The 144,179-nt window shown below is 38.5% G+C and overlaps 3 protein-coding genes, 2 long non-coding RNA genes and 3 pseudogenes across 12 annotated transcripts; 3 read left to right on the forward strand and 5 right to left on the reverse strand.

Annotated features, from left to right (window-relative positions):
- Positions 1-14,120: 14,120 nt before the first annotated feature.
- On the reverse strand, positions 14,121-59,032 carry LOC126584313 (uncharacterized oxidoreductase At1g06690, chloroplastic-like; annotated as a pseudogene).
- Positions 59,033-60,415: 1,383 nt separating this feature from the next.
- On the forward strand, positions 60,416-62,273 carry LOC126584240 (malate dehydrogenase, glyoxysomal-like; annotated as a pseudogene).
- Positions 62,274-62,316: 43 nt separating this feature from the next.
- On the reverse strand, positions 62,317-64,502 carry LOC126584239 (uncharacterized). Its single transcript, XM_050248686.1, has 3 exons — positions 64,226-64,502; positions 63,802-64,134; positions 62,317-63,328 (listed from the first exon to the last, which is right to left on the reverse strand). The coding sequence occupies exons 1-3, from the start codon at positions 64,340-64,342 to the stop codon at positions 62,513-62,515; spliced, it is 1,266 nt and encodes a 421-aa protein (XP_050104643.1). The 5' UTR covers positions 64,343-64,502; the 3' UTR covers positions 62,317-62,512.
- Positions 64,503-72,675: 8,173 nt separating this feature from the next.
- On the reverse strand, positions 72,676-75,494 carry LOC126584808 (transcription factor bHLH18-like). 5 transcript variants are annotated; one of them, XM_050249161.1, is made up of 5 exons: positions 75,277-75,494; positions 74,869-74,949; positions 74,071-74,625; positions 73,507-73,881; positions 72,676-73,257 (listed from the first exon to the last, which is right to left on the reverse strand). In XM_050249161.1, exons 2-5 carry the CDS (start codon positions 74,902-74,904, stop codon positions 73,183-73,185), a joined length of 1,041 nt encoding a protein of 346 aa, XP_050105118.1. In that variant the 5' UTR covers positions 74,905-74,949; positions 75,277-75,494; the 3' UTR covers positions 72,676-73,182. The 5 variants fall into 5 exon arrangements, with proteins under 5 accessions (XP_050105118.1, XP_050105115.1, XP_050105114.1 ...); XM_050249158.1 differs by having other exon boundaries at positions 75,267-75,494; XM_050249157.1 differs by having other exon boundaries at positions 75,259-75,494.
- Positions 75,495-77,174: 1,680 nt separating this feature from the next.
- LOC126586910 (uncharacterized) lies at positions 77,175-79,242 on the reverse strand. 3 transcript variants are annotated; one of them, XM_050251872.1, is made up of 5 exons: positions 79,027-79,242; positions 78,848-78,939; positions 78,677-78,745; positions 78,032-78,094; positions 77,175-77,351 (listed from the first exon to the last, which is right to left on the reverse strand). In XM_050251872.1, exons 1-4 carry the CDS (start codon positions 79,222-79,224, stop codon positions 78,079-78,081), a joined length of 375 nt encoding a protein of 124 aa, XP_050107829.1. In that variant the 5' UTR covers positions 79,225-79,242; the 3' UTR covers positions 77,175-77,351; positions 78,032-78,078. The 3 variants fall into 3 exon arrangements, with proteins under 3 accessions (XP_050107829.1, XP_050107831.1, XP_050107828.1); XM_050251874.1 differs by lacking the exon at positions 78,032-78,094; XM_050251871.1 differs by having other exon boundaries at positions 77,175-78,094.
- Positions 79,243-99,787: 20,545 nt separating this feature from the next.
- Positions 99,788-100,271, reverse strand: LOC126587916 (uncharacterized). Its single transcript, XR_007611261.1, has 2 exons — positions 100,064-100,271; positions 99,788-99,973 (listed from the first exon to the last, which is right to left on the reverse strand). It is a non-coding gene; the product is annotated as an uncharacterized LOC126587916 (long non-coding RNA).
- Positions 100,272-100,422: 151 nt separating this feature from the next.
- On the forward strand, positions 100,423-103,281 carry LOC126587915 (uncharacterized). Of its 2 annotated transcripts, none has more exons than XR_007611260.1 (7): positions 100,423-100,862; positions 101,025-101,087; positions 101,366-101,393; positions 101,578-101,632; positions 101,979-102,181; positions 102,425-102,582; positions 103,126-103,281. It is a non-coding gene; the product is annotated as an uncharacterized LOC126587915 (long non-coding RNA). The 2 variants fall into 2 exon arrangements; XR_007611259.1 differs by having other exon boundaries at positions 100,431-100,862; positions 102,054-102,181.
- A 17,069-nt stretch (positions 103,282-120,350) lies between these two features.
- On the forward strand, positions 120,351-122,734 carry LOC126587862 (L-galactose dehydrogenase-like; annotated as a pseudogene).
- Positions 122,735-144,179: the final 21,445 nt, after the last annotated feature.

The raw sequence follows: 144,179 nt of genomic DNA on the forward strand, positions 1-144,179 counted from the left end.
GACTTGTTGGAAAAGAAGGTGATCGGTTTGCTTGAGTGTAGATGACCAGAAGAGATGAATCGTACCAATAGTCCAAGGTACAATAAATTCCACCGTTTCATCAGTCATCCAACAGAAAATTGCTTCATACTGAAAGATCTCATCCTGAAGCTAGCACAACAAGGGAAAATCGAGCTTGACCTCGAAGACACGGTTGCGGCACACACTACTACTATTGTGTTTGGATCACTCGATCCTGTGCATCTCCGAAGTATGCATGACCATTCCCGTCAATGTTCAAGTCACATGGCACCTCCTACACAACCATCACTGGGGGCAAGCAACCAAGATGCATCTACTGGTGGTAAGAAAGGGTGGACATCGGCGACCTACAAAAAAATGAGGAAGCCAAGACCACAAGCCACAAGGCCAAAAGAGGAGCCTACACCCGCCCCTCGAACTTCAGTCTTCAAAAGGCTGAATCATTCAAAACTTAGAATTTCAGCACTTGATCGCATTAGTGGTCGAGATCGAACTTCCGTCTTCAAAAGGCTTAAGACGCCAACATCGCAAAGATCTGTCTTTGAAAGGTTATCAAAACCCAAGAAACAAAGCGGCACAGCTAGATTTCCTCCGCAACGGTTGGCTTTGGATAGACTTGAAGAAACTAAGAAGCCTTCTAGAAACAGGAAGACAACGCCAAAGGGAGAAAAACTCGACAGCTTAGCAGGAAAAGACGATGTTCAAAGCTTGATTCCTTCAAAGATGAAGCGCCAAGCAACTTTGGAAGTCGACACAAAAGGACCACTGAAGGTAAGGAGGCGTACCATCATCTACACCGGCCAATCTTCACGGTAACAAACCCAAAAGGACCGCACTGAAGAGGAGGCCCAAGAAGACAAATAAGACGAAATCCCAGAAGAAGACGTCACTTCCTGCTCTGTCAACTCAAAATCTTCACCTCAATCGCTAGGGGCATGCTCCAAAACCATGCCAGTCAAGCCGAGTGAAGTTGAAGGATGGACTCATGTCACTCCGAAGAAACTGCACAAGAAGCACATGTCTTCTCCATAAGTGCACCAATTGGAAAAGGGGCAAAGCAACTTTCGCCAACCTTCAAAGCGATGTGAAAGTGTTGAAGATGAGGAAATTTCAACACAAAGATCAACCATACGTGATCTCTTCTTCCTCAGAAAATTATTCAGCTACTCGGTCAAGGCTCATTGCTATAAAGATTGTGAGGAACGCCTTTCCAGGTAGCAACCATCTCTTCCACAAGTTCACCAATGGGAAGGGGGGCAAAACAGCTCATGTTAACCTTTAGAACAATGTGAAAGTGTTGGAGATAATGAAACTTTGACACGAAGATCATCCATCCCTATCACGATGTGTGACATCTTCCCAGAAAACTTCTTCAACTACTCAGTCAAGGCTCCTTGCTATGAAGATTGCGAGGAACGACTCTCCCGGATCACTTAACGAACCAACAACGCTCCATATCCGCACGACCATAAAAGGCGACAACCAAAAGCTCATCGACTGCACGAGCCTAAACTACACGACACCATGCTCCTTGTCCACATGAGCTTAAAAGGCGACACACCATGCTCCTTGTCCGCACGAGCTTAAAAAGCGACACAACAAATGCCCCTGGCCCGTAAGAGCATAAATTGCGTATGGCACCAAAAAAAAAAAATCTGTATTTGAACTACATTTTGACTTGATCTCTTCCTTGGAAGGGTACGTAGGCAGCTCGAACATTAAATTTCGAGTTCAGTCACATCAAAATAAAAAAATAAAAAAATAAAAATTTTATTAATGAAAGTCAATTTCATTACAAGAAAAAGAATACATATGCTATTACTATGTATTTTAAAAAATAAAAAAATAAAAAAATAGATACATATATTAAAAAAAAAAAGAGGAAAAAAAAGAAAAAGAAACATATATATATATATATATATATATATATATATATATATATATATATATATATTTGTATGTCTTAGCCCAGCTACAAATCAGGCTTCCTTCATTTCACAGGCCCAGTCTGACCACCAAGCAGCAGCAAGCCCATCCTCACTTGTGTCTCGGCCCAGCAGCAGAAAGCTTAACTCCCCAGCCACGTCACTCTCTCTCCCTCTGCAGTTCTCTCGGTGTTGCTGAACTCGAAGCCGTCACAACCAACCAAGAGGACGAAGAAAGTCGCCATAGCTGCCTCGATCGGGATTAGACATTTGGGATGCTCTCTGGCCTCGCCTTCTTCCTTTTCCGCCACAATCGTCGACGAGTGTCGGCTGGTCCAGTATGATATCTCTGGTGCACCTTCCGGATCTCGGGTCGCCAACTTCAACAACCATGTTGGCTCTTTGAACTTCGCCCCAGGCCCTTCCCAGCTCTTCTCCACCGCCGATCTGCTCACCTGGTCCGAGCCTCCACTCACCTTTATCTCCAGTCAGTGCGGCATACCCTCTCTTCCTCACCAACCTTGCCACCAACGCCATCTACAACACCTGCCGTAGGTCCCTCGTCACCATAAAGCTCTTCCCTTTCCGTTTGCTATTTTCTTCCGTTTTGACTCGGTCACGAAGCTCGCACTTTGATACGATCTCAAATCGATCAGCTTGGAACGCCCCCAAGAATCTCTACTCCTACTTCGTTTGGTTCCTGAAGGCCACAACAATTCCCTCTTCTTCTTCGAGACCACTATGCTTGCCTTTCAAAATCAATGTTGCGCCTCCCTCCAGCTCGACAGCCGCCTCCTCCTGCAAATCTCCCGTCTAATCCACCATCGAATTTACTTCAAGCTCGAGCCCTTATTCAGCAACAACAGCAACAATTGTATTTGTTTAGGAACGACAAGACTCCAACGAGTTATGGTACCAAGTGGGCGGATCTCCATCCGGATTCCCAGAAAAAATTCTTCTGCAGATTGAGGAACGGATATTGTGGTATAGGGATGAAAGCCAGCGGCTGGATCAGTGCAGTCGTCTCTACGATTCCTCCGTTTCCAATGATGCTTTCGAGCATGACGCAAGTCGTATTCTTCAGGAACTTGGGGGAATTGGTACTTCTATTGACCGGCAGCACAAGCACCTAAGAAACCAGAAGACGTTGAGGAAGACGGATGAGCAACTCTGGTAAATTTTGCAAGGTCTAAAACAGAAATCGCACCCACCGCAGCAGCTGCGTGTCCACTAGTGGGAGTGGGGGTGTCTTAAGAAATTCCCTTCGAGTTCATCCTTGCCATCTTTGCAGCAACAGATGCGCTTGAAAAGTGGGAGATGGATGCATACTATGGTGATGACTGCCATTGTGAAAGTGGAGAGGCCAGTTGGAGTCGAAGAGCTCGAGAATTGACGAGGCAGAGTCTGGTGTTTGTGCTCAGTGGCTGTGCTTGGTTGCACTTGGTGGCTGTGCTCGAGGGTTGTGCTAAGTGCCTCTGCTGTTACCTTCGGATCGGCGAAAAACTTCGGTGACCACCGTCAAACGACTAGTCGGTCACGAAGCTCGACACGTTGCACTACCACCAAGCTTGACCCCAGCTCTCCGTCCGTCTTCGTCCTTCCTGCAAATTCCTCAACCCGTCATCCAAATTTATACAAAAAAATAAAAAAAAATAAAAAAATATGATGGAACATTGCACCATGATTAAAGAAAAATAAAATAAAATAAAATAATAAAATAATAAAAATGATGATGAGGGAACATGGTGCGTCTGGCACCATATGAAAAAAAAGGATAGTGGGTGCATGATTAAAAAAAAAAAGGGAAAAGAAGGTGGTGGTCCATCTGGCACCATGTGCAAGAAAAGAAAAGAAAATAGATATATATAATGAAAAAAAGCCTCATTTATTGATTTCTCTGAAAATTTACAGAAATGTACATTTTACATCAGTAACAAAAAAAAAAAGAGCAAACAGGAGGGAGCCTTCACGAAGGTTGCTCGTGTGAAGCCTCATCACTCGGCGGAACTCCAGGAAGAAGAGGAGCCGGAGGTTGATCATTTGGAGCTTCATTACGTGGTACAACCCCAGAAGATGAAGGCAACTATTTTTGGAACAAACCTACAAACCTCTGATGATCAAGTAAAATCTGACCATCAGATTCCTGCATCTGGTCAATCTTCATCTTCATGTTTGTAGCATAGTTATGTGCGAGTCTGTGCAATTGTTTATTCTCATGCTTGAGCCCTCTAATCTCCTGTTTGAGACTCATCACTTTAGCCGCCAATGATTCAACTTGACGGGTTCGAGCAAATAGGCGTTGGGCTATATTAGACACAGAACCTGCACACTGCACACTGAGAGCCAGAGAATCGTTAACAACCAACTCATCAGACCGTTTGGAAAGCAATCTGTTATCTTTGGGAGTGACAAGGTTCCGGGCCACCACCGCAGCGGTCATATCATTCTTCATCACCGAATCCCTAACGGTAAGAGGACCAGTAGGGGATATGAAGGATGGGCGCCATATGTTTTCTGGAGAAGGTGGGACTGCCTCTTCACCAAGGTTCAAGTCAAAACGGCGGTCGGAGGGGCCAGACATTTTCAAAAGTGTTAAAAGAAAGAAGAGGTCGGACAAGTCAAGATCGTAGAAGTGCAAGAAGGGAGTTTCTACAGGCAGAAATTCAAGTGTGCTTTGAAACGTCCTGGGTACCTCTATAAAAATCAGCACTCAACGAGATTTCAGAGATCGAAGAGGCGAGCTCAAAATTCGAAAAGGCAAATTCAAAAATCGAAGAGGTACTAGCTTTCTCAAAAGCTGGGCTTGCTCAGAAACCACGGGCCAATCTTCCTTTCCAGACTTGTCCACACTTGTCACTTGCAACCTCTGCACTCGACAGAGCTTAAAAATTGAAGAGGCTAATTAAAAAATCGAAAAGGCAAGCTCAGAAATCGGAGAGGCATCTTGCTTTTCCAGACACGTCAGCACCCGTCACACGCAAACTCAGCTTTGCAGAAATCACAGGCAATTTGTCGAAGCGCCGATCCCAGATATCGAAGAGGCGCCAGTCTTTTTCAGCCTCGTCAACACTTGTCACATGCACACTCAGCTTGGCGGAAATTACGATAGAAGATTTCTGATGAAGAAGAAAGCACGTGAAGCCATACTGATCAATCACTCAATGGTTGCTGACACGAGTGAAAAAATAGTACCTCTACAGGTATTAAAGAACTTCCTATAACTGTCCACCTTCACCTTCCATAGCAAGGCAGACATACAGAACCTTTCTTCATCTTCGAGAATGCCTTCCCAAAGAAGCCTCTCGAGTCACTCAGTGTTCCTTATTCCTTGGGGCACATCTGCAAGCAAATGACACCAAAGCAAAAGTATCTCATATCACCAGGGTAGAAAGCAAGAGTATCTTATATCATGCTTTCTCCCTGTCCTTTCCTTTGTCCTTGTTCTTACCTACAAAGACAAGGATAAAGAAAGCCATATGCCGGAACCTCCACTTAAACTCGGGTAAGGAATCAACTACCTAGAACCTTTGCTTGGTTGCTTACCTGACATTGCTCTCGAGTACTCGTCTTCCATTGCTGCTGTACTTCCAAAGAAGCTGCCACATCTGCCTGGAGAACAGATAAGGCAAGTGAAAATGATACCTTGCAGCATGTGGAGACAACGTGCAGAAGAAACAAGCAGAGAAAAATGCAGCCTGCACAATCAACTCAGCAGAAGGAGTCTGAGCTGAGGAACTCGAGAAGATGCCACATTCTGCCAGAAGAATAGATAAGGCAAGGGAAAATGATACATTGAAGCATGTAGAGACAAGCACAACAAAACACGTGCCGATTCATCCGCTACTTCTTCAAAATCAAAAGTATCTTATATCATCAGGGTTGCAATCACTCTGGGTGGAAGACTCGTTTTGACCCTTAAATTCTTGGGTCGACTCGCTAGGCATTGTGGGCTGCACGTGCCGATTCACCACCCTTGAATCAAATCCTTAAAGATCAAGTCACCAACTGGAAAAAGAGCCCATCAATCTTAAGGATCATACTGTTGACCAAACTGCTCAGGTGTGAATTAGAAAGATTGAACAAAGCAACAAGCTGTCACCTTCACCTCGTGCCTGCTTGCTATGTGTTCGAGTCAACCTTCAAGAATCAAGCCTCAACAACCCTTGAAGAAGCTTCCAGCCAAATCAAGATCAAGCCTCGACCGCCTTTGAGGAAATCACAAGTCCGATTCAAGATCAAGCATCCACCACCCTTGAATCAAATCCAGTTCAAGAATAAGCTGAGGAAAGTCAACAATTGGAGGAATCCAGAAAATCCTCAAACCCAGTTCAAGATCAAAGTTGTGGAAAGTCAACAAAGCGCAAAAAAAAAAAAAAATAAAATAAAATAAATACGTGCCAATTCATCCATTACTAAAGCCAAAGATCATCTACCACATGAAGCTCCTTATGGTCCAATTTCAACCTTCAAGATCAAGCCTCGACGACCCTTGAAGAAATTTCAAACGAAGTTCAAGAACAAGCCTCAACGGCCCTTGAAGAAATTTCAAACGAAGTTCAAGAACAAGCCTCAACGGCCCTTGAAGAAATCTCAAGCCCAATTCAAGATCAAGCCTCAACGACCCTTGAAGAAATCTCCAGCCCAATTCAAGATCAAGCCTCGATGGCCCTTGGATCGACATCTACATTAAGGGACTTCAAAACGCATCTCCTACACGCGACAAGCACATGTATACGACGTGCCTTGAAGTGGGGGCATTTATTGACATCGAAATTTCGGTGAAATAAATGTTGACCAATAGTTACAATTTCAACGCTCACGTGTCATATAAATTTTACACGTAGCGTGTGACTAAACGAAAAATCAAAATAAATCGGAAAAGTCATCAAGCAGGACACGTGTCAACACCTGGCAAAAACGATTGATTTCATCTAAATATCATATTCAAAAATAGGCCTTGGAAAATTCTATAAATAAAAAACCAATTCATAACCAATTCCTAACCAATTCATATGACACCAAAACCTTGAAGCTCTGAAGCTCTGACACTCCGAAGCTCTCAAGCATCCAGGTTCCCGAAGAATCAAGAAAGCCCTCTTCGTTCTTCGTTCATCGTTCTTCCAAGATCAAGCCCCGACGGTCCTTGGATCAACAATCATCCACCTTCAAGATCAAGCCCCAACGGCCTTTTGAAGAACTTCCACCAATTCAAGATCAAGCCCCAAAGGCCCTTGAAGAACTTCCACCAATTTAAGATCAAGCCCCGACGGCCCCTGAAGAAAGTGTTCATCGTTTATCATCCGTTCATCCTAAGATCAAGCCCCAATGGCCCATTTGGATCAACAACGTCGACAAATCCACACATCCAACCGTCCTTCAAGATCAAAGCCCAAAAGCCCTTGAAGATCCGTTCATCACCGTTATTCAAGATCAAGCCTCAACGGCCATTGAAGAAACGCTCATCCTCAAGATCATGCCCCAACGACTCCTTGAAGATCCGCTCAAATCCACCTTCAAGATCAAGCCCACGGCCCTTGAAGAACGTTCATCCTTAGATCAAGCCCAACGACCCTTTGGATCAATCGCACATCCACAAATCAACACCTTACAGAGATCGAATCAGAGCATCAAATTTGAGAGAGATTGTAACCCAAAATCATCAAATACAAAATATTATTTTGTGCACGTTGTCTCTCATTTTTCAAATTATAAGTCAACATAATTGAATCTTAATTTCTCAAACACTAATGTGCCCGATATATTAATATCCATTTAAAACCGTTCATGGGTTGTAAGACGTGCTTTCATCAACGATTATCTCCAACATAAATATTAAATATGAGCTACCAACAAACGTAGGGTGAGACGTTTATTCACAAGGCAACAACCACAGATCTCTTATGATCTCTCTCCCGTGATACTTAAAACAAATACTAAGGTGCTTAATTTGCCAAATTAACTATTCCATTCATCATTTGCTCTTTCTGTTGGCATATTATATCGAGTGAACTGTTAATTTTGTTCATGAATTATTACCTGGATGAAAATTAGATTCATAAACTATTTGTTTACTTAAAATAAGTCCGTAAATTCATTAAGAACTACTACTTCTATCTAGTTTTTCGTCAACATCACACGACACATTTTAGAGGGTAACCCACAAGTCCAACATATTGCTTGCGAATCTAATTTCTAATTTACACTCCAAAGTTAACTCTATACACTTTCGAAAAGAAAATAAGTCTTTAAAAATTACCAATCTACCTTTCAATGTGTATCACATACAAGTCATGTGACTTATATTGACAAAAAAAATTGAATAGAATAGCTTCAAATGTAATATTAGGGATATAATTAGTAGAGTTTAATTAGTGTAAGGACTTATCTAAAAATATAGTTAAGGGACCTAATTTTCACTCGAGTACTAATACACAGACTAAGTCAACACATAACTTTAATATATAAAACACTGAAACCCTAGTTTAATCAATTTTTTTTTTGTTCAAAAGCATCCTACGATATCATGAAAGTTTGAGGAAATTGTAGTAATAGTCTAGCAACTTTAACCCAATTGGAATAATGGTCTATCAACTAAAAATTTGTGATAATTGGTCTCTTAACTCATCAAAACGTGCAATTATGGTTATTTTCGTCAACTCTATTAAAACTTTTGTCAAAATGAGCCACGTGTCATGCACATGAGACTGAATCAAGGAGAAAGTATGGAAAACTAAATCAAAAAAATCATAGCAATGATCCCTCAACTTTAACTCAATTAGAGAAATGGTCCTTCAACTTTAACCAATTGGAGAAATGGTCCCTATATTTTAACTCAATTGTAGCAACAGTTCCTCCAACATAATCCATTTTGACGGAATTCTTATGGAGTTGACAAAAATGACCATAAATGTACGTTTTGATGAGTTAAGAGACCAATGATTATGAATTTTTAGCTGAGAGATCATTCTTCCAATAGAATTAAACTTGAAGACCATTACTACAATTTTCTCTGAAAGTTTGATTTTTCTTTACAACTTTTTCTTTTATTTTTAATATTACGTAATATTATACAACAATGACTAAATGATGTAATAGGAAACCATATAAAACATCAGCAGTCTAGTCAATTGACTAAGAAGTAAGGAAGGTGGAAGATTGGGTAACAAATTCAGTGAATGTAAGCTAATTAAGCAGCAAGACCCCAGAGAGTAAAAGAAAGACCAAACTTGTGGGTCCGTGTACCAACAACTTTTTGGTCACATTTGTAAAAGATTAAACAGAAAGGTCTAATAAAGTTTCATGATTTATAAGTTTTCCCAAAAAAAAAAAAAACATGATTTATATGGAGTAATGTTATTTCCACTCCAATGTCTTATTTTTCCACAAATCTTTTAATAAATTTTTTAATTACAAGTTTGTTCATTTGCAAAAACACTGATAAAGACATTAATTATCTTTTTTTGCTTAATCTAAAAAAATAAAGGTTGGGCATGGGTGATGTAACATCCCACATCGCTCAGAAGAGTGGATCCTCTAAACCTTATATGTATATTACCATCTCTACTTAACACAAGGCCTTTTGGGAGCTCACTGGCTTCGGATTCCGTAGGAACTCCGAAGTTAAGCGAGTTCGCGAGAGAGCAATCCCAGGATGGGTGACCCACTGGGAAGTTCTCGTGTGAATTCCCAGAAACAAAACCGTGATGGCGTGATCGGGGCCCAAAGCGGACAATATCGTGCTATGGCGGAGTCGAGCTTGGGCCGGGATGTAACAATTTGGTATCAGTGTAACATCCCACATCGCCCAAGGGAGTGGATTTTTTAAGCCTTATATATATATATATATATATATTCCCATCTTTACCTAGCACGAGGCTTTTTGGGAGATCACTAGCTTCAGGTTCCATCGGAACTCCGAAGTTAAGCGAGTTCATGCGAGAGCAATCCTATGATGGGTGATCCATTGGGAAGTTCTCGTGTGAGTTCCTAGAAACAAAATTGTGAGGGCGTGGTCGGGGCCCAAAGCGGACAATATCGTGCTACAGTGGTACGAAAATTAACTTAACACACAAATTAAACCCTCTTGTTGTCAAATTGTAGTATAAATGCAAGTAGGGATCGTTCTAAACCGGGGATTAGGAGGGCTTGCTAAAACCTCTAAACTGACTTAAAAACATATAAACAAAGTTAAAAACACTAAACTAGAGTCAAAGAACTGAAAATAAACTCAAAGGACTCAAAACAAGCTAAAAACGCTCAAATCTACCTAAAAACACAAACTGGGTAGATTTGGACTCTAACACACTTTTGGGACACCTAAAAACACAAATCAAAACAGATTTTGACTAATAAAACACTTTAAAGTAAAGGGGGTTTTGGTTTTGACGAATTTGAAAACAAAACAAGTAAATTAAAGAACTAATGAAATCTGCACGAATTTGAGTAAATTGAATGGATGAAAGGCTAGCTAGGAGGTTCTTCTCCACACATGACATACTTGCACATAAACCAATTTTCAGTTGTTCTTTCGATCAATCATGAAACTCAACACCCCAGGTTAATTAAGTCCGCTTAAATTAACCTTCAAGTTCTCCTTAAGTTATTGAATTGGATGGGAAATCGCATACAACAATTCAAGCATTCTTCTAAAGTTCTTTACGTGAACAACACAATAAAGATACAATCAAAGATCATTAAGCATTATTAAAACTATAAGTATTGACGAGGCATTCGTTATTATGATGAGCATGAAACTCTTGCTAAGAATTTATTTAACACGATCGTTTATAAGCGACCTCCACTACTTGTGAATATAAGTTTGTAACTATTAGGTGAAACTCCCTTATACTCTAGCATCATATTCATGAATGCAAACTAAGTGTGCACTCTTAATAAACATACAGGAATAAGTTATCAATCAAGCAGTTAAACAAATTGAATTCACAACTTATGAAATCACAACTGAAGGTAATCAAATCATATTGCAAGCATGAACATGGTTTCGAATTCCCCCTAGCTAAGGGGGGTTTAGTTCCTCATACTCACAAAGCAAAGATAAAAAATTTAGACATTGAAAACAAAAGAATGAAAACACCTAAAAACGCTCTAACAATCCAACTTGAATGGCAAGCACGTCCAAGGGTCATTCTTCTTCTTTTTGTTGAGGCACAAGGTGTGGTTTGATGGATGAGTGGTAAATTATGGTGGTGGATGGATATAGGTGAGTTATGGTGAAGGGTGGATGTTTGGTAATGAGTAGATGTAATGGGTGTAGTAGGTGAGTGTTTGGTAATGAGTGGATGTAATGGGTGTAATGGATGGATGTTTGGTAATGAGTGGGTGTAATGGGTGTAATGGGTGAGTGTTTGGTAATGAGTGGATATAATGGGTGTAGTGGGTGAGTGTTGTGGTAATGAGTGGATGTAATGTGTGTAGTAGGTGAGTGTTTGGTAATGAGTGGATGTAATGGGTGTAGTGGATGGATGTTTGGTAATTGTAGGTCAACACACTTGCACACAAACATGCTGATTTCTAGCCTTTAAATCTTCAAAAACGTCCATCCTCATGTCTCCATGCTTACACTATCCAATTTTGGCCCAAAAATGCTCCAAAATGCTCTAAATAGCACTTTGTTGCTAACTTTGTTATTTGAACCTACAAACACACGAAAATAGCTTAAAGTACTAAAATAACTAGAATTAAACTAAGTAAATGCCAAGAAACAAGCTAACTAAGTTGCATAAATATGCTCCTATCAATGAGTACGTCGAGCCTCTAAGGGGGTGGATTATAACATCCTACATTGCCCAGGGGAGTGGATTCTCTAAGCCTTATATGTATATTCCCATCTCTACCTAGCATGAGACCTTTTGGGAGCTCACTGGCTTTGGGTTCCATCAGAACTCTAAAATTAAGTGAGTTCGTGCGAAAGCAATCCCATGATGGGTTACCCATCGGGAAGTTCTCGAGCGAGTTCCCAGAAACAAAATCGTGAGGGCATGATCGAGGCCTAAAGCGGACAGTATCGTGCTACGATGGAATCAAGCCCGAGATGTGGTGGGGGTCCGGGCCGGGATGTGACGGGGTGACGATTTGTCTACCTTAAAACCCTAACTCATATTTTCATCTCCTTTCATTTAGAGAGTAAAAAAATATCAATGGACTTAGAAGATAACTTTTTCATTGAATAGGTGGAAGATGACGCTTCTACGGAAGAGGTAAAAGATTATGTTACCATTGAAAAGGTAGAAGAATAATTTGTGTGTAGGTAATTTGAATTTGTCCATCGTATTTTTTGAATTTGTTATTGTCGAATTCTTTTGAATTTGGATACTTCTGTCATTTCCATATGAATTTGCAAACTTTAGTGGTTTTCATTTACATATTATTTTGTTATATTTTTTAAGGGACAATTTTATAATTTCATATGTATGTATATATTAAAGGTTATTTTGGGAATAATAGTGGGTGAGGAAATATCATTTTAATTTTTTAACTTTTTAAGGTGGGTGAAATTATAATGTGAGTGGAAAAATAAGACAATGATGTAGGTCTAGCAGCTCTCAATATATATTATGGACTTTATCAATCATGCTTTAAATCCATCCCATGATCCCATCCCTCTTTGATGTCATATACAAGGTTCTAAAAGACGCTAGGCGCTAGTTGGGCTGTCAGCTGGCGCCTAGCACCTAGGCGGCTAGGCGAGAGCCTAGGCGGATTTGAGTAAATTTATTGTATATCATATAATTTAAGTCAATTTACTATATAATATATAGATAAATATTGAATAACAAGTTATTTAGAAAAAAAAAATATATGTGTAAGGAGAATTTTAAGTGTGTAATTATAAGGTGTGGTCTTGAAAAAAATTCATAAATATATCCTAAAAAAGAATAAAAAAAATAAAGCATAGAAGAGGATTGGATCGATTGATTTTCTTGAAAATGAGTCAGAAGAGAAGATGATGTGAGGTTTAAAAATATATAAAAAGAAAAGAGAAGATAGTGGTCCCACCATCTTAAAGAGAGATAAAGGAGGACAAATGTGGGTGACACAATAAAAAATAAGGGAAATCATCTTCTTCCCTGCACGAACGCCAAACGCTCGTCGCTGCAACAATTTTTTTCCAGATTCCGACACTTTGCACATACCCCCACTTAGTCCCCGCCCAATGTATTTCTAATTTTGTGATCCGACTTAGAGCAAATCGGATCGGCATCCGACCGTCCAATGCCTAGCTGATTTTTAGAACAGTGGTCATATATTGTATAATTGTTTTTTTCCTTTTCCTTTTGATGTGTCTCTTCCTATCCATTCCCCACTTTTGTAACAAAATGTTAAAAAAGCAAATATTAAAAAAATTTCCATAATTAATTGATCATACACTTGTATATAGATGATTGAAAAATGTACATAAAATTTCAAAGTCAATGTCACCACCTAATTTTAACATTACTCGCAAACATGAAAGAAATTATATTAGTTAGAGTGGATGTACTTCTCCTTATGTCTTTGAGTTTGAATCTCTTGCCAGCAACTTAGAAGGATATAAAATAGACTATGGCTTGTATTAAAAGATGTTAACTAAAATCAATTTTGCAATTGTATAATCACCAAATTATTTTTATTTAATTTCGAAGTGTTAAAAAAAAACAATAATACTTAGACAAATTATGCGTAAATGTCACATCAATCAATAATATTATCTCATCAAATGATGGTCATATGCACCACATCATGTGATATTCAATCCTGATACAAAAATACATTCTTCATAACATTTTTTCTATAAAAAATGATTTTTTTCCTTTTTCTCTTTTATGTGGAGGAGGAATTCTATAGGGTGCGTTTGTTGCACCGGATTGTCTCGGACTGGACTAACTTCAGGGACTAAGTTGGACTGGCTTAGACTAGTTAAGATGGACTAGCTTAGTGAAGCGTTTGGTGCACTGTCGGACTAAGAAGTAGGATAATGAAATCAATATTGTCACCAGTTTGATGTTAGTTCTTCGACTGGATCATTTCCATCTGAAGAAACACTTACGAACTTGTTCTAAGACCACAATGATAGTGTGTGACTGAGCTTACTAGTTATAGTGTGGCTATAGATTTGAAATATGTCAATTTTGCTACATCAATGGTCAGCCTGCAATCACTCTTAAATTAGATATGTCAAATTTGAATTAGATGTGAAGTGTGTACATATTTTTGTATAGAAGAATTTACAGCCTTGATGCTCGTGTAAGAATTTATAATTTTTTTGACTGGGAAACGAGTAACAGGTTTTATCTCTATAGCCAAAGCGCGCAATTCGGCTACTTCTTAACTGTTGAGCCGCCATCCGAGTGCACCTGCAAATTTTGTAGCCTGTTCTGCATTTTGGGCTCCCGAGATTGGCACAATGTTGTCCTGGGCTATCAACCAGTTTAGGACTACATGTTAACAGTAACTAGACTTGCATTAAAACCCAGCAAAGAGAACAAACTATATTTACACATTTTAATACCCCAACACCTATTTCTGCATTTCAGAATTCTTGCCTCATATATCAATATGTAGTTTAATGATCTTATACGGAAAACATGAAACTACCAAGAGTTGGACTACATGTATAAAAGACGGTGAAACAAAGAGTTTCTTTCAGCATGAACTGAAAGTTGCAACAGTATCTATGAAGTGTTTCATACTCATAAAATAGAATTTTACGGGGATAATCTTTCTTGTATTACTTCTTTGAAATATATACATATACAATCCTTGTTCTATAAGGAAACAAATAATAAAGGGTATAGACAATATCCTGCCTAATAAAGGATTCCTAGTATTTACCTTATTTACATTCCTTTTTCTTTCTAAATATTGACTTACGTTTTACACTCCCCCTCAAGTTGGTGCATAGATGTCACACATGCCCAACTTGACAAGTGAGTCATCAAACTTTTGACTAGACACCGCATGAGTAAGAATCTGCAAGTTGCTCCTCCAATTTCACAAACGGTATAGACACAATTTTCTTCTCGAGCTTCTCTTTAATGAAATGTCGATCAACCTCCACATGTTTTGTCCTATCATGCTGAACCGGATTATCAACTATATCTCTCACTGACTTGTTATCACAATATAGTTTCATGGTCTCCTTTGTTTTGAACCCAAGACTCCAAAGAAGTTTTCGAAGCCAAAGAATTTCACAAATGTCGTGGGCCATGCCCCTGTACTCAGCCTTAGCTGAAGATCGTGATACCACATTCTATTTTTTACTTCGCCATGTAACTGAATTCTGTCATACGAAAATAAAATACCGAGAAGTAGATTTTCTATCACTGACATTTCTTGCCCAATCAGCATCGGTGAACCCTTCAATCGTCAAATGCCCGTGCTTCCTATACATAACTCATTTTCCTGGCGCATACTTCAAATATGCTAAGATACACATAACAGCAGCCATATGATCCATATTCAGTGAATGCATAAACTGACTTACTACACTTACAACATAGGCGATATCTGGACGTGTATGAGCCAAATAAATTAGTCTTTCTACAAGTCTCTGATATCTCCCTTTATCAACTGACTTTTGATTTGGATCTAAACACAGATGATGCTTTTCAACAATAAGAGTGTCTACCGGCTTACACCCTAGCATACCAGTTTCCCTTAATAAATCTAGAACATACTTACGTTGAGACAAGAAAATACCTTTTGAAGAGCGAGTAACTCCAGTATTCCCATAAGCACTATACCAGGAGGAAAATCCATATATACTTCTTCCTCCAAATTTCCATGGAGAAATGCATTTTTCACATCAAACTGTTTTAATGGCCAGTCCATATTGGCAGCTAAAGAAATCAGAACACGTACCGTATTCATCTTGGCAACTGGAGAGAAAGTTTCTTGGTAATCTACACCATATGTTTGAGTGTATCCTTTAGCTACCAACCTTGCTTTGTACCAGTCTATCGATCCATCGGCTTTGTATTTAATTGTAAGCACCTACCGGCATCCAACTATCCTTTTTCCTTTTGGTAAACACGTCACTTCCCAGGTATTATTTTTTTTAACGCCAACATTTCCTCATCCATTGCTTTTGCCCACTTTGGATCCTTTAGAGCTTCCTCCACTCGAGTTGGTACTTGAATAGACTCCATATTGTTCACCAAGGTTTGGCGTTCCAGTGCAAGACCACTGCATGAGACATAGTTGGCTATTGGATACTTCACCTTCCCTTCAGGAGAAAACCTATCAGGTGGCACACCTTGATTTTGTCTTGGCGGAAACCTATATGCATTTACATTATCTATGCATTTACATTATAACTTGGATTAATTACATAATCATCCACGGTACTTACCTCATGTATATTCAGAGAAGATGCATTGGGCGACACTTTGGAGCTAGAGAGAGAGGAGGGCACATTAGCAGATTCGGCATATGGCTGCTGCAACTGTGTACTGGGCTCGGTATAACTCTTTCTTGGCTGCTCAGAAGCCAATTCGACAGTCTCTTGGGTATTCCGGTTCCTCGGCAGGAACGTCCTGATGCATGGTATGAACTTCAACATTAGTATTCTCGGCAGAATCCGGTTCAGTGGTAGGTTCGGTGCTAGTATTATTTGAAATGGTGTCTCCCCCTAGATCTAACCACTACAGATCACCAATAATGTTCTCCCCCTGGTGATCTGAAGATAAATGCACGGAATGATAAAAAACTCTAATTCAGAAAAGGTCACATCTATGGTTACATACATATGCTGAGTTTCAGGGTGATAGCATTTATAGCCTTTTTGGTGAGGTGAGAAGCCCACAAACATACACCGGAGGGCACACAGATCTAACTTTGTGCGATGAATTTTCTAAATATGCACATAAGCCACACACCTAAATACTCGAGGAGTGAGAGTATGAGTTGACACCACTAGAGCATGTTGAGTGAGGACTTGAAGAGGTGTTTGAAAATCCAGAACCCGAGATGGCATACTGTTAATCACATATATGGCATAAGTGATAGCTTCAGGCCAAAAAACCTTAGGAACAGAGGCTCTAATCATAAGAGCACGAGCTGTTTCTAGAAGGTGGCAGTTCTTCCGTTCAGCAACCCAATTTTGTTGCAAGGTATGAGGACAAATTGTTTCATGGAGGATGCCTCAAGCACGAAGAAACTTTGACAACTCAAAATTAATGTACTCACCACCATTGTCAGAATGAAGTACTTTAATCACAGACGAATATTGTATCTGAATCATATGAGAGAAAGAATGAAATACCATACCAACATCACTTTTATTTTTCAACACATATAGCCAAGTCATATGAGTATAATCATCAACAAACGTAACAAACCATTTAATGTTAGAAGGAGCAACAACTGGAGAAGGCCCCCAAACATCAGAGTGCACAAGTTCAAATGGCAAGGACTTTTTATTCATACTAGGAGGAAATAAAGCACGATGTCTTTTAGCAAGAATACATACTTCACAATGTAAGTCTGATTCATTTATTCTACTAAATAGACTAGGCAACATATGCCGTAAATATCCAAAAGATGCATGCCCTAACCAACGATGCAATAACCATACTTCTTGCAAATTACTATCATGTGATGCTTGAACTGCATTAGCCCTACTAGGAACGACATCATCCATATAGTACAACCCCTCTCTCTTAGTGCCACATTGGTCTGAATATCCTGAAGTAGACAAAAGGATGGATACATTAGGACAACACAATCCAATTGTTTAGTAACTTGTGGTATTGATAATAAATAATGGGACAAAGACGGAACGAATAAGCAATGATGTAACGGAAGAGATGGGGAGAGTTGCACAGTGCCTGTGCCACACAAGGGTACAAGAGTCCCATTGGCAGTTGCTATGCTTTTCCTGTGTAACATTGTCATATATTGAAACATATTTTTATCATATGTCATATGTTTAGTTGCACCAGAATCAAGAATCCAACCTTTATGTTGCTCAATTTCAGAGGCTAAGAAAACACGCCCCATAGTACCTGTATTGGAGGACGAATCACCAGGAGTAGTATGAGTCAACAAAGTTTAACTAGGATCACCTGAGCTAGCCCCGGCCTCCTGGGCTATTGGTGTAGCTGTGGCAAGGGAGGCACGGCCTCCACTGGACCTTGCTGCTTCACGATCCTTGGCACGTAATTTTTTCTTAAATTCTAGTTACCAATCAGGTACCCCCATGCTTAGAAAAACATATATCTTCAGTATGGCAGGTTTGACCACATAAAGTACACTTCAAATCATCTTTGTTTTCTCGGGTAAAGGAACGAGAATTGAAAGATTGATTAGAAGAATTGTTAGGACGGGAAGTTGTATGTGGCCGAAAGACCATGGCCATGAACGGCAACCCCCTTTGGTTGTTACTCCCACCCATCATGGTGGCATATCATTGTGCTTCACGCCTAACAACAAAAAACACTTCCTCAACAGATGGTAATGGTTGAGTACGTAGAATATCACTACGTACTTTATCAAAGATGTCATCTAAACCCGCCAAGAAGGCATACACACGATCAATTTGAATTTATTCTCGAAGTGTCTTGAGATCGGCAGCACATTCCATATTAATTGGTCTCTGTTGATGTAGCTCATGCCAAATGGACTTGAGGTCAGCGTAATACACACCAACTGGCCAGCCCTTTTGATGAAGCCTGAACAACTTAACCTTTAATTCATAAATTTGAGAGATATTGATGCGAAAATTAACTTAACACACAAATTAAACCCCCTTGTTGTCAATTGTAGTAAAGAATGTAAGTAGGGATTGTTCTAGGCCAGGGATTAGGAGGGATTGCTAAAACATCTGAAACTGACTTAAAAATGTAGAATTAAGTTTAAAACAGCAAACTAGACTCAAAAGATGCAATACAAACTAAAAAGACTCAAAACTAATTTAAAAAACTCAAAACAGCTTAAAACAATGAATTAGACTCTAAACTGACTCTAGGGATGGGTTTGGACGATATTGGGTTCTAACTTGACTCAAGACACTTAAAAACACAAATCAAAACAGATTTTGACTAATAAAACACTTTAAAGTAAAGGGGGATTGGATTTTGACGAATTTGAAAACAAAACAAACAGATTGTCAGCTAAAACAGATTTTGGACGAATTTGGGTAAACTATGGATGATGGGCTAGGTAGAGGGTTCTTCTCCACACATGACACACTTGCACATAAACCAATTTTCAGTTGTTTTTTCAATGAATCATGAAACTCAACACCCCATGTTAATTAAGTCTGCTTAAATTAACCTTCAAGTTCTCCTTAAGTTATTGAATTGGGTGGGAAAGCGCATACAACAATTCAAGCATTCTTCAAAAGTCCTTTACATGAACAACACAATAAAGAAACAATCAAAGATCATTAAGCATTATGAAAACTATAAGTATTGACGAGGCATTGGTTACTATGATGAGCATGAAACTCCTGCCAACAATTCATTTAACGCGATCGTTTATAAGCGACCTCCACTACTTGTGAATATAAGTTTGTAACTATTAGGTGAAACTCCCTTATATTCTAGCATCATATTCATGCATGCAACTAAGTGCGCACTCTTAATAAACATACATGAATAAGTTAACAATCAAGCAGCTAAACAAATTGAATTCACAACTTATGAAATCACAACTAAAGGTAATCAATTCATATTGCAAGTATGTTCATGGCTTTGAATTTCCCCCTAGCTAAGGGGGGTTTAGTTACTAATAATTGCAACAAAATCAGAAAATAACAAAGTAGATATTGAAAGCAAGAATGAAGTACACCTAAAACGCTCCAAAGTTTCAAGCTTGAAACACCAAGGACCTTCGTCTTCACCACCTTGTTGCAGCACAAGTATCTAAGGATGTGTATGGATTTATGGAAAGGTTATGAATATATTTACGTTTGATGGATGCCACGGCAAGGGGAAGGGAATGTATGGATTTGTGTTTGGTTTTTGGTTGGATGAGTGCCACGGCAAGGGAATGTAATTGTATGTGTTTGTGGGATGTGGGAATATATGGATGAATGTGAGGTGCTCATGGCTAGGGAATGGTATATCTTGGTTATGGTGAAGGGTGGATGTATTTATAGGCTAGGGAGAGGAGTGTATGGAGTTGTAATGAGTGGATGTAATGGGTGTAGTGGGTGGATGAGTAGGTGTAGGTCACGGCAAGGGGAAGGAATAATGGCTGAATGTGTTTGTGAATATGGGAATGTGGCTGCCCATGCCATGCCTTTCCTTTGCCCATGTGTGTGTGTTTCCTCTTACATTTGCACACACATGTTCTTCATGATTTCAGCCACCAATCCACACCTTTTCTGCCCATGCCAAGCTGTCCATGTACTCATCATTTCCACTCCTTCATTCTTTATTTTCTGCTGCCCATGTGTGTGTGTTTCCTTTGCCCATGTGTGTGTGTTTCCTTTTGCCCATGTGTGTGTGTTTCCTCTTACATTTGCACACACATGTTCTTCATCATTTTAGCCACCAATCCACACCTTTTCTGCCCATGCCAAGCTGTCCATGTACTCATCCTTTCCACTCTTTCATTCTTTATTTTCTGTTGCCCATATGTGTGTGTTTCCTCTTACATTTGCACACACATATTCTTCATCATTTCAGCCACCAATCCACCCATTTTCTGCCCATGCCAAGCTGTCCATAGTGTGCCTTTCTCTTTGCCCATGTGCTGTGCAGTTTGCATGTGTGTGTATGCATGTTGTCTTTGCATGTGCTCACACATGCTCTTCACCATTTCAGCCCAAAATCAACACATTTGCACACACACATGCTGATTTCCAGCCTTCTAATCTTCAAAAACGTCCATCTTCATGTCTCCATGCTTGCACTATTCAATCTTGGCTAAAAAATGCTCCAAAATGCACCAAAATGCACTTCCTTGCCAACTTTGTTATTAGGACCTAAAAACACACGAAAATAGCTTAAAATACATAATTGACTAAGAAATAAAAAGTGCACAAGAACAAGCTAACTAAGTCGCATAAATATGCTCCTATCAAATTCCCCCACACTTAGCTTTTGCTAGTCCTCGAGCAAAACAAAACAAACGAAACAACAAAACATAACCTAGACCTTCCAACATTTGCCTCAGGGATTTTTAATGAAACATGACATGCCAGAGATCATCACTTACATAGATTTAAGCAATCCTTACCTTAGAGCATACTTAATCATAATCACCATTCACTAGTTCACATTTAATCAATTAAAACAACATTTTGAATGTAGTAACATGCCTTAGAGAATTCCCTCAATTCCTTACTAGATACTCTCTATTTTCACACACATTTTCTGACTACACACCCTACACTAGTTATATGTGAGAAGATTGATGTAAACATGAAAGACTATTATTCACATATGTTACAACAAAGAAAGCAATTTCTGGAGTTAATAAGCATGTTTAAATATGATCTCATGAATGGAATGCTATTACTTAGATGCAAGAACTAGTGACACCATATGCTCATACCAAATTCAAACTTCACAAATTGAAACACATAACACTCAAGATAGAAGTCAAGGGTTGTAACGGGGCTTGGGAGTAATGGCTAACAAAGAAAGGATAGGGGTAACAAACGTTCTTAAAGCGATATCAAGCAAAGCAATGAAATCGACACTTGGAATTCACTATAGAATGCAGAATCAACTTTTAAATACAAAGGGAAGATTCATGCAACACTTAGGGCCGAATTCAATGTTTTTGGACCCTTTCTTCAACAAATAACACTTTAAAGATCTTTTTCACAACTTTTCTTCTTTTCATTCTATTTTCCACGAATTTTTTTTTCTTTTTCTTTTTCTTTCCTACCCGTGCCTCATTAAGGACTTTGGCACACACACACAACAAGAATCACTTCCCCCACACTTGTTTTCTGTAATACATTAATCAAAAGGAATTCATTTTGAGTCATGCTTTACTATGCTTCAAGAACAAGGGTATGGATGGTCTTAATCTAGGCTATGTGAGGATAGTGTGGGTTAACAAAGAACATAGGCTACACAAGGCTCAACGGGGCTAAACTTAAACATATAATGAAGTAGGATACACGACAATTTGGCTTTGGTGGTGGTCACTACACAACTTCATCTTGAATATGTGTTATGCAAATCCATAGCATGCTTTGAATGAAATGGGCATGAGTTCTAGCATTTGGAACTAGATGATGAAGCGCCTTCTAAGTAGTAACCAAGCAAAGAATAATGAGATCATGCAACGACTTTAGAAAACAAGAATGCACAGATTATTAACTCTCCAAATAAACGTTTAGGCTCAAGTCTCACAAGGTTGTAGCATTAATTTGAGTTCCTTCCTTCAAGCATGTTACAAAAACTGATTTTTCTTTTATGATTGCATGTGAATTCATAAATTTAAACCACAACCAAGCATACACCAAAGAGTAAATCAAATTTTCATCCATGTTTATAACTCTCTTTAACAGTCATGTAATTTAAAACCAAATCTTCATCATTGTGTTGGAAGGTACCTTAAGACACCAATAAACACACAAAAACAACTCTTTTTGGGTTTTTTTTTTCCAAAACAATTTTTCAAATTTTTATGAGATTTCCGGATTTTTATGTCAAAACACACTAAAACACTCCAAAACAGCTTAAAAACACTTAAAAACAGCAAGGAACAACACTTAGAAGTAATGGGTCATAAACTCCCACGAATTTCATGCAAAACAACTTGGTTACCCCCCCCCCCCCACACTTAAATCAAACATCGTCCTCAATGTTTCAAGCATAAACTCACACAAACATAAGCAAACAATCAAACAAACAATGAATTAACATGACAAGTATGGCAAAGTAAAAATCAAACATAGTAGAGTTTAAGAACGCAAATCTGGTTTTGGAGATAGATGATCTTGTTGTCTTTCCACAGCTTTGATCTTAAACTGGTTTGGAATTCTGAGCGAGAGTTCCTTGGTTTCAAATTAGACTCCTTCTGCTGGGTTGATTTGATTGTGCAGTCTGCATTCTTCTCTACTTGTTTCTTCTACATGGCAGGCAGGCACATGGTAGAGGTGATGGTCTATTTCTTTTTTTAATCTTTCCAAGTGCCCACTTCTTGCTTTCTTTCTCCTTGTCCCTAGTTGGGCAAGAATTAGCACATTGTCTCCACATGCTTTGAGGTATCATTTTCACTTCCCTTATCTGTTCCCCAGGCAGATGTGGTAGATGAAGAAGAAGCACAAGATGTTGAAGATGAGTACCCGAGAGCAGGCTAGGTAAGCAATCAGAAGGGTTTCCAAGCAGTCGGTTCCGGAAGATTGATACCAAGTGCTGGCTGATTGCTCTTTTTCTCCTTGTTCCGCAGATGAAAACAACGACAAGGAGATGGACATGGAGAAAGCATGATATGAGATACTCTTGCTTTCAACCTTCATGATATGAAATATTTTTGCTTTGGATAAGTTGTTTGCAAAGGTACCTCAAGGAATAAGGAACATTGAGTGACTCGAGAGGATTCGTTGGGAAGGCATTCTCGAAGATGAAGAAAGGTTATGTATGTCTACCTTGCTATGGGGGGTGAAGGTCGACATTTATAGGAAATAATAACCGGTACTATTCTTTCACTTTTGTCGGCAACTGTTGGATGATTGAACAGTAACTTCACGTGCTTCATACTTCACCAAAAATCTTCGATAGATTGCCCGTAATTTCCGCAAGGCTGAGTGTGCATGTGATGGATACTGACATGTCTGGATAAAGCATATGCCTCTTCGATATCTGGAATCGGCGTTTCGACAAACTGCCCGTGATTTTCGCAAAGCTGGGCGTGCATGTGACAGATGTTGACACGTCTGGAAAAGCAGATGCCTCTCTGGTTTCTGAGCTTGCCTCTTTGAATTCTAAGCTCCGTCGAGTGCAGAGGTTGCATGTGATAAGTGCGGACAAATCTGGAAAAGAGGATGGGCCGTGGTTTCTGAGCAAGCCCAACTTTTGAGAAAGCTAGTACCTCTTCGATTTTTGAATTGGCCTTTTTGAATTCTGAGCTCGCCTCTTCGATATTTGAAATCCCGTCGAGTGTTGATTTTTATAGAGGCACGCAGTTCATTTCAAAGCACACTTGAATTTGCACTTGTAGAAACTCCCTTCTTGCACTTCTAAGATCTTGACTTGTCCGACCTCTTCTTTCTTCAACACCTTTGAAAATGTCTGGCCCCTCCGACTGTCGTTTTGACTTGAACCTTGGTTAAGAGGCTGCCATGCCTTCTCCAGACAACATATGGCGCCCATCCTTCATATCCCCTACTGGTCCTCTTACCGTTGGGGATTTGGTGATGAAGAATGACATGACTGTTGTAGTGGCGGCCCGGAACCTTGTCACTCCTAAAGATAACAGACTGCTGACCAAACGGTCTGATGAGTTGGCTGTTAAGGATTTTCTGGCTCTCAGTGTGCAGTGTGCGGGTTCCGTGTCTAATATGGCCCAACGCCTATTTGCTTGAACCCGTCAAGTTGAATCATTGGTGGCTGAAGTGATGAGTCTTAAGCAGGAGATTAGAGGGCTTAAGTATGAGAATAAACAGTTGCACAGGCTTGCACATAACTATGCTACAAACATGAAGAGAAAGATTGACCAGATGCAAGAATCTGATGGTCAGATTTTACTTGATCATCAGAGGTTTGTGGGTTTGTTCCAATAGCATTTGCCTTCGTCTTCTGGGGCTGTACCGCGTAGTGAAACTCCAAATGATAAACCTCCGATACCTCATCCTTCTGTGACTTCGCCTACTACTGAGACTTCTCCTAAACAGCCTTTGTGAAGGCTCCCTTTTGTATTTTTCTGTCTCCTGTTTCTTTTCCACGAATTTTAATGTGAAAATACCTTGCATATCTGTCAATGTCTCAAAAATAAATCCAAACCCAAAAATAATTAAATATGCAACAAACAAATAAATTAAAAATGACAATCAGGCAAAATAAAAATGCAGAAAAGGGAAGGTTTTTAAAATGCAAAACTGCTTGTGGAGCGATTAAAAAATCTTCCTCATTTGAATACATGGGTTGCTTTAACGCCTTACAGCCGGACGATACCTCTATTTAAGCTTGAATAGGGCCCATGGCATGGAGGGGTACATTCTCCACGACATGCTCCTCAAATGCCTCATAATAGGGCTTCAAACGATGCCCATTTACCTTGAATTCTTTTTGCGTCTACAAACTTTGTATTTGGACTACACCATGAGGAAAAACATTAGTAACCACAAAAGGACCAATCCATTTGGAACGCAGCTTACCAGGAAACAAGCGAAGGCGGGAATTAAAGAGTAACACTTTATGCCCAATGGAGAATGATTTGCCTTGAATCATCTTGTCATGGAAAGCCTTCGTATTCTCCTTGTAAATTTGGGCGTTTTCATAAGCCTCATGCCTAATCTCTTCAAGTTCATTTAATTGGAGCTTTCTATGAATTCCAGTGGCGTCAAGGTCCATGTTGAATGTTTTGACGACCCAATGCGCCTTGTGCTCCAATTCTATCGGAAGATGACATGGTTTGCCATAGATGAGCCGAAATGGGGACATGCCAAAAGGTGTTTTATATGCCGTGCGATATGCCCACAACGCATCCTCCAAACGCAAACTCCAATCCTTCCTTGTTGGCCCAATAATCTTCTCTAGAATCTGTTTGATCTCTCGATTCGAAACCTCAGCTTGGCCATTTGTTTGAGGATGGTAAGGTGTAGAAACCTTATGTTGACATTGTACTGCCTCAACAACGCCTCAATGGTTCGATTGCAAAAGTGAGACCCTCCATCACTGATGATTACTCGTGGCATGCCAAACCTTGCAAATATGTTAGTTCTAATGAAATCTGCAACCACTTTAGAATCATTAGTTCAGGTGGCTTTTGCTTCCACCCACTTTGACATATAATCAACTACAAGCAAAATATACATGAAACCATTCGAGGAAGGAAAGTGACCAATAAAATCAATACCTCAAACGTAAAAAATTTCAACATTGAGGATGGAAATCTGCGGCATTTGATCCCTTGCACTTATTTTTCCTGTTCTTTTGCATTTATCACATGTTAAGCAAAAAGTTCTAGCATCCTAAAAGATACTAGGCCAATAGAACCCACATTGTAACACCTTAAATGCTGTTCTTTGTGTGCCAAAGTGACCACCACATGCATATGTATGACAAAAGCTTAAAATGGAATGAAACTCAGAATCATGCACACATCGACGGACAATCTGATCAGGGCAATATTTCCACAAATATGGATCATCCCATAGATAAAACCATGCGTCATTTCTAAGCTTATCATGTTGGTGTCTAGTGAGAGTGCTTGGAATTCGTTTAGACACCAAAAAGTTAACCAAATCAACATACCAAGGTTCACTTACCTTAATGGACATCAATTGTTCATCAGGAAACGTTTCAGCAATGGGTAGGGACTCCTCATTATGCATCGTACGGCTTAGGTGGTCAGCCACCACGTTTTCACTTCCCTTTTTGTCTCAAATCTCAATGTCGAACTCTTGGAGAAACAATATCCATCGAATTAGCCTTGGCTTGGCCTCCTTCTTGTTGAGCAAATATTTTAAAGCAGATTGTAGTGGCAATGATTCAAGGGCAGCCACCATCTCAATCATGTCTTCATTAGGGGGCACGGCAAGGGAAAAATCATTCATGCTGTGGGGATGCATGGTTACTGCTTCATTGTTTTGAATGTCCATTCCTCGTGCAATGACCAATTCAAGTGCATCGTCATTCAATTGTTCAAAATGGTCCTGCGCCAAAGAAGCAAATACATCAATAGAAAAACATGAGTGATCCTCACTAGGATACTTGATAGAATCAGAAAGATTGAAATTGATAACTTCCCCATCAAACTCCATCGTCAAAGTTCCATTAAACACATCAATCCTAGTACGGGCAGTTTTCATGAATGGCTGTCCAAGGAGGATGGGTAATGTAGGGGAGTGGTCCGACTCGTCCATTTCAAGCACGTAGAAATTCGCCGGAAAGATTAAGTGATTGACCTGCACTAAAACATCTTCCAAAACTCCCTTTGGATAGGCATTAGATCTATCGGCCAATTGTATAATCACAACATCCTTTTTCAATTCGCCTAAATGCATAGATGCATAGATTGAATAAGGCATGACATTTATAGATGCACCTAAGTCTAACATGGCAGATTCAAAACGAGTATTCCCAATTACACAAGGAATGGTAAAACTACCCGGATCCTTACATTTAGTGGGCAGTTTACGCTGTAAAACAGCTGAGACATTTTCACTTACCTTGACAACCTCCTTGCTCGAAATTCTCTTCCTAGTTGTGCAAAGTTCTTTAAAATTTGGCATACCTTGGAACTTGCTTAATTGCATCCAAAAGTGGTATATTGACTTGAACTTTTCTAAACGTTTCCAAAATATCCTTTTCAGCCTCCTCCTTCTTTGATTGCATAAACCTACGAGGAAATGGTACATTTGGAGGAACAACGTTAGAATTAATCAAAATTAGAACTTCCTTACCTTTGTTGGCCGAATTGGATGGTTTAGGAGCTTTTGGGGCCTGTGGCAAATGTGTTTCCACCCTTGCCGTGGGGGTGCTTTGCTCATTCTCTTCAATTATCAACTCTTCAACCTCGTTGGAACGTGAATTGGAAGGTTGGGGATCAGATCCAACTTGTTTTCCACTTCGCAAACTCATGGCGTTTGCAGATTCGAATCCTCCCTTCGGGTTGACAACGGTCAAACTAGGCAACTTACCTTGGTCTCTGAATTGTCCTACAAACTCCGCAATCTGCCCAATTTGCTTCTCCATTTGGTCCACCCTTTTGTCTTGGTTTTGCATTGCTTTAGCTTGATTTCTTGCCCCTGAGACAAATTGGTGAATAACTTAAGAAGTGTGTCATTATCTAAAGATGTACCTGAGGTGTTTTGGGTAGGTTGTTGTGGGGCTTGTGTTGGTGCGTATTGCTTGGTATAGAAGCCCGGAGGTTGCTGCCTAAAGCTTCCTTGTTGTTGGGGTTGTTGGGGGCTCCCTCCACTTGAAATTTGGATGGTTTCTCCAACCTGGATTATACATGCTAGAATATGGATCGTTCCTTGGCTGGTTGTGGCCTTGAAATTCAATTGCATTGGCACTTTCCCATCCACCATTTTCAATCAATTGAGGGCATTTTTCAGAGGCATGTCCTTGGATAGAACACACACCACATACACTTGGTTCTTTCATCCTCATTCCTTCGGCCATCTGAGACATACCTCATTCACTTGCTGCCGTGGAAGTAAGATTAGCTAACTGCGATTGAATGTCGGATGTGGAACTTACCTCATTCACCTGCTGCCGTGGGGCATCCCTTTGACCAACGCCTTCATATTGTTGAGCATTCAATGCTTGGTTAGCAATTAAGGTCTTGGCAGCCATAGGTGTTTTGTCCACCAAAGCTCCTCCCGCTGAGGCGTCTAGCATTTGGCGTTCAATTGGTAGAAGCCCTTCGTAGAAATATTGAAGAAGAAGCTCCTCCTTCATCTGGTGTTGTGGACATGAAGCAACAAGTGTTTTAAAACGTTCACAGTAAGTGGGGAAGGATTCACCTTAGCTTTGCTGAATTCCACTAATCCTTTTGCGTAGTAGAATGACTCGAGAAGTTGGGAAAAACTTCTCCAAAAATGCTCGTTTCATACTCTCTCATGATTTGACAGTTCCAGGGGCTAGCTCATACAACCAATCTTTAGCCTTTTCTAAGAGAGAAAAGGGAAAAGCCTTCATTTTCAGAATGCTCCCATCAACATTCACAGGGGTCATGCTCGAACAAACAACCTCGAACTCCTTCAACTGTTTATTAGGATCTTCCATGGACATCCCGTGGAACTTAGGGATGTGATGCAACAAACTTGATTTCAATTCGAACTCGTCCGTCTTCCCTAGGGCAGCCAGGGGGTATTGGATGCATAGGGGAGCGACATTGTCCAATCCCGAAACGGAAAGCTCCTTGATTGTTCGATTGTCCGCTGCCATGTTGGGATCTTCCTCCTCTTCTTCAAGTGGATGTTCTTCAAACTTAGGTTCAAGAATAGGTGGGTTACGATCTTGCTGATTCCTATTCCTTCTCAAAGTCCTCTCAAAATCGTCGTCAAAGTCCAAGATATGCTCACGAATCGGATGAGAACTCTGAGTCATAAACTAGTACCTAAAACAAGAAAACAAACAAGGTCAGTAACTAACATAAAAACACAGGAAAATAAACAAAAAAAAAGAAATAACAAGGGATTAGCAATGTTGCTAATCCCCGGCAACGGCGCCAAAAATTTGATGCGAAAATTAACTTAACACACAAATTAAACCCTCTTGTTGTCAATTGTAGTAAAGAATGTAAGTAGGGATCGTTCTAGGCTGGGGATTAGGAGGGATTGCTAAAACACCTGAAACTAACTTAAAAATGTAGAATTAAGTTTAAAACACCAAAGTAGACTCAAAAGATGCAATACAAACTAAAAAGACTCAAAACTAGTTTAAAAAACTCAAAACAGCTTAAAACAATGAATTAGACTCTAAATTGACTCTAGGGATGGGTTTGGACGATATTGGGTTCTAACTTGACTCAAGACACTTAAAAACACAAATCAAAACAGATTTTGACTAATAAAACACTTTAAAGTAAAGGGGGATTTGATTTTGACGACTTTGAAAACAAAACAAACAAATTGTAAGCTAAAACAGATTTTGGACGAATTTGGGTAAACTATGGATGATGGGCTAGCTAGAGGGTTCTTCTCCACACATGACACACTTGCACATAAACCAATTTTCAGTTGTTCTTTCGATGAATCATGAAACTCAACACCCCAGGTTAATTAAGTCCGCTTAAATTAACCTTCAAGTTCTCCATAAGTTATTGAATTGGATGGGAAAGCGCATACAACAATTCAAGCATTCTTCAAAATTCCTTTACGTGAGCAACACAATAAAGAAACAATCAAAGATCATTAAGCATTATGAAAACTATAAGTATTGACGAGGCATTCGTTACTATGATGAGCATGTAACTCCTGCCAAGGATTCATTTAACGCGATCGTTTATAAGCGACATCCATTACTTGTGAATATAAGTTTGTGTTTGGGGAAGGGAATGTATGGATTTGTGTTTGGTTTTTGGTTAGATGAGTGCCACGGTAAGGGAATGTAATTGTATGTGTTTGTGGGATGTGGGAATATATGGATGAATGTGAGGTGCTCACGGCTAGGGAATGGTATATCTTGGTTATGGTGAAGGGTGGATGTATTTATAGGCTAGGGAGATGAGTGTATGGAGTTGTAATGAGTGGATGTAATGGGTGTAGTGGGTGGATTAGTAGGTGTAGGTCATGGCAAGGGAAAGGAATAATGGCTGAATGTGTTTGTGAATGTGGGAATGTGGCTGCCCATGTCGTGCCTTTCCTTTGCCCATGTGTGTGTGTTTCGTCTTACATTTGAACACACATGTTCTTCATCATTTCAACCAGCAATCCACACCTTTTCTGCCCATGCGAAGCTGTCCATGTACTCCTCCTTTCCACTCCTTCATTCTTTATTTTCTACTGCCCATGTGTGTGTGTTCCTTTGCCCATGTGTGTGTGTTTCCTTTTGCCTATGTATGTGTGTTTCCTCTTACATTTCCACACACATGTTCTTCATCATTTTAGCCACCAATCCACACCTTTTCTGCCCATGCCAAGCTGTCCATGTACTCATCATTTCCACTCATTCATTCTTTATTTTCTGCTGCCCATGTGTGTGTGTTTCCTTTGCCCATGTGTGTGTGTGTTTTCTCTTACATTTGCACACACATGTTCTTCATCCTTTCAGCCACCAATCCACCCATTTTCTGCCCATGCCAAGCTGTCCATGGTGTGCCTTTCTCTTTGCCCATGTGCCGTGCAGTTTGCATGTGTGTGTATACATGTTGTCTTTGCATGTGCACACACATGCTCTTCACTATTTCAGCCCAAAATCAACACATTTGCGCACACACATGCTGATTTCCAGCCTTCTAATCTTCAAAAACGTCAATCCTCATGTCTCCATGCTTGCATTATCCAATCTTGGCTAAAAAATGCTCCAAAATGCACCAAAATGCACTTCCTTGCCAACTTTGTTATTAGGACGTACAAACACACGAAAATAGCTTAAAAATACATAATTGACTAAGAAATAGCAACATAAGTGCACAAGAACAAGCTAACTAAGTCGCATAAATATGCTCCTATCAGATATCCGAACCATCATAATAGGTCTGAGCCACCTCCTCCCAAACTTCTTTAGCAGTACGCAAGTGAATAAAAAAAATCCCATGATAGCCAGTTCCATGGAATTGATCAACCACCCTTTTACTATTGCATTCCTTGTCTCCTACGTCTCATACTCAGCACTATCCTCAGCAGGTTCCTTGGTACCTCCTGTCACGAAGCCCTTTGCACCACGTCTAGCAATATGCATCTCCAATACCTTGGACCAAAGAGGGTAATTCGATCCATTCAACTTCACAGTGTTTGGTACAACAGTTGCATCGTTATGAATGACTACGGGACTCAATACCGTATTATTGGTTGATTTACAGGAACCACCTTCCAATGTTACGGCAGAGTCGTCTCCCCTATTCGCCATCTCAACTTACAAATAGGAAAGAAACTCATGATTTTGATGAACACAACTTACGGCAACCGCAACAAGACAGAAGACTGCTACAATTTCAAAAGGCACAACAATAAAAAAGATGCTGCAATACTTCCAACAGTCACAACCCGACTAGTTTATGCCCAAGATATTGCAGAACCACGTCAGACAAGCACAGCAGCGGAAGAACAAATATGGTTTACAGTTTTTAGGGTTACGACAACAAGGCTCTGATACCAAATAGAATTTTAAGGGATAATCTTTCTTGTATTACTTCTTTGAAATATATACATATACAATCCTTGTTCTATAAGGAAACAAATAATAAAGGGTATAGACAATATCCTACCTAATAAAGGATTCCTAGTATTTACCCTATTTACATTCCTTTTTCTTTCTAAACATTGACTCACGTTTTACACATAAAGGGTCCAAAATGGATTAACTATTAAAATATTGTACTTTTGGGGATATTTTCAGCCATGCTTCAACATATATGAAAACTTTAGGGCTTCTAATATGGAAAAGATAAAAGCTAGTTAAAGTTAAAAGAGCATCAACAAACTTGTGTGTTTTGTTTTACTGTACTATTCTCATATTTCCTTAATCCGGTTCAGCAGAGATTAGAGCTGCAAATAACAACAATATTTTAGCAAAACAATTTGGAACTTAATGTGTAGCGGGCTTTCAAAGTATTGACTATGATTTACCTTTGAAAGAAATTCAAGAGTATAAATATATCTTCGAGGGCCAGTTAAGGGATTTTCAGGTGTATACTTTCCTTTAAGAGCACCTGCATATGCATAAATAGTAGACTGTCAATCTTTTCAATCTCTTTCACCTTGGTTCAGACAGACAAACTGGACTGCTATGGTAACCAATCTAGTAAGATCTAAAATTAAAGGTCATAATCATTATAAGCAGGGTTGTGCAGAGATTCAAGTAATAACATAAGATCTAAACATACATCTTTTATCAAGAATCCACATTTTTTTATGTTTTAGAATAACTACATCCCCTTTGTTTTGTTAAAAACTAAATATTTTACCCGAAAACCAGATGTTTGAATTTTTCGTAAGGTGTTACAGCCATTCGCCAACTATCTAGCGACAGTTGAATTCACATTAAAGCTTTACCATGCAAGATCACCATTCACCAACTACCCAGCGGTAGTTGAATTCAACAAAAGAAAAATACAAGCAAGATGCTGAGAAGATAAAGCACATGAATGCATAAGATGTACAGAATTTTATTTTCTTCACTGTTTCATTTAGGCATATAGTAGCCTGAAAGGCGAGTCTTTATGTGCACAACTAAAGTCCATAACTATCATGAAACATAAAATAAATAAGATCATAAAGTTGAAGATAAGAACTTCTTGATAAGGAATGCTCGAAAATTCAAAATTTCACATTAAAAGGCTGACTAAGAAAAGTGAGCAAGTATGCTTTTTCCCAAGTCCTAACTTGGCAATGTTTAAGATTGCATGGAGAGGTCTTAAATACTGTAAAATAAGAAGACATTATATCTCATAAGCTAACATATCGAGTGATGATGAGAATATGGTAAGAAAACACGAGGTTCCAACTTCACCTTGAGCAATAGGCGAACAGGCAATCAAAGTGATCCCAAGTTCATCACAGGTAAACTTCACTCCATTCTCCTTTGGTGCCCTGTATATGAGGTTGTAATTCACTTGATTTGATGCTAGTGGGATACCTTTCTTTTGTAGGTTTGTGTGTGCCTCACGCCATCGTTTTTTTGAAATAACGAACTTTATACGTCATGTTCTAGTTAGGAGCGTCTATGATAGAAATTTGAAAGTTTTAACCAAAAGGGCCCAACACTATTCATTCTTAAGCAAAAGGACATTTTGTGTATGAAAAGTCCATAATGGATCAAGCTCTTTTCTTTATTTACTCTTATGCCATTATTTTATTATTGTAGCAGGGTCCACAATGATGTTAATATTTCTATCTGGAAATACATTATTTTACATGATGCTATTCATCTTATGCTAATTTGCTGCCAGCTCCTCATGCTTCCATCATGTTGTCAATGTTATGCAGCTCTTCTTCTGTCAAATTGTTCCAGTACTGTTTATTGCCTTCTACCAGCTCTGCATTTCTATCTCTATCTTCTTTCACCTTGTAGTACATTTCTGCTGTTTCTTTTTTGAAATTTTGAGGCTTCTAATAGGGCTGATTACTGATCATTGTCTTACTGTAAATATACATTTCTTCTTCTTCTTCTGCTACTAATACCATATCATACCTAAAATATTCAAACTCATCTAAAGCTAGCATTTGGATCTCTCGAAATTTTAGAATATTTTTGTATGAAGGAGTCCACCTATGTGAAAAGATATGGGATAGTTTAAAGGACTCTTCATTAATCATTGCTATATGTCTAGCTTTCTCCTTATGCATATGTACATACCAATCTGGAGGACTACTAATAAAACTTATGCAAATTTCTTTCCATTTTTCTAGATATTCTTCTGCTACTTTTATAAACTTTTCAGGAAATAATTCTAGTGGGGAGACATGGTTGATGAATATTTTATCAAGATAGCCAAACTCTAATAGTAAGGCTGGGGTAACTTCTACCACATTATGCTTTTCTTGATGCTCAGAACTAAAATGTCATGGACTATAATCTCTCATGTTAATCCTGGCCATAGCTATGCTAACCTCTGGTTTACAAATACAATTCCTTGTACTGTCACAAAGACATGGTGGATACATATTTGTAATAATATCCATCCCCGGTTTTGGATCAAAGATGGATTGATACAAAGCACATTGTAATTGTATTTGTAACTCTTTCATGGACTGTGATGCTCTACTCAGGATCTCATTTTGCATATCTGGTGGTATTATCCTTAATTTTGCTTTTGAAATTTCTTCTAATAGGATATCATCTATTATTAAGTCTAAAGATATATTCCTAAGAAAACTTTCATATCTTTCTTGTTTTTCTTTGTCACTCAGATGCTGATGTTGCTCATTATTTTGATGCTGCTCCATTTCAATGTCTTCTTCTAAGAGATCAATCTTAATCTCTTCTATGGGCTCATTAGCCACTTGTTCTATGGATTCAATAACCTCTTTTTCTTTATTCTTATGCTGATCAGTTTCTAAAGCTATTTTCAATTCTCTTTTCAGGGTGTCACTTACCTTCTCCTTCATTCTAAAAGATTGGAGTTCTTGATTCATTTTGGTAAACTTACTAAGTAATGACTCATGGTCCCTAGAAATGACTTGAAGGTTGTGCTCAAGAGAATGAATATTGTGGAGCCAAAAATAATCACAAGGCGACACGTGGATTTTTGGGTGAAGATGACAAATTTACCCTCGAGGCATACCGGGTCTCCTACACGCGAGCAGTGGAGAATCATCCATCAACCAAATCAGGAATACCCAAAATAGGTAACAAGTTCAAATTTGTCTCATCCATCCTCATTCCATAACCTCTAAAAACCTCCCAAAACATTTCTTTTATTATGATAATTAGCCAATTAATATATTTATACATAGTTAATATATTAATTGCTAATTGAATCACCAAATAACACCCTATTCCCTATATATATGACCCAATTTCTTCTAAAAAGCTAAGTTCCATACTCTTGCAAAACTCCAAAAAACTCTCAAAATACTTTTCTCTCTAAATTCTAACTTTGGCATCGAAGGTTCTTCAGCCAAAGCCCCCCCCATTCATCATGGGCGCGTGAGGCTCTTGGCCTTAACCTAAGGTGTCAATTATTTTGTAGGTGCAATTTTGTCCAAGAAGAAGAAGGCGGAAATTTGCATCCACAAATTGCTGCTTTCATTGAGAGTTGAGATCCATACTCGTAGAAGATTTTCGCATAAAAAGGTTTTTCTCTATTTTCTAGTCCATTTGAATATTTTTCATACGTTCTTATTATTAGAATTTTTTATTTGCAAAGGTTCTTTGATAAAACGTATAAGAAAAATATAATGGCTAGAAATTTAGAAAATTCCACAAGTGAAAATTATAATACTCAAGAAATGGGACTGCGGTGATCCACGAGACTAAATGTGGTCATAGGCGGAGTGATACCACCACTATGAGGTTCCATCATGGCCCAAGCCGTGCCATCCAAGCTTGCACGAGCCCGAGCCTAAGCCTCGTATTCGCATGCATCACGCACTGAGCAGCCTGCTCTCGCTAAGTAGCCCACCCCCGTGGCCCAACCTGCTCCCGCCGAGCCACCTGCTCTCGCGACCTAGCCTGTTCTTATCAAGCAGCTTACTCTCGTGGCCCAGCCTGCTCCCGACAAGCAGCCCACTCCCGTGGCCCAGCCTGCTCCTGCCGAGCAGCCCACTTACACGGCCCAGCCTGCTCCCATTGAGCAGCCCATTCTCGCGGCCCAGCCTACTCCTACCGAGCAGCACACTCTCATGGCCCAGCCTGCTCTCGTGGCCCAGCCTGCTCCCATGGCTTTCCAAGCAGCCCAAGTCGGCCCAAGATTATCTCGACCATCAGGACCTACTATCGAGCCTAGGGCATTCTTACCACATTTTTCTACGGATTTGACATTTCCCAACTCAAATCTCGCACCTGAAGTCTACCATCTTTCCACTGCCCAAGGAGGCACATTCCTTCCAAGCTCTTCCAATCCAAGTGGTGAACAACACTTGTCTTGACAAGTCATAGAGTTAACAAACGCCCTTGCACAGCAGACGACTTTGGTGAACCAGCTCTTGCAGCGTGCCCCAAATAAGGTATCCCAAAGTAGGACAAGGGTAGACGAAGAACTTCTCCAGCAACGTCCTGGCAAGCAGCCACTCGACCAGCTACGAACTAAGCGTTCAGGCAGTGTACACTCCCGACTAGGCTATCGAGATAACGTATACTCTCGTCTTAGCGCGCGGAGGAGCGTGCACTCTTAATTAGGCCCACGGACGAACATACATTCACGGTTAGGGCCACATTCTGATAATCAACATGAGCAACCTTCTAAGCAAAGTGTTCATTCGCGGCAAGGCCCGCAAGGAGCATCTTCCACCTCACTTTAGAGTAGGCAGCACAGCGGACGGAGATAAGCAATCACTTAATCCGACTTAAGTTTAACCAGCAGCTTGCGAGTTACTTTCTCTCTTGCTAGAAACATACCATATCGACCGTAACCGCGACATAACGAGCCGAACACATGGAAGAGCAGCCTAGACCAGCAGGTCACGACTGGGGGCAACTGAGGGCTCTGCCATCCCCAACAAAAGCAAATTCAGGAAGAAGTAGAAATACTCTTGACCGAGCGATTACGCGATTTCCCGTGCAACGAAGCTATTGACAAAGTGCTTTGATGAGACATGACCAACATAAGCGAGTCATCTTTCAATGACAAGATTGAGCAGACGGGACTACCTCACATAGATTGCCGCATATAAAAACTTTTTCTGTTCCGATAAACGCAGCAGCTTAGCCTAATGGCACGTCGGAGATAGACGAGTACCAGAAGGACACACTAGCCCGACTATTAAGAACTTGGGGCAGACCTTGTTCTCAACACTCCATACAATTCCTCCCACTACGCAGAACCTGGCCCAAGCCAGCCCCATTTCTGATTTCACAACCACGCCTGCCCTTCCACGGCTTCTAGCAGCCATTGATGTATCACCATGGCTCATAACTGTGCCAATCTTGCACCGTGGCTCCCAGCCATGCTGATCTTGCCATATGGCTCGTGCCAACCAAGCTTAAAAAAGGCACATAACGAAACACCTAATGATGGCACAATAATTTTGGGAGCAGCTCACTGTGCTTACACCTTTACGTGAAATCCACAAGCAGTTTGAAGTCTCAAGCAAATCACCAAACATGACCTCACAGGTTAAAGACTATTTCGGTTGTCCCAGCAATCTAGTTTTCCTCAACTGCACTCACAACAACGATTTTCATGCTCTCTAGTGCGAGAGGGTAAACCAATTCCCCGACACCCATATGGGTCTGCTCTCCAGTGCGAGAGGATAAACTAATTGCTCTCCAGTGTGAGAGGGTAAACTAATTCCCTGACACCCATATGGGTCTGCTCTCCAATGCGAGAGGATAAACTAATTGCTCTTCAGTGCGAGAGGGTAAACTAATTCCCCGACACCCATATGGGTATACTCTCCAATGCTAGAGGATAAACTAATTGCTCTCCAGTGCGAGAGGGTAAACCAATTCTCCAACACCCAAAAGGGTCTGCTCTCCAGTGCGAGAGGATAGACTAATTGCTCTCCAGTGCGAGAGGGTAAACTAATTGCTCTCCAGTGCGAAAGGGTAAACCAACTCCCTGACACCCATATGGGTTTGCTCTCCAATGCGAGAGGATAAACTAATTGCTTTCAAGCTTGAGAGGGTAAACTAATTGCTCGCTAGTGCGAAAGGGTAAACTAATTCCCCGACACCCATCTGGGTAAGCTCTCCAGTGCGAGAAGGCCACATAGCTTAAAAGATCGAATGCTTGAAGATCATCTAGGCAACAAATGGTCAGGGGCAGCAGCCACTTTTGCACTTAACAGTTCACTCATCCGACACTTTATCTTCAGCAACTCCGATCTTGGCAGCTTTATCTATGACTGCTCCATCTATAGCATTTGAAAAATCAAACTCAATCAGTTTCCTCATTTTCAACAGGCAGCCCAGACGTGGTGGCCCAAACAATTACCCATTCCATGCTACTTCCTTAGCCCATGCCGGATCAATCCTTGGCTTCAATCAAGCCGAGCTACTCAAGCAATTGCCCCTGCCACATCACCTTCTTGGCCCATGCCAAGCCGACTCCTAGCCCCGGCCAGCTGACGTGTCGCATCACCCTCACGACTGCCTCGTGGCAGCACCACCCAAAAAGAAAGCAAGAATAATTAAGTTTTTATTGGTGCAGCACGGAGAAGATGAAGAAAGCAATGAAAGACGATCATTTGCACGGGTAAGATGTAGAAGATTGCTAGATGAGGGGGAACAAATATCCTCTAAGCTCTCTCTCTCTTGTAGGGTAGAATAAATCACTCTCCAAAGTTAATTTAATAACCCACTTAAGGTGGACTTAAATAGGCTTTGAGAGAAATTTATTTCCCTTTCCTAGAATGATCTAATTTCATATTAAAGAGGGAATCTACATCAAAATATGAAGCAATTCTAAAGGAAGAAGATCTCTACACCTGCTGCCCTTTCCTACGAGCAGCCCAGCAGGTGTGGGGGCATTTGTGGAGCCAAAAATAATCACAAGGCGACACATGGATTTTTGGGTGAAGATGACAAATTTACCCTTGAGGCATACCGGGTCTCCTACACGCGAGCAGTGGAGAATCATCCATCAACCAAATTAGGAATACCCAAAATAGGTAACAAGTTCAAATTTGTCTCATCCATCCTCATTCCATAACCTCCAAAAACCTCCCAAAACATTTCTTTTATTATGATAATTAGCCAATTAATATATTTATACCTAATTAATATATTAATTGCTAATTGAATCACCAAATAACACCCCATTCCCTATATATATGACCCTATTTCTTATAAAAAGCTAAGTTCCATACTCTTGCAAAACTCCAAAAACTCTCAAAATACTTTTCTCTCTAAATTCTAACTTTGGCATCGGTGGTTCTTCGGCCAAAGCCCCCCCATTCATCATGGGCGCGTGAGGCTCTTGGCCTTAACCTAAGGTGTTAATTAATTTGTAGGTGCAATTTTGTCCAAGAAGAAGAAGGCGGAAATTTGCATCCACAAATATGATGCTAGCTTTGATGGATACTAAAATTTAAACTATCAAACTCTTGTTCTAAGGGTCTAGTTAATTTTTCATGACCTAACCTCATGCTTGGCTGTTTGATTTGGATATACCAAAAATTATCTAGGAGAAACTGCTGCCTATCAGAAAGTCCTAGTACTTTTAGCCTATATCTCAGAGTTGAATTTCTGATTCCTTCCACAATATTGGCATTAAAGTTGAAAGTGGGTACTGGTGGTGATGCTAGTCTGCTTATGCTATTTTGGAATCCATTGAATGGTGGAGGTCCATGGTGCATCATTATGCTATTGAAGTGTGCTCTTTTGCCTTGTGGTCTTGTGCTGTTTGAGGATGATGGTCCATGATATTCCATTCTTGTTCAACAAATTAATCTTGATAAGATATCAACTAATGTATTGTTATTACCTTTTATATGTTCAAAAATTGGTTTAAAACCATTTCCTGTAAATGAATCAACAAAATTAACCCATCTTTGGGCTGCCTGTTTGCATGTATTTTGTTATAATGAGACACTATATTTTGACAATCTGTTCTAATCGTAAATACTTCATTATGTAAAAATAAAAAAAATGCCTCAAGTGAGTTAATTATTCTAAAATTTCTAAATCTGTTAACGGTAATCTTGACTATACATCACTAAATTTTCCTAATGAATATCTACAAACTTGTTCGTCGGACTTTGGAGACTCCTTATGCTTTTTCTGGTATAGTATACCTACCCATCCTAATGATGAAGCATATGTTTCAACTATTTTGTAACTATCATCTAATGGTAATGTTAATGGCTTAAGTTTAGTAATTTCTTCCTTTATATTTTGGACTAATTTAATATCTTCACATTTAAAATATTTTTATCCTGTTTTGCTAGTTTTACTATGTAATACTGCTATTTTTCTTCCTAAATCAGGGATAAAATTTCTTGCATAATTTAACAATCCTAAAAATGCTTGTAACTGTTTCTAATCTTCTAACCTATTTGGAAATTCTAAAACCTTTTTAGCTATATGGTCTTGTAATTGTATTGTACCTGACTTAATATACATTCTTAAAAAATTTATATCTTGTTTTTCTAATGCTATTTTATTTTTGCTAATCACAATTCCATTATTGATAAATTCTTGTAAAACTATCTCTAAGTGTTTTCTATGTTCATTTCTATTTTTACTATGTACTAAAATATCATCTACATAGATACTACAAAAATTATCATATTTCTTGAAAATTTGATTCATCTTTCTTTGAATGATCGATGGAGCATTTTTAAGTCCAAATGGCATAACAAGCCACTCAAAATGTCCTTCTGGACAAGTAAAAGTTGTCCATTCAATTGATTCCTCCGCTAATCGTATTTGTCAAAATCCTGATTTACAATCAAATTTAGTAAAATATTTACTTTCTTGAATTTTATTTATAAGATCATCCTTATTTGGTAACTTATAACTATTTCATATGTATTATCATTTAATCTCTTGTAATTATAAATTATTCTAGCCTTACCTCTCTTTAGTTTGAATGTTTTCTCACTGTAAATATTGATGATCTATGTCTAGACTTAGAGGGCCTAATGACTTTTAACTTTAACAACTCTTTAATTTGCTGCTTAAACTCTTGTTTATCTGTTAAGCTACAAGGCATATCAGCTGTCTTTATGGTTAAATCTGGATTAATTATATCTAATTTTGCTATTATTTTATTTTTACTCCAATGTAATTGTGGGTCTTCTCATATAATTCTAGTTTGTTGTGCTAATTGTAATAATTCTTCTAAACTCTTCGGGTTTTTTTAACTATTTCTTCATCTAAACTCTTGTAATATTTCTATACGGGTTCCTTCTTCTAAAATCGGATATTCATATTCAAATATTTCTTCATCAAACTCTTCTATGTTATTTTGCTCATCATTTTCTTTTGAGTTTTCTAAATGAAGATGATAACTATCTCGGCCACTAGACTCTTCTATACATATGCTTTTGTATACTTCTACAGTATTACTTTGGTCAGTTATTGTAATGCCTCTTTTGAAAAATGTTATGTTAGGGTTCATAAATAAAAGACCTTGTAAACCTTGTAAACTCCATTAAATGTACTTTTTCTCTTAGCTGTTTACCTAATTTTGGACATTTAGGTCTAATGTGTCCAACTTCTCCACATGAATAACATTTACAGGTACTCTTATCTTTTGGTGCTTCATATCTTCTAATCCAAGGTCTGCCACTTATTTTCCTAAATTGTTTTGGAATATATCTTATTTTCTTATATGTTCTTGAAGGTCTTATGCTGAAATTCTTATGTTGTTTGTAGGGTTTATATGACTTATATTTCCTTTTGTATATTTTTTATCTTTATTTTTCTTATGACAACCTGTTGACCCTAAAAACTATCAAGCCTATGTGGTGCACAAGCCAAGTAACTAATGAGCTAACTACGTCCTTCAGTTGCGTACGGGGCTTTCCAACTCGATGGCCAAGCTCGACCGATGAGTAAATTTGTTGATGTAGCGTTTAGCGCGTTGCTGACTTCTTGATCTTGCAACTCCAGCCAAGGAAGGAACACGTCTCAGCCTTCAGGGTCTAGAGCCTGAAGACAAGGCTGCTAGTTCTGCAAAGTTCACAAATCGTTGGCATCAGATTCGGTCACAGTGATTTTATTCGTAAAAGTATAAGCATGCCGAATAGACACCAAACTATATGGGCACAAGTACTCAAAGAAAATGTGCGTCTTAATCGTAAACATAGTTCGTCCGTTAGAATGCCAAACTCTAAATCCCACTTGTGAGTATCCAATCATAAAATAACTCGGCGTTCAATATGCCGAGCCCAGTAATCTGTAACACCTCACTTTGCCGAGAAGGCTATTGAGATGACCTCTGCCAACAAGGATCCAAAAATCCCTCTTGTCCGAGACTTGGATAGATAGTCAGTCGGCCTCGACGTAGTGCTATTTATCCAAACTGAAGGTGCTCCACGGTGGGCTGATTCTACGGCAATAGTGTTGTTTATCCAAACTAAAAGTGTTCGCCGGTTGCCTTCACAGTGCTATTTATCCAAACTGAAGATGTGTCGGCGAAAAAGAAAATAAGAATCTCATGGTTGTTGAGAGGTATTGCGTAAAGCGAAGGTTTGCGCAGGGCAATTTGTGTGTTCAATTGGAGGGGTTTGAATGATACATATTCTTCTTATTTATAGCAACCACTCTCGTCATGGCCGAAATAGAACTATACTCAGATTAGGATTCTTTATCCTAATTTCACCAAGACTCGGCCAATCCTACCTCCATTAGGACTTTGAACCAAACTCTTTATCCGACTACATTCACTTCTCAAATATCAGCATCCTCATCCTATTGAGACTCCTTTTTATACTAGGATTTGACCTACCTCATCAATCGTCTTAAACTAGGGTTAGGCTAATCTTAACCAAGCGGCCCATAACAACTGGAATTCGCGATGGTTCTAAAACTATACTGTCGAGTCGAGAACAACTCCTTACTCGGCCCACACCAATATTTTAGGCCCAAACATTACCCCTTCACTTCTGAGGTCTTTGGCTTTCATTCTTGGACCGAGCCTCGACCTTGAAGAAGTGAAATCGACTCATACCTCTTATAAAAATTGACATGCCTCGAATACCCCAACCATGCGCATTTATGAGACGCGATCACATGTTTTTCATTCTCTTAGCATACTGCCATGTGGTAATTTTCTACTTGTTTGTCCTTGACACTGAAACATTTTCTCAAACCTCAAAACCCTATCACACGCTATTATTATAACCTTGAACTGCAAATTTCCCGGTCTGTTTGAGTTGTGCACATAATCAAACGTCTCCTCATCATTGAATCCGCCGTCACATGTCATCGTGTAGCCTCAATCTGCGAATTTCTTGGCCTCTTCATATGGATTTCCTGAATCTCTACAATGATTGTTAAACTGTCCAACTAGTCTTATCCTTTATTTAAAACTTTAAACCGTCGGGTTTTCAGCCCAAAATCCCTATAAATACCCATCTCTTCTTCGTTCAAACTCTATGTTTCACTAACTCCCAAACCCCTCTTGCTCTTGGCTCTCAAATTCTCCGAAAAACCCAGAAAACTCTCAACCTAGAAACTCTTCGATTCCTCATCAATGGCTTCCTATATTTCCAAGTTTTCCGACGAATGCAACAAATGCCAAGGCTTCATCGATTGAAGCGCCATCAAAACTCTACGTTTCGACGGTGATTTGACTGCCTCCCACTAGATCTTGGGGCCACTTTTCAAGGACATCGTACCATCGTCCATCACCACTCTTCTCAAGGATCATTGCCTGACACCCTTGTTGCAAGGGTTCGATTGGTTGAAGCGGGACCTGACAAAGCCGTAAGGAGCCTGACCCTCAACCACCACAGCTTAGGTAGCTTGGTTCGAACGGATGGATAAAATCTTCAGCCAAGAATGAAAGACTTTTGGCATCTATGATGCCATTAAACTCTTGACCGTGGAAATTATCATGGACAGAGAACTACTTATGGCAGTTTTGTGCTTTTGGTGCTCGGCCACCAACATTGTGGTCCTTCCCCTCGGCCCTATCGGCCCCACCATCCTCGACGTCTCAGCTATCCTTGTGACTTCTCTTTCTGGCCTCTTTGTTAATGTCGCCCTCTCTAGGCATCCGTCTATCCTCAACCTCAAAGCTCTATTCGACGAGCGGGTTATCGAAGCACTGAATAAAGAGGGTCAAGAACCCTTAAGAGAAGAGATTAAAAAACTATAGGCAAGTGGTCATATCTTGGCCCTTAGTTTGGCCATCCTTGCCAACCTTTTGCGCTGCTTGGCTAAGATGACCATCAATAAAATTGATCCGCACCAGAACGATCATCTCTGAGTTTTCCAACTTTGGCTGCAGGTCTATTTTACAACTCTTCGACCAGAGATCTCCAGCTTCCAACCCACCAAGGCGTTCGGCACTCAGTTGGCTTCTCGACTGGTGCCTCATCACCGGGGTGAAGAAGTCTTCAAGTACTTCTTCGGCTTAGAAGACCACTCTGACGATAAGTTTCTAATATATCGTTGTCAAAAGTATCCTCCTTCCATCAAGCTTCCATCATCAGCATGGAATGAATATGAAGATGTTAATCTTCGTCAAAACTGGGGGTCATTCTTGTTAACACATGACCTTCCCTTCAACTGCGATGCTCATCGAGTGAGTTGGGAAGAATACCATCCTCATTTCACTGCTCGGCAACTCAACTACCTCCAAGGTTACCCGGTGCCTCTAATCACTTCCCGCTCTCTCTTAAGCTAAGGAACATTCTCTGGTTCTTCGGAGAGAGAATGCAGGGAGATAGTTTGTGAATTTCAAAAAAAGTGCCAAAAATTCCGTCTCCGGCCTAATGTGCCTGAAACCCTTAACACCACCACCTTCGTCGACTGGTGGAAAACATACACTCAGGACTTCTTTCACACATCGGTCGATAACGCCTCAAAAAAGCTTTCAGTGACCGCCCAAATAAAGCCCTTTCCCCAAAATCCAAAGAGATGGCTCAAGGTATTTGTCTTCGTCTATCATTCTCCTTTGGTTATTTGTTCAAATTTCCTTCCGATTTGATTTTGGCTTTTTTAGGCATTCATACGAATGTGGCAGCCACGGTTGTGGCAAAAAAAAAAAAACCTGCTCATTCACTAAAGAAAAGTACTACCGCCTCACTGATCCTGCCTAGCAAACTGTCTCACCTATAGGCCGTAACAGTTGGCGATGTTCCCCATCCCAAAAAAAGTGTCAAGCAATTGGTAAAAAAAGGGGAGCAGGAAATTCATGTCATATTCAGCCAAACCACATGAGTAACTGTTGAGTCTCCTTGTGCTCCTGTTGCTCAAGCCTCGACGGACATGCAACCAAACCTTCCTACCGGTCAAGCACCTGAGGTTCATCCCGTTCGACAAGTCGTACTTGAACCAACCGATAACTCGGTGGTCAAGGAACCTGCAGTAAAAAGCTGACCGTTGCTCCTGTCTTAGAGGAAGTGCCCACCTTGGTCGAGAAAAATCTCCCTTCTGATCTAAAATCCAAATGAGTGGTCGTTCTGGAGGAGGTATGATTATGTTGCTAGCATCTTTTTCTTTTCAATTAGATTCCGAATACTAACAACTTTTATTTCAGGATAACGACAGCGAAGAAACCCCACTGACGAGTCACCCTCGACTAACTAAACTTTCTACCAACAATCCTCCACCTGTGGTTGAGACGACTGACCAGGTTGATCCTCCTGCAGTCGACCATGGAAAAAGGCCCCTTGTTGAGCCTGAAGCGATGGCAGAAACACCAATCCATCTGCAGGATTAGGACCTTGGCATTCCTCATCAAGAAGTTACCTCGACTTTTGTAAGGCTCAATCCATTGCTCTCGTTACTTTTACTATAACATATCTGAACCACATTAAATGTCAGGTGCCCAATTATTCATTTCACTAAAAATTCTATATGCCAAAGAGTGTTATCTATATTTCCTGGCCACCTCAATGGCCATCGAACGTAGATAACCTTCATCGGCCGCATGAATTGAGAAGTAATCTTAAGCATTGGGCTCGGCCATTAAGCTCTCTAGGTTCGAGAAATGAACCAGGAGACATGGCCGAAGTCTTCTATCGGCAAGTCTAAAACAAATTCTCTCTACTATTTTACGATTTTCCTTTTACCTAAAACCTTTTCATGTGCAGCCTTCATAGGAAACCAAGCTTGACGCTCTCATTTTGAATACTTTTGGAATAGCTGGGTCATCTGCTACGCCGGCCGAGCTTTCCACAGCCAAATCTAATGCCTTTACCAAGCTGTAAGAAATCCTATCCTTTTTTCCCTCACAGGTCCTTCAATGTAAAGGCCTCGACTCTGTAGGAGAGTGCTCGAACGATCTTGCAGCCAGCGGCTTACTGAGCACATAAAATGTTGTTCACTTATCTGATCTCTTGGAGCGGACTCGACATTATTTTATTACTCTTGAACAAGCTATCCGGGCCGATGACGACCTAAAAGCTGCAAAGATTACTCATGAGGCCAGACGATCAGAGGTTAAGGCCATAAAAGCAAAGAAAGCGCAGCTAGCTAGCTTTGATCATTAAATTGTCGAGCTTCAAAGTCAAATTGCCGAGCTTCAATAGCAAAGGTCGGCTGTTGCTTCAGAACTCGAAAAGGATTTTGAGGTGAATTCGGCTCAGCTGACGGACTTCGCGGCTGGCATAAAGCAAATTCAGCAACTTCAACTTAACAAAAGGACGAAGCAAGCTAAATAATGGGCGAAGTAAGGTGGTTGGAGCTGAAAGCCGCTCTTGAAGCCTTTCTTCCTTCGACCCCCTAAGATTTTGGCTTTTAGGAATCTTTTGTAACTTTTACTTATACATCCCTTTGCAAAATCAATGAAATTATCTTTTATTCTCGCATCTCCCAAGTGACTGGGTAGTATTTCTTTAAAAATTTCTCGTTGATTACCAATTTATGAACTAAACCAGTCTGATCCTTGAAGTGGTATACCTCATTGCCGAGAACTTTGTGAAGGACAAATGGTCATTCCTAATTCGGCGACCATTTGCCAAACTTCAGGTCTTTAATCCCTACGGACAGCACAGTTTACCAAACTAGCTCGCCCTCTCCGAATGTTTTTTGTTTGACTCGCTGATTATAAGCTCGCTCAGCAATCTTCTTTTGTGCCACCAATAAATTATAAGCATCAAGCTGAATTTCTTCCAAGTCTTCTAACTCTTGTGTCATGGCCTGATTGTACTTAGCACTAAACAAACTAATTTGTTCGGTCATTCACAATGAGTTTATACTCAGCTCGACCGGTAACATAGCGTCATGGCCATAGGTTAACAAGTATGGAGTCGTTCCGGTTGCCAATTGGAGTGAAGTTCGATAAGCCCACAATGCTTTGTTTAACTTTAAATGCCACATACCAGGCCTTTCTTTTACCATTTTCTCGAGATTACCGATTAAAACCTTATTACTTGCTTCGGCCTGTCCATTCACCTGCGGGTAATATGATGTAGACTGCTCGAGTGGAATTTTTAGATTTGTCGTATACTCCTGAAACCTGCCGAATGTAAAGATCATACCATTATCTATTATGATTGTTTCTGGTACACCAAATCTAGTCACGATGTTTTCTTCTACAAAATTTCAAACTTCTTTAGACGTTAACTCAGCATATGACTTGGCTTCTACCCATTTGGTGAAGTAATTCCTTGCGACAAGGATCCACGCATGTTTTGCTGTCCTAGAAGATGGTGCAATTTTGCCGATTACATCCATGGCCCATCCTATGAACGGTCATGGTTGGGTGACCGAATGAAGTGATTCGGCCAAAACTTTCTGTATAGGCCCATGAATTTGACATTGCACACATCCTTTTGTGTACTTGATATAATCCTTCAGAATGCTAGACCAGAAATAGCTGTGTCGCCGAAGCAACCAACGCATCTTTCGTCCAGATTGATGAGCCCCGTAAATTCCTTCGTGTACTTCGCCATTGCTTGAGCAACTTCTTGTGGGCTGAGGCATAACAACAATAGCCCATCCTTACCTTTTCGATACAACGCATTTTGGTATGATACGTAGTTTGTGAAATAGACCCTTGTCTGTTAGTTGTGTTTTTCGCTAGGGTTATCAAGATATCGCATAATCGCCCTACTCCAATCATCTGGTAATGCCTCGACATCGCAAACCTCTATAGGGTCATTCCTCTCCAACAACGATGGTAAGGACATAACTCATGTACGGATCACACAATCACATTGAAGCACTTGCTAATTAATCAAGGCCGAGGGTGCTCATCGTGACACATGTATTTCTTGACATAGTTTGACGCCCATGAGTTATGCTACGAAGGCTATTTGAGCTAATTCGTCGACGTCGGTGTTATGAACTCTTGATATGTGTTTGAAAGTAACACCATCAAAAGACTCGACCAAATAGCTAGCAACCATATAATAGGGTGCCAAAGTACAAACGGGGATGATGTTTGCCAACCATTCGACGTATCGAGCTGTCCAAATAAACCCAGCCTTTAAAAGTCGAACGAGTTCATCTTTTATGTCGAGTTGTACTTCGGTTAAGAATCGTTGAGGTGGTTGGCGGAATGGTTTACACCCAGGTTTGATGTGCACTTCATGTTCAACTAGTGTGTAATCTAAACCAGGCATCTCATGGTAACTCCAAGCAAAACAATCCTTAAATTCTTTGAGCAAGTTACAAAGCTTGATTTTTACATGTTGGGGTAACAACGCACTAATGAACAAAGGTTGTGGGTCTTCAGCCATTCTAACGTTTATTTCCTCCAAATGATCATTGACCTGAGGTTGACTATCCTCAAGCTCGGCTGGTGCAGCTTGAACTTTGTCGAGTGAAAGTATTGGGCCGTTATCTCCTTCAGTAAAAAAATTCTACTAAGTTTACTCCCAAATTTGGTTACTTGGAAATAGCATACGAATGGGCCAGCAGTCTTTCCATGGTAGATGAAATCGCGGCCCGGTGTCGGTCATCGCTGTTTTCAGATATCGACATCTGCGACCAAATCGGCCAACCCAAGTCTCGCCGAATCCTAATGGACAATCTCGATGCCTATCGTAACTGCTTTTTGTACCAAAATTTGAGTCAACCATCCTTCCTCGTTCAAACCCTACAAGGTAATATAGCCGACGTGATCATCGTAATATCGTGCCTGAATCATATTGGCTACAAACGGCTGACTGTCGACTGGATGAACCACAACTGATTTGTCGTCCCAAAGAATAAGAACCTTATATAAGGAAGAGGGAATGCAATTTGTTTGATGGATACAATCCCGACCGAGCAAGGCATTATACTCGGTCTTGGAGTCAACGATAAAGAATGCAGTCATATGAGTACGACCTGCAATGTTTACCTCCAAAGGGATGACTTCTTTGGTCTGAGACTTACCGCCGACAAAATTGCTCATGGTTATTCTAGATGGGATGAGTTCATCGTTAGATCGTCGTAGTGCTTTCATAATGGATACGGGTATGATATTGACTGTCGCCCTATAGTCGACTAAAATTTTGGAGATTGGATAACCTTCAATGTGAACCAACGACTTCAAATGTTGAAGATTAACCGAGGTCGAGCTGGGAAACAATATGGCCAGAGCTGCTTTAAGTTTGTCGTCCTTACTCGCTAGCTCATCTTCTACTGTGGCGATGAAATTAACTTGTGTTGCTTCCTTGGCAACCACATCGCCTTCCAAAAAATTTGGTTGGTGTGCAGTTGGCTGAAACTCAGCAGGTAGAACATGAACCATGCTGATTTCCATATTTTCAAGGACTAAAGGGCCTATCAGATCTTGGTTGTCGTCTTCCGGGTTATCGAGGACTGCAATATCATGCCATGGAGCATCCTCGACCTGGTCATCTTGTACCTCAACACGTAATTACCCTTGTGGTATGTAAACTAACCCTATTTTATTCTGACTGTTGCCCTCGAGCTCGTTCGTTACTGGTGTTTGATGTTGCCCCTGCAGTGCTTTACATGCTCATTCTTCATATGCGATCCGTGCATCCCTTGTGTCTAGGTAGGCATCTAAACGTGCCACACGTTCCTTCTCATCAGCCGTAAGACCGAAGAGAGATACGGCCAAGAAGACTTCGAAATGATGTCATAAATACTAAAGGTCAACAAGAGAAAAAGAGAGCTCGGTGGTGTCTACGTCTTTGTATGGGTCAACCTCGAAACCGAAGACCTGAGGTTCACGTATATGCTGAAATCTGGCCTTCATTGTTGGATCAATGGTTTTCTGGATAATCTGTTAGGCATCAGGGCAAGTCAGTACCAAGTCGAAAGTTTCTTGACACGTCTTGGGTAGGCTGTACAAGTCATTGGCATAATGTTTCTTGTGAAATTATCGCATGTATTCGCTAAGGAATGGAGGGTGTAGATTTCGTCAAACTTTTATTAACGGCTCTTGAGGAGATAATGGGGGACGCTTGCTTTCGGCTTCTTTTCTGAAGTGCTCGAAACGAGTTTTCATCTCCCAGGGTCAAAAAAGGAGCTAGATGCGCTTCTCAGACTCTTAAATGATAGTTTCAAAGTCGCGATCAATTACCCTTTGCCCTTGTAATTTGGTCATGATTGTCGGGGTTTGTCTGTCATCTCCACTTCCTGCCGCGTCTTTTGACTACTATTTGGTAGCCGTAGTAGCCTGGGCTGCCTGTCGTCGAGCCATGCAGTCTATCCACTGGCGTCGACGTTTCTGGGATTTGGATAAGGCAGTATACATGCCCATAGGAGAATTGTAGCTATACCAACGCTGGTCGCATGGCTCAGGCAGCTTGAAAGCTTTTTGGTTCGCTGATGAACTTGAGTTGTTGGAGTTACGCGAGTAATAATCCTCATTATAAAACGGCACGTTGAAATCAAGACATCGTCTGGCTGAGGTGGGGTCGTCCATCCATTTTTTAAGGTCAAGCCTATTGAACACTTTCTGGCGTTGGCCTCCGCCAAGTTCCTATGGAGGTGTTGTTGTGGCCTTGGATGGTTGCCGTGGTGTAGGAGCCTGAGGTAGTTTTTCCTTTGGTTCAGTTAAGACGATGCGTGCTTTACAACTGCTGACAAAACCATCGGTCCATCAATTTCCTCTGCACTGGAGTCTGATATAGATTCAACTATGTCCGGTCCTGAAAACTATGTGGGTGGTTCGTTGGCAAATAGTGATTCGCGGTCGAGAATTCTGTTTTAGGACATATTGTATTGGAACGAACTCGGCCTTCCATTTCCCTTTGCTCTTAGGTAAATAAGCATTTACCATGCCAACTATCGCTGAAGGGAAAGGATCAACATTGACAATCATTTTTTATCAAAAAATTTTAGCTTGCCCTTATCAATCCAGCTTTGAATAACATCATGGAACACGACGCAGTTGTTTGTCGTATGCTTATTTGAATTATGATATTGGCAATACGTTTTTCCTTTCAACTTTTCGGCCTTAGAAATGTTGTGTTCCGTTCGAAGTTTGATGATCTTTGCCATCAACAACTGGTCAAAGATTGCATCGGCCTTGGTGAAATCGAAAGTGTAAACTTTTGATGTTTTAACTATCTCTTCAATGGTCGAAAGGTTTTTGGCATCCTTGGAGTTAATTTGAGCCAACGCCCTGCAAGCATACGATTTATCTATCACTATCTCGGCCGCGTCCACACTAACATATTGGGAATCCTCGCCTTCGGCCGATGCGTAGGATACCGTGGGATTTTTGTAAATAGTTCCCCGGGATAAGGACTTCGAGATCTTTTCTTCTCGGAGCAAATAATCATATTGCTCGACGTGTTGAGCCAGTTCGTACATATCTCAGAAGTTTGCCCCTAGGAATTTCTTTTTGTACTCCAGGTCCAGCTCATTCAAAGCAAGCCTAACAAATTCAACTTCAGGTAGAGGTACTCGGCACCAATTTCTGGCCGATTTAAACCTTGTAAGATAATCCATCGGTGACTCATCAGATGCTTGAGCCATCCTCTGCAATGAAGAAACTGACATTTCCATCCCCGACCAATAGAATTGCTCGTGGAACTTCTCGACTAGTTCCTCCCAACTTTGGACAGAGTTAGGCGGGAGATTGATGTACCATGCGAATGCTTAGCCCGTCAACCAGAAGTTGAATAATGGCAGTGACACATGCAGTGACACATATGCAGTGACACATGCCACATGTTCTAGTGAGGACAGGGACGATTCTCCAGCAAAAAGGCTGAAATCTGGGATCTTAAAGCCTTTGGGATATTCAAACTTTTCTACATAAGCTGGTATGGATGGATGAATTTTGGAAACTTCAGCCCCTTTTTCAAGACCGAATCAATCATTCTTTGGACTTTGATCATATCCATGGATACCGTTTTTTCTCTCTGGTCGGATCGGTCTGACCTACTACTTAATCCACCTTTTTTGTCCGAGTCGATAATTTTGAGCCGAGCAAATCCTGTGTCAGCCTATAGCGTTAACAACGGATTACCCTTAGGTGGAAATTATCGAGAACGATCGGTAGGTCCGCTATCGTAAATTTTACCAACCAGTAGTTCAAGCATTTTGTTGTGCGCCTCACCATTACTGCGTATTTCTTCAAGTATGCTCCTTACTTCTCAGCTAAGAACCTGAGATTGCTCTTCGAGTCTTCTCCGAAGAAAAGATCTAGTTGGTGGATCAAAACCTTCACCACCATCATCGCAGTCTTCTACTATACCTTTAATGAAAACACCTACAACTTTGTTAGGAATTTCTGCCTTGGGAGGCTGGCTACCGAGACAAACTTCTTTTTCTTGATGCGTTGCACTCGCAGCCTCAGGGGTTACAGTACCAAGAGGATTGCACATATGTGACAATTCTTGTCCGAGATTTTGAACTGGAAGGTCGATCGCTGACTTTTCCATGATTGCTTTCTTTTTTACTAACCGTGTCTCAATGGTCATACACTCAAAGGTTTTAGCACCGATCCTAATGGACGTGCCAAAATGTTGACCCTAAAAACTACCAAGCCTATATGGCATGCAGACCGAGTAACTAATGAGCTAACTAAGTCCTTCGGTTGTGTGCAGGGTGTGCCAACTCGACGGCCAAGCTCGATCGAGGAGTAAATTTGTTAATGTTGCATTGAGCGCGCTACTAACTTCTTGATCTTATGACTGCAACCGATGAAGGAACACGTCTCGACCTTCGGGTTCTAAAGCCTGATGACAAGGTTGCTAGTTTTACGAAGTTCACAAATCGTTGGCGTCAGATACGGTCACAATGATTATATTCGTAAAAGTATAAGCACGCCGAATCGACACCAAACTATATGGGCACAAGTACTCAAAGAAGATGTGCGTCTTAATTGTAAACATAGTTCGACCGTCAGAATGCCGCACTCTATAACCCATTTGTGAGTATCCAATCATAAAACAACTATGTGTTTAATGCGCCGAGCCTAGTAATCTGTAACATCTCACTTCGTCGAGAAGGATAATGAGATGACCTCTACCAACAAGGATCCGAAAATCCCTCTCAACCGAGACTTGGATAGATAATCAGTAAGCCTCGACGTAGTACTGTTTATCCAAACTAAAGGTGCTTCGCGATCGGCTGATTCTACAGCAACAGTGTTGTTTATCCAAACTGAAGGTGTTTTCCGGTTGCCTTCACAATGTTGTTTACCCAAGCTAAAGATGTGTCGGCAAAAAAGAAAATAAAAATCTCAAGGTTGTTGAGAGGTTTCGCGTAAAGCGAGGGTTTACGCAGGGCAATTTGTGTGTTCAATTGGAAGGGTTTGAATGATGCATCCTCTTCTTATTTATAGCAACCACTCTCGTCATGGTCGAAACAGAACTATTCTCGGATTAGGATTCTTTATCCTAATCTCACCAAGACTCAACCAATCCTACCTCCATTAGGACTTTGAACCAAACTCTTTATCCGGCCACATTCACTTCTCAAATCTTAGCATCCTCAACCTATTGAGACTCCTTTTTATATTAGGATTCGACCTACCTCATCAATCTATCTTAGACTAGGGTTTGACCGATCTTAACCAAGCGGCCCATAACAACTAGAATTTGCGATGGTTCTAGAACTATACTGCTAGGCTGAGAACAACTCTTTACTCGGCCCACACCAATATTTTGGGCTCAAACATAACCATACTGTTGTGGTAAATCTATATTTTTACAACTCATGTAAAATTGTTTCCTAATTTGTTTCTTAGCTTTTATTTGACTACACTCTTGTTTAAGTATATCATATACATGTTGAATTCTTGGTCCTATTGCAATATCATTTTTGTTTGGATGCTTTTGCCATTCATTCCAAATCTTTTCACCTATTGGTCCTTTTATTTTTGTCATATAAGTATCTAATAAATTAATATCACTAATTCTACCTGTTCTTCCTAGGTATTTAAAAAAAAATATGTGGTATACTCAGCTACATACTGTAAATCACAAATTTTTAATTGTTCTAAATTTATAATTGCTCTTATTTGTTCTTGTTCGCTTATGACATCTAACCTATTATGATCTAAAAATTCTTGTTTAATCAAAGTAACAAAACTATCAATATTAAAATGTGTTTTGACTGTCTGATGTTGTTCTGGATTTTGAACTTTCCATGACTAGAAATAATAAAAAACTAAATCATCTAAAGTATGTTCAAAATAATCTAACATATTTTGTGAATTACTAAAATCTAACATTAATGCTGCATGTACGCAACCTTTTTCCCGGATTTACATTATCTAAGTTTAATATATTTCCTGCTATATTAATTTGTTCTAACCCTCTCAAATATGGAATCCTATATTTTTTTTATGGTTTTATCATACTTTCTTCTATGTAATCTACTCTTGCTTTTTCATTATATTGTTTATTTGTTGGTCTAAAAAATTGTTGGCCGGTTCTACCTGTGTATTCTGGATTTGAATTTTCTACTCATGATGTGCTACTTTCTTCTGCTAGATTACATTTTGCTTTCAATTCTAATAAATTATTATATTCTTTTGATCCTAAAATATGTTTTACTCCTATTTCTAAAATTATATTTTTCATCTCTTCATCTGAAATTATGTATAGTCCTAAATCATGTGTCTTATATTTTTCTAAATATTGTTCTTCATCTAAATGATCAATATCTTCTATAAGCTTATTTACATTATGATCAAAATTTTACTCAACTAAATTAATATCTAAATTATCAAAAGTCATACGAATACTTTCATTTTCGATCTCACTTTCATCCTTTTCTATTTTTTCTAGTTGCTTGTAATTACTAAACTTAATTGTTGTTTGACCTGTACTAGTTTCATGTATTTGTACTTTATCTGGTTGTCTATTTCTTTCTACTTGTAAATTAGGTAATGTCCATTGAGTTCCTTCTTAAAAGCTATTATCTACGGGTTTTGCTTCTATCATATTTACATGTTTATTACCAAATGTTTGAACTAAATTTTGAAATTCTAAATTAAATTTATGATTATATCTATCAGACACTTTACCAATATACATTATGCTAATACACGAATTTTTATACTCTCCCTTCATATTATAATTTTTTGTTCCTATGCTGACTTTAATATATTTACTAAATTCATTAATTTTCATAATATAATTTGGAATACATCCTATGACTGCTAATTTTGAACTTAAGGATACTTCAACTGTTGCTATTGATGCTTGTTGATGGTTATCACATCTATCATCATATATGTATACTAAAGTTTTTGTGCCTACTTATGCTCTGGTTAATCATGTTATTCCAATTAATATTGTTCCTATATTAATTTGACTAAAATGTGATTTTCTCAAATGAGTAACTGCTTCTTTACTAATTAAATTAAGTGTAACTTCTTTATCAATATAGCTAACTTAATGTTGACTGATGCTACTTACAATTCTGCTTCTATTTTCAAATAAACCTAATTGATACAAATTATATTTATTTTTCTATGTTCTCTCAAAAACTCTTCTAATAAAATTTTGTGCTTCTTCTTCATTTGGATAAATATCTTCAGCTCTAACTACTTCTTTTCTTTTTCTCTTAAAGAGTTCCATTTTTTGTTATCAAAAGGATTTATCTTAGGCCTTCTAATATAATTATTTGTACTTAATGTTAAATTTTCTAATTTTTCTAACAAAGATAGCGGAAGTGATGAAGGTGTTTTATGTAAAACTTGGTTTATTTCTGCTATTTGTTCTTCAACTTGATCTAATTTCTCAGCCAAACTTAAAACTAATTGAATAATTAAAATATTTTGCCTAATGGGAATATTACTACTGGCTACTTGTGTTGAAAAATCTGTTAAACCTACTGGTTCTTTATCTAGCATACTAATTTCTTTCAAAGCTTGGATATATTTTCTGCTAGTTCTAGAATCGGTCATTAAACTAATAATTTATCTATTTTATTATGCAGCTTATCTACTTATTCACTCAACTCCTTTTGCACTAATTGAATCTTTTGAACTTCTAATTTTAACTGCTTAACTATTTTTAATGATCTGAGTTCTACTTGCTTAGGTTTACTATCTATGAGGTCAACAAGCTCTTTTATCTCTTTTTTGCTAGGAAACCTTTGAATATTTTTATTATTATCTTCTAACTAAGATGTAATATAATCTAAATTTTGTCTAATTATTTTTATGGAATTTTTCTGAAAATGCTCTAACAACTGGTTTTAACAAATGATTATGCTTATTATTTTCTAATTTTATATTTTCTGCTTAACTAATAATAAGATCTACAATACTATTGGCTTGTGGATTTTCTTCACTATGCAAAATATGATTATGCTTTCTCAATGGAAAATAACAAACTAAACTATTTTGGTCTAAGGTTATTTTTCTTTTTTGAGGTTCACTAATTTCTAACTTAAGATAATCTATCATAAACTATAGTTTACCTTTCTCTAGAGTTACGGCTAGCTGGTTTCTTAGAAACTCTCTTTCTTCTCTCAAGGTCTCTAAAACTTGATCTGTTGCTCTTTTTGCTTCTAAAACTTTATACTACACTTATGTGTTATTATATTTACGAATAAATGAAGGATGTTCAAGATAACCAAGATAAAACTTCTGCTTCTTCAAGGTTATATGCTAATCTTCTATTTATGCTAGTTATAGTTGGGTGTCTGGGACAATAAATAACTGGTGGTTGTGGTTGACAAGGTCTACAAGGACAATAGTATCTATTTTTCATACAAAATAAACAAGTTTGATATCGATTGTATCAATGACTTCTGTCCGCAAGGTACTTTACTATTATAATTATACTATTAAAATGCTAAACTTGGCTCTGATACCAAATTTGTGAAGCAAGGCCTGGTTAAATAGTATGATGACCATTATAACAATTAGACATAAAACCTTGCACATGGAACTCGACATGTTTCAGCGTAACGACTACTCACAATCATGGTCTAAAATATCCATAATATTCCGATATTTCCATCGAAATTTCCGTGTTTTTGAACTACCGATATTTTTTTGGACTGCCAATATTTCCGATATCATCAATATTTTAGACCTTGCTAAGTCACTCATGTATCTTACCATGCAATGTATAAAGTGTAAAATATTGTACTAATTCATTATATATAAATGATTATGGTGTGTTTAAACTTCTTTCATTAATTACTACATATTTTCTACACTCACAATGTTTGCCAGCTCGCTATATAATCAACTTAAATCAGTTATATCTATCATGCAATGCATTTCCTTCCAATTTTTTGTGATAAACTAATAGATAATTGACTAAATAAACATCCTGCAAAGTTTCAATAAAAACTTTCAAGTTTTTCTTACAATTTCCGTGGTTTTTATTCAATTTTTATTAATATCGATAGTATCCCGATATTTCTATCGAAATTTCCGTGTTTTTGGACCACCGATAGTTTCGATATCATCAATATTTTATACCTTGCTCACAATAAAAGTATAAGGTCTTAACGACTGAACTCAGAGGTATGAAGAATTCAAAGGTATCCTGGTTAATGTCCAATTATTTGTATGGCAAGCATTCAACTATAACAGAGTGCTTAAACAAAGTATGATCGTCAGTGTAGCAGGTTAATAATATAACTACAATAGTGTTTCCCTATTTTGGACTAGAAGTCTAATTAAACAAATACACTAAAAGGAAAGAAAACTTACTTAAGACTTAGAGATTGCTTGAATATGTACACTTGAACTTTTATTGATATATAGAATATTTACAAAGAGAAATGTTTACAAAGATAATTGTTTACAAGAAAGTGTTTACAAGGATGCTAAGAAGACTACAGATGTTTGAGAGTATGAAGATGGTCTGAGTATATGGTAAGAGTAGGGTATTCAGGTATGTTTTACAATGAATGGAACTCCACTTATATAGACTGAATGAGGATACAATGGTATTAAAATTATTTATAAATAAATGGTGTGCACATCTCCTTGGTACTTGTCATTTGTGTCTGAAACGTGGTCTGACTTTTGTTTTGCATGTGAACTTGCTTGTCTCCTTCATGTGAATACACTGCATGGTTTGTCTCCTAGAGCCCATAACTTTGTCATTTGCTTTCATGTGAACTCTGCTGAATGTTGGAAGTTAGAATACTTTGTCTTTTTCTGTCAAGGATAACCTTGGCATTTTTGAAATTATTTGTCCTTATGGTTAAATGAAAGTTTCTCAGGGCTTTTGGTTAGTTTTCCATAGAAATGTTTTCCATGATTTGAACTGCTAATTTTAATCAACAATAAATAGATAAAATATCTAATTATACCGCTGTAGTTGGAAACACCAACAACCTTCACAAGGCCCAGCTCAACAACATCTCCAAGACCATCGAGATACCCTGAAAATTGATTACCCAAATACACCTCTTCAGAAACAAAATGTAAATAATGTAACCTCCTAATTATATTAGATGGATAAATTTATTCAAATTTCCAAAAATCGGAAAGTAGTTTTCTGAAAGTGAGGTTTCTGAAGTTTTAGAACTCCAAACTCCAAAGAAATTTGGAGGGTTGGAGACAAAGATTTGTGGGAAATTAATGAGGAGTGAAAGAAGTAGTTTGTGATGGTTGGGTGAAGAATTGGAGATTGAAGAGCTGGGACCGATGACTTTAGAGTGAAGAAGGACATGGTCCTCGAGGTTCCATGAAATATGGACGGCTGGAATTGCATGAGCCATCGGTATCAAGTGACGAGACTTTAACTAAGTTCACACTGCCCGACCAAAGAAGACTACTTGGGGGATAGATGCTCTGGAGAACACTGCAGGATTCAGTAACAGGATGACTGTTTGATCCACAAGCAAGCTATAAACAACGGTTAGATTCAGTTGTGATGCTACTGCAACATCCCTTTACAACAACAATTACAAATCAAAGAAATATGAAAATGGCATAAAATTTGAAAACCCTAAATTCTAATCTCAATTTGACCCTGAAAATTAAAACCCTAATTTGTTCAAGTGCAGAGGTCTATTATTGAAAATTTCTCAAACCCAAAACACCTAAATCAAATAAAGCCCAGTAATATCACAATCTGCAAAACAAATCGAAGAAATAATGTCGGATTCGAAGTTTACCAAACAAGAGGAGCAGATGAGGGTGAGTAGTATGCAGCTGAGGGCAAGCAGGACGCAGAGATGAGGTGAGGAGGACGACGATGAGGGAGCAGTGCGTCGACCACACTCTCTTGCAGGATAAGCGAGGTTCTCTCTCACAGGAGCGCAGGAGGTCTTACGAGTCCGGGGGTTTTTTGGGGTGCTTCGCTAAGAACTCCAAGTGAGTCTGATCTAATCCCATGAAACTTAATCCTTGTGCATACCAAACATCAGACTACACTAGCAATTAGTATAGTCTAGTCCAGTCCCACCTAAGAAGGTCAAACAAACACCCCTAGAGTCTAATAGACCTCATAAAATAGTTATTCTGTGCTATTGGACAATCCAAAATCTAGCATATATTCCTTTCTGGGTTGCTTTTTGATCCAAGAATGGGAGAGTCATGCCACATCAGCACATCAGTATATACCAGTCTGGATCAAACTCATACGGAAGTTGTTGGTTCTAATTTTGTGAAAGCCACATTTGAGAAAATTGGATAGGATCTCAGCTCAATGATGCAATTGCAAGGATCTCAGTTCATCTATTTCCTCCAAATTCCCAGGTTTTCCCTCTTGGGTTTTCCTTGTTTCTTGACAAAGCGATATTCTAAACTGATTTAATGTAAATAGATAAGATTCAAACTTGGGTGAAAGAGAGTGCACACTGCCCTAACCAATTGGCCGAATCCAACTCGGGTTTTCCTTTGGCTTCATAAAAATGCATTACGTGACTTGAGATAACTTATTTTCTGATGCACTATTTCATAAATAAAAAAAACTTATAACTTGTTGATGAAGTAGTAATTAGTATCATAAATTAACATTCAGTTTATTTGAAATTTATGATGAAAATTTGTTTAGGGGCCAATTTTTTTAGTTGCTGAAAATTCAAAGCTACTTTCTTTAGTTTTCAAAATTTGGCTCAAACGGTCCCTTAATGTCATTTTGTTTGACGTTGTGGTGGATGAAGGTGGAGGGTTCTACATTGAGTAGAGCTGACTGCAGAGCCAAGGGCAGAGCACCGGGCTTTAAAATGGCAATTGTGGGTGCTGCTGGAGGAATTGGCCAACCTCTTGCAATGCTGATGAAGATGAACCCACTGGTTTCAGTTCTTCATCTCTATGATGTTGTTAATGCCCCCGGTGTCACAGCTGACATTAGTCACATGGATACCGGTTACTGTGGTATGAATTCTTCATCAAATTTACTTTTCTCGCTATTTTTGGACAAAAATGTTATTACAATCTATAAAATTGTATGGTTCCTAGTTAATGACAATGAGGCTTAAGTTATGATGTTGATGTTTGTAAGGTATGGAAGCATTGTAATGAGAACCTAACCTGAGATGCTCAATTTAAATCGTGTATACGAACCTTTCGATTAGATATGAACGAATAAGATATACAGTTTAGTTAAGTTGATGCGATTCATCTTAGTCATCCATATCTGATTTAATCGCGCGCTGATAAGCAAAGTTTAGGTGCTTGGTTTCTTAAGGCAGCCACAGTTGGAGAGCGCTCTCATGAGCATAGACCTTGTGATCATACCTGTCGGTGTTCCAAGGAAGCCTGGAATGACAAGGGATGATCTCTTCAACATCAACGCCGGAATTGTCAGGACCATCTGTGAAGGCATTGCAAAAGTCTGTCCTAAGGCAATTGTTAACTTAATCAGTAATCCAGTGAACTCTACAGTTCCTATCGCAGCAGAGGTTTTCAAGAAAGGTGGCACTTGTGACCCAAAGCGACTTCTAGGAGTCACAATGCTCGATGTCGTGAGAGCAAATACTTTTGTTGTAAGTACTAGTCGAACAAGTTTGTGTGCTTCCTATCATTTATGTTCATGGTTTTTTCATTTTCCACTAGCATAATTTCCTTGCAGGCGGAAGTTCTTGGACTTGATCCTAGGGAAGTTGATGTTCCAGTTGTTGGTGGTCATGCAGAAGTTGATGTTCCAGTTGTTCGTGGTTTTTTCCTATCTTACCTTCAAAATAAATGGGCTGCTGCACAAGCGTGCAAAATTCAAAAGACGGTGTGTCTGTGTATGCAGGTCAAGCCTCCTTGCTCCTTCACCAAAGAAGAAACAGAATACCTAACAAACTGGATTCAAAACGGTCGAACAGAAGTTGTTGAGGTCATGCCTCTTAGCTTGTGAATTATGAATCTGGTTTGACGCATATTGTTCTTCCATGTTATTGTTGAGTCCAGGGGTTGTTCTTGTGTGTCTGTTCTTCAACAAAATCTTATTTGCAATTTTGCAGGCGAAAGCTGGGGCTGGTTCGACAACACTGTCAATGGTTAGTCGTTTCAAATTGCTCGATCGTATACATACTGTTTCTTTTTTGAATTAGATTAGCAAGTCTTGGAATTCACTAAAACAATCCGCAGGCATATACAGCAGTGAAATTTGCGTATGCATGCCTCCGTGGCTTGAGAAGAGATGCTGGTGTTGTTGAATGCACTTTTGTTGCCTCCGAGGTACTCTCTTCTAGCCTTATTGTGCGTCAACGTTGTCTTAATCAAGTTCTGAACTTCTAATAACCAAGCACAACGCTTAATCTTTGTGGCAGGTAACCGAACTTCCTTTCTTCGCAACCAAGGTTTGGCTTGGTCGTAGCGGAGCCGAGGAAATCTACCAACTCGGGCCTCTGAATGAGAGGTAAAACAGTTATTAATTATGTACGCTCCACAATTGTGCTGCTGCAAAATACCATAGAGCAACTTAAACATTCTTCATGGATCATCCGTAGGATCGGATTAGAGAAGGCGAAAACGGAGTTAACATCAAACATCCAGAAGGGGGTTTCGTTCATCAAGAAGTAAAATTTAGTAAATTCTCAAGTTTCCTACAGAGATTTGTAAATAATATATGCAATATTCAAGTCTTTACTGAATTTTCATAAATTAATTTAAACCCTCGGTAACTTCATTACATAAATTTTTACAGTAGTATCACCGGACCTCATCTAAATCGTCCTCACGTTTCAACAAAAAGAAAGTACAAAATCATTATATCTTTACACTTCCAGATTTTGTATCAGCAAACCCTAAACCGAAAAACTTTACAAGGTATAGGGGCTTGCCGGAGGATGAATGAGAGGGACAGTGGACATGGAGACATTCCCCAAGAGCTCACTGGGTGCCACGGTGTCCTCCACTGACACGTGGTTAACTGGAACCACTCTCTCCGGTATGATTTTATCACCCTCAACCTTAGCAAGCACCTCAAAATGCAACCTTAAGGTCTCAGGCTTTGCCCTCCATTTTGGGAAACCTTTCAAATCAATCCCGTCTTCTTCTTTGAGCTTCTTCTCCACCCCAAACCCGATCTTCAAAAATGTCTGTGCAGACACATCTGCCTTCAATAATTTGAAGGATCCTTTCTTATTGGCCTTAGGACCCAAAACAGATGCAAGTAGAGACTCAAAACCCACCAAGTTAGGATTCGAGCCATTGACGGAAGCAAGGGGCCAGACCGTGCTGAAGTAGCTCGGGGTTAAAATGGCCTTGGTCTCTTGGTTTTGCAGCTCAACGGAAATGGGCCTGGTGTTGGATGGTGAGGACAACTCCACAAGCCCTGGGGCAAGGCGCTTAAGCTTGAGCTTGTTGTTCACGGAGGGAGAGGTCGATGACGGTGATGCGAGGGAAGTCAGACCAACAATGCGGAGAGACAACAACGGAGATGACTGGGTTCGAGAAGCATGGCGCAGCCATTCAGCCAAGGTCACAAGACCAGAAGCAAACCCATTGCCGGTTCGGTTCAATGGCAATGGGAGCTGAAGAGGGTGGCGTAGGCTCATAGACCTCGCACCCTTCACCGTGACCACAGCTCCTTCTGCTAACATCACCTTCTTCAACACACCAGCATCCACATCATGCTGCATAGCATTCAACATATCAGTTCCGAAACTCCCAAATTTCAACCCAAATCAGCTGGTCACATTGCATTTTTTGGTTTCATCATTTTAATTTTGTCAATCATATATTTCAAATTAAGACCAAGTTATAACTTTTACTGTGTCATCGAATAAATGACGGATTTCTATTGTGATGTTTTCGTGCCACCAAAATCGGTGAGAATCCAATCTTGAATTTAATTCCAGCTAAACATTTTTCATGTATTCAGATCACCCCCAAAATCTAATTATTTCTATAACAATAAGAAACTCACATGCATACGTTTTGATAAACAAATTCATCAAAAATATTTTATGAGTCTAGTTCTATCTCATCTAACTCACATTGGCTATAGCGGATTAGCCCATATTTTAAATTAGTTTCAGACTATTGCTTGTACGAAAAATTAAAAAACTTGGGCTAACGATTCAAAATTTAATAGCCGAATACTTACAGGGAGCGAAATCCTCATGTCTTTGGCGTCCTGAATCCAGAGCTCCATGGGCCCAGCCAGCTGAAATGGAGCCAAAACCTGAGGCAACCCACCACCCGATTTGCCTTTCTGGACCAACCCATTTTCGTCCTCGACCCGAAAAATGGGCAAATCAACGTAATCCCAGCGGTCGACGTCCTCCAGAAGCTTGAAAGGTAGGACCTTGTTGTCGACCTCCACGTCGAACTCGTACACCACCGAATGCCCCACGTGCGCGTCCCTCAAATCGAACCCCGACACATTCAAATCCTCCGCCTGAAACCCTAATCCCTTCACGATCGCCTCCTTCAAATCCTGCAAATCAACCAACCAAATCTCAATCAATCAATCAATCAACCAATCCGAACCCAAAAACTCCAATTGCAGAGAGAGAGAGAGGGCGTACGGAGATGGCTCTGGGGGTGGCGTAGGGAGGGCAGAGCTCCGGCGCGGAAATCAGAGAGAGAGAAGACGGTAGGAATTGTGTCGTTAGGAGGATTAGAAACAGCTGTTTGAGAGCCATTGTTTTTGGATTTGGAATTTTTGGAAGAATCGGAACTGTAATGTTGGAATTTTGGGGATGAATTTGCTGGTGGGTTTGATTTGGATTTGGATTCTGGGGTTTAACTTTTATTGATTGGGGAAAGTGGGGAGTTTTTTCTCGGGATTGTTCCTATTTTCCTAATTTTCTTTGGGAAATTTTAAGTGGTGCAGAATCTAGAGGGTGATGACGTGGAGAAAACGGACCAATGGGAAGGGAGGAAGTTTTGTCAAGGGCGTGCGTGATTGGCTGAGATTTGGCCGCGTGTTTCGCGGGTTTTGTCAAGGGCGTGCGTGATTTGCTCGGGTTCAGGTTGGTAATACCGTTACGGAAAAATAAACGGCTTAGAATTACGTATCTTTCTCCTCTCTTACGCCGCCTGTCCTCTTCCTCTTTAGTCCTAAATATAATTCAGTAAATTAGGCCTATAACATTTTATTGCTCTTGCTAGAAGTTAAGGAACTGAAAGATCGTGGAGGAGACTTTTTTCTACAACATCAAAAGCTCAACTATTTTATGCCAATCAGGTTCTTTTAAACTAAATTAAGATATTTGAAACAACCTTGAAGCATGAAAACATTTCTCAAGATGCATGAACCTCCTATATTTATATTTTCCTTTCAATTATATATATTGCATATGTGTTCATTTATTTGTTCATGCATTACACAATTATGCTATGTAGAATTTGTGAGTCAAAGCATCGAAATTAATTTAGAAGCAATTAGGTTTTTAACCCTAGAATTCGAAAGAAAAAGGGGTAAAAATCTAGGATTTTTTCTCGTTCCGCCGTCACTATCACCGACGAATGTCGGCTGGCATACAGCCATGTCGTGCCTAGGACGATGTCGATCTAACATTTGACCCCTGCTGCACGCACTGGACAACCATGCCGAGAGCCTCGTTTGGGTTTATGAAACGGGCATGCAGCCCTAGCTTATTCCAACACAAGCTTTGTTGGGCTTGCTCTTACGCCCTAGGTCTATCACCAGCAAGCCTGATGCTTGCGGGCTCGTCCCTTAGCCCCGGCTCGCCTGCAACTTCCATGGCTGCTGGGCTCGCCATGTCACGGCTTATCCACAAAGCCAGCTTCTGTTGGGCTTTGTAGTGCCTCAGCCCGAGACCACAACAAGCCAGCCCTTGTGGCTGGGCTTGCCCAGAAACAATCCACAACAAAGCCAGCTTTTACTGGGTTTTGCGCACACCCATCTCAAGCCAACCCCGTGCAGACCAGTGTTTCCCGCTCCTTTTGTGGCCCAAAACCAGTAGGTTAGCTGCTGGGCTTTATCCTAGACCCATGGTCCATGGCCAGCAGCAATGACTTGGATTGCTTTGCAACTAACCGATGGCCCAATACCCCATTTAGGGCCTTGACTCGTACACGGCAGCCAACCCACCGAATTGGGTTGCGATTTTTTTTCGAACCCAATGCTATTTTTTTAGCATTCTAGCTTCTTAACTATACTCCTATAATTACCTATTAAGCTAATATTAACCCGAAAGTTATTATTTTGCTTTTACAATCAAACTTGAATTGTTGCAATCTATTGAATTAATTAAAGTGACCGCAGTCCATTAATTTGACAATTAATCCAAAATTATTGGCCTGAAGCTCACTTTTTTGGCAATTAACGATTCAACAAATTATTTCGTTTCTTTGAACCGTTGACTATCTTTCGTAGTCCCGATGCACTCACACTTGGTTCTTTTGAGGCTTACCGTTACCCAACCTCACTCACCATTACAGTTGATTACTGGATACGAGCTTGACGTCTTGTATTTACGTGTATTTAGGTGCGCAATCTATGTGCCAATAGCGCCGCCACTACGTACCAAAATGAGTCATCAGAGAAGAATGGGAATCTATGTAGGTTATGATTCACTATCAATTATTCGCTACTTAGAGGTACTTTAACATATGTTGTAATACTGTCTTGGAAGGGCGAACTGTCATCGAGGGTAGGGCAGCCGCACCTTATACACGGCATGGTACATTAGCAGCTAGCCAATCATCTACTTCTACCCTGAAGCGTGGCAAACCTCCTGTTTCAAAAGATTCACAACCCTGGAAGAGGAAAACGGCACAAACTAGTGACCCTAGTCTAAATCTGACCATCGCCTACTCATATGTTCCAATACATAAGGTTATTTTAGACTACGGTGATGTCTTAGACGAGACGTACTGGCCTCCGGAGAATTGCGAGATTTTCGTCCATAATGCAATATTGAATGAGGTTTGGAATCAGAATGAGATGATCATCGATTATGCATTTGTGTACACAATAGCTACTGACATCATGCGTAGCAATGACATTGAACCATGTTCCGTTGATAAATGTCGACGAAAAATAGATTGGTCAAACTGGAAACAAGCAATCTAGGTCGAACTCAATTCACTTGCGAAACACAAAGTGTTTGGACCCCGTAGCTCCTACTCCACCACTTGTGAAGCATGTGGGCTACAAGTGGATTTTCGTAAGGACGCATAATGAGAAGAATGAAATAGTGCGATACAAAGCACGCTTCGTAAAGCAAGGCTTCTCTCAACGTCCTGATATTGATTATGAGGAGACGTATTCCCCCGTAATGGACGTCATAAAGTTTCTCTACCTTATCAATTTGCTAGTTTCCGAAAAACTAAATACGTAGCTTATGGACGTGGTAACTATGTATCTTTATGAAGATCTAGATACGAAAATCTACATGAAATTCCAGAAGGACTTCCATTGATTGGTTCAAATAGTTCTAAACCACGAAACACTCTCTCGATTAGATTAAAGTTATCTCTTTACGGATTAAAACAATACGGACGGATGTGGTATAACCGTCTGAGTGAATATTTGAAAAGTAAGGGTTATGTGAACAACGAACTATGCCCATGTGTGTTCATTAAGAAGTCACATTCTGGATTTGTAATCGTTGTAGTTTATGTCAAAGACATGAACCTCATCGGAACTCCTGCAGAGCTTGAGGAAATTGTCTTTCACTTGAAATCGAAATTTGAGATAAAGGATCTTCGGAAAACTCTATATTATCTTGGCCTGGAGATCGACCATTGTTTGGATGGAATCCTAGTACATCAATCAAACTACACCCAAAAGGTGTTACGATGTTTTAATGAGGATAAATCAAAGCCTTCGAGTACTTTTATGATCGTTCGGAAGCTAGATGCTAAACGAGATCCCTTCCATCCCAAGGAAGATGATGAAGAGATTTTGGAGCCTGAAGTTTTATACCCAAGTGCAATCGGTGCTTTATTGTACTTGACTCAATACACTAGACCCGACATCTCCTTCACTGTTAATCTTTTGGCTAGATACAGCAATGCGCCTACACGTAGACATTGGAATGGTGTTAAAGACATTTTCCAATACCTCAAAGGTACAATGGATTTAGGCTTGTTCTACACCCATGAATCCTTTAGAGAAGTCGCCTACCTCCTCGGTCACCAGGTTGATTCTTGCCTCGTTGGTTACGAAGATGCTGGTTATCTGTTTGACCCACATAGGGTACGTTCTCAAATGAGCTATGTCTTTATTGTTGGAGACACCGTAGTATCTTGGAGGTCTACCAAGCAAACGTTAGTTATGACTTCTTCGAACCATGCTTAGATTCTAGCCTTGCATGAAGCCTCGCGTGAGTGTTTTTGGTTGAGAGCAGTCATGATACATATTCAAATCACTAGTGGTCTTTCTACCGTTGTTGACCTTTCTATGACGATCTTTAAAGAGAATGCAGCATATATCGAACAGTTAAAGAATGAATACATCAAGGGAGACAACACTAAGCATATAGTGTCGAACTTCTTTTATTCTCACCAACAACAACAGCGTTAGGACATTGAAGTCAAGCAAATCCATTCCTAGGACAACCTGGCCAATCTCTTTATCAAGTCATTGCCCAAGTCTACTTTTCAGAAGCTCGTCCAAGGAATCGGTATGCATAAATTATCTGAGTTGAATTGCTTGTAGTTCTATTTTTTGGAAGTTATGTCTAACTCAGGGGGAGTATTCTGAAGCATACTCACTTGATCTTATGTATTCTTTTTCCTACGATTAGAGCATTTTTCCCACTAGGTTTTTGTTGCCTAACAAGGTTTTGATGAGGCACCCATCTTGGGATGTTCATACTTCATTGAGTTCACTATTTTCGTCCCGTATGACGTTGGTTTTAGACATTATGCATACTTCTCATTTTTCTCCTTAGTCTATGGGTTTTGTACCTACCTTAGGTTTTACCATAACGAGATTTTGTAAGTTTTGCTACCAATGCATACTTTCTTGCATTCACCCGTTATTCCGACAACTTCATCAACTATTCTACCTCAACTGCTGAAGACCTAATGCGATGTTTTATTTGAGTATTTACACTCAAGGGGGAGAGTCATATTAGATTAAGAATGTAATTGTGTAAATCCTGGTGTATCTAGGAATATTTTGGAACATTCCCTAAGTTAGATATTATCCTATTAGAATTGTAATCCTATTAGGATAATGATATAACATATCCTGCTACTATAATGAAGGCACAATGGGGTGATATAACACACACCTCAGAATTATATTTCTCCTTCTTCTCTCTCTTGTCGTCGGTCATCTCCCTCTCTAGTCCTAAATACAGTTTAGTAAAACCAATCACCAATGAATATCATACTTTTCTCATAAAAAATAAAATAAAAAACTAATCATTAACAATACCCAATTCTTTGTGACAAGAACAGAGATATCATTTATTAATCTCGTACCAGCTTGCCCTAATAAAATTTGAGGGATTAATATGAGACAATTTTTAATCATTATTAATATGAGACTACAAAACTAACGGACAAAATTAGCGCAAGACTTTGCGACTCAAATAAATTAATTGCTTATACTCATTCAGTATGAAAGCTCGACCAATCAACGGCTACATTTGTCTTATTTCTTTAATTTTTCCCCCATCTAAGTGATGTTAATTCATGGTTACAATCAAGGGGGATTATTCTTTTGAAACTTGAGAGAGGTAGTTGCCATAACGTCATACCAAAAGATCACAATCTAAGTGGGGGCTAGGAGAGAACATTATTATTCACCTAAATTATAAGATAAGACCTCCACATCCAATGAGAACAAAATTCAAACTTTGATAACCCTTTGAGGCTATAATAATGGGAACTTTAATGAAAAGCACCTGGTACTATTCACTTTAACGAAAAACCATATTTTACACTAAAAAGTTAATTCTGGTACTATTCACTTTACCCTTTATTTTATCCTTATCATTAAAACTCAAAGTTTTCAAGCCTTTTTCATTAGTCTTCCTTATAATATAAGCACTTGTCTCTAACTAGCTACTGTCAAATTTTCATAGTCTTATTACTCTCCAGCAACCACCAATCCCAAAAACCAGTTTGCTTACTTAGCTATATTCCCAGCTAATGTGCAGTAATTTTGATACAAGCCTATATGATCCTATTCAACTATTATGTCACAGCCCGTCTCGAGAAATAATTATCGTGGTTGTGAAAAGATGAATTTACCCTTGAGCGTCGGGTGTGTGTTTGTATTTTGGGTTAAGAAATTGGATCAATTAGTTCTATCCCTAACTAATTGGACCCAATTAGAACTAAAAGATTAAAGAGTTTTGATTGGTGTGCATTTTGGAACCACTCATACATCCATACCCTTTCTCTCTCATCTCTCCTGTACTCTCTCTCTTGGACTCACTCTCTCCTCTCTTTCCTCCGTACGGACAACCTTGGACCAAGCCAAATCTTCATAGATCGAGGGTGTGAAGCACACCATTGTGTTCCTTATTCCATTACGAGTTCAAAGGTACCCATTTCGGTTAAGAACTCGTTCGTTATCACGTTGAAAACTCAAGCTCCGAGTTGAGCACTATTCAAGAACTTTTGGAATATTTATGTTTTAGGACAATCCAAGCTCATAGCGCCCCTAGGAGGTTCTCACAAAGCTCGGAGTGCTTCGTTGGCTCGGTTTTGACGTCGGGATCACGAGGTTCAAAGGTGGCCAGTTTTGGTAGGATTTTCCCGAAGAGTTTTCGAGGGGTTTGAAGCTCCAAAGAGGTATAACCTTCTTCCTCTCGTAATTTGTGGCATTTTGTGGAAAATGGTGCAAAAACGAGTGAGAAAAAGGCAATTACAGGTCTGCCCAGAATCTGGTGCCGACGACACTGTTCCGGCATTTGGAGGTTAAAGATGATGCGCGTGAGGTCGTGCTCTCCCCAGCGCGTGAGGACGCATGAGCCACAGAAAAATTATTTTAAAATTATCACGATGCTCGTGAGGTTGTGTAAGTCACGTTGGTATATTCAAATACCAAAATTGAGCTTTGTATGCGAAGTTATTAGCTAGTTTTGTCTATGTGCTTTAAAATAACGTTTTTATAGTTAATTCGCATATAGGTGAGACGTATCCTAAGGACGAGCGTATCCAAGGGCGACTTGGGGGCTACGACCCTTCAACATACTTGTGAGTGGGCTTTTGGTTTTCAGTATACATTATATACTTGATATTTTCCTAGAAATATGTGTTTAAATAATAGTATGCCATATATGCCATGCATATAAGTTTATAATTCATACATGATTTGGTATGTGATGCTTTATACATATAAATGTGGTGCTGTGGACGCTCAGGTAAGCTCAGGTAAGTTGTATTTGGTTATGTGAATCATTGATGAGGTAATATGTGATTGATTAATGTTGAGCTCATAAAACTGCACTTAGGGTGATTGTCATTTAGCCATAGATATGGCACATGCCTGTTTATTATGTCACCTCCCACACCATATGCTCATATTGGATCCAATTTAGGTACACAGTCTTGTTGTACGGACCTTATTTATGGTTCCAACTCGTAGGTGATTAGCGATTTATCGCCCAGCTATTATGTGAGAGCAATATTGAGCATGATTATATTACACCCATTATTGTCGTATAGACCTTTTTTTTTTGTTCCGACTTTTGTGCAGTATATTGCCGTATAGGTCATAGTAGTGACTCCAGCTAGAGTGACTTTTGAGCTATGAATTCAGCCGTACAGACTACCATAGGGGTTCCGGCTCACATGTTATAATTCTATGAAATTATTCTTACCTGAATTGCTTATTCTATTATATCTTCGCATGGCATATATATGAAAATGATTATATGAATTGAATTGAATTGATTTCATATATATTTATGTATATGCTTATATCTTGATTCTGGGAAAAATTATACATGTTTTACAGCAAGGGGTTAGTTATGTTGATAAATGAAATGATTTTGTAAAACATTTGTTTTTGCCCACCCACGTTTTCTGTTTTGCGCCCCTCCAGGTTTTAAGTAAGCTTGCAGTTGGTGGTTTGAGGACGTCAGCAGTTCTGACCTATCTAAATAATAGTAGGACATTCCTGGTACTGTATAACTAGTACTTGTCTTACTGGACTGCACCTAGACTTATTATGCTCTGATTAGGAATGTTTACTTTTGTAACTAACTCCTATCACTTCCTGCTTAGTAGTGCACTTTAGTAATTCGGTTTTTAATTATTCTTATATTTCTTATATCTATTGCTTCCGCACTATGCACATGGCTACGTCACTCTCACGTGACGGCCAGTATGCCTTAATCTTAGTCGGGGTGTGTCAATTATCCCTATGATTGTTAGATAATCATTTTGTGTGCTTTTTTCCTTGCACATTTGTATTTAACACTGTCATTTGGACAAGGAAAATAAAAAAGGAAAACTAATGAAAAGAGCTGAAAAATGGCTTGAAAACTTTGAGTTTTAACGATAAGGACAAAATAAAGGGTAAAGTGAATAGTACCAGAATTGACTTTTTATTGTAAAAATATGGTTTTTCGTTAAAATGAACAGTACAACGGGCTTTTCGTTAAAACTCCCAAATAAAAAAGGTGATCTTGTTAATATATCTCACATCAACTGTATTTATAAGAAAATAAGAGTTTAAATATCTTAACTCCACTCCAACTAATACCAAGTCATTTTGATATAAAACCTCACACATAACAAATTTTTCAGGTGGTAATTACCAAGCTCGGGATAATATTAATGTTGTTAGAAGTAGGCCTTTGACCCGTCTTTCTGATATTTAATTTGACAAAACCATGATTTAATTCCCTATAGTTTGGATCAAGTTTTACTTTATAGTCTATCAAGTTTCATTAGTCCCTGTAACAGGTTTGACACACATGTAAGGTGTATTGCACTTGTTGACAAATTCAATAAAATTTAAAACGTAGAAACCAAAGTGAAACTTCGTCCAAACTGCAAGAAACTAAATAAAGTAACAGGACATTACGTTGTCACATAAAATAACACAAAATTACTTATTTTCCATGACATTGTCAACCAAAGGGTTACATATAAAAAGGAGATTACTACGAAAAGAGGCTTACGAAATCAGATATTCAAGATGCCTCTAAAACACTGACCAAACAAATGCCTGCTTTTATCCTCACCTATAAAAAAAACCCTAGGGGACACAAAGGGATGAGTTGCATTTCGCAAACTCCTTGAAGGAAAAAAAAAAAAGCTCGTAGACAAGCTGTGAGATAACCTGCTTCAACAGTTGGGTAAATAAGCATGGTAAACAAGTTAACCATGCAAAAAAGGTGATGTGAAAAAACCCTCCTGCAAAATAATCTGACAGCAAACAAGCTTGAAGGTAACTTGGTGAAGGATTGCAGGCCTTGTAAACATAAATTCTTAAAAAGGGTACTTAAACTTGGTCTGGTTGCATATTTGAGGAAATACTCCTATTTATTCTGAAGCTTCTGCAGCAAAGAACATATCGAAAGCCGCACGTAGATTCTGTTCACATGAACAGATTGAAAGCTGTGCGTAGATTCTTGACGAGATCCTGCACCGAGAGACTGAACTCCGCTTCCATCTGCCAAAGATCAAGATATTGTTTCAAAAATGACTTTAGATTAAAACTAGGGAAGTGATTTCCACACACCAATTTTATCCCCCAACACGCCCTTGTTTATTTCTACTTTTTGGATTGGATAAAAAAAGAGTCTAAGGGACATAAATAAATATTAGTTTGTAGAAGGAGAGATGAGCGTGCGGAAATCATTTCCATTGGAAATATTAAGAAGCAACAAATTTGATTCATGCAATTGAGAAGGAAACTTACCTGAGCAATAATGGTAACATCAAGAGCACAGCTCCCAAATGTCATGACACTACTATTGATGAATTTTAATTGGAGCTTCTCAACCTCTGATATTGTTTTCTCCACAACTCCTTTCCTTTTCTCACAGTGGATTCTTATCAAGACATTGTTGTCACAGAACCTTGCTTCGATTTCAGGTAGTGTTGCGTCAAACGGGCCCGTGGAGTTGTTTTCGTTTGAGGAAGTTTTGTCGCCATTGGCAAAGAGCTGTGTTTTCTTCACAAACACGACCGATTCCATGTTTTTGTTTCTCGTATGTTCCTCAAGTGTCTTTACCTTGTCCTGCAGTTGTTTGATGTACTTGATTGAATCTCCCAGAACAGAAGCCTTGTCCATCTGTCATAGCATGAAGAATGACTCATGATTAGAAACGCTATTCAGCTGGTAAAAAAATCCAATTTTAAAACTGATACCATCCCAAAACCTACTGGTTGCTTGGAGTAAAAGCGAGACAATCAAATGTGAAAGAATGCCTTGAATAAAATCTGCAGTGAATTGACAGATAGAGGACATAATTTCTGTTACCTTCTTTAGGCCAGGAATGAGTGCAGATAAAGCTACGAACCGCTGGCTGAGCTTCTCTCTGCGCTTCCTTTCTGCGATAATATGATCTTGAGTTGCTGAAAGACGAGGGTTTGTGCTGTTCCTATTTGTTCCCTGACTGGCCTTAAATAAACAATTTTGGTTTCCAAATGAACCTTGAGAAAGCAATATATCAGAAGGGAGAGTGTTGGTGCTCTTTGAACACACTGCTGCTGCCTCCTCCTTAGGCTTAAGCACCACCATTTGGTTTCCGTGATTAGAATTGACGAACGAAAGAATGTTTGGTGAGGAAGCAACTTGTGGATTCAATACAAGATGATCGGTTTTGCATGAAGTCCATCCATCGGTTTTGAGCTGCTTCGCTGGTCTATCAATACCAGTATGAGAATTATCGATAGGAGTTTTGAGGTTGAAAGTTGGGTGGAAGTGAGAGTGTTGTAAATTATCTCCAATTGCAGCTGCTGGTGGGAGCATACCGAGATCATCCAAAGAGTTCATGTACTGCCACTGGTTGATGAAGAAGGGATCTTCCATTCCCTGTAAGTTAAAACAATTTCTTTCTTTATTATCAAATTAAATAGACAATATTCATCAAAATAATGAATGAAACTGTTTCGAACAAGTCCAAAACATTAATATTAATACAATTTCAAATTATTAATTATGTGCCAAATAATCCTTGAATTTTTACACATAAAAAGGCAGAAGCTTTGTTGCATATTTTTATCTTTGTCCAAAAGTAAAAGACACCAAGGGTTTCTGCAGAATTAATCGTCTTACCATCTCAGATAATCCTCCTCTTGATGAAATCTCCATTAAATTTCTTCTTTTTCTTGGTGACCTAGAGCTCAAGGGAGGTTCCTGGAAAAAACAAAATCCTTGTAACAGGTTACTGGCCTCGTACAAAACAATCCGCTCAACGTGTTCTATTAGAATGCAAGTATCAACAATTGGTAAAAGAAAAAATTAAAAGAAGCCGAAAATGTTTTAAGCACGTATGCAATACTTCCATCTCTAATGTGGGATCTCTTAACAGACTCCCTTTCGGTACAAAATATGCAAATCAAAACTCTAAAATTGTGCAAGAAAAAACAACCCTAAACTTTGGAAGAAGAAGCTGAATCATACGACAAATATTTAGTGAATAGTATTAGAAGTAAGAAAGCTTACACTCGAACAATTAATGACCAAAGCTTATTCTTCTTGCAAGTGACTCTCTCTCCCTTAGAGATCGTACAAGACCTTGACCCGCAGCCTCAAGCTTTTATAGCTCTTGCTAAGTTCTTGTGTAGTTCATCTGTCTGTACCTCACCTTTGAACTCTCTCTCTCTCTCTCTCTCTCTCTCTCTCTCTCTCTCTTATAGGTAGCAAGATTTGATTACTAATGTTCCCATTATTATTCTAAGTTTGTACTATTGTTCCTCGTGAATTTGTTTGAATGCTAACTATAGCTAGCAAGCAAATTAGATTATTAATTTGTGGATTAAATATAGATATTAACTAGAAATCCAATTTTGTTGCTTTGTGGACTTCTAGCAGGATCCTTCACCAACTATCTAGCCATTGAAATTTTAATTCAAGCAGTTGGCAATGAAGCAACAACAATATTAGAATTTAGACATGTGGTCCTCCACCATGTCCCCCTTATCACCAAAGCCAACCTTGCATAGTTACATCAACAATTATTCTTTCTTTTTTTTCACATTCAAATTCAAAGGCAATGAGTGATTAATATATTAGAGACATCAATTTATTACACATTTTTTAGTTATTTAACGATATTAATTTTTTTTTAGTCCGAACATTAAAAAAATAATAATAATAAAAGACATGTTACATCAGTTGATATCTTAAAACTCGATAAAATAACTTAATCTATTTAGTACCGTTAGTGATTAAATTGTAATCTAACAAATAAAACATTATCACATCAATTAGCATCTTAATATCAAAAGAAATAATTTCATATTTTGGGTTATCTAAATGAACTTAGCGATTAAATCAGTCTACTATTGTCCATGTGAGTTCAGATGTGTCATCTGGTGGTAGGTTTGGAAAGTAATTTTAACAGGGCTAATGATGTTGACTGTGTTTTGGAACCTTCCCTTGAGTCTTGGGTCCTGGCTACTTTATGGGTTTATTGTTAGGCCGACATGTTCCGTCAAACCGGCTCATAAAGAGAGGTTGGCTCATATGTGATCATGACTTAAACTGATTCACTTCCCTATTCTAATTTCTAAATTACATTAATAAAATTCTTTTTATCAATTAAAAAAGGATAAAAATATAATTTTATCTTCTACCATAAAACAAAATCATTGACAGTAAAAAAAATTCACAAGAATTAAATTTTACAGTTTTTTTTAAAAGGCTCACCCAAAGATGATCCTAACATCCTCTAATTTTGAAAAATAAATAAATAATATATATATATATATATATATATATAGCTTCTCTTTCAAATCCACATTCATAAAAATCACACGATAACGAACAGTTGTGTCGTATGGTAAAGGCTCTCTAGGTTTTCTCGTAAACCCTAGGAGAGCAACAGCGAGAACGTTAGGGTTCGGTGATACAGGCTGCTGCTTCCGACAAGGAGTAAGCAGGAGGACCAGTGGCGAGCTGCATATCTAATGGTGTGGGAGCAAGTTCGAAAATTCTCAATAACATGCTTTCAAGTCTGTATGTGGGGTTGGGACTGGTTTACGAAGGGTATGGTGGCTATGGAAGAGATTGTATCAAAGTTCTCAGGGCAATTTGCAATTACAAAGGATGAGCAGAAAGTTATAGTGGTGGATAAGCATGAGGAGGAGTCCCTGAAATCCTCTAAGGTTTTTTTTGGTGGGCAAAGTTCTATCCTATAAACCAGTAAACAAGGAAAGCTTCAAAAGGCAGATGCGAAACTTATAGCGGCCTAAGGCGAATGTGATGATTTTTGACCTAGAAGATGATTGCTGACACGCCCCGATCCCGATATTCCCCGAATACCAGGATAGGCACGTGCTGGCCGACACCCGAGGGTGACGAAAGCCAATTATTGAGTGCAATTGCTGAAAATAAGGAATAATTAAGACTTATAACTATAAAAGAATAATGAATATGTATTTAAGGAACGTGTTTAGAGCATACAACTAACTAGAACACTAAAAGAAATAATATAAAATGGAATGAATAAAAGAATGAGTCCCACACCAAGAGGACTCGAAGATGCCGATGCGGAAGTGCCTTGATGCCGGAATTGTATGCCTCGATTCTAAGTCCTGAAGGGGGCGCAAAACAAACATGAGTGGACCAAGTTGATATATATATAATAAAACAGTTATCAACGTACTAACCCCCAGGTTTTATGAAAACACATATATAATGATAAACATAGGTTTTCCGAAACCTAGCATGATGTGCAGTGTCTCAAATCATAACTTGTATATATAATAATCACTAGTGAATTGTCCGATAACCCCCAGGCCCCATGCCGGCTCCCCGTCTCTGAGCAGACAGTCAGAGGAAAATACACTTCAGGCCCCATGCCGGCTCCCCGTCCCTGTGCTAAATAGCCAGAGGAAACATACTCCAGGCCCTATGCCAACACCAAACCGTCGCCCGGAACGGACCAGAATCTATCCCTACGTCCCGTAGCGGAAAGGACCACCAGGTAGGTACAAAACCATTGAACATATATATATTGAAAAACAACTTCATAGTATAAAGTCATCCATCATCTATACTATAAAGAGGTGTTTGAAACATGTTCTAAATATCATATCGTCATCCATCAGATATTCTATAAGAACACGGGTTATAGGAAAAATAGTAATAATTCAAAGTAGCCTTAGTAAGCATGTTATCTCACAAAACGTTTCATAAAACGTAATCATCAAATCATGCTTTTCATGTATGCATTTCTACTATAAAACATGCATTTTAGAAGGGGTCCACTCACAGTACTTAGCCGCCGAAGAGCCACGCAAACTAACGAACAAGAAAACGTCACCAATAATTGCCCCTAAGCACATAAAGGGTCCAATTAATAAAACTCTATTTTAACAATTGAATTTGGGAAAACGGACTTCAAAAATGGGTCCAGGACGTCGAAATTACCCTAAGAAGGTTTCCGGATAAATTTCTTAAAAGTCCATAGAATATTCCTTGAATATTCCCTGACGGAATATTCCCCAAAAATGTTTGGATCGGTTAAGGTTTAGGGTTTTAGGATTTGGGTTTGGGTTAGGTTAAGGGCTAAAAGGGTTTGGGTTTTAAAAGGAAAACGAGTTTGGATTTAGGGCTTTCACAAATGAGGCCCAAGGCCTTTTAAACAAATAATAACAATATACTAAAAACAAAATAAAATAAAAGGAGGTTGGGTTGGGTTTCTAGGTAAAGGGGTTTAGGTTAGTTTTGGGTTGGGCTCGGCAGAAAGGCCCAAAGGCCTTGGGTTGGTGGGTCGCCGGATTCAAAGGGAGGAGAAGGCCGGAATTCGGCCGGAAAACTACCCAACTTGAAACGGCCATAACTTTGTCACTACTCGACGAAATCAAGCGAGACAAAATGCAAGTTGTAGCCCTGGAAGAGACGAAGAGAATGATACCTCACACGACGTCTAACTCGCCGTGGTTTGGCCGGAAATTGCCTCGAAAACCTCGGAGGTCGCCGGAAACTGGGTAAGATTTCAAATGAGTATAACTTCTTCAATACTCAATGAAATTGAGTGAAACAAAAAGGAAAGTTATAGTACTCGAAGAGACGAAGAGATTGATACCTTTCACGCCGGCTAACTCGCCGTGGTTTGGCCGGAAATTCTCTCGAAAGTCGTCGGAGATGGGTGTGCCTACACCCGGCTTCGATTTCGTCCTATAACCTCCAAAAATCACACAATAAACTCAATTAAAATTCAACCCACAAGATTCTTGGACGAAATAAGGGAGATTTGAGGCTTACCTCACCGGGAAAATAGGAACTCGCCGGAGTTCCTTTCCGGGTTTCCTGGGGTTGCAGCACGGGACAGAGGGGGTGAAAGACGAGATGGCGACGATGAGGGGTCTTCCTCGCGCAGGGGAGATGGTTGCGTGCGTGCGTTCGCGGTTGAGAAGAGAGATAAGGGAGCTGAGAGAGGTCCGAGAGAAGGGAGAGAGACATGACAGACAGAAAAAGAAGAAGAAGGAAGGGGGTTCACGGGGGAACAGAGAGAGAAGAAAGAGAAGTTGTTTGGGGGGCTGCCACGTGGCAGATTTAGAAAGAAAAGGGATCCAATGCTTTGGATCCTGATTTGGTAGACAAAAAGGATGAAATAGATATATTTAAAACATTTAGGGGTAATTACAAACATAAATCTTTATAATTAGGGGGCGGGTGTTACAATTGCTTTGCGTTTGGTTTCAATAGCTTGTATGAGCGCACATCCATATTCCAAGGAGGACCATGGTTGTTCAATAAACAGTTCTTATTGATCCTTGCGGAGACAGACATTATGGCTAATCCATCGTTGGTTCCTTTGTGTTATCAAGAATTTTAGGTTCAAGTGAAGGGGTTGCCACTAAGTTACATGACAAGGCAGATGGGTGAAGTTTTGGGGAACCATTTATGAGAGTGCTCACTGATCGAAGTCGAAAGGAGGAACAGTTTGGCAGTATTCTCATAATTAGGGTTCGACTAGATGTTAGAAAACCCTTGAGGTGATTTGTGACTTTGCAGTTAGAAGGTAGAACGTTGAATGTTGATATCTGGTACTAAAAATTACCCCTAACATGCTTTCTATGTGGCATGATGGATCGTGTGGAGGATCAATGTTCAAAGTTCAAAGGAAGGTAGGATGATGACTACGCCAAACCATACGAGAGGTGGTTTCAGGAAGGTGTATTAGGGAAGGATTATAGAAGACCTGTTGGTAAAAGGTTTGGTCTTGACCCTGAGAGTGGATGGGTTATGAAAGTACTATTGGTAGATGATATGGATGAGGTTATGGCGAAGGATATGGAGGTGGAGGCTAACGCGGAAGGGGATGCCAATACATAGGTGTCGGATATAGGTTAGAATACAGTGGAATGGGGGATGAACAAGCATGTGTGTATGAGGTCCCTGATCTTAATGAAGTCGCATTGCCTGAAGTTGCCATGCATTATCATACCACTAGTACAAAAAACACTTTTAGCGACACAGGTTCTTCGTCGCACAAAGTCAAAAAAACGTCACGCAAAACTTAACCCAACGAACATTCATCTCGCACTAACCATCGTGCCAAGGCAATGACAGAAGGGTTTGCGTGACGAAGATGAAACATGCATCGCGCAAAGTGGCTTTGCACGACGCATGTTTCATTTTCGTCGTGCGAACCCCTTTTTTTGGTTTTGGTCAAAATTTTTTTTTTACATTTTTAATAAATATTGTAATTAAATTCTAAACCATAATCAATTAACCAAAGAAAAGTATTTAATTATAAAATATATGAAAATGTACATACAAGATGTCCGAACAAAAAAGAAAAAACTACAAGTAGTCTTCTAGGTTTGATGCATTAGGCTACTAGGAATTGGCAGGGCGAAGTGGCTTGAAGGTCAAAGGTATAGCAAGATTAGGTACTGGTAGCGAGATTTGAAGGCCGAACATTTGTATGGCTCGTACAAGGTCTCTCATGTGCCTGGCATAGGCCTTCACTCCTCGCCATGGGCCCTTATCTACTCCCTCATCTGCTTGCCCTGGATCGCAAGCTAACCCTTTAGGGTTGTCACTTCCTCCTTCAATACATCAACCTCTAATGTGTTCGATCTGGAAGAAGAGGCACCCGTCTCACAAAAAATTGAATTTGAAAAAGCTGGATAAGCTTGAATTAACTTGAGGTATCTTAGAGCTATTTCTTGCACATAATAAATGAAAAGAACTGAAAATTTTCTTTCTAGATTCATAAAACAATAGTTAGCAAATATACATTCAAAAGCATATTATATAGTTCTCCAATGTTAAACAGCTGATATTATATATCTTCTAATTAACATTTAGCTTTATCCATCACACCACCCACGGTCAAAGCACATTTTAGTAAAAGAGAGATGTAGACTTGTTTTTTGGGATCAACAGATATATGTAGACTACATAAAAAACAAGGATCAACCCACAACAAGCATTTACTTCATATGGAAAGCAACAAAATTAAAACTGAACATTAGATATTGTTGAAGCTTATAGAAGCAGCCCGTTCTAATTTCAGTCACTTTTCAACAAAGTTAGCAAGTTTCTGTGCATAAATATCTCCGGTATCACTGTTGAAACAATTAGGAATATCATTTGGTAACTACTGACTACCATCAAAAAAAAAATTTTACATGGAATTTAAAATGCATTATGACGAAAGTAGAAAAAAAAATCAAAGCAACATGTCTTATAATGAGGCAAAACCAAATTGTATAATAGACTAAAATGAAACTGTGGCGGGAGCAACACCATTGTATGTTAGCAAATAGAAACATGAATAGCAGCATACTTAAGTGTAAAAAAACAAGATAATCAAGATAAGTTTGAGCGGTTACTCTACTATGCATATTTTAACATGAATAAACCAGTATTGTTAATCAAAATAATCAACAACAAATGCAAACCTTAAAGGATTGTCTCCTCCAATTCTGCCTTTAACATTATCCTTACTCTCTCCATGCCTAGTAAGTAATATTAGGCGGGGCGTGAGGTGTGTATTCACCTACAACAGTGTACCAGAAATATATGAATACATGACCAAAGTATGAAGAAACAAAACGACCAAAAAAGAGACAAAGGAGCGCAAAAGAGGCGGTGGGGGTGAGAAGGGCGTTTGGGGCTTGGGGATAATCAACTTATCTCAGTTTTTATATCGAGATTCCACTACAAGATTTGGTATGGTAATTACAAGTGCAATTTAAAAGAGGAACCTTTTACTATGATGGTTAAATGTAATTTCATCAAGTGCAGTTCCAACAAATTATGGTCAGATTGTTATACTTACTACATGACAGATCGTTAGTTTTATGCGATGATAATAATTACGAGGTCTAGCAATCAAGATTGAATTAACCTGGAAGAGATCACCCATTTTAATTGAATTGCTGTCACGAATAACATAACAAATATGCTTGATTCATATGAAAGCACCAGTGTTAAAATTTGGTCGTTTGCAGTGTGTTTGTACCATATTTGACCAATCCCGAAACTACTGAGTATCAGTCAATGTTATACCGTCAAGGACTCAGAAGAGTTTCCCTCCAACCAGGAGGCCAATCACAACGTGACACATGTCAACATCAGAAGCCAATCATAGCGCGACACGTGTTAACATTAGAAGCCAATCACAACACGACACGTGTCAATGTCAGAAAGAAACTAGAAACTTTCTTCTATAAATAGAGATCATTCTCTCATCATATTTCCTAATGTCATTTGTACTAAATCATTCACTAGTACTCATTAAAGGAGAGCTTGAACATATGTACTTGTGTAAACCCTTCACAATTAATGAGAACTCCTCTACTCCGTGGACCTAGCTAATTTGGGCGAACCACGTACATCTTGTGTTTGCATCTTGTGTTTACTTCCCTGTCTCTATCCATTTACATACTTATCCACACTAGTGACTGGAGCAATCTAGCGAAGGTCACAAACTTAACATTTTCTGTTGTACCAAAGTCCCCACTGATTTTGTGCATCAACATTTGGCGCTGTCTGTGGGAACGACACTTATTCCCACTCTCTTCAGCTTTGTTAAGCTGGTTTCCACCATTTGTACACTCTCTTTTGACCAGGTATCCCTTTCCAACATGAGGAGCGAAGGAAGCCACAACACACAGAATGACACCCCTCTTACACCTGGTGCGAAGCAATGAAACAAGAAACAAAAGAAGTTTGCTCTTAAAGCTAAAGTCGATGAGCTGGAGGCTTAGAACAACAAGATAACAATGAAGAATGAGATCTTCCAAGAGTAGTATGAGAAGGTATTCGAAATGCTCCATGAGGCTAGATATACTAAAACACACGAGCTTATCACCCATGTGGAAGTCAACCATCAACTGGGTGCCCCCCAACATGGAAGGTCATTTGCCCTCGACATGGGTATTCCCATTAAGGAGTGAGCTACTCATCGAAATGGTGACCAACATGAGACTTCTCTCAACCCAGCTACTTTGACCCGAAGTAGGAGGAGTGGAGGAAGGCACCTCCTTACAGAAGGAGTGGAAGGATCGAAATCCATCTTTCGTGACTGTCGAGACTTCCTAAAGCAACGTCGAGACAATCTCATCCATGTAAGCTCGAAGATCAATGATCCAAGGGTCTTTGAAAGACTAGGCCCCCTCCTATGTCCCAGGCTGGCTACCAATTTGGGGAAGAGGCAACAAGTCCTAGAGAAACACGAAGGTATAGGGGACTCAGAGATGTTCCGACAGACATACCTTGGAAGTTAGTACGGTGAGTCCAGGGAAAAATCACATGTTTTTTATCAAACCTTCCTACTTCCAAGAGGAGATGAAGATTTACGAAAGAAAGCTCCAGTGGTACATGACTCCACTCATGACCCTCTTATCCTACAGCTCCTTAAGAAAGTAAACAAGTTGAAGGCCGAACGACAAGCTGAGATACCTGATTGGAACCAACCTAGGCCTGGCCCTCTTACAAGGAGGATCCTCGACACCCCCTCCAAGCAAGACTCATTTAAGGAATTGAGGAAACTGTTTGTTTCTCAACACATTTTCCAGACCAATCGCTTGCACTTTGCAAATGACTTGTACATTATTCACCAGAAGCCAAATGAGTCATTAAGTATGTATGTTGGCTGCTTCAGCCATGAGTATTCCCGTTGTGCCGAGGTAGACGACAAGACTGCCCTCAAAGCTTTCACGGCAGGCCTACGTGATTGTTTCTTCAAGTACATGATCAATGCCAACACTTAGAAGACTTACTCTTAGGTGATGGCAAAGACTTACAACCATGCCTCTGCTGAGGCAAGGACATATCAAGGGAAACCCCCCCACAGCCACCCCTTATCAGCAAGTAGGGAGTGGAAGCCAGATCTAACCAAATGAGAAGACCTCGACCTTCCAAACGGTAGCAGTGCCTCCTCCTGCCTTACTTAATACTTCACCAAGTCAACAGACATATCAATCTCAGGGCAAAAGGAAAGATTTACATCCTCACCAGTCCCATTTTAGTAAAAGGAGTAAGGGACACTATTGCGATAACCAAGGGTATTGCCACGATAATGCCCCCCTCAGGCAGTCAACACAGTGGGCCAAGCACATGTCAGGACAGGCCCTACCCCGAGGTATGTGACATACACATATTTGAACGCCACATGCGTGGCCATTTACCCTAGTATAACACACCTAATACCGAAGCCAAAGCCGAGGCACCCGGATTACAAGCCCATGAAGAACACGGGCACGTTTTGCTGCTACCACGAGCATAACGGCCATGACGGCGAGAAGTGTATCACCCTTCGTGATCATATTAAAGCTTTGGCACGTGAAAGAAAAATTGATCAATTCCTCTTTCACCCTCCAAGGGGTAACCGTAACCAACGCCAGGTGAATGTGATATATTCCATAAGTGGTGGCACACCCATATCTAAATCTTCCAATAGGGCCATGAAAAATAGTGAACGAGCTTTAAGGTCTGGCCACCAAGTGTTTCACGTGGAAGACATCAGGGGAGGTAAGTATCAAAAGCCTAACTGGGATCCAATATGTTTCTACCCTGAGGAAGAAAGATGTATCATCTACCCTCATAACGACTCACTGATGGTGGAAGCTCACATAGCCAACTTTGAAGTACGACGAATCCTGGTAGACACAGGGGTTTTGGTCAATATCATGTTTTCTGAAGCTTTCAGGGCACTTAAGGTAGCTGAACATTTGCTTGATCGCTCGATTTCCCCTCTAATAAGCTTCTCCGATGATATCGTGCAACCTTTAGGGAGCATACACTTACCTTTCACCATTGGTACAGGCCCTTACACAGCTACCATTACCACTAACTTCCTGGTGATTGATTGCCCAACGACATACAATGTCATCTTCGGACGCACAGACATCAATGATCTCAAGGCCATGGTATCCACACATGTTGTTGATGAAATTTCCAACCCCCTATGGCAATGGTTACATTAGAGGAGATCAACTTAGTGCACAATCATGTTACAACACTTCGGTCAAGCAACCGCACTTGCCTGTGCCCAAGGAAACCCTTTCTATACATGACCAAGTCATAAAGACCAGCCCAGATAAAGCCAACTTAGATCTTCATGGTGGCAACAGTCAACCCGACGATCCTCGAGATGACTCTTTCACCCAGCAAGCACAACCCGCTGAAGAGTTTGAGAATGTCTTTATCTCAAAAGATTATCCAGATCGCATGGTGAAGATTAGCACCACCTTGTCACCACCCATTCGGTTGGCATTGATCTCTTTTTTGCAAGAGAACAATGAGGTATTCGCCTGGTCATACGAAGACATGCCAGGTATCTCTCCCGATATCATTTGTCATCGCTTAAGTATTGACCCCAAGACCAAGCCAGTGAGACAGAAGCGAAGATCTTATGACGTTGAACGGTACGAGGCAATGAAGGCAGAAATTGAAAAACTCAAAGGCATAGGCTTCGTCTGCAAAGTCAATTATCCAACGTGGGTAGCAAATGTTATCCTTGTTAAGAAGAATCCGACCAAGGAATGTCTCCTGCTCCAAAAGGTCTTGTGGAGAATGTGTGTCGATTACACCGACTTAAACAAAGGATAACCGAAGGATAGCTTTCCTCTTCCTCTCATAGACAGACTTATAGACTCTATGGCAGGGTGTGAACTTCTGAGCTTAATGGATGCTTAGTCAGGATACAACCAAATCCTCATGAACTCTCTGGACCAAGAACACATAGCCTTCACTACTAATAAGGGACTATATTGCTATAAAGTCATGCCCTTGGGCCTAAAGAATGCAGGAGCAACTTATCAGAGACTGGTTAATTCAATGTTTGCCGAACAGATTGGGAAGAGCATGGAAGTTTACGTTGATGATATGCTAGTCAATAGCAAACATGCTGACCAACACATCACCAACCTATCTGAAACTTTTACCATTCTGAAGAGGTATCGAATGAGGTTGAACCCTAACAAATGTGCCTTCGGCGTAGGCTCTGGCAAATTCTTAGGCTTCATGATAAGCCAACGAGGCATTAAGGCTAATCCCGAGAAGATCAAAGCAATCCTCGACATGAAGGAACCGGTAACTTCAAAAGACATCCAAAGCCTTACTGGTAAGGTGGCAGCCTTAACTAGGTTCATCTCTAAAGCCACAGACAGATGTGCTCCTTTCTTCAAAGCACTTAAGGGAAGTAAGAAGTACATTACATGGACTGATGAATGTGCTGAGGCATTCAAAAACCTTAAAGACTACATGAGTAAAGCCCATCTACTCTCCAAACCTGAAGTTGGTGACACTCTCATTATCTATCTGTCGGTATCGACTTTAGCAGTAAGTTCTATTTTCATTCGAAATGATGGTAATGTCGAACGGCCTGTCTATTACGCTAGCAAGGCCTTACAAGATGCGGAGACACGATACTCCAACATTGAGAAATTGGCTTTAGCATTGGTCATGTCTGCTCAAAAACTTCGCCCTTACTTCTAAGCACACTCCATCATCGTGCTTACCAATCATCCTCTTAGACAGATACTCCAAAGTTCTGACACTTCCGGGCAAATGATCAGATGGGCAATAGCATTGGGTGAGTTTGACATCTCCTACCAACCAAAGCTAGCTGAGAAGGGCCAAGCAGTGGCAAACTTCATCGTCGACTTCACATATCATGTTGACATTGTTTCTACACCTAAAGAAGTGGTCTCATTACCCTTGGAAGCTTAGAAAATAGAACCAACAGCCTCAACATAGAGTTTATATATTGATGGCTAGTCCAACCAACAGGGTTGTAGAGCAGGACTAGTCCTTACGACCCCTGACAAAGTGGCGATGGAGTATGCTTTTCGTTTCAAATTCAAGGCGTTGAACAATGAGGCCGAATATGAAGCCCTCCTAGCAGGCTTACATTTGGCCAAATACCTAGAGGTTAAACAAATTGATATCTTCAGTGACTCCCAATTGGTGTTTAACCAGGTCACCAACAACTTTAACGCTAAGGATAACTCCATGACAACATATCTGGCACAAACACAATTGTTGTTCAAGCACTTCCACTACCCGATCACCCAAATTCCTTGAGCGGCAAATAGTCATGCAGATGCTTTGGCTCGCTTCGCCTTACTGGTAGAAGACAAGATTGGGAGAAAAATTCAGGTCGAATTGTTAGCGGCACCAAGAACCATGGTTGCAGAAGTGTGCAACTTACAACAGGGGGATAGTTGGATTACCACGATTTATAGATTCATTGCTCAAGGCACCCTTCCAAATGACAAAGTCCAAGCTAAGCAGATTTGATACAAGGCTACCTGTTACTTGATCATTAATGACCAACTCTACAAGCGGGGTTTTAACCTACCATACCTAAGATGCCTTACGCCTGTAGAGGCAGAAACTATCCTTCGGGAAATACATGAAGAAGTAAAACGGAGATGATGCTAGATCTCAATCCCTAGCACACAAGGCTTTTCGCCAAGGATATTACTGGCCAACACTCCACCAAGATGCCATCAGAATATCCCGCTCATGTGATAAGTGTCAACCTTACGTAACTATTCCTCACTCTTCTCCCGAGCCGCTCACTCTTATGATCAGCCCTTGGCCCTTCGCCCAATGGGGACTTGATTTGATCGGCCTAATGCCTGCAGGGAAGGGTAATGTTCGCTATGTAATCGTTGCAGTTGACTACTTCACAAAGTGGGCCGAAGTAGAACCATTGGCAACCATTACTGAGGTAAAAATAAAAGACTTCGTATGGAAGAACATCCTTTGCAGATTCGGCATTCCCAATGCAATAGTCACTGACAACGGGTGACAATTTGACAACAATAAGTTCAGGATGTTCTGCTCTAAGCTCAACGTCAACTTATGTTCTGCCTCCCCAGCTCATCCCCAGTCTAATGGACAAGTTGAAGTCATCAACAAAATAATCAAGCGAACTTTGAAAACCAGCTTGGACAAGGCTAAAGGTTGTTGGCTAGAATTTGTACCCCAAGTTCTTTGGTCATACCGCACTTCGTATCGGACATCAACAGGAGAAGCCTCATTCTCACTTGCCTTTGGTACAGAGGCAATTGTCCCAGTTGAGCTTGAGCAAGCAACGTTCCGAGTCCAGAACTACGTGCAAAGCGAAAATGACAAACAACTTACCCTTAACTTAGATCTACTTGAGGAACACAGAAATCAGGCTCACTTGAAGAATGTCGCCTACAAGTAGCGCATCTCCAACTACTATAACTCAAGGGTCAAACCTCGTTCTTTCAAAGTGGGGGACTGGGTATTGAAGAAAAGATTACTCTGCGACATAGTCCTGAGTGAAGGAACACTTAGTCCAAATTGGGATGGACCATTTGAAGTTGTTGGCATCAGTCGCCCTGGCTCCTACAAGCTTAGAAGCTCCGATGGCAAGACCCTTGGCCATCCATGGAACGCTGATCACTTGAAGTACAATTACAAGTAAACTCACATTGTACATGTGTTAAGCTTCAGCTGTTCGGTATCCTATGTAACGAAGACTATTTGGCATGAATTCAATAAAAAGGTGATTTAGACAACTCGGTCCTAATCCTCTTACATTCCTAGTAATAAAACACTCGGGTTCAAAGCTATAACATGAATGCTTCCAACATGAAACAAAGTCTAAGTATATGTCAACAATAAGATACAAATAAACGAACAGCTTCACAGTCTATTCGTTCAATCATACATTCCAACACATTCATACATATGCCAACTATGCTTCGAAAGGGTTCAACATACTTTGTGTCATTCGACACTTGCTACAATGTGCCTCGACACCTTGCCCTTATTCTCACCAACCAGGTGATGAAATGTGAAAAAGGAACTCATTTTCATGCCACCAACCAGGTGATGAAATGTACAACCTGTACTCTCCTTCATGCCACCAACCAGGTGATGAAATGTACAACCAGTACTCTAATATCATTTGGCAACTTGCCACTCATACCACCAACCAGGTGAAGAAGGAACTCATCTTCATACCACCAACCAGGTGATAAAATGTACAACCCGTACTCTCCTTCATGCCACTAACTAGGTGATAAAATGTACAACTCGTACTCCAATATCATTTGGAAACTTGCCATTCATGCCACCAACCAGGTGATAAAATGTACAACCCGTATTTTCCTTCATGCCACCAACCAGGTGAAGAAGGAACTCATCTTCATGCCACCAACCAGGTGATGAAATTACAACCCGTACTCTCCTTCATACCAACAACCATGTGATGAAATGCATAACCTGTACTCTAATATCATTTAGTAACTTGCCATTCATGCCACCAACCAGGTGAAGAAGGAACTCATCCTCGTGCCACTAACCAGTTGATGAAATGTGATGAAAGGTGATGAAGGAACTCACTTTCGTACCACCAACCAAGTGATGAAAGCAACTCACCATTCATTCCACCTAGCAAAAGACGAGTGGTACAACTTCTACATGTGAACTCCTAGCATTCACAAATAATAAAAAACCCTCAAGCTTAACAACTCAACTAGGGGAGCACTTATACCCAACAAGAGTTATAATCACCAACAAAATCTTATTGCAAGCCAATAACAACTTCAGTCCATGGCATGCGAAGATCAAGCTATTCAGCCCTCTTGCATTTGCTTCAGACATTTCCCATCTGTAACAATTAATGAGAACTCCTCTACTCCGTGGACGTAGCCAATCTGGGTGAACCACGTACATCTTGTGTTTGCTTCCCTGTCTCTATCCATTTACATACTTATCCACACTAGTGACCGGAGCAATCTATGAAGGAAATTTTGTGAAAAACATGTTCATTTAAGCAACATCTATAGCATGCAATTAACAATTAAAAGGTGGAATCATGCTAGTATGCACTTAAAAACAAAACATTAACCATGAAATTCAAAGCCTAGTAGATTGGTGAACCAAGACTCAACTCAAAACAAAGTGAGTTGAGAAATTTATACCTTTGTAGATTCCTCTTTGCATAAGCAAAGGCTAATCACCCAAAGAGAGGGCCTTCATTCCTTGCATCTTAAATCTATGGATTTGGATGGATGAAAAGGTTTCTCCAAGTTCTCAAAATAGAGAACCTCTAAGTCTCCACACCAAGGTTAGATTGGAGAATAAATGAGTGACCTTGGAGGAGTGGGATTGCTAGCTAATCCCTTCAAGGGGGCCGGCCTCTTTAGAGAGAAATGAGAGCTTTGTGTTCTCTCTAATTTCCTAAAAAGAAACCCTTAATGAATTTAGACTATAAAGTCTTTTATATAGTCCCTTCAAATAAGTGACCTAAAGAACCAAAAAGCCATTCTTCTAACATGGCCGACCACAAGGGTTTTATTGGGCTTTTGGGCCTTTGTGAATTAAGTTGTCATACAACTTAAGTCAATGGGCTTGACGTTCGAAGCCCATTGGGCCTTGAGGCTCAAAACTAACCCGTGGTCTTTTAACGAACTTATTCGTTTGATTAATTAACATATTAATTAATCATTGCCATAAATAATTAAACCATTTAATTATTCTTACTCATCTCCGTTGTTTCTTCAATCTTTACCTTACACAGTGTACGATCCATTAGGTTCCTTTTAGCGAGGCAGTGGGCGATTAGAACTCTTTCAAACCGATTGTGAATTGAAACTTACTTTCAATTCTCCCTTTAGTAATTATACACGTTTAGGGCTTCCACAAACCATGAGTGACACCTAGCAGCATATCATGGTTACCCAAGCTAATCAGAAGAGGTGGAGAACCTATTCAGTTTAGGATTACAAATGCAATACGATCTTTCTCTAATACAATACTCTTGACCACATTGTTTGGTTTGATAGTTTATTCATGTCTACTATCCAATGTGATTCGTTTACTTATATGATTACCTTGAATGTGATTTGGAACGCCTTCCTAAATCTCATTCATACTCTGATCAGAGATTTTCAATCATATCATAGAGTATTCTCCCCCAAACGGTTTGAAGGTTAGAGATCCCTTGTTGCGCATTCAATTGCCTCCATGACTAAGTGGCTTAACCCCAACGATGCCGTGGACACCCGCGGATGGGGTGACTTTGACATAATCAAAGATCAAGGACTTAACCACAAGACAACTGTGATGCCTCAGGTCAAAGGACTACTTTGCATTATCCCAACCATGAGTTCTCATGTGACATGAATCTGAGAACTCTTCGTTGATCGTGTTCAGTGAACTCATTCTCTATTGAGCACCTACATACTTGTCTTGATGTCTCACACACCAATGACTCGAGACTAGTCACTCTCCCTGAGAGAAGACACAACACGTACTGATCTTAACGGACTGTCAATGCCCAATTGGCAATCCTATGATCAGGAACGTTTAGGATGTGTCTACGAAAGAATGGTCTCATGAATCTAACTTCTTTAGATTGCATTCTCCCAATCACATATTCCTTGGACTTATCGTTTAAGCATATAACATTTATATGAGACGGCTCAAACAATAATCTTTGCCCTTTATATTTAAACTACATTAGTTTAACTTTGTGAAATGTCCGTAAAGTATCATCATATGATTGGTTTTAGGGCACATTTCCAACAATCTAGCAAAGGTCACAAACTTAACATTTTCTGTTGTACTAAAGTCCCCATTGATTTTGTGCATCAACACAATATACCTCAACACTAATTAGTGTACCTCAAAACTAACAAGAACCTATCCATGTTACTCAACTTGTGAAGGAAACTGCGGCTGCAAGAGTTCACTCAATCTGGGTAATTATCACACTTCTGATACATGTGCTACACTGCCGGATCCTTGACCATTTTCAAAAACTTGGGGAAATTAGGGTTACATGTAAAATCTAGCAAGTGAAAATATATATTGAAGTTGCTTCAAACTGCAAATAAGAAACAACAACAATGAAATTCTTAAACCTTGAAATTCAGCCCATTTCCTAATAATTTATCCCAAATAAAAACCCTGATTCAATCCCCAATCCCCATTTCAAAATTAAAACCTTAATTCCCATTCACAAATTTTTAAACCCTGAAATCCATCCCATGCCCTAGTAATTTATCCAAATTAAAACCCTAAATTCTAAAATTCATCTCAATTCCCAATCAAAATCCTTAATTTCACAATTCCATAATTTGTAATTAGACTTACTTTTAAGGGGAGAGACGAGCACGACGAAGGGGGTGGTGGTTGTCTGTCGTTTAGAACGAAAGGAAGAGAGACAACCGACAGTGGGGTTCGAGATTGGGGCGATTTGGGGTTCAAGATTTGAGGTTCAAGCGTGATGAGCGAAGAGGAGGAAGGCTACGGGAGAGAGAGGGCATGATGAGCGAGAGGGAAGAGAGAGACCGAGTGAGAGAGAGTCCGGGTATGGGAAGATTTTGTCCAAACTTGGAAAATTCAAAAAAAAAAATGCTTATTTTTTACACTTGTACCGCCAAAATTATCACAACTGGCGTGACATAGGTATACAATTCGATGTCGCGCAAAGTGTATTTGCGCAACGACCACATAAAGGCATCGTGCAAGGTATTTTTTATTTAAACATAATAATTATAAAAATGACTGAAAATGTGATTTTACCCATTTCAAATTCAATTTTTTTTATATAAAACCCACAATAATATATTTTTTCTAACAAAAACCTGATTAATAAATTGGTAGCTACTTAATAAATAAACATATAATTCAATTTCTTAAGTGTTATACGTAAAAAATAAATAAATTTAAATTTACTTAATAAATATATATACCATTGAACTTGATGCAATACGTATTTTACGAAGTTAATTTCAACGATGCAACCGTCAAACTTGTTTGTATATGCTTTGAGATCGCATACGTAAAAAATCGCAAAAAAAAAAAAAACATTCAGAGATCAAGTAAAGGAACAAAACATTTTGACGGTTATAAACAAAAAATCACGATTTAACGATAGTTTAAACTCCGATTTTGATGATTTTTTACAGCTACACTCCTGGATCCTATATGATACAAGGAACTAATTCGATCGTCAATTTAAAAATATTTACCCAAGTGGATACCACAAAATCTTATGTTATCATATTGAAAGTATAAATAACATCCAAGTGTTAGGGAATCTATCGTTTTAATGGGATACGCATTCTACGAAACTAATTTCAACGATCCAACCATCAAACTTATTTGTATATGCTTCAAAATCGCATATGCAAAAAATTGCAAAAAAAAAAAGAAGAAACATTTATAGATCAAGTAACGGAACAAAACATTTCGATGGTTATAAACGAAAAATCACGATTTAACTGTAGTTTAAACTCCGATTTTGATGATTTTTTTACAGCTACATCCTGGATCCTATATGAATACAAGGAACTAATTCGATCGTCAATTTAAAATACTTACACAAGTGGATACCACAAATCTTATGTTATACTTGATGAAAGTATAAATAAAATCCAAGTGTTAGGGAATCTATCGTTTTAATGAGATGCGCATTCTACGAAACTAGTTTTGACGATCCAACCGTCAAACTTGTTTGTATATGCTTCTAGATGTCATACGTAAAAAATCACAAAAAACAAAACATTCAGAGATCAAGTAACGACAAAACATTTCGACGGTTATAAACGAAAAAATCACGATTTAACAGTAGTTTTAACTCTGATTTTGATGATTTTTTTACAACTACACTCGTGGATCCTATATGAATACAAGGAACTAATTGGATCATCAATTTAAAATATTTACACAAGTGGATACCACAAAATCTTATGTTATATTTGATGAAAGTATAACTAAACTCTAACTGTGAGGGAATCTATCGTTTTAATAGGATACATATTCTACGAAACTAGTTTCAACGATCCAACAGTCAAACTTGTTTGTATATTCTTCGAGATCGCATACGCCAAAAATCGCAAAAAAAAAACGTTTAGAGATCAAGTAACGAGACAAAACTTGTCGACGGTTATAAACGAAAAAATCACAATTTAACGGTAGTTTAAACTCCGATTTTGATGATTTTTTACTACTACACTCCTGGATCCTATATGAATGCAAGGAACTAATTGGATCGTCAATTTAAAATATTTACACAAGTGGATACTGCAAAATCTTATGTTATACTTGATGAAAGTATGAATAAACTCCAAGTGTTAGGGAATCTATCGTTTTAATGGGATACACATTCTACGAAACTAATTTCAACGATCCCACTGTCAAACTTGTTTGTATATGCTTCAAGATCACATACGCCAAAAATCGTAAAAAAAAACATTCAAAGATCAAGTAACGGAACAAAACTTTTCAACGGTTATCAACGAAAAATCACGATTTAACGGTTATTTTAACTCCGATTTTGATGATTTTTTTACAGCTACACTCCTTGACCCTATATGAATACAATGAATGAATTCGATCTTCAATTTAAAATATTTACACTAGTTGATACCGCAAAATCTTATGTTATGCTTAATGAAAGTATGAATAAACTCTTAAATGTTAGTGAATGTATCGTTTTGATTGGATACGCATTCTACAAAACTAATTTCAATAATCCAACCATCAAACTTATTTGTATATGCATCAAGATCGCATACGCCAAAAATTGCAAAATACAAACATTCAGATATCAAGTAACGAGACAAAACTTTTCAATGGTTATCAACGAAAAATCACGATTTAACGATTATTTTAACTCTGATTTTGATGATTTTTTACAACTACACTTCTTGAACCTATATGAATACAATGAATAAACTCGATCTTCAATTTAAAATATTTACACTATAATGAAAGTATGAATAAACTCTTAAGTGTTAGTGAATCAATTGTTTTGTTGAGATACGCCTTATACGAAGCTAGTTTCAACGATCCAACCGTCAAACATGTTTGTATATACTTCAAGATCGCATACGCTAAAAATTACAAAAATAAAACATTCAGAGATCAAGTAACGGGACAAAAGTTTTCAACGGTTATCAACAAAAAATCAAGATTTAACAGTTATTTTAACTCCGATTTTGATGATTTTTTACAGCTACGCTCCTTGACCCTATATGAATACAATGGATGAACTCGATCTTCAAATTAAAATATTTACACTAATGAAAGTATGAATAAACTCTTAAGTGTTAGTGAATCTATTGTTCTGACGCATTCTATGAAACTAGTTTTAACAATCAAACATTCAAACATGTTTGTATATACTTCGAGCTCACATACGCCAAAAATTGCAAAAAACAAACATTCAGAGATCAAGTAAGGGGACAAAACTTTTCGACGGTTATCAACGAAAAATCACGATTTAACGGTTATTTTAACTCCAATTTTGATGATTTTTTACAGTTACATTCCTTGACCCTATATGAATACAAGGAATGAATTCGATCTTCAATTTAAAATATTTACACTAGTGGATACCACAAAATCTTATGTTATACCTAATGAAAGTATAAATAAACTCTAAGTGTTAGTGAATGTATCGTTTTGATGTGATACGCATTCTACGAAACTAATTTCAACGATCCAACCGTCAAACTTGTTTGTATATGCTTCAAGATTACATACGCCAAAAATTGCAAAAAACAAACATTCAAAGATCAAGTAACGGGACAAAACTTTTCAATGGTTATCAACGAAAAATCACGATTTAACTGTTATTTTGACTCCAATTTTGATGATTTTTTTACAGCTACACTCTTTGACCCTATATGAATATAATGAATGAATTCGATCTTCAATTTAAAATATTTACACTAGTAGATACCATAAAATCTTATGTCATGATGATCGATGAAAATTGAGGATTTTGTAAAAGGAATAATGATGCGTAAAATAACTAAACACACAAATTAAACCCTCTTTTTATCAATTGTAGTAGGGGTGGGTTGGAAAAACCGAAAACCGAAAAAAACCGACAACCGAACCGAACCGAGACCGAAAAAAACCGAACCGAAAAAAAAAACCGAACCGAATCTGATGAACCGAACCGAACCGAAATTGGTTGGTTCGGTTTCGGTTTTTGAGGTATGAAAACCGGACCGGACTGAACCGAACCGAAATATGAAAATAAAAGATAAATACTCAAAACCTGCTGGAAGGAAGGTTCGAACCCCTTCCGTCCAGGTTGGGGATAGCTCATTCAAGCCAACTTGACTGTAGGGTTTGTATTGCTATGATTGTACCAGCATAATATTTATAGGATTCTAATCTTTAATGTTTTATAAAATTTATAAAGCTTACAAACCCTAGCAGCCGTCACCCATTTACCTTTTCATTCTCAAACATTCACTCTCTCTCTCCCTCTCTCCCATCCGCTGCTCTTCCTCTGTGCTTCCTCAGTCGATCTTTCATTCCTTCTTCTCTTCCTCCCTTCAACTCTCCTTCCTCTCTTCCTCTCTCCAACCTGCCAAGTCCATGGTTGTAACATGGATCTTACCTTTTCAAAGGATTACCACAAGAGGCGTAGGGTTTGTGATGAATTTATTTGACAATCCCCATTTTTTCCCTCTCCAAATCCTATGCCTCTTGTCTCTCTGCTCCTCGTCTAATATTCCTTGCTTTCTTCATAAACTTTCGATCTCTGCTTTTCAAATACAAGCCAAATAGTTTTTTAATCTGGGATTCATATGGAGGTCGCACGGTCCAAACATTCATCTTTGTTCCTCCGGATTTCTTTAACAGTAAGTATTCAATTTCTCTTTTTTTTTTTTTTTTTTTTTTCTGTTTCTTGTTTAATTCTTTGAGTGCTGAAAATGGTAGTTTTTTTCGTGTATTGATTAATAGTTTTTATTTCTTTGGTTTGTTGACTATGCTATGTGAATTTATTTGTTGACTATGCTTTGTGAATTTTTGAAGAAAAATTGGCTGATGTTGTTCTTGAATTTATGTGGTAGAGATCTTTGGTCTTTGGATCTATACTCTTTATTAAACCCTTGGATCTCGTCTGTTTGGCTGTGTTCGGACAGGTGCTCGTGGCCGGATGTTACAATCGGCGAGGCGTCGGTTGGTTGGTGGCGAGGGTTTGTGGATGCTTGGCGGCGGGTGATGCAGTAGAACCCTAGGTTTTCTTTTGTTGTATTTTATGGCTTGGGCCTGTATTGTTTGTTGGATCTGTATTTTATGGCTTGGGCCTGTATTGTTTGTTGAATCTTTTGGGCTAGTTTACCAATATCCATATCTTAAAATAATAATAATAATAATAGTAATAATAATAATGAAAAAAACCGAACCGGACCGAAACCAAACTGAAAAAACCGAAACCGAAAAAAACCGAACCGAAAAAAAACCGAAAAAAATTTGAACCGAACCGAACCGAACCGAAATTTCGGTTTGGTTTCGGTTTTGGCAAAAAACCGAACCGATTCAAACCGAACCCAGCCCTAAATTGTAGTAAAGTATGTAAGTAGGGATCGTTCTAGGCCGGGGATTAGGAGGGATTGCTAATCTATTCTAAATTAATTTAAAAATATTAAACAAGACTCAAGGACACAAAACTAGGCTAAAAACTCTAATAACTCGAAACACACTTAGAGTGACTCAAAATAATGAAAACAATCAAATTAGACACTAGGAACTGAAATGGACGGAAATTGAATTAAAAGACTAACAACAATGAAAACTAACTAAATAATATAATTTAATAATGGGGGGGGTTTGGTTTTGACGAGAAGTAAATTAAACTTAAATACATTACAGAATTGACAAAAGCATGAAATTAAGGTGAAAGGATAGGTGACGGACTAGCTAGAGGGTTCTTCTCCACACATGACACATATGCAACCTAAATTGATTTTCAGTTATTCTTTCAATAAATTGTAAATCTCAACGTCCCAAATTAACCGTGAATTGCACTAATTAACCCTCAGTTTTTCCACAAGTTATTGGGTTGGATGATTGCAAACGACAACCCAAAACATTCCCTACAAGTTCCCTACATGAATTGCATAATAGAGATACAAGCAAGAATCATTAAGTTCTATGAAAAACATAAGCATTGACGAGACACTCGTTACTATGATTTGCATGAAACTTATGCCAAGAATTTACTTAATGTGATTGTGACTAGCAACCTTCACTACTTGTGAATATAAGTTCATAACGATTAGGTGAAACTCCCTTATATTCTAGCGTCAAATTCATGCATGTAAATTAAGTATGCATTCTTAATCGACATACAAAAATAAGCTATCAATCAAGCAGTTAAGCAAATTAAATCACAACTCAGAAATCACAACTGAAGGTAATCAATTCATATTACAAATATATTCATGGCTTTGAATTAACCTCTAGCCAAAATAAATTTAGTTACACATTATTAAAACAGAAATAAAATATAAGTTTGGAAAGATTTAACCGAGAGAGAAGGCAGCTTGCTGCTTCTGTCTGTTCCTTTTCTCCGTTCTTTCTATTTTCTTCTCACGTCTGACTGCTCTCTGCCCTCACTGCTCTCCGCCTTTACTGTCAGTTTCTTCCCCTGCTCTCTGCCTTTTCTGTCAGTTTCTTCCCCTGCTCTCTTTATTTTCTGCCTTCACTGACCTCCGTCTTATTCCCCCATTTCCTGCGCCTCTCTCCCTTGTTTCCGTCCTCGTGTCTATCTGTCCCTGCTTATTATTTTTTTTCCGCCCTACCTCAGTGCTCTCTCTCCACTCTGTTTTATATTCTTTCTTTTATTTCTTTTGCCGTTCCTCCACTAGTCCATGTCTTCTCACTGTTTTATTTTCTTATTCTTCTCCATCACTCCATGTCTGCCATGCCATGGATTTCTTTTATTCTTTTTCTTACTGCCATCTTATTTCTTGCCGTGTCCCTCTCCCACTTATTCTGCGCCTCACTCTTTGTATTTTTTTTTCTTTTTCTTTTGTTTCTTTTATTCCTCCATCATTCCATTATTTCTGTGAAAACAATGCTAACCACAAAATTAACTGTACATTAACACAAGGTAAGGTAAGTTGCTACAATTTTAACATAAAAACATCACAAAAACTTTAGAAATGGATGGTATAAATGCATGAAATATATGAGTGATCAAATAACATGCAAGCTTTGAGTTTCATTGGCAAAGTTTAAACTTTTGAGAAAGGCTTCACAACCTTGAAAACAAAAACTCTTTCTTTTTGCATATCCTTGCACATTTAATATTTTGTAATAGACTAGTAGTGTTTGAATGTTTGTTTATTAAGCTCTTATTTTCGAGTGTAGATGTATTACTTAAACGACAAATGTATTTTAATGTTTTGAAGTAATATTTACGTGGCAATGTGTAGTATGTGCAAATTTAAGAAAAATATATATTTTTCTTAACGGGTCGGATCACTTTACCCGTTGGGTAAGACGACCCGACCTGTTAAGAACCCGTTAAGATAATGAGTGTGACACGGCACGACCCGTTAAAATAACATATGTTACACGAAAATGATATAAACACGACAAACACGACCCGTTTGCCAGACCTAGTTGGAAACCAACTCAAAGGTACACAGAAGACATTCAAGAGAATGATAGCTTTGACAAATTATCTATATACTAAAACCCGGTAGAAAGGCACTGTTCACGAGCAGTGTAATGGCTAAAATGCCCCTGATCTAACGCTCACTTTTTTGGCATTTTGAAGATGCTACATGAAATGTCGTTTTTACCCCTTTCCTTTATCTTTTTTTTTAACCCGCGTGTTGCTCGGCTTTGCCGTTTTACCCTTTTGATTCTAGGTATTTGCTTCCTTTTTCTCTCCTGACTTCCCTCGCATGCTTCCCTGCAATCCCTGTCGCCATCTCACCTTCGATCCATGTGGCACAAAACATAATAAAAAATTATAAATAAATTAGATGCATGCACAAAATAATTATTAAAATTTATGAGAAGCCACCTGTCTCTCATTGCTTTGCCTTTTGGTTATTTTATTTTTAGGTTTTGCTTTTTTTTTTGTCTTCCACTCAGATCCTGCAGTGGTTTGTGGCAAACAACACATTAAAAAATTATAAAAAATTAGATACATGGACAAAACAATTATTAAAAATTGAGATATTTATTGGCTTTTTCTCTCCTGACTTCCCCTCGCATGCTTTCCTCCTGCATCCCTGTCATCTCACCTGTTGGGAGAAGGTGAGAATTAATTGTGTCACGTGCTCTACCTGTGTGCGTCGTTTTTGGTGGGGAAGGTGCTCGAAGGCTCTTCCATTTTCTTCCGTTGCTTTTCCCTTTTCTTCCTCTGTTTCTGTGTTTTTCCCTTGGTTTTTTTATAATTTTTTAGTGTTTGATGTGCCACAAACTATGTGGCCTGATTTAACTTCTATTTTTTATATAATTTGTTTGTCCTGCCATTAATTTTTTAATTATTATGTTTTCTCTCTCTCTGCCGTATATGTTGTTGCTTAGCCTTTGTTTGTTTTAATTTTTGGTTAGACTCTGCTTTTGGTACCTCTAGCTTCCACGTGTTGATCATCGTGGGGGGGTTCTGTTCAGAGGCTGGTTGTTTTATTTTTTGGCTGGAAGCATCTTCCACTTTCCACTTTTCACTTTCCTCTTCTCTTCTGTCTTTTCCTTTTCTTTTGCTCTCTCTATATCTCTCCGCCTGTCTTTCCGTTTAGATTTCGATCCGATCGTCTAAAAAGGTAGTTCGTCTGTTTTTTTCTTCTCTTTTCCAGAAACCAATCGCACCGTTTTAGGTGCGTTGCTTCATTCGCTTCTTTATTTTCTGTTTGGATAGCAAGAAATTTTTTGAATTGATTAGTGTAAAATTCAAGTCTAGGCATTTTGTACCGGGTGTTTTCTTAATTTTTTCGTACTTTGTGTATGGTTGTTTGATCTGATTTCGTTTCTGGTTGCAGGGAACATTGGTCTTTGAATTTTAGGGTTTTATTGTACGAGCTTGCAAGCCATTTTTGGGTGAGGTATATAATTTATGTTTTGTTCTTAAATCTTTCTTTTAACAAAATTTTTAATTTTTTTGGGTCCTGTTTCGTTTCTGATTCAATTTTTTATTTTTATTTTTTTTATAAAAATACAAAAAAAGAACAATACAGATGATTAATTTTTACGGTTTCCTTTGTCTGTTTGGGTTTTTAGTGTGGGTGTGTGATTTGGTTGTTTTAATTTTCAGGGAGAAGTGTTCATCGTTTGTGTTTGGATTTTTAGTGTGGGTGTATGATTTAGTTGTTTTTTATTTCAGGAAACGTTGCAAGCCCTTTCTGATTAAGGTATATAATTTATGTTTCTCCTCTTAAATTTTTTGTTGAACAAAATTTAGAATTTATTTGAGTAGTGTTTCGTTTGCGGATCTATTTTCTGTAAAAAAAATTGGTGATAATTAACTTAAGGATTAGTGTTTGTGTTTGGATTTTTAGAGTGGGTATATATGATTTGGTTCTTTTTTATTTTCAGGAAGCAGTCGCTACCTTTTTTTGCGCTTTCGTATGTACGGTTCCAGGTGCCTCAGGTATAAAATCTTGAAATTGCTCACCTTAAATACACAATGCGTGCATGTGAAGTTTATCATCGAATAATCAACCTCTTCATTAGTAAATTAACGTTTAAGTTTGTTTTTAATTTAGTTCACAAATGAATCAACCAACTTTTTATGCCCTTTTGATATGAAATTACAAAGCAATGTTAACTATATTTTGTGTATATTTTTTTTTTCATTCTTTTGAGATGTATTATTCATTTGTATCATAGATGATGAAGAATTAAACAAATTTAATACCGCTTTGGATGATAAGTTCATGTTGATGACAAGTACTATTGATGATACTAACTGTTCCTCATCTGCTCTAATGTTGCAGGTATATACATTATGCAACTGTTAATATCCATAACCAATGCAGGTTTTTAAGCGCTCACACAGGTTTGTATTTCAGTGAAAAAAATCTAGGAAAAACAAAAGGAGGTTGAACCCATCTACATAGTGAATCGAAAGAAAAATTAAACTCAAGAGCTAGAGAATGAAAACTGGTCTGATGAAAAAAAAGAAATGAACACATATAAGGTTTGTATCTGTGTTTTTCATTTCATGATGATTATTTCATAGTCAGCGTAAATACAGCAATAAACTGAATATAAACTGACTAAACTAAATTTGATATTTTATTTATCTATTTATTTTTATCTGTGTTAAAAATCAATAGTATTATGAAATTTCTGTTTGATAAATTGTTGGTTGTTCCAGCGTTTATTTTAAACTTTCTGTAATGACTGTTTACAAATTTACAAAATTTGTATTTAATTTCAGTGGCTTGAATGGAAGATGCAATTCCAACACCTATCAATCTGTTACAACCGTATAAAAAGGCAGTAAAAATTCAAGTCCTGTGTACAATGTGGAGAGCGAGAATTCCAGAAACAACTGATAAATATATAGGCCTGCGCTGTATACTGCTTGATGAAAAGGTGAGCAGTCATTATTTAATGATCTTAAGTAATAAACATTTAGTATTGCCCATTGAAAATTTGTTAATTGTTTCAATGCATATGATCTAATGGTTCTGCTTTCTGTAAGAAACACTATCTAGGATCTGTTTATCATCTTTAGACATTGCTTGATTTTGTATTGTCAAATGGTATATATTTTCACTCATTGTGTCTGTATAGTATATAGAATTTTTTTTAATAATATTTTTTATACTTTAAAACAATTTTTTTTTAAAGTGTTAATTAAAATGGTTAATTGATGCTTACTGTTTGCCTATCCATATTCTTGCTTAGTATTTACCATGCACATGCATATTCATGATATACTAAATATAATGTTCATTCTTATTCACTTATTCGCTTTAACAATATTTTTTTCTTGCATTTTTTCCCATGCTGAATTGCCAACCGACAAGCAATGTAAACTTAAATGAATTTTGTTTCTTCATTGTTAATCTACTGATGCTAGGAATAATTTGAGCTTTTACACTCTTTTGAACATTTTTCATATTTGACTTGCAGGATCAGTGTCGTTGTACACCTTTCCACAACTGTTTGTTCTGTCTTTCTCCCTCCGTGTAATTTTGGTCAAATTGAACTACTTTTTTTTTTTAACTTGAGATTTAACTGAAGTGCTAAGAACTTGGTTAAATGAAAGTTTACTTTGTTTTGATGACATTTAGGTGTTCAGTGTTGAGTGCATGATTATTAGGTCTACAATCATTGGATACATGATCTTTTATATGTTTTAACCATAATATGTTATAAAATTTTCAATGCTGCATCAACACAGGAGTTTGACTTCCCGCAGCAACGCGCTGGTCATACTTTCTAGTATAGTACTAAACCGTGTGGTGACGATATATAACAATACTATTTATAAACGTATACTTTGAAACTTTACGGGATGCACCTTGTTGTCAAGCACTTGGAAATGCATATTAACTTTACAGGATGCACCTTGATGTCAAGCACTTGGAAATCAAATATGCATCTAGAAGAATATTTCGGATTCCTAAGCTAAGGGTTGGATTGGTATCTGTGCTTTGAAAAAAAAACTATTTTTGTTGTGATGTGAGAATAAGCAGCTGTGAAATAAAGTAACAGAATGTTTAGTAAACTTTTTTGTAAAAGTGATTTTCAAAAAAAAAAAAGCAGTATTATAGTGTTTGGTAAACTTTTATGTAAAACAGATGTGAAAAAAAGTCAGTTTTTCAAAGCTGAGTTTTGCAGCTTTTTGGTTTTGATTTTTTTTTTATCCAAAACTGTGAAAAAAAACTGAAGCTGAATGTTTAACAAACACAAAAATAGCTTCCAGCTTTTTTTGATACCAACTTTTTTTATAATCAGGCTTAAATGTTGCGTGTGAATTATGATTGTAGCCGACCAGCTCGCTGAGCTAATAAACCCAGAAAATAATAGGTATTAAACCACTAAGCGGCTTTTAAATCTTACTTGACTGTAATCAAATTCTAAGGAGAATTTGGTTATAAATTATAATTACGGAAAACGTTAGATAAATCATTTTTTTTAAACCATATTTTGTAGAACATGTTATATGAGTTTTAATACATGTTTGATTTATTTTTTAAATTATTAAAAACGAAATCTGAACTATTTTTAACGTGATTTAAAAAATAGTCTAAAATAATTGCCCTATCATTTTCCATATCAAAACTCCATGGGTTGAGGTGAAATCCATGTTAGACGTACGTCTATTGGACAAAAGTTGCCGTCCTCAAAATTTCATTATAATATTAGCATTATACCTTGTCAGAAGATTCATTCAAGATCTTCATTTTTGTATATATCTATTAATTAATTATTATTCATACACTAGGGAGATAACTAGCCTCCGGCAGTATCTCCAAATTTTATATCATCAATTTACACAGCTGCATCATGCGTGCACGACTGATTTGTGAATTCCCTACAAGTGAGTCCAAATTATTAAGAAAAATGAGCCATAAAAAGTTTAATAGAGATCGAGGATTATCCCTTATCTTTATGAACATTACAAGAGCATACGTGAGAGATTTGTAAATGATATCTTCTAAGTAGGGGTTTGCAAATGGGTAGTGCTTCACATTTCTTTTTACTTCTCACACATCCTGTTAATTTTTGTTTTTTTATCATCTTCAATTTATTCAATCCAACGGCAGAAAAAATTAAAAGGTATGAAAAGTGAAAAACGGTATTTGGATGGCAACACCTTTTGCAAATCTCTCTCACATGCCTTAATAATAATGCTCATGGATGACCTTTCTAATCCCTTTACGTTATACTTTGAACATTCCTTAGTAAGGAATCCTTACTAATTTGATCCCAATATCCTTCAAGACCTGGAAACTCCTCAATTAAACATAGGCTAAAGGAACATTCTGCTATATGATATGTGGTTAACTGCATTTTTTTAATGTTGATGTGTTACCAGTGGTTATAACTTGAATTGATAAAGCTGAATGCCTTAATTAATGTAATCGAATTTTATCAAACTGTTTATTTAATGTAATCAAATTTTATACCTGTCATTTATATGTAAAGATGAATATCCTTGTTGACACACCTCGATCCTAGAATCAAGGCGTGCTGGTCATCACGTGAGTGTGACGTAACCAAAAGTGCGATGCGGAAGCAAAGGATATGAGGAATACGAAGGAATAAAAACCAACTACTAGCAGTAATTCAACTAGCATGCTAGAGTGAGTTTAAGTGTGCAGTACACAATTTCAAAGCATAAAAACTAGGTGCAGTCAAGTAGGACTATAATTAAATTACAACACCCGCAAGTGAGTCCTACATGCAGGAAGTCTGTCAGAACGCCGAAGAAAACCTCGTGAGCCACCAACTGCTAACTAGAACCTGGAGGGGCGCAAAAACAAAATTGAGTGGGTCAGTAAAACCAAAGTTTTCCAAAACATTTCATTTAAAACATTTCTAACCCCTCACTGTAAAACCTTTATACTTTCCTAGAAAATAACATAATAGTATATAAAACCTCATACGTCACAAATCACCAATCTATCACAAATCCAGGAATATGCCATGCCATAAATGTCAACAACAAAACATGGATGCATCAAAATAACAGGTGGCATAATGAGTCAACCGGAGACCTTGCAGTTGGTCCTGTACGGTTGATTCCATAGCTCAATATTCAACCCAGCCGGAGTCACCACGGTGACCTGTACGGCACTACTCTGCACATAAGTCGGAACTACCTGAAGTAGTCTGTACGACAAGAATGGTGTAATGATACGCTCTAGTGCTTCTCTCATCAATCATCTGCGCGCGTAATCTAAGGTCACCTACTAGTCGGAACCACTTCTAGTGGTCTGTACGACTAGCATGTCGGAACCCTCTCATGGTATGTACGACATGCACCTACTTGGATCCAAGGTGAGCGTGCGGTGCTGTGAATACTATAAGCACTAACACCAGGGGTGCAGGTTATGAGCTCTCAACACAATTCACATCATTAATAATTCACATGAATAACATAAACTCACTTGATACTCACCTGTGCGTCCACAACACAAATTCACATATATATATATATATATATGCATCAATATCAATTCATATAATTCATAATATGCATGCATGGCGTGTGAAAACATGCTTTCATATAAATTCATTTTCTGGGAAAATCAATAGTATATAGGTATATACTGAAAACAAAACTGCTCACTCACTGGTAAGTCGATAGGTCGTAACCCCCTTGACGCCCCTGGATGCGCTCGTCCTCGGGATAGGTGTCACCTATATGCGAAACAACTATAAAAACGTTAATTAATGCACATAACCCACAATTTGAAATAACTTCTCATACGGTGCTCAATTTGGGCATATGAATATACCACATCGACCTACTCGACGTCACGGACGTTGAGAAATTTTTAGAAAAAATTTCTGAAGCTGCACATGCCCCCACGCGCCGGGAGGGGCACGGACCCACGCGCCCCCCACGCGCGTCTCCTACCTTGGCTCGCTGGACTGGTTTTTCCGGTGGTTGGAAAATTGGAGATTTTTCAATCTCCTTGTTCTCCGTCGTTTCTCAACCATTTCCTTCGTATTTTATATCAAAATGAAGCCCTAAGCATGTAGTTTCACGTTATACTACTTTAAGGCTCTAAAAACCACAAAATCTCACCGGAGAAATTCCAAGAAAACCGGCCAAATTCGAACTCAGTGATCCCGACGTCCAAAACCTTCAAACGAAGCACTCTGAGCTTCCTTAGGACCTCACGAAGCTCACTACGAGCTTAGAATTCCCTGAAAATCGACATATTACGATTGCATGAATAGTGACATAAAATGGGGGCTCGGGTTTCACGTGATATCAAGGGTTCCAAGTTCTAAAAACTGCACCAATGAACTCACAAGGTTGCAAGAATCCACAAACTTACCTTTTTGACGTCGATCCGTGAAAGTTGGAGGGTTTTGGTGCCTCGTCCGTACGAGTCGAGAGGGAGAGAGGAAGAACTGAGAAGGGGAGAGAGATAGAGGGCACGGGGAAAGGGACAGGGTGTCCCGTGTGTGTGTGTGGTCCCTCAAAACCATTCCACCCTTATTTTCCTAACCACATAAATTACCAATCAATTTTAATCTAACTTAAAATATTTTCCAAAAGCTTGAAATATATGAATTTAGTCCAAATAATATGTCACACACACACACACATACCTTAATACCCGTCAAGGGTAATTCCGTCATTTCACGTCCCCGATATAAAGAATCCCGGGACGGGCTGTGACAATCTCCCCTCCTTATAGAATTTCGTTATACCTTAATACCCGTCAAGGGTAATTCTATCATTTCACATCCCCGATATAAAGAATCCCAGAACGGGCTGTGACAATCTCCCCTCCTTATAGAATTTCGTCCCCGAAATTCCTACGACCAAACAATCCGCTTAATACCCATAAAATAACCTTGGGTACATCTCTCTCATTCAATCTTCTGTTTCCCAAGTAGCTTCTTCTACTGAATGGTTCCTCCACAATACTTTCACCAAGCTCACTGTCTTATTCCTTAGAACCTTGTCTCTCCAATCCAAGATAGTCACTGGTTCCTGATCATACGTCAAATCCGGATTAATCTCTAAAGGTGGAGGAGGAATCACATGTGAAGGATCTGAGACATAATGTCGAAGCATCGAGACATGAAACAGATTATGTACCTTAGATAACTTCGGAGGCAACTCCAACCTGTAAGCAACTTTACCGACCCTCTCAGTGATCTCATAAGGTCCTATGTACCTAGGACTTAATTTGCCCTTCTTTCCAAATCTCACTACACCTCTCCAAGGTGACAATTTCAAGAATACCAAATTACCCACATCATAAACTCAATTAGTAGCATGTCTATCTGTTAAACTCTTTTATCGATCCTGGGCCGCTTTCAGGTTAGACTTAATCACCTGAATATTTTGAGTAGTCTCATCCACAATCTCTGGGCCTTCTAACACTCTTTCGCCAACCTCTGACCAACACAATGGCGTACGACAAACTCTACCATAAAGTGCCTCAAATGGTGACATACCAATGCTCGAATGAAAACTATTATTATAGGCAAATTCCATCAAGTCTAGGCGGTCATGCCAAGAATCACCAAACTGTAATACTGAAGATCTCAACATATCTTCCAACGTTTGAATAGTCCTCTCTGATTGTCCATCGGTTTGAGGGTGATAAGCAGTGTTGTAAAGCAATTTCGTACCAAGAGCTTCCTGAAAAGCTACCCAAAATTTAGAAGTAAATCTTGGATCTCGATCAGAAATAATATGCACTGGAACTCCATGATACTTCACAATCTTCGTGATGAACAACTTAGCCAATTTATTCAGAGGATATTTTTCCCTCACTGGAATGAAGTGTGCTGACTTGGTAAGCCGATCTATAATCACCCAAACACCATCAAATCCATTTCGTGTACAAGGGAGCTTATACACGAAATCCATAGTTATATTTTCCCATTTCCACTGAGGAACAAGAAGTGGTTGCATTCGCCCAAAAGGCTTCTTTCTTTCTGCTTTGACTTGCTGACAAACAATACACCTACTTACATATTCTGAAATTTCCCTTTTCATACCCGGCCAATAATAAAATGGTCGAATGGTATGATACATCTTAGTTCCTCCTGGGTGCATCGCATACGCTGAACAATGTGCTTCGTCCAAAATTTCTTTCTTTAATTCCTCATTATTCGGCACATACATTATGTTCTCCTGCATAAGCATGCCATCTGATTCTTGAATCCTGAGGTCTTTCTTTTTCCCTTCATTTCTCAATTGAATCAATTCTTGAATTTCTTCATCAACCATCTGAACTTCAAATACACGATCAACCAAAACTGGCCTGACTTGGAAACTAGCAAGAAAAGCTTCTCTTCGATCTTCTAACTCCAACTTTACTCCAGTAGCTCTTAATTCTGCAAGAAGAGGAACACGACAAGCATACAAAGCATTGAGGCGACCTTGAGGTTTCCTACTCAGTGCATCAGCTACCACATTAGCACGACCCAGATGATACTCAATAGTGCAGTCATAATCACTTAGCAGTTCCATCCACCTTCGCTGGCGAAGATTAAGATCATGCTGAGTAAATAGATACTGAAGACTCTTATGATCTGTGAAGATCTTACACTTCTCACCATAGAGATAATGCCTCCAAATCTTCAAAGCAAAGACAATGGTTGCCAATTCAAGATCATGAGTAGGATAATTCCTTTCATGAATCTTCAACTGTCGAGAAGCATAGGCGATCACTCTATTATGCTGCATCAAAACACATCCCAAACCATTCAAAGAGGCATCATTGTAAATCTCAAAGTTACCGCTATCATCGGGAAGTACTAATACTGGAGCATGAGTGAGGCAATATTTCAATTGCTGGAAACTTTGATCACAATTCTCATCCCACTCGAACTTAACATCCTTCCTGGTTAACTTCGTTAATGGCAAAGCAATCATAGAGAAATCTTGAACAAACCGTCGATAGTAACCTGCTAGATCAAGAAAACTTCGTACCTCAGTGACGGTTCGTGGTTGTTCCCAATTTTCCACTGCTGCTATCTTTTGAGGATCTACTTGAATTCCCTGTGCCGATACTACATGCCCCAAAAATGCCACTTCATTCAACCAAAACTGACATTTACTGAACTTGGCATACAGCCGATGTTCCCTCAATTTCTTTAATACCAAGTTAAGATATCAAATATGATCTGCTTTAGACTTAGAGTATACCAGAATATCATCGATAAAAACAATAACAAATTTATCAAGATATTGCTGGAATACCTCATTCATTAACCTCATGAAAGCTGCAGGTGCATTAGTCAATCCAAATGGCATCACCCGAAATTCATAATGTCCGTAATGGGTCCTGAAAACCGTCTTAGGTACATCTTCATCTTTAATCTTCAACTGATAATAACCAGATCTCAAATCAATCTTAGAGAACACACACGCACCCTTAAGCTGATCAAACAAATCATTGATGCGAGGTAATGGATAACGATTTTTAATCGTTACCCGATTCAATTGCCTATAATCAATACATAATCTCAGAGTTCCATCTTTCTTTTTCACAAATAATACCGGAGCTCCCCAAGGTGAAGTACTAGGTTGAATGAAACCTTTATCAATTAATTCTTGTAACTTAATTTTCAACTCTCTCAGTTCAGTTGGAGCCATTCTGTACGAAGTTAAAGATATAGGATTTGTACCTGGAAGCAAATCAATAGAAAATTCCACATCTCTGTCTGGCGGCAATCCCGGCAAATAATCTGGAAATACATCAGGATAGTGCCTGACTACTCCAACTTCCTCTACACTGCTAGGAACGACATCATTTAATACCACATGGGCTAAGTATCCTTGACAACCCTTCGATAATAACTTATTCGCTCTCATGGCAGAAATAACACCATGTCTCACCCCACTTCTTTCACCCACAAAAGTAACCTCTGGTAATCCAGGACGATAAAAGGTAACAGATTTCCCGTAACAATCTATATGGGCACGATTATAATGCAACCAATCTGCCCCTAGAATCACATCAGAATCCACAATATCTAACGGGATAAGATTGGCTGGCATAACTACACCCTCTACCATCACTGGACATCCAAGATAAACACTATTAACATAACATTTGTCACCTCTAGGCATGGCAAACTCTAAATCGAATCCTAGAGGTGAAGGGTGAGGTTGAGTCATTTGAGCAAACGTATGAGAAATCATAGAGTGTGTCGCACCACAATTAATCAAAACTCTAGCAAAATGACCAAGAATATTTAACGTACCCATGATCAAATCTGGATGGTTTTAAGCATCTTGCAGTGATATGTGATTAACATGTCCCTGAGTTTTATGTCGTCCACCACGACCTCTGTTGCCTTGGTTACCTCGCCTTTGAGAAGCACGTCCCTGACCTGACTGATTAAACTACCTAGATGATCCTGCACCATTAGCAGCAATGTGTAAAGTGGTAGACTTAATAATAGGACTAAATATCTCAGCATAATCAATACTTGGCTGCTGAAGAAAACTTATTGCCACAAGACGAGCTTTATACCTTTTGATAGAACCATCATGATTATGCTTAACACTATAAACCCATTTGTAGACAATGTTTTGACTAGGATGAGAAGACACAAGAAACCATTTTGATTACTCAAAAGAGCATTAATTTCCTCTATCATGTCTAGCTACCAATGAGGATGTTTAGAGGCATGTGAGAAACATATAGGTTCGTCAATTTCAAGATACACTAAAAAAGTATGCGAAAAAAGATACCGCACAATGACATCAATGTGGGTTTTGAGTTTGATGATCCTATCATAAAGCCAAGTGACCATGGAGTGAGTGGGAGTATCAAATTGAGGATGGGGCATTGGCCTAGATCTTGTTGGTGGATGCGTAGGCATAGGCCTATTGTTGTCTAATAAGGAACATGCAGGGGGCCAGAGCTGTTTAATGGTGGAATGGGCATTAGCCCAGGCGTTCTGATGGGGAAGAAAGCACGTGCCCAATGATGCCAACTCCAATTGGTGGTGTAGTGGGCACGGGCCAAGACATGGACAAAGGCCTAGAGGAAGATTGGGCATGTTGAAGCTCAAAACTACACGTACACTAGGATGTGAAAGGAAAACTATGAGATTCATGTATGGGATTTCTAAATGACTATCATGCATATCCAAAACAATTTTGATATACGAAAGCAGCGGAAGCATTTATAACATATTATCAAAGCTATAGTCATGCAAATCCCCTTCAAGGTTCATAAGTTTATATATAATGCATCAAATAAAATTTTAGAGAAAAAGAACAAAGTGAAGGTTTAGTCTTATACCTCTTGATCTAGACTTGAAACCAAGGATGGACCACCTCCAAGCCCTTTGTTCCTTGAACTCCTTGAGCCTAGCTTCCTTCCTTGCCTCTTCCACTTTGTTACAATGAGTGCTCCTAGGTTCTCTTCAAGTTCCCAAAGTAGGAAACCTCTAAAGATCCTCACCCACTAGTGTAGTGAGAAGGATGAAGGAATAACCAAAAGGGTGAAAGATTGTTAGCTAAATCACCCTCTTTGGTGGCCGGCCTTTGTAGTGATTTTAGAGAGATATTCTTTTGCCTCTTTGTTGTTTGTTTGGGCTTTGGGATTTTATTATTTCAAGTCATCCAATGCTTGAATAAAAGCCCAATGGGTTTAGGCCCAATGGGCCCAATTAAACCCGAACGTTTCTTAAGCCCAAAATGATCTTTATCGCTTTTATGATTTCTTTAGACTTTCTAAATTAATCACAACAATTAATTAATCCAATTAATTATTTCCATCATCCATTAGTTACTCACTACAATAGTGTATTGGTGAACAATCTTTTAGGTTCTAATTAGCAAGGCAGTGAGGTGATTGGCACCAATCCAATTTAATTCAATCACTTAGTGAATTGAAACTTCATTTCAATTCACCTTTCTTCTTTGATGACTACATTTAATCATCTAGAAGAACTCACAAGCTATGAGTGACATCTAACCATATGTCATAGCTACCCAAGCTAATGTAGAAGTTTATTCGGAGAACCTATTCAGTTGGAATTACAATGTAATTCGATCCTTTTCTAATACAATACTCTCAATCACATCATTAGGGTATGGATATATTATGTCAAACCCCTAATGTGATTATTCCTTCTTATATGATTCAATTGAGTCGTATAGGAACGCTTTCCTTTATTACGCTCGATATTTCGGCCGAAGATTCCCGAATCATATCTTAGAGTATTCTTCCTCTCTTATCGAGGATTAGAGATTCCTTGTTGCGCATACACTTGCCTTCATGACTAAGTGGCTTAACCCCAATTATGCCGTGGACACCCTCGAATGGGGAGACTTTGACATAATCAAAGATTAAGTACTTAACCATAAGACAACGACGATGCCTCAGGTCTAAGGATTACTTACATCTTTCCAACCATTAGAGTTACTTGCTTGACATGCGAGTAGACCTCCATGCAAGTACTCTCGTTCGATTGTGTTCAGTGAACTCATTCCCCTAATGAGCACCTACATACTTGTCTTAGTGTCACAACACGAATGGGATGAGACTTTCCATCCTTCCAATTGAAGCAGACACAGTATGTACCGGTCTACGCATTGTCAGTATCCCTCCGACAATCCAACGACCAGGAACTTTTTTGGACATTTGGTTATGTGAAGAAGGTCTCTGTAATCTAACATCATTAGATTATTTCTTCAATTGATCCACTGTCCATGGATACACTATTTAGGACATATATCGTTTATTGAGATAGTCCTAATTCGTGTCTTTGCCATTTGATGTATAAAAATCATCCATACATCAATTCATTTGTCCTGAAATGTTTCTTCCAAAGATTGACTTTCAAGGCATATTTCCAACAGGATGATGGTTAAGATGATATGGTAAAGTCAGGAGGTAGGCCACGGGAAAACTATGAGCTTGAGGCAGACCATGATGAGTCATATAATGGGCTATCATAGGGATGGCATACACTAAAGATTCACACACCCGAGAAAAAAAGACTCGTTAAAAATAGGTGGCGTGTTAATGAGGGGATGAAGATGGTCGAATGGGCTTATGCAACAGTTGGGTGAGATGGCTTGGGTAATAGAAAGTTCCGTATACTTTGAAGAAGGTGATAACTGCAAAACACTGTAAGGAAAAGAAGACTCGTTAAAAATAACATAAGGTGACACATAAGCATGATTAGTTGAGGGATCAAGAAAATGATAACCTTTATCATAAGAACTATGATCTAGAAAGACACAATGTTTAGAACGACTCTGTAACTTGTGAACAACATATGGTTCAAGATAAGGGCAACAGAGACAACGAAAAACACGAAGATGAGAGTAGGTGAAAGGATGACTAAAAATGACTTGATAAGGAGTGGTCTAACCTAAAATGGGTGTGAGAATGAGATTAATAAGATGAGCGGCAATATGAGCCACTTCAACCCATAAGGTGTGAGGTCAACTGACAGTGTGGAGAAAGGAATGAATAAGGGTGGCAATGTGGCGATGTTTCTGTTCGGCAAGCCCATTTGGTTGTAGTTGTGGAGTGTGGGGGCAAAAATAGTGTTGTTTGATTCCATGTTCATGACAAAAGGTAGAAAATGATTGATTGACATAATCAATACCATTGTCACTTTGGCGGACCATAAGTGTGGCGTAAAACAGGTTACGAATCTTGGCAACAAAATGTTTAAAGTGATCAAATACCTCAAATTTTTGTTTCATAGGTTTAATCCAGGAATAACGTGAAAAATCATGGTACAAAGTACATAATAACAAAAACCACTGACAGAAGTAACTGAGGACATCCACACATCAGAATGAATAATACAAAAAAGGGAAAAACCACGAATATTATTATTTGAATAAAAGGGTAATTGGCTAGACTTGCTAAGGGCACAGTCCATACAAAAGACTTTGTCGACTTTGACTGTAGAACTTAAACTAGAACAAAACAAGACATGACTAATGACGATGGATAACCAAGATGTTGGTGCCAGGTGGTAGAAGAAATAGCGACATAGGCTAAAAGTATGGCAAAGACGGTGGAAGATAGAGACAAATGATGAAGCCCATCTTTATAGAGGCCTAAAAACAACAACACACCAGTAAGTGAATCATTGATTTGATAAAAATAAGGAGTTAAGACAAAGAATACTAAATTTTCATGGGTAAAACAAGCAACATGCAAAATATTTTTATGAAGTTCAAGAATAAAAAGGGTATTTCAAAGGTAAAAATTAGAAGAACCAAGAGAAAGAGGAATGGTACTAGTATGGATAATGTTCATAGCATCATCATTACCTAAGTAGACATTAGAATGATTGACATAGAGCTGCATATGAGGAATCAAAGACGATTGCCCCCAAGGCTAGAGGTAGAGAGGCCACACCAGCCTCCATGGCTACCTCGACCACCACCTCTAGAATGGCCACAACCACCACCAATCCTTGAATTGGAATAGGATAATGGATTCACCATGAGAAAAGATTGGCCATTGTGAACTCCAGAATTATGTTTAGGATTTTATTTGTCAGATGTGAGGATTTTGGAACATAACTCTATGAAGAAAGGTAGAGGGCCATTGAACAAGGTAGTGGTGAGCATCCAGTAATCAGGTTGAGTTCACAAATAATACACATAACAAGATCTTTAACAGAAATAGGTTCACAAATTGCAGCAAATTGATTAGCAAGATATTTGGCTTCTTGGATGTATGCATATGCGGTGTTGGCCTTTGGACAAATTCAATAATTGAAAGCGCAGGGTGGCTTCATTAGGGACAAAGGTCAAAGAAAACTATGTGAAGACAATCATACAAGGCATGAGTTGAAGCACAACCAATAATGAGATAAAGTAAGGATTCAAAGATCGTATTCATATGATAGCTAAGTAACAATTGGCCTTGTTGATACCAACGGAGGAACTCATGATTAGGGATTTTAGGAGGAGAGAGAATGTTGACTTCATTGTATTTAGGATTGGCAATGGTGGGTGGGGGAGAGGAAGAAGAACCGTCTACGTATTTCCAGAGATTATGATCAATGAGAAAGACTTTGAGTTGACGAACCCAAACAATATAGTTGATGGTAGAAAGTTTAAGGAAGTTTGCAGTGTTTTAGCCATAAAGAGAGGAAGTAGATGATGCCATATGGGGAGGGATGTGAACGGAAAGTGGATTTTTTTTTTGTTTTTTTATTTAATTTATTTTGTGTGTGTGGTTTGGACGGCAAGAGGAAGGAAGAGGAGAAAAACCTATGACCTAAGAAAAACTTAGACGAGTGATACCATGTAGAATTATGACTCATTGTATTGATATGTGAAAATATTACAATATATATGGTTATATTAATCCCTATTGAGGTAGGAATCCTACACTAAATACAATTGTAACTTACATTCCTATAATACATTCTAAAATCACGGAGAGGATTTTGGATTAATTAATGGCATGTTTATGTACCCATAATTGGAAACAAAACACGGAATTGAATTCCGATTACGGGACACTCCTTTGTTTATCTAACATGGAGGAATCAAAATTTATGTGGGTCCCATCCAAATTTTGGAATCCAATTCCTGTTTATGGAGGATTTGGACTCCCTATATGAGGGAAGAATTTGGATTTTGGAAGAAGCGGGTAATTAGAATGAACTTATTTTACCAATTGTGTCCTCAGTTGGTTATTATTATTCCAACATGGCCCTTCATCTCACTAGAGAGACATTGTCCAATTATGCAAAATTTTCATCTCCTCACTAGTGCACCCTTCCCTGCCCAGGGCCACATCTCATGCCCACTGCAACCACTCCCCACCATCTATGTATGTCTCTAGAGAATTTTGTCATCATAGCACTAAAAGTGAGAAAAAGAGTTATGGTGTGGTAGTGGCTCAGTTCTTTATCAAGAGTTGCCATGAGATGCACTGGAGAAAGAGTGTTACGATGGGGGAATAGAGTAGGCTTGGCAAACGGGTCATGTCTGTCGTGTTCGTGTCATTTTCTTGTAACACCTGTTATCTTAACGGGTTGTGTCGTGTCACACCTGTTATCTTAACGGGTTCTTAACAGGTTGGGTCATTTTACCCAACGGGTAAAGTGACCTGACCCGTAATGACCCGTTAAGAAAAATATACATTTTTTTCTTAAATTTGCACATACCACACATTGCCACATAAATATTACTTCAAAACATTAAAACACATTTTTCGTTTAAGTAATACATCTACACTTGAAAATAAGAGCCTAATAAACAAACATCCATACACTACTAGTCTATTACAAAATATTAAACGTGCAAGGATATGCAAAATGAAAGAGTTTTTGTTTTCAAGGTTGTGAAGCAGTTCTCAAAAGTTTAAACCTTACCAATAGAACTCAAAGCTTGCATGTTATTCCTTTTACAAAATCCTCAATTTTCATCGATCATCATGACATAAGATTTTATAGTATCCACTAGTGTAAATATTTTAAATTGAAGATCGAATTCATTCATTGTATTCATATAGGGTCAAGGAGTGTAGTTGTAAAAAATCATCAAAATTGGAGTTACATTAACCGTTAAATCGTGATTTTTCGTTGATAACCGTCGAAAAGTTTTGTCCCGTTACTTAATCTCTGAATGTTTGTTTTTTACAATTTTTTTCTGATACGATCTCGAAGCATATACAAACAAATTTGACGGTTGGATCATTGAAATTAGTTTCGTAGAATTTGTATCCCATCAAGTTCAATGGTGTGTGTGTATATATATATTTGTTTATTAAGTAGATTTAAATTTATTTATTTTGTACGTATAACATTTAAGAAATGAATGGTATGTATATTTAAGCCGATCCAATGGTCACCAATATTTAATATTAATATATATATATATATATATATATATATATAAAATTATATATAATTATAGTTTTTAGGGGTATAAAATTGTTAAATTAATATATATAATTATTATGATATTTTTTTTAAATTATAAAATTAATATTTTCCTTATCGTGTTTTGACACACTCCGATCGAAGTCAAGACGTGCTGGCCGTCACGTGAGAGTGACGTAGCTATGAGCGCAAAGTGGAAGCGATAAAGAGTAAGAGAAATACTAACAATTTAAAACCAAGTGACTAACAATCCCAATTAAGAAAGGATGCTAGCGAGAGTTTAAGTGTGTAAATACACTTTCAGAGCAATAAGAAAGTCTAGTTGCAGTCAAGTAGGACAATTACTAAAATACAACACCCGAAGGTGAATCCTACTTTCTCGGATTCTGTCAAAACACCGTTGGATTCCTCGTGGCCACCAAACTTTGCTACTTAGGACCTGGAGGTGCGAAAAACAAAGTTGAGTGGGTCAGTAAAACACATTTACATGAAAACCTTATTTTCCTTTTAATATACTAACCCCTCAACGTAAAACAAGTATATAGTTACTTTCCTAGAAAATAGAATAACTAAATGTGTATATAAATATATCACTTCAAATCATGCTTCACATAATCATAATCAAATATATGCCATGCTAATATATATAACAGAGTAAGCAATTCAGGTAAGAATAAATTCATAGAAATATGATATGTTAGCCGGAACCCCTGTGGTAGTTTGTACGGCTGAATTCATAGCTCAAAAGTCAATCTAGCCGGAGTCACTACAATGACCTATACGGCAATAAACTGCACAAGAGTCGGAACCAAATGAAAAGGTCTGTTCAACAATAATGGGTGTAATATAATTATGCTCAATACTACTCTCACATAATAGCCGGGCGATAAATCGCTTGTCACCTACGAGTCGGAACCGTAAATAAGGTCTGTACGACAAGACTGTGCACTTAAATTGGATCCAATATGAGCATATAGTGCGGGAGGTGACATAGTAAATAGGCCTGTATCATATATCTGGCTAATTCACAATCACTCTAGGTGCAGTTTTATGAGCTCAACATTATTCAATCACATATTATATCGTCGACAATTCACATAACCAAACATACTTACCTGGGCTTACCTGAGCATTCACAGCACCATGCAACAATATGCATAGTTATGATAATGCACATACTAAAATATGAGGCATGTATGACATGGCATTTAAAACATTTCCTTTAAATACGTTTTCTGGGAAAAACGTCAAGTATATATATATACTTAGGGATTAGTTCAATTATATAATCACTTAGTTCCCATCACATACACACCACAACACAAAATAACTTAACCTGTGCAAAGGCAAAACCGTCAATTCACTTCCTCGAGAATGAATATTTCAATATTTCGAGACGGGCTGTGACATGTATCGTGTTACCCACATGTATACCAGAACCAACCCATTATCTTAACAAGTGCTTATCGGGTTACCCGATAACGACCCGATTCGTTATCGTGTCGACTCGAACACCTGCTAATTTCGTGTCATGTCGTGTCGGGTTATCAGGTTGTATCAGGAATTGCCAGACCTAGAATAGAGTGTGACGGTGGGGAATAGAGAGAGAGTGAGTGCTATGGTAACAGATAAGTTTGGTAAGGTTTTTTTTTTTTTTTTTTTCTCTTAATAAGAAATTAATTAATGTTTTATATTAATTAGACTATAAAATAATTTATTCACTAATAAAAAAAGAGAAATACTAATTTATTTGAAATACATAGGAAAAAATGAATAAAACTAATTAAAGTTTAATTATATACGAATAATTTAATTAGTATATAAAATAATGGAAACAAATTAGACATAAAATAATTTATTATGGAAAAGGACGTTTTAGTAATTATATTAATTTATATTCCGATTAAGGTGAATTAGTAAACAACTTATATGAGCTCAGTTTCAACTTTATTCTGATTCTAGTCAATTTAAGTAAACAACATCAACAAGAATCTGATTTTAACTTTTTCTCATTCCAACTCCTTCTTAATTCAATTCCTCCTCAATCTGATTCCTTTTATTTTGATTACAATTACGTAAACAAGTCATAAGTCTATGCTAACAATAACCCTACATAAGTGTTTAGTCAAAAGAAGCCAAGTTAAATACCATGGTGTTTAAGGTCGGCTCGATTAATATTATTTGAGCTGAAGCTCAAAGCAATCCTGAACAAAGCCGGTAGAGCTCTGCTCAAGCACAGTTCAAATTTTTTGAAGCTCCACTTTGGTTGGCTTTCAAATGACCTAATCTTTCTAGTTTGGCACAACTAAATAAAGAGGGTAAAGTGCCGTTTCAAAAAAAAAATAAAAATAAAGAGGGTAAAGTGCTTACAGGCTATTCAAGTTTTGACTTCTATGCTTATCTAATTATTACTACGGTCTGATGATATTTTTCTTTACTTGAAAGTGAGGGGTTATAGGTTCGAATATCGTAGATGACGAATTCAATACCAAATTAGGTTACCCATTATGTGACTTAGCCAAACTACCCATCTTCATAGTGTAAAAATATCGATGTATAAAAAAAAAATTGGTATTGTATGTTTTTCATATAACGATATATTAGCACGAAGGAGTGGGGTAATAAATTGATTTCAGACTCGTCATTCACAAGTTTTGAATCTAAAATTTATCACTTACAAGTAAAGATATGAAAACTTCTCATTTATAAATAAAGATAAATTCCACTAGATCGTAACTCTCTCACTATTTTAAGTGAGTGTTATCCCTATATATAAATCAGACAGCTTGAGCTGAATATGTATTACACCATTGCAACGCTAGTATGAATTGAATAACGAGTCGTACTTTAGAAGATATGAATTTAATTTATATGCTGATCATCCCCACTTATAGCTAAAGCTTAAAAACATAGATTTCAGCTTTTCACTTCACTTCCACCCTGGTGCTTCGCAGCATTCTTGAATCAGAATCTCAACAAAACAATGGCTTCGCCACCGCTGCCAAAGGTTGAACTCCGAGAGCTCGGCAACACAGGCCTCAAGCTCAGCTGCGTCGGCTTCGGCGCCTCACCTCTCGGCAACGTCTTCGGTCCCGTCTCGGATGACGAAGCCATCGGCTCCGTTCGCGAAGCCTTCCGCCGAGGCATCAATTTCTTCGACACCTCTCCGTATGTAACTTTTGATCCTCTCTCGAGTTTTAAATTCTGCGCATAATCCTTGTTCTTGTTCTGTTTGGTTGCCAAGAAAATTCGAGAAATTTAAGGAAATTTTCGTAAAATTGATCATGTTTTCTCATGATTAGATTAATGAGTAAACTTAATTTATAATGCAGCCAGAAAGGTTGAAACTTTGTAAATTGTAATGGGGTGTTTGGTTGGAGACGATTCGCGGGAATTTAAAGAGGATTACTTTTCTGATGCTTCTATTTGGTTGCTGAGAAAATGTAAAGTTGGGGTTTATGTGATTGCAGATCAAAAAGAATATTTTGATATTTTTAGAGTTCACATAATTTGTGACACAAAAATACTTGTTTGGTTGGAGAGATGAGATGCGAAGAGACACTAAAACAAAGTTTTGATATGCAATTATGTGCTTGTATTTGCTCTAACTACTAAATAAACAAAATTTATTCACTACATTCGTCTTCGGATGTCACAAGAATTTTATATGTTCTTTCTACCCTTTTTCTTCCCAATTTGTAGGTATTATGGTGGGACTTTGTCAAAGAAGGTGCTTGGTAAATCGCTAAAAGCTCTAAGTGTTCCTAGAAGCGAGTACATCGTGGCAACCAAGTGTGGACGCTATGCTGACGGTTTTGATTTTAGTGCGGATAGAGTGACTAAGAGCATTGATGAGAGCTTGGAGAGGTTGCTGCTAGATTATGTCGATATTCTGCAATGCCATGATATAGAATTTGGGTCTCTAGACCAGGTGCTTTGGCATTTATCGTTTGTGTGCTTCAATATGTGTTGGTTTATTTGCTTTAATTCACAGTGTGACATGTAGAGTTAGTTTTTTTTTTTCCCTTCCTGTTTGTTAGGGAATATAATCTCAATTGATACAGCATAATGATCAAGCTTGTGTGTTCCTGTTTACTTTGGTTAACGGATTGTAAACGAGACAATCCCTGCCCTAAAGACACTGAAAGAAGCCGGGAAGATTCGTTTCATTGGTATCACAGGACTTCCATTGGGAATTTTCACATATGTTCTTGATCGCATACCAGCTGGCACGGTGGACGTCATCCTGTCATATTGCCACTTCGGTATTAATGATTCAACATTGGAGGATTTACTACCATACCTAAAGAGCAAAGGTGTTGGAATCATTACTGGTTCTCCGCTTGCAATGGGTCTGCTTACTGAGTGTGGTCCTCCAGAATGGCACAGGCATCTGCTGAACTGAAGGTTAACATTCTCGGTGCATTAGTTCCAGCTGGCGCTACACTTCATGCAATCCTGTCGTCTTTAATGCAATTTAGAAATTATAACTGATATAATCTGTTTTATGTTCTTACAGGCTGCTTGCCGAGCTGCTGCTGTCTATTGTAAAGAGAGGGAAGAATATTTCAAAGTTAGCTCTGCAATACAGTTTGTCCAATAAAGATATCTCATCAGTGCTGGTCGGCATGAACTCTGTTATTCAGGTTCCAATCCATCGTTTGCATTTTGCTCATTCTGTTAGGATTGTACGGTCGGGGAATATAGATTCCGCCCGGCTCTATAGCTTAACAATAGCACAAACTCGTCGTGATCATGTCAAGTAAATGAATACCTATTCGGTCCTCTCACATTGTCATCACATAGAAAACCCTTTTTATTATGTTGTAAAATTCCTACATTCATAAAGATCAATTATCCATCTTAAATGATTGTTTAAATAATCAGGTTGAGGAAAATGTCGCTGCTGCTGTGGAGCTCGCGACCATTGGCAAGGATGAGAAAACTCTAGCAGAGGTTGAAGCTATTCTGAAACCGGTGAAGAATCAGACATGGCGTAGCGGAATCCAGCAGAGCTGACAATTTTGCTCTTGTATGTAACCATCTTTACCCTGTACTTATTTTGATTGCTTTTCAGTCGCCTGTTAAGGCTTGTCAAATGATTTATCCAGATCAATGGATTGTGTTTCTGTGCATCCATTAATTTGTGAGAAAAAGAAAAAAAAAAAAAACCAATCTGATTAAGATGATGTTAACAACAGTAGTTATGTCTCTTAAACTATCGTAATTGGCTCATAATCCCGTCGCTTCTAGATTAGAGAGTTCCAGGATGACAAAAATATGGATTAGAAAAATTCGCATTTCGGATACATGGGTAAGCATTCTTCTGAATATCTGTTGCCCTAGCTGTACTCAAATCAATTCATATTGTTAGCCTCCGGTTCTCCTCCGCTTGGGAAAAAATCGATGTCAAGAAGTTATCTTTCAGCTGTCCTTGATGTCAAAACTGTATGCTAGCATCCACTCTCATGATCTCATCCACGAGTTAGTGATGAGGTGAAGGGATCTGTCTTCACTGCAAGGGATTGTGATACCACCCATTGGGTGACCATATCCAAATCCTTCTTCAGCCTGGTTCAGCAAGTCTTGGAATGAAGGCTGGTTCAAGCACAATACTGGAATCACAAACAGCTTCCTTTTGCTTTCCCCAACATAGACCGCAAAGTAGCCCTTTGGAACATCGATGACTGGCCTTCGAAGTGGCCTCGTTTGAGGTTGAGTGTCGAAAATTTTTCTTACTGGGCAAGCGAAAACCCATGGTTTTTTTATTCGTCTAGAGGGTGAATTTGCATAAGAGTGCAAAGAAATTGTAGAACAATGGAAGTCGATAAATGTTGAAGAATTAATGTGAGACTTGTGTTGGTTGTGAAACCAACTGATTTTATATAGATGAAAAGGTAGGATGTTGGCCATGAGAACTCACATGGTTTGGTCTGTCCACTATTTTTTGTGGCCTAAATAGTAAATACTAGTAGTGCTTTGTGTTAGAGATGTTTCAACACAGGGTGGTTCCTTGGGCGATGTACGTAGAGTGTTTGCACAGGACCCTTCATCTAAAGGCCCCCTAAAATCTCAAGACCAGCCATGTTTCGACATCTTTACAATGCTTTTAACTTGTTACCTCTACACCGTCTTTATCTTGTTTTTTGTCACTTGGAGCTGGAATGTAGGTTGATGGCGGGTGGATTAACACCCCGGGATCACTATGATAGCATTGTTCCAATTTCTGTTGGTAGTTTGAACATATGGGATCATGCTGAATACAATAGATAACCTAGAGAAGACAGGAACCAGGGACTCCTAGATAAAATTAACCGTGGGTATTCTTCCAGAAAACGGAAGTTCTCCTTTCAGCCCCAGGTTTTCGAGTTTCGACCGGACAAGGAACAAGCTAGGTTCTTGCTCCATGTGATGTTGTACTGTGACAAAAACATGGTGATTAAACTTTGGGGCCAGAATTGAAGTGGACGGTAAGGTTGATGGGAAGCACAGAACAAACTAGCTGAGATGATATCTTTCTGTGATATATAATGCATTGAAAGATACAGTTTTCTTTTTTCTTTTCTTGTTTTTTTTATTTCTCCTCTCTCCATTTAGTCAAGTTTGATATTCCAAGGGAAGCGATTTTCACGCTCCCGTTTTCTCATGCACTCCTCCGTTTTATGATTATTGGCCATACATGGAAGATTAGGCTTATCCGTGAAGGGCTGGTACTTAAGTCTATAAGACATTAATTTGAATTAGGGTTTGACATAGAAATGTGAGGAGTAGGGTAGAGGTTGAGTACCCAATATAGTGAGGGGTACAACAGATTGATTGACCAATTAACTTTCCAAAAGAGTCAGAGGACAGAAGCATGCGACCTACTATATCATCCATATAATTTCCATCCCTATATATGATGGAAAGTAGCTTTACAAATCCAAAATTCTCTCAATTCTTAAGCATATCAATATTCCACACAAACTATGGCTTTGAGCTTGCTATCAATAACAAGGCATTCACGATATAGCCTCTTGGGGTTTTGTAGTCGTTTCGGCATTTTCGTTTGTTTAATAATATTCTTATTATTTTGTAATTTTGTTCGTTGCGCATTATGATATTCAACTATATTACCATGTGATCTTGTACCGGTTGATTTCTGTTCCTTGGTTTCTATTGCCTAAGATGAAGGTATGTTACGAGGTTGCTAATTTGTAATAGTAGGCAATGGAAACCAAGGAACATAACTTGCACATTCTATTAGGATTGAAGAGTTAGGGGCAATAGATTTTACCTGGTTCTATGGCCTTTTAACAGATTTATCATGTCAAGTGAATGAATTACCTATTCACTCCTGTCATATTGATGTAACATAGAAAACCCTTTCTTTTTATTATGTTATAAAATGTCTACATTTATTAAAGATCATTCTTCCGTCTTAAGTTTTATGCAATCGTTTAAGTAATCTGGTTAAGGAAAATGTTGCTGCTGCTGTGGAGCTCGCAACGGTTTGTAAGGATGAGAAAACTGTAGCAGAAGTTGAAGATATTTCTGAAACCGGTGAAGAATCAGACATGGCCTAGCGGAATCCAGCAGAGCTGACAGTATTGTTCTTGTTTGTAACCATCTGTATCTGGTACTTTAGCAGAAGTTGAAGATATTTCTGACACTGGTGACGAAACTAAGCCCAATGTGGGCCGGATTAACTGTAATTTTGACGGGGCCTGCAAGGGGAGGATGAAGTGTGGCGGCTATTATGACACTGGCCGCTATGGAACAACAACGGGATGATAGTTCTTCGTTGGGGCCCATTATTAATGACATTCGTGCCTTCTTACGAGAGTATTCCCAGCCTAAATTCAACCATGTTCGTCGGGAGGCTAACCACGCAGCACATAGGCCTGCTCGCGCAGGACTTGGGCGTCGACATGAGGTACTGTGGTTCCAGGAACCACTGAAGTTAATCACTGATATTTTAATTGAGGATAGCTAGCTCTACATGATTTGCATTGTTCTTGGTTGTATTTTCTTTGAGGATGGTTAACTTTTCAAAATTGTTTGTACGGCCAAAGGTTTTATCGAGACCCGTTTATATATGCACCATATCCTCACTTATGTATGTATTCCTTCTTAATCAATAAATATCGTACTTCTTCCTAAAAAAAGGTTCGGCAAAAATAAATAAAAGATTGTATACTTTTGGGGTGAGATGTGAAGGCTAATAGGCACATGAGCCAGATTAATTAGATCCCCAAATATATCTTTTAGTATATAATGAATCAAAAGTCAAATCATTTATCTAGATCAATGGACTGTGTTTCTTGGGCATCCATTAATTTGGGAGAATAAGATAAACAATAAACATCAATGGAAAAGGAAGAAATAAAATCAAAAATCAATCTGATTAAGATGAAGTTTACAATAGTAGTTATGTCTCTTATACAATCATAATTGGCTCCAAGATTCTAAAAAATGCTAGGCGCTAGTCGGGCGGCGGACTGGCTCCTAGCGCCTAGGCGGCCTAGGCGGATTTAGGTAAATTTCTTGTATATCTTGTAAATAAGTGCATATTAACATGTAAAAAATTATACTTGTATGAAATCCTTGAATAAGATAGTAAAAGAATGATAAAATACAAAAAGAATATCTAACAAATCTAAAATTTAAAAACATATTAAGCATATATGATATATGCCATATAACTTAAGACATTTTAAATGATTATATATAATTTTTAAAAAGGAAAAGTAAAATTCCCACATAGTGGGTTGGATGGTTCATAATAAAATTACTAGTAGGTTGGGTTGGGTTGGGTGGTTCCTTTGTTTTAATTAAATTTATCATAAAACATATGAATAATTACATTCTTATACTTAAAAATAGCAAATATATTAAAAACTTATTGCAAGTCTTCTTACTCTAATAAAAAAATTAGAAATGAAAAAGCCCATTATCATTTGTACTAGTAGATTCGTACAGGACGTTTTTGATTGGGTCAAAATGTCCATTAATTTTCAAGCCCATTTAACTTTGGAGAATGGAAATATGCTGGCATCCACTTGAATTAAATATAATATAACGATAAGGAAACGACGTCGTAAGCCTAGTTTATTTTTAAAGGAAAACTAATGAAAATGATTTGAAAACTTTGAGTTTTAATGATAAGGACAAAATAAAGGATAAAGTGAATAGTACCAAGATTGACTTTTTAGTGTAAAAATATGATTTTTCGTTAAAGTGAAGTCCTTTTCGTTAAAGTTCCATATTAACTATTCATCATCTTCTCATTCGTTACTCTGACCTTCTATCTTCTCCAGTTCTTCTCGGTGGTCATTGAACTTCATGTTTTTCATTGTGGCTACTATTATTTTTCCAGAAAAAATCAATCGCCCAGGCAGATTTCCCAGCCGCCCAGCCCTGCCTACTCCGCCCAGCCCGCCAAGATTCTCGCCTAGGCGCTTTTGAATGGGTTTTCCGACTCATACAAAAATTTGGGCTTAATCGGATCGGCAACCCGCCGCCCACCCCCTAGGCCTACTTTATTGGCTCATGTCCCAGCTCTTCTTGACTAGTGAGTTCCCTGGCGGAAAAATATGGATTAGAAAAATCAGAATTTCGGATACAAGGGTAAGCATCCTTCTGAACATCTGCTACCCTAGATGTACTAAAATCCATATTGTTAGCCTCGGGTTCTCCTCGGGTTCAAGAAAAAACGATGTCAAGCAGTTATGTTTGAGCTGTACTTGATGTCAAAACTGTATGTTGTACTCTCATCCACTGGATTGAGGAATTAGGTGCAGGAATCTGTCTTCACTGCAAGGGATTGTGATTCCACCCATGGGATGATGATATCCAAATTCTTCTTCAGCCTGACTCAGCAAGTCTTGGAATGAAGGCTGGTTCAAGCATGATACTGGAATCACAAACCGCTTTCTTTGCCTTCACCCAACACAGACCGCAAAGCAGCCCTTTGGAACATTGATGGCTTTCGAAGCAGCCTCATTCGAGGTTGAGTGTCGAAAAATTTTCTTACCGGGCAAGCGAAAACCCATGGTTTTTTTATTTGTCTAGAGGATGATTTGCAAAAGAGTGCAAAGAAATTGTAAAACAATGGAAGTGGATAAATGTTGACGAATGTGAAACTTATGTTGCTTGTGAAACCAATTGGGTTTATTATATAGATGAAGAGTGTAGGATATTGGCAATGAGAACTCACATGGTTTGGTCTGTCCAATATTTGTTATGTGGACTTCATCTGTTATTGGCCAAACCAGTAACCTTCCAGAGAAACATCTTGCCCTACCTCCTTTAGATAAACCACGTAGCCAATGAAAGATACAGATTGAAATTCAAATAATAAAAGGGTTTTTTTTATTAACACCCCACATGTTGTTGAATACACCACACTTAAAAATGTAATAATAAACAACTTGTAATTCTAATATGAAATGACTATTCGAGCCCTCAAAGCTACTCTTACTCTCCATTGTAGAACAAAACCCTAAAAACACAAACAAGTTGATGAAAATATATCTTTTGATGAACGGAACAAAAAAATCGAGTTTTGCTCCTCGTTCATTAGTTGGTTTTCACATTCAAGAAATTATTTAAATAAAAAAGGTCGTACCCAGTGCACAAGGCTCCCGTTTTACGCAGGGTCTGAGAGAGGTGAATGTCGGCTAGCCTTACCCCCATTTATGGAGAGGCTGCTCCCAAGTCAAGAAATTATTTAAATAATGGAATAAAATTTTGACTTTTTGTAAAACCCTGCTCTAGTTGGAATCCAAGAAATGGAAGAAAACTTGAGAATGTTGTAAAATTTTAAGATGTAATAAATGTAATATTCTTGTGGCTGTTTGATGATGAAGAAATTCAATATTTTTTGGTTGGTTGGAACTGACATGACCTTATAAGAACAATTCTTACCATTTGTCATTCAGGCTTCTTAGAATCCAACGTGTTTGTTCAAGAAAATTTGACGCATGTTTCTAATTCAAACGGCAAGATGGAGATTTTACACAATTTAATTCATCTTTCTTGTAATGTGGATTATTGTATTGTGTGAAAGAGATGAAGAGTTTGATGTGTGATTAATTAGTTGATGATTGTAGGGTGTGTGAGATGTGAGGTGTGGGGTGTACGAGATGTGACGGTAGTATTGGAAAATATGGGGGGTGTGTTAAGAAAAATTTTAATTTAAAAAATAAATGTGGGGTGTAGTCAACAAAATGTGAGATGTTAATAAAACAAGCCATAATAAAAATCTTAGGAAATATAGAGCTGCAAGCAAACGAGTAGCCAATATTCAAATAGATAATAGCGTAGCTACTCTCTTATAATTATTAATGTTAGCGAGAAACGCTTCAAGAAGAAATTTTTTATTGTGCTCGGAACACGAATGATACACCACGTGACATTATCTAAGTGGAGGCAAGTTTTATTTTTCAAGTTATTAATTTTTTAACACAAGTATCTCACTACTTGTATAATGACATGTAGTGTAACATCCCGGATTCTAGACACACTAAAAAAATCTCTCTACTTCAAGAATCAAATTATAGAAAAATTTCTTTCACTTATTAATTGTTAATATCGGGTGAACAATTGGGTCAATAGACTTTTTCCTTTAAAACAGCCCCTTAAAAGTGTTTTTTTTTTTTTTAACTATAAAAACGAGTTTTGAGGAACTTAATTGTGAAAATCGTACACTACCACTCAACAGTCTTATCCCATCGTTGCAGAGACCAAATTGTACAACAAAAACAGGCTAAATACTAGTAATGCTTTTGTGTTAGAGATCTTCCACCAATATTAAGGGTCGGCCTTGAGGCGGTGCAGGTTGAGCGTTTGCACCCTCACATCTAAAAGCTAGGACCCACTAAACCTCACAATCGGCCATGTTGTGGCTTATTTACAATATTTTTCACTCGTTAGCTCTACACCGTCTTTGCCCGTTATTTGTCACTCGGAGCTTGAATGCGGGTTGAAGGCCGGTAGATTAACACCACGGGGTCCCTAATGTTAGCATAGTTCCAATTTATCTCGGTAGGTTAACATATAGGCAGTGGCGGATCCACAGTGGGGTCGTCGGGGTCGCACGACTCCTTGGAAACCATGGAAACAACCTTGAAGCTCCCATATGCGACCTCTTGGAGCTGGGGTCGTCGGGGTCGGAGGCACGCCAACTGTTCGACAAAAGCCCTGAACGAAAACTGGGCAGGAAGAGGAAGAAGAAGCAGCCCACTCAAATGAGCTTGGTTGTGTGCTTGGTTGCATGCCTGTTTTTGTCAAGTGAATGATATTTATACATGCTACTTTTTATAACTCTATCCAGTTTAATTGGTCTTTCTGATAAAGAAATGATAGGGGTTGGAGGAGTGCTATATGAGAACGAGAACATTAAGAAGATACGGAAATTAATTTGAAACATCAAGCTGTCAGGGAAAGCAAAAATTTGGATACGCCAGTAACAAGACAATAAAAGAGGAAGTTTAAGTGAAACTTACTTGCATGAATCCACATAAACGAATTATGATGTGATTTATGCCAGAATCTTGGGTCAGTCCCTATACTTTATTATTGTTCCATGCACAGATTAATTCGACACTGCACCAAACGCCCGACTAATGGAGTTAGTACTATCCGACGACTATTTATCTTATCCGACTGAAATAGTCAATACAGTCCGAAGTACCAAACGAGGCTAAAAAAAAATTTCGCGCTGCGCGCGCTATGACCCCATAAACATTTTTTCCTGGATCCGCCACTGCATATAGGCACAAAAATACACAGGGAATCCATACGGAGACCTTACTTTAGTGTACCTGAATGATCCCCATATATTATTCGGATACGTTTCTGAACATATTTCATGAGAAGTCACATGGTTTTGTCTCCCAACTAATGATATTAGACATTACATACGGATTTCATACTGCTTCACAATTATATAATCAATGAACACATTATGGTTGCAGAATTTAATCCATTACTTATATTCCACCTTATGAATACAACATATAACCGAAAGAACACTGGAACTAGGGACTCTAATAAGAATTATAAGATACATAAAAAACTGTGGGTATTCTTCTAGCTAACAGAAGTTCTCCTTTCAACCCCGGGTTCTTGTCGACCGGACAAGGAACATGCTAGGTTATCGCCCCATGTGACGGTGCATTTTGACAAAAAACATGATGACTAAACTTTGTGCCAGAACTGAAGTGGATGGTAAGGTTGATGGGAAGCAGTGACATGATATCTTTCTGCTGTATATAATCCATTCAAATATACAGGTTTCTTCTTTTTTTTTTTTTTTTTTTTTTTTTCTCCTCTCCATTTATCTAGTTTGATATTCCAAAGAAATGATTTTCACACTCCCATTTTTTTGTGTACTGCTCCGTATTATAATTGATTGGACTTAGACATACACGGAATCAGGCTTATCCATGAAGAGCAGGTTCATTAGACATTTGAATTAGGGTTTGACATAGAAATGTGATCAGGGGTTGAGTAGGGCATGATTTTGCAACTTGCAACATTTATACAACAGATTAATTGACCAATCACTTCTAAAAAATTAGTGAGAGGACAGAAGCACGTGACCTAGCTACTATATATTATTCATATAATTTCCACCCCCTATATATGCTGCAAAGTAGTTTTTTTTTTTTTAGCATCCCGCATAATGTTGAATACACTTTATATTAAAATTTATTAAACTATTTATATACCCTAATATGCAGTGACAATTTCAACCTCATAGTTTGTTAAAAAAAAAAATACACACAAAATCACTTTTGATGTGTAAATCCTTTGTAAAATTGGGGCAATATATAGATGCCCTTCTTGCAACTTATAAACTCATAATCCACATGAACAGTAACCAGAACCGGTTGAGCACACAAGGCAAATAGAAGACTTTCTTCGTTGTCTATAGTCCTGTATCATTCAATAAAAATACGTCTCATCGCTTTGTTGTTCTTTCCTCTCACTTCATTTTCGAATATTTGTTTAACGGTGCAAGAATAGTCTTTGTCTAGCATAATGCCCTTATGTTCAATGAAGGAGAATGCTTTATGAAAGTATATATATCACATCTCCCATATTGAATTCCCTGATGATACTCATACGGCAACCCAATATCTACTGATAGATCATAAATGTTGGGGATAAAGCTCAACTCTTGAGCAGCTTGCACGGTTTCTACAACCTAGCGCATAAGCCAACGCTCACGCAAATCAAGAGGTGTGAATGGTATGATTTTAGTAGATGGACGAACGACGTAGAAAAACTAGAGATCAATAAAAGAAAAAAAATAGCTGTAATACATTCAATTGTGGGGTGTATGTTAAGAGTGTGGAGTGTGAAGGTATTATGAGAAAGTTTGTGGAGTGTATTCAAACAAATTTAATTGAAAAATTAAATATGAGGTTATTAAATATGTAGAGTGTATTCAACAATATGTGAGGTGTTAAAAAGACAAGCTTTTACAAATTTACCACCCGTAAGTTTTCACATCCTCTATTATCTAGATTTAAGATTGTCTAGATGTTAAATCCATAGATTTAATTTGGGTAAATTACATAGTAACCCCTCGGGTTTGAGGTCTATTACAACTCCATACAACATCTTTAAAACATTTCACTTTCATACCTCACGTACCTTTTTATTTCAAAATAATACATCCGTTAGATTTTCCATCCATTGGTCTGTTAAATGCTGACATGGCTGCCACGTGGCAAAAAAATAATTTTTTATAGATTAAAAATATTATAATATTAACCCTTAAAAAAAGATAGAAAAACCCGAACCCAGATCCCCTTCTTTCCACCTCTTTGTAACTCCCATTTACAAAAACGGTGGAGCCGGAGGAAGTGGTGGGCTTGGGGGTCGAGAAAAGGTTGGGTGGTTGGCCTCCCAAGAAGTCGTCGGACTCGAGAAACATGGCAGGAGGTTGGGGGAGGCGAGGCAAGAGAGAGAGGGAGGGAGGCAGAGAGAGAGAGAGAGAAAGAGGTCGATGGGTAAGGGGGTGGGGGTGGGATGTGGGGTTGCGGTTCATCCCCACCAGCGCACAAGGCAACGCGTCACACACGAACTCCCTTTCGATCTCCATCGCGTTCCGTACGATTCTCTCCACGCAGCCACGATTTGCTCTGCGAAAGACTCGGAGCCGCCATCCATCTCAGGGTCCACTGGGCCTTCTTCGCGACGCAGGGGATGGTGTCGATTGCGTGGAAGAGGCGATGCTTCTCGTCGGAGTCTTTGATGTACATCTTGGAGTGGATGTTCTCAATGGTGATCTGGAACCCGTAGAAGGCACGAGCCTTGGCGACCTGGACCTCCTTCATAAACCTCCCAACACGATTCTCAAGGACGATGTTGTCGGAGGCAGCGAAGAAGGCGAGAATGTGTGAGACGAAGTGCCTCTCGTTGTCGGATAGGGCTTTCCAGTGGTGAATGTCCTGGCATAGGTCGACCTCCTCGGAGGATCGGGAAGGAGAAGAGGGGTGGGGAGGGTTTGGGTTTTTCAAGTTTTTTTTTATTTTTTTAAAGGTTAATATTATAATATTATAATGTATAAAAAATTATTTTTTTTGCCACGTGATAGCCACATCAACACAAATGTGGCAGTCATGTCAACATTTAACAGATTAATGGATGGAAAATCTAACGGATGTATTATTTTGAAATAAAATGGTACGTGAGGTATGAAAGTGAAATGTTTTAAAAATATTGTATGGGGTTGTAATATACCTCAAACATGAGGGGTTATTATGTAATTTACCCATTTAATTTTGTTTAGATGTTAAATTATTTTCTCCTTCCCAGTAATCTGAACCCCACAATCCATCAATAAAACAACTGCGCAGATAGCACGGGAAATTAATTAGCCAAATTGTAACCTTCCCACATATGTATGTAAAGAAATAGAGATTGGTGCAGAGATTTACAGAGCAAAGAAAGAAGATTTAGTGAGAGAGAGAAAACTTGTAAAGGAAGAAAAGATAATCTGTATATTTCTTGTATTGTAAACTTACAAAGAGAATGTTATTACAAGATATATATAAATCTCTTACAATTGCTTAACAACTAAGCTAACAACCTTAATATAACCACCTAACTAATCTTGTGGCACATGGCATATTATAGAACCATTGATTATAGTTATATTGTTATCATCCCCCTCAAACTCAGGAAAGAAAGGTCCAAGCCTAAGATTGTAGCAATGGGTACGAAACAATGGTGATGACAGTCCCTTGGTCAAGATATCAGCAAACTACTCATTAGAGAACACAAATTGCATTTGTATAATTTTCTTGGCTACTCTCTCTTGGACAATCTCTCTTGGACAAAATGAACATCAATTTCTATGTGTTTTGCCCTTTGATGCATGACTGGATTGCAAGTAAGAGCAATTGTGGACAACACATAGTTGTTGGAGTAGGGACTGTAATATGTAGAAAGGTAAGTAATTGCCTAATCCAATCAATTTCAATTGCTGTGGAAGCAATATCCCTATATTCAGCTTTAGAAGAATATCGAGAAACAATATTTTGTTTCTTGGAGGACCAATAAATAGGATTTGAGCCCAAGAACACTAAACCAGTTGTTGATCTTTTGTCACTGGGATCCCCTGCCCAAACAACATCACTATATGCATGCAAGTCTAAATCCCCTTCGCCAAACTAAATACTACAAGATTTTGTTCCCTTTAAGTATCTTAGAATACGTTTAACAAGTAAGAAATGAGACTCCATTGGATTTTGCATAAACTGACATACTTGATGAACTAAGAATGCAATGTCGGGTCTTGTGAAAGTGAGGTATTGGAGAGCCCCAACCACACTTATATATAGTTCTGGATTGTTGAAAGGAGTGCCATTATCCTTTACCAACCAATTATAATGCAAACAAGGTGTTGCACATGGTTTAGAATCAACCATTTCTGTTTTTGTAAGTAAGTCATACACATATTTTGCCTGAGACAAGAACAGACCTGATGCATTTTGTACGATTTGAATGCTAAGAAAATAATGTAAAGCCCTTAGATCTTTAAGATCAAGTTCTTGAGACAAAGCACCTATAACTTCAGTAATTGTACTATTGGAACTGCATGTGATTATAATGTCATCGACATAAAGTAGCAGAATGATAATATGTGGACCAACGCACTTCACAAATAGAATGAGTTTGCATTGGTAGATTGAAACCCTAGTGTAGGAAAAAATGTTGTAAATATCTCATTCCAGGCTCTAGGAGCCTATTTGAGACCATATAATGATCTATGCAATTTGCAGACAAAGGAAGAATGTATAGGATCAATAAAATCTAGTGGTTAATCCGTGTAGACTTATTCCTGCAAGATTCCATGAAGGAAGGCATTCTTAACATCAAGTTGCCTTGGAGACCATCCAAAGTTAACAGCCAAAGCAAGAACTAGTCTAACAGTAGTTGGTTTAACTACTGGACTAAAAGTCTCCTCAAAATCAATCCCTGCCTCTTGATTAAATCCTTTTGCAACCAATCGAGCCTTATACCTAGAAATTGTGCCATCTGTATATTTTTTTTTTTGGATCTTGTAAAACCACTTACATCCCACTAAATTTTTGTTGGAAGGAAGAGGAACCAAAGTCCAAGTACCTTGAGAGTGTAAAACAACTAGTTCTTCTTTCATTGCATCACACCACAAAGATGACTTGAGTGCAAATTTATAAGAAATTGGTCATTTTGGAGACAAATCATCTTCAACACCAACAATAATAGTAGTAAAGAAAGCATTTTTCTTTCAAATTTCACTCTTAGACCTTTTTTGCATTGGATGGAGATTCAAACAAGGAATAGGAAGTACAACTTGTTACTGGCCAGGTTGAAACTCAGAAGATGCATATATACTCTCATAAGATTTTGAAGAACAAGGTGGAGATAACTTTCTGAAGAATTGGTAGAAGCCACAAGTATTGGTGATGAGGAGGATTTTGTTGATATACTTTGTAAATGCTATGATGGTGCAATAATGGACTGAGATGAGCTAGCAGATGTGCTTTCTGTACTTAGAGATGCCTTTCTAGTATGCAAATTAATTGCACCAAAGATGATCCCAGAATGTTGAACAACATTATTGGTATGAGTAACAGTGACTAAAAGAGATGGTACACCTAGAGTAGACATTGTTGTTGGCTTTGACTGACTTGTAGGTTTAATTTGAGCAACTAACAAAGGATATGGGAAGGTGTTCTCATAAAAAATAACATGTCTAAGAGATTTAGATTCTTTTTTAGGTAACTTCATAACACATTCCCCTTATACTTAAGAGGCATATCCCAAAAAGAGCCACTGTGTAGTCTTTGGTTGTAGCTTATTTATTTTATAAGGCTTCAATAATGGAAAGCAAAAACAACCAAAGATTCAGAGATGTTGTATATCAGGGACATGTTTATACACTGCTTCAAAAGGAGATTGGTTGTTTAACATAGATGAGGGCATTTTGTTAATTAGGAAAATTGCAGTTTGGCATGCAAAAAAAACTACAAGGTAATGAAGCAGTTTGCAAAAGAGTGATAGAAGTCTCTATAATGTGCCTCTGTTTCCTTTCAGTTAGGCCATTTTACTCTGGAGTACAAGGACAAGAAATTTGGTGGCTAACCCCTTTATCAAGAATAAAAGTTTGAACTGAATTACTAATATATTCCCCCTCCATCACTTTGCAAAGTTTTAATAGAAATTGCAAAATGATTGAATACAAACTTACAAAAACCAATGAATACAGAACAAACTTCACTTTTATTATGTAGGGGAAAAATCCAACAATATCTTGTTCATTCATCAATGAATGTCACATAGTATTTGTAACCATCTACAAAATTACAAGGAGCTGGGCCCTACACATCACTATGTACTATTGTAAAAGGATGAACATACTTAGACACTAATTCAGAGAAGGGTAATTTGCTAAACTTGCCCTCTAAACAAACATGACATAGTAAAAGGGATGAATCTGCTATACATGACACATAAGACTTTTTCAACATGTAGAAACAATGGGATTAGAAAGGGTGTCTATTAGGACCTGTCTATAATTTTTCACGTTTCATCTTTAGTGGCCTTAAATTGGAAGCCACTGGGACCCACAATGGATTCTTGTCACCTTGCTTTTTCCCCTTTACCCGTGACATCCCCCCTTCTCTCTCCCATTTTCTATCAACTACCTCTCTCTCTCTATCTAAACACTCTCACTTCTCTCTACGCTTTCTCCCTCTCTTCCTCTTGGTCATTTCTAGAACAACCTTTTCCGAGGGATTTTCACACAAACAAACAACAAAACAACGACAATAACAACTCCACCATCACCATTGTGAACTCAGAATCAAAAGAGGACCTTCCAAACCCTTCCAAACTCGCTGCACAGTGTTCACCATTGTTCATCGTGTTTTTCGACCCCATGTTCTTCAACGAAGATAAGCCTTAAACCTCATCCAAAACTTGCAGATCATGTCTTGGTGTATATTTGGAAGTAGTTTTAAGAAGTTTTGGTGATGTTTGTGTTGGAAATGTGCCCTAAAGCCAATCATATGATGATACTTTACGGACATTTCACATGTTAAACTAATCTAGTTTAAATATAAAGGGCAAATATTATTGTTTGAGTCGTCTCATATAAATGTTATATGCTTAAACGATAAAGTCCAAGGAATATGTGATTGGGAGAATGCAATCTAATGAAGTTAGATTCATGAGACCATTCTTTCGTAGACACATCCTAAATGTTCCTGATCATAGGATTGTCAATTGGGCATTGACAGTCCGTCAAGATCGGTACGTGCTATGTCTTCCCTCAGGGAGAGTGACTAGTCTCGAGTCATTGGTGTGTGTGACATCAAGACAAGTACGTAGGTGCTCAGTAGAGAATGAGTTCACTGAACGCGATCAACGAAGAGTTCTCAAACTCATGTCACATGAGAACTCATGGTTGGGATAATGCAAAGTAGTCATTTGACCTGAGGCATCACAGTTGTCTTGTGGTTAAGTTCTTGATCTTTGATTATGTCAAACGTCATTCCATTTGAGTGTCCACGGCATCGTTGGGGTTAAGCCACTTAGCCATGGAGGCAAGTGAATGCGCAACAAGGGATCTCTAACCTTCAAACCGTTGGGGGAGAATACTCTATGATATGATTTAGAAACTCTGGCCAGAGTATGAATGAGATTTAGGAATGCGTTCCAAATCACATTCAAGGTAATCATATAAGCACACGAATCACATTGGATAGTAGACATGAATAAATAAACAAACTATCAAACCAAACAATGTGGTCAAGAGTATTGTATTAGAGAAAGACCGTATTGCATTTGTAATCCCAAACTGAATAGGTTTTCTCTACCTCTTCTGATTAACTTGGGTAACCATGATATGCTGCAAGGTGTCACTCATGGTTTGTGGAAGCCCTAAACGTGTGTAATCACTAAAGGGAGAATTGAAAGTAAGTTTCAATTCACAATCGATGTAAAATGGTTTTAATCGCCCACTGCCTCGCTAAAAGGAACCTAATGGATCGCACACCGTGTAAGGTGGAGATTGAAGAAACAATGGAGATGAGTAAGAATGATTAAATGGTTTAATCATTTATTTATGGCAAGGATTAATTAATATGTTAATTAATCAAACGAATAAGTTCGTTAAAGACCTTGGGATAGTTTTGGACCTTAAGGCTCAATGGGCTTCGAACGTCAAGCCCATTAACTTAAGTTGTGTGACAACTTAATGAATAATGATTCACAAAGGTCCAATTAGTCCAAAATATCCTAATGGCCGGCCATATTGTTTAGGGTAGTGAACTTGGACTTATTTACAAGTTTGCCACTCAAATCAATAAAGGTATAAATATGACTTTATAGCTAAAATTCAATAAGGGTTTGTTTTGGAGAAAATTGGTGAGAACTTGTCTCTCCATTTCTCTCTAAAGAGGCCGGCCACCTTGGGGGGTGCATCTTGCAATCCCACTACTCCAAGGTCACTCATTTCTTTTCCAATCTCTCCTTGGTGAAGAGACTTAGAGGTTCTCAATTTTGAGAACTTGGAGAAACCTATTCTTCCATCCAAATCCATAGATTTAAGATGCAAGGAATGAAGGCCCTCTCTTTGGATGATTAGCCTTTGCTTATGCAAAGAGGAATCTACAAAGGTATAAATTTCAACTCACTTTGTTTTGAGTTGAGTTTTGGTTCACCAATCTACTAGGCTTTGAATTTCATGGTTAAAGTTTTGTTTTTAAGTGCATGCAAGCATGATTCCGCCTTTAATTGTTAATTTCATGCTTATTGATGTTGCTTAAATTAACATGTTATCACAAAATCTTCCTTCAGTTTGGACATAGAAAACTCACGGGAAAACTTATCCAGTTTTATGGCAAGACAGCGATTTTGCGGCCATTTTCTGGCCAACTTCGACCACCACTCGGTCCCAACTTGGTATGAATATCTTATTCTCATGTTAAGCTTCATTTTGGTATTTGAAACATAAAAAATGGTTGAGAAACGAGCTTGAACGGAGCTTAGGAAATTTGCCTAGAAACAGGCAAAATCTCAGGCCTTGTGTGGAAGGCAAGTAATCTTTACTCGCAGGTGCGTGGGGCTGCTCGTGGTGCAGCAGTGGTCGGCATATGGAGTACACGCGCCTCTCCGGAGGTACTGGCCAACTTTCTGGTGACTTAACTCGACTCATAGTGGTGCGTGCGGTAGCGCGTGGGGGAAACCTGAGGTCCCCCCCTTAGGTTTTTCAACATCCTGAATCCGATTACGATCATCTTTTTAGGGTTTACTAAATTGTCTTCTTTTGTGCTTAGGTGTGTTGTTTGAGGTGACCCTATCCTCCCTATTGTTGAACGGCATGTTGGTAACGAAGTATCTATGAGTGAACCCCTTCCAAAAATGCATAATTTAATTACTAGAAATACATACATGAAAAACATGATTTTATGACCACGTTTTATGAAACTGTTATGAGTTATCGGATTTACGCTTTATGAAATATCGTGCGTTATCGAATTTACATTACTGAGATATTTATGAATATGATTTATGATATGATGTTTGAGCTATTGAGCTCCGATGGTATATATTTTGGAAAGATTTATGTTCATGATTTTCTATGCCCACTTAGTGGATATATATATATATATATATATATATATATATATATGTGTGTGTGTGTGTGTGTGTGCATGCTTTCGAGTGGGTGAAGTAGTGCCTTCGGGTGGAAGATATATACGTGGAGTAAAAAATAATCAAGAAAATTATGAAGGCGACACGTGTCCTTTAGGGTGAAAAGGACAAAATTACCTTAAAAGGCACACTGGGATTCCTACGTGCATGAAACTGACAATAACGGCTCAATTAAAGAAGAGTCAAAGGTGATCAAAATGGTATCTATTCAAAACCCTCTCATCACTCCTCATCAAATCCTCACCCACAAGGTAACCCCTAATTATTCTTGTCAAATTGGGATTAATTACCAAATTAATTGCAAGATATTATTTGAAATAATATCTTGCAATTAGAGCCAAAATTCCACCATAAGTGGCCGGTCCCTATTTCTCCAAATAGGGCCAGCCACACCCCTATATATAGCCCCACATTTCTCCAAAACCTAAGTTCATTATCTTCCTAAAAATTCCCTAAACATTTTCTCTCTCAAATTCTAACTTTGGCGTCGGAGATTCTTCTACAAAAGCTCCCCCTATTCATCGTGGGCGTGTGAGGCTCTTGACCTTAATCTTAGGTGTTCTTATTTTGTAGGTGCATTTTTGTCAAAGGAGAAGACGGCGGAATTTGCATCCACAATATATATGCCTTTGAGCAAGGGATGAGGCATACGACCCGAGTTACGAGGCATTCCCATATCAGTGAATTTGTGTCCTCCTCTCTGTGTAAGACATCTCTTGTAATCGCACTTTCTAATATTCCTTCCGCTTGTATTTCGAATTAGTAGTATATCTGAACATGTCATGCATTATCACTTTTTAATTGTTGACTATTGATTATTATATTTTATTAAGGTTTGTACTTGAATACTATATTGTGTGGTTACACACGAAATTTTTATGCATGTTTCTCATGTTCTAAACATGCATTACTAAAATGGCTTGCGTCACCCTTGGGTGTCGGCTAGCATGTAGCCATCCTATTGTTCTTCGGACATCGAGATCGAGGCGTGTCAGTGTCCTAACCTACTATGCCACAAAGTGGAAGTAACTTGTTGTCTAAGAAAAGTAGCCATGAATACCTGTGGTTGAATCATTGATGAAGCTAACAATGGAATGAGATACAATCTATTACTGCATATTCCATTGAACAAAATTCTCCCTATGGCCTTGTCCTGTATCCCGAAACAAAATGCATTGAATATTAGCCAACAGTTATCTAAACATATCATATATACAGAAAACAAATTCTGTGTAATTCTAGGCACATGAAGAATGGAGTTTAATTTTAAAGGTTTCATAGGAGTTTGGAGAATAGAAGAACCAATATGAGATATTGGTAATCCTGCACCATTAGCTGTCTAAATGGTTTCAGTAGAGGGGAAGGGTGTTGCCAAAGACAGGTTTTGCAAATCAGCAGTCATATGATTTATAGCTCCTAAGTCAGTGAACCACATTTGTTGAGGTGGTGCATGTTGGAAATGTGCCCTAAAACCAATCATATGATGATACTTTACGGACATTTCACATTTTAAACTAATCTAGTTTAATATCAATGGCAAAGATTATTTTTTGAGCCGTCTCATATAAATGTTATACGCTTAAACGATAAGTCCAAGGAATATGTGATTGGGAGAATGCGATCTAAAGAAGTTAGATTCATGAGACCATTCTTTCGTAGACACATCCTAAACGTTCTTGATCATAGGATTGCCAATTGGGCATTGACAGTCCATTAAGATTAGTACGTGCTGTGTCTTCTCTCAGGGAGAGTGACTAGTCTCGAGTCATTGGTGTGTGTGACATCAAGACAAGTACGTCGGTGCTCAATAGAGAATGAGTTCACTGAACATGATCAACGAAGAGTTCTCATATTCATGTCACATGAGAACTCATGGTTGGGATAATGCAAAGTAGTCCTTTGACCTGAGGCATCATAGTTGTCTTGTGGTTAGGTACTTGATCTTTGATTATGTCAAAGTCACCCCATCCGCGGGTGTCCACGGCATCGTCGGGGTTAAGCCACTTAGTCATGGAGGCGAGTGAATGCGCAACAAGGGATCTCTAACCTTCAAACTGTTTGAGGGAGAATACTCTATGATATGATTAAGAATCTCTGATCAGAGTATGAATGAGATTTAGGAAGTCGTTCCAAATCACATTCAAGGTAATCATATAAGCACACGAATCACATTGGATAGTAGACATGAATAAACTATCAAACCAAACAATGTGGTCAAGAGTATTGTATTAGAGAAAGACCGTATTGCATTTGTAATCCTAAACTGAATAGGTTCTCCACCTCTTCTGATTAGCTTGGGTAACCATGATATGCTGCTAGGTGTCACTCATGGTTTGTGGAAGCCCTAAACGTGTATAATCACTAAAGGGAGAATTGAAAGTAAGTTTCAATTCACAATCGATTTGAAATGGTTTTAATCGCCCACTGCCTCGCTAAAAGGAACCTAATGGATCGTACACCGTGTAAGGTGGAGATTGAAGAAACAATGGAGATGAGTAAGAATAATTAAATGGTTTAATTATTTATGGCAAGGATTAATTAATATGTTAATTAATCAAAAGAATAAGTTCGTTAAAGACCTCGGGATAGTTTTGGACCTTAAGGCCCAATGGGCTTCGAACGTCAAGCCCATTGACTTAAGTTGTATGACAACTTAATGAATAATGATTCACAAAGGCCCAATAAGCCCAATAATACCCTAAGGCCGGCCATTTAGAGGAAGGGTAGTGAACTTGCTTTAATTACAAGTTTGCCACTCCAATGAATAAAGGTATAAATATGACTTTATAGCCAAAATTCATTTAGGGTTTTCTTTTGGGGAAAGGATGAGAACATAAGCTCTCCTTGCTCTCTAAAGTGGCCGGCCTCCTTGGAGGGTTTAGCTAGCAATCCTACTACTCCAAGGTCACTCATTTCTTCTCCAATCTAACCTTGGTGAAGAGACTTAGAGGTTCTCAATTTTGGGAACTTGGAGAAACCTATTCTTCCATCCAAATCCATGGATCTAAGAAGCAAGGAATGAAGGCCCTATCTCTTGGGTGATTATCCTTTGCTTATGCAAAGAGGAATCAACAAAGGTATAAATTTCTCAACTCACTTTGTTTTGAGTTGAGTCTTGGTTCACCAATCTACTAGGCTTTGAATTTCATGGTTAATGTTTTGTTTTTAAGTGCATACAAGCATGATTCCGCCTTTTAATTGTTAATTGCATGCTATAGATGTTGCTTAAATGAACATGTTTTTCACAAAATTTCCTTCAAGTGGTATCAGAGCCTAGGTCTAGTAGTTGGTGAATCCTTTTGGGTTTTGTAGTTCATAGTCTTTGATTTAAATGTTGTAATATGTTACAAGCTTTATTCTTGCTTCTTTGAATGTAAATTGTGTTAGAAAATTTTCCATCTCAAATGTTGTAGATGTAGTTCATATGAGCATGAATATTGGAGCTAAAATTTGGTGCCATTTTTTTGGGAATTTTCGGCCAAATCCAAAGGGTGGATTTTTGGGTTCTTGTTTGACTTGTTAAAAGTGTTTTCAAGTAACTTTTGGAACCCCTATGTACCCTAGTTTGGTTATATGTTATTTCCCTTAAGTTTGAATGGTTTTGGGATGTTTTTGGGTGAAAAATGTTCATGGAAATTTTTTGAGTTTTTCATGAGTGTTCTTCATTGTTCTTGACATTTTTGTCAAGAACAAAAAGTTCGGTGTTTTGATTTATTTCATAAAGTTTATGTTTTATATTTTTCAAATGTTTAAATGTGTTAGATATTTATTTAGAAAGGTGTAAGAAATATTGGTGGGTGTGTAAGGATTAATTCCCTTTCACACACACCACTTGCATGACATTTATGTAATGCACCACTTGCATGACTTTATGTCTAAAACTACAAATCAACACACACATCACTCCCTTCTCTCCAAAACCGGCCACCCTACAAGTGGGGTGTTTTTGGGGCTTTTATGCAATTACATAAAGTTTTGGTACTTTTGTGTAATTTGTAGTTTGACCCAAAAGTTTACGTATTTACGTAAAGGCCCAAAATCATTAAAGGACAAATTGTTTTGTTCCTTTAATGAAGTTTTTGAATTTGTTGAAATTTTTGGGTTCTAGTTGTAATTACATGAAGTAGTGAACTTTTGTGTTTTTACAAAGTGACCCCAAAAGTTTATGTTTTTGCAACATAGCCCAAAAAGTTGAGGTTATTGCATTTTGGCCCAAATTAAGTTGAGAACAAAATGGTTTTGTCTCTTTAAATGAGAATTGGATTTTCATTTCATTTAGCTCCATTTAAATCAATTTTATGGATACAAAAACCAAATGAAAATGTTGCATTCAATTTTATTAGTTAAAGTGTTAATTAATTAAAGGGTGATTATGAACCTAAGCCTACGATAATTGAGCTATGTGAAAGGCCGTTTCAAATTTGTTTGAACCATGAGAATGA

Source organism: Malus sylvestris, chromosome 10 (assembly GCF_916048215.2).
Source record: "Malus sylvestris chromosome 10, drMalSylv7.2, whole genome shotgun sequence".
In the NCBI taxonomy this organism is placed as follows: domain Eukaryota; kingdom Viridiplantae; phylum Streptophyta; class Magnoliopsida; order Rosales; family Rosaceae; genus Malus; species Malus sylvestris.

Coding starts and splice junctions, on each gene's coding strand:
- LOC126586910 (XM_050251872.1), bottom strand. CDS start 79,224: ATGTCTCTCTCCCTTCTCTCGGACCTCTCTCAGCTCCCTTATCTCTCT. Junction 78,940..79,026: donor GTTCCTATTTTCCCGGTGAG/GTAAGCCTCAAA, acceptor TGGAGGTTATAG/GACGAAATCGAAGCCGGGTG. Junction 78,746..78,847: donor CGAGTTAGCCGGCGTGAAAG/GTATCAATCTCT, acceptor AATCTTACCCAG/TTTCCGGCGACCTCCGAGGT.
- LOC126584808 (XM_050249161.1), bottom strand. CDS start 74,904: ATGGAGATTTCATCAAGAGGAGGATTATCTGAGATG. Junction 74,626..74,868: donor GAGGAGGATTATCTGAGATG/GTAAGACGATTA, acceptor TTTAACTTACAG/GGAATGGAAGATCCCTTCTT. Junction 73,882..74,070: donor TCATTCCTGGCCTAAAGAAG/GTAACAGAAATT, acceptor ATGCTATGACAG/ATGGACAAGGCTTCTGTTCT.
- LOC126584239 (XM_050248686.1), bottom strand. CDS start 64,342: ATGGCTCTCAAACAGCTGTTTCTAATCCTCCTAACGACACAATTCCTA. Junction 64,135..64,225: donor CCACCCCCAGAGCCATCTCC/GTACGCCCTCTC, acceptor GTTGATTTGCAG/GATTTGAAGGAGGCGATCGT. Junction 63,329..63,801: donor ACATGAGGATTTCGCTCCCT/GTAAGTATTCGG, acceptor AATGCTATGCAG/CATGATGTGGATGCTGGTGT.